The following is a 120,000-nucleotide window of genomic DNA, read 5'->3' on the forward strand; positions in this document are numbered from 1 at the left end:
TTCTGAGGCGTCTGCCAGGTCTGGCCAGCATCCTCCTCCACCATCGGAGTCAACTCACCACCAGGCGGTGATCGGTAAAAAGCTCTGCCCCTCTCTTCACCCGAGTGTCCAAACATGAGACTGCAAATCCGAAGACACAACCACAAAGTCGGTCATCAAACTCAATGTTGTTATGATTTATTGACCCATTCAAGGCTACAATTACTTCACATCAAAAATTCCACTTTACAATATTTTTTGGGGAAAATATTGCATATTTTGTGTTTTTGTCATATAAATACAAAAGTTTTTTTATGTGTTGAAAGTTATGAAAAAATGCATGACTTATTTATAACACATATGAGTGGTGTTGCCCTTTTAGATCCACAATCATTTAGTGGGATTTTTTTTTAAATGCCATTGCTCAAAAAATAATAATGTTTCAAAACCAATGATGTTATGGATTATTGACCTATTCAAGGCTCCAATTACTTCACATGACATATTCCACTTTGAAAATGTTTTGGTGGGAAAATATTGCATATTTTGTGTTTTTGCCATAGAAAACAAGGTTTTCAAAACAAAGGGCATAAAACATTAACATAATAATAATAATGATTAACTTCATATCAACAGATAGACCTTAAATGTATTTACATTTTTTTTTAAAAATTAGTAAAAAAAAAGAGAACCAAAAAAATATATACAATATGACTTATTTTTTACTTTTTTTTGACTGAAACCCTTTAGGATCCCTTAAACCAAGCTTGATGGGGCTTTAAGGGTAAAAAAAATATATGTACAGTATTGTATTGGTTTTGAAAATGAAAAATATCATGCATGACACCCCGACTGTAAACAATAGACTTAGGGCCTGCGCTGCTCAAGGTATGCGTGTACTAAATCATGTGCAAATTTGATAGCTCACATAAAGTTCATTTACCAAGCTAGTACGCAGGGAGGATTGCGCCTCTTAAATGATCAAAATAGAGAGTGCAAACCATTTAGCGTGTTTGTCTTTATGTATATGCAGAATATATGCTTATTATCAGAACGCCCACAATACTGGGAGAAGGAGATGCACATATAAAAATTTAGCAATCGCAATGTGATTTATCAAGACTGAAACTGTTCTGCGGCTGCTGTTCTGCATCTATATTTAGCACACTTCTTTTCACTGGCACAGTTATGCACAAATGGCCGTGAGAGAGGATGAGATACATGCCTCAAAGACAATCAATGGAGAGGGGAGAATGTTCCATCGCTAGTGGGTTTCATCATATTAGGACTGTCAGAAATAAACATTTAAATGACATTTTATAATTGTACCGCTGCTTGATTAAAACAAATTCAATTGATTCGTATTGGTGTCTGCTGGTGCTTTTTTTTTTTTTTTAAATACATATTTTCATTGTGAGAAAAAAGCCGTCGCAGTATGCATTTTCTTGCGGCTGGATCATTGCAGACGCACCATCACAACACCATCAGCATGCTAAAAGCAGGTTTTGTTGTCTAGATTGCGCTTCAAAATACCCTGAAAAAGGTAGTACAAATCATGTTTGTGTCCTGCATGTCAACATCCATCCATCCATTTTCTACCGCTTGTCCCTTTCGGGGTCGCGGGGGGTGCTGGAGTCTATGTCAGCTGCATTTGGGTGGAAGGCGGGGTACACCCTGGACAAGTCGCCACCTCATCACAGGACCAACACAGATAGACAGACAACATTCACACTCACATTCACACACTAGGGCCAATTTAGTCACAGCATGACACAAAACAAATACAAAAATGAGCGTCTCCATGGTGACAGCTGATTACATGCAAAATGCTCATTTAAAAATGGCAGTTTGCACCACTTTTGCACTTATTTGTACATGCAGTCTTAGTAGCTCAGCCGCAAAACACACACTAATAGTAGTACACTTTGGGCCTGATCTCATAAGATCCAAATGCCACACTCTAAGCAGCGTGTGCAAACAATACAATTGTGTGTATAATAGGGGTAATTATATGATAGTACAATATATTTACAATACATTTAATTGGCCGTATTACAGGCACATAATATTATGATAAATTTGTTTCAATAAGTCATACCAAACACTATAAGAATGGGACCCATTACCTCCCTGCTTGGCACTCAGCATCAAGGGTTGGAGTTGGGGGTTAAATCACCAAAATTATTCCCGGGCACGGCCACCGCTGCTGTTCACTGCTCCCCTCACCTCCCAGGGGGTGATCAAGGTTGATGGGTCAAATGCAGAGAATAATTTCGCCACACCTTGTGTGTGTGTGTGACAATCATTGGTACTTTTGACTTTAAATGAACTAACAGCAGTGTTGAATTAGACCTACCACTGGCAGAACAGCGCCCCCACCTGGCTGCAAAGAGGCCCGCGAAACAATGCACAACAGATGCAGTGCAGAATGTATCCTGTTTGTGTTTGCTGCCTGATATCATGTATTGAAGGGCTCAAATTATCCTACATTATGGTATTTTGGAAGTATTTTTTGTAATCTTGTTTTATTTATTTGCATTCCTATTTTCATCAGGTCCTATTTCTATTATTGTGTTTATATTTTATTCAATACATTTATACATTTTCATTCTTATCTAACAATTTAAATTGTTTTATTTAGCGTTTAAATGTTATTGTGTGGGAAATGTTCCAGTAAAATTACTTTGTATGTCAGTTTTTATTACGCCATGAAGTTTTTTTTGTTTGTTTTTTAGGCGAGGGAAAATTCTAAATAGTGATCTCACTGTCAAAGCATGGGGATTTGGCTCTATCTAACGGACTGTTTACTGTATCATTTATGGAGATAATTTGTGTCTTTATTACGAAAGCTATTTTTTTCACCGAATTTATGTAACTGATTTTTTTTCTGTTTGAATTTTGTGAACTGATTTTTTTTTTACATTGAATAAACATTTGTAAGCAAAATGTGCACGTTTAAAAATTAATTTGGTCAAAATACAGTGTTAATAAACTCTGTAAAAATTCAGTGCAAAAAAAAAATCAGTGTATACAAATTCCGTGTAAAAAACTTTTGTGCTGAAATATTTGTTGCTTCAAAACTCACCTCATTGGCTGCAGGTTTGAGACATGATCGATTATTTAGTCTTAAATGAGTCTTAAGTTTTGAAGCAATTAATATTTCTGCACGAGTCTTTTTTATCCACTGCGACCCCGGAAGGAACAAAGCGGTAGAAATGGATGGATGGATGAATTTGAAAACACATATTTTTTTTAAACTGAAATGTTTAACACTGAATTTTACAAACCGACTTTTAAAACACTGAAATTTGACAATCTGAATGTGTAAACACCTGAATCTTGCTCACAAATTTCAATCAATCAATCAATCAATCAATCAATCAGTCAATGTTTATTTATATAGCCCTAAATCACAAGTGTCTCAAAGGGCTGCACAAGCCACAACGACATCCTCGGTACAGAACCCACATACGGGCAAGGAAAAACTCACCCCAGTGGGACGTCGATGTGAATGACTATGAGAAACCTTGGAGAGGACCGCATATGTGGGTAACCCCTCCTCCCCCTCTAGGGGAGACCGAAAGCAATGGATGTCGAGTGGGTCTGACATAATATTGTGAAAGTCCAACACAGTCCACAGTGGATCCAACACATCAGCGAGAGTCCAGTCCATAGTGGGGCCAGCAGGAAACCGTCCCGACCGGAGACGGGTCAGCAGCTCAGAGATGTCCCCAACCGATGCACAGGCTAGCGGTCCACCCGGGGTCCCGACTCTGGACAGCAAGCACTTCATCCATGGCCACCGGATTTGCATTTGCATTCAATGAAATTGTCAACATAATTTGATGTAAAAAAATAAAAAAATCAGTTACATAAATTCAGTGTCCCAATTCCATTTTTCCTATTAAAGACACACATTCATCTCCATTAGAATCAATAACTAAAACCAAAAAATATATTCAGTTCAGTTTCAGTTTATTTCGAACATGCATATGATACAATGTAATGCATCTCACCGTTCCAGTTGTTTCATTACAGCACGTCCGAAAAGGAGTAGGAAAAAGCAGAGATTATTTAATCCTATACCCCTTAGCAATTGTATCAAATTTCCTTGTTCTCTGTAACAGAACAGTGAACAAATAAATAATATATTGTGGAGTTTGTAAACAACGAGACAGGAGACGTGAGCGTAGTCGAGGAAGTTTACTAGCTCCAACCTAGCATGTCATACATTCGACAACAACAACGACCTCTCAACACGGAAGCGGAAGTTCCTAACTCCCCCTCCGCTTCTTCTCTTAAAGCTACAGTGTCCTCTTAGGTGAATGTCTCTCATTATATGGTTTGGGTCACCACACAGGCCCCCCCAGAATTCACCTACACAAAACCCTGCAAAACAGAAAAAGTGCAATTGCATAACAGAAAAACATGACCCTGCAGTAAATGAACAGTAACCAACACAGTGTAAAGTCAATGGGACAACAGGTGACGGGCCGGGGGGAGGACCTTCCGTCCGTAACGGCTGTGCTTGACAGGAGGGGAAACAGATGGGCCCGAAACGCGAGCCACAGGTGGAGCTGGGGCCGGAAGAGAGGCAGGCGCAGGGGCCGACCGAGGAGGGCGCCCCCGTCGCGGCGGCAGGGCCACTTGCACCGGCTCCCCAATGTCCACGTGAGCAGGCTTGAGACGGTCTATAGCCACCCGCTCCGGTCTGCCCCCCATCTCTACCACAAAGTTCTTATCCCCCGCCTCCAGGACACGGAAGGGCCCGTCGTATGGAGGCTGCAGCGGGGATCGATGGCTGTCGTGTCTTATGAAGACGTATTTCGCCGATGGCAGATCCTTGGGGACGTAGGACTGGGGAAGGCAGTGTCGAGACGTCGGAACGGGAACGAAGGCGTCAGCAGCGCTCCGGGACGCACTGAGGTGAGAGGCGGGCGACCAGGGAGCCGTAGCAGTCGGAAGGAACGCCCCTGGAACCCGTAGAGGCTCGCCATACACCAGCTCCGCGGCGGATGCCTGGAGGTCCTCCTTAGGGGCTGAACGCAGGCCGAGCATGACCCACGGAAGCCGGTCCACCCAGTCGCCGCCCGTGAGGCTGGCCCGCAGAGCTGCTTTCATGTCCCGATGGAACCGCTCGCACAGTCCGTTGCTCTGCGGGTTGTAGGCAGTAGTGCGGTGGATCTTCATCCCGAGGTGCTCAGCAACCGCCGTCCAGAGCTCAGAGGTAAATTGGGAGCCTCGGTCGCTTGTGATGTCACCAGGCGTGCCAAAACGGGCCACCCAGCAGCCGATGAACGCCCGTGCCACCTCCGCGGCCGTCGTCGAGGACAAGGGGATAGCCTCCGGCCATCTGGTAGCCCTGTCCACAATAGTGAGGAGGAAGGTATAACCACGGGAGGGAGGCAGAGGGCCCACAAGGTCAACATTCACGTGGTCGAACCGCCTCTCTGGAACCACAAACGGCGCCAAAGGGGCTTTGGTATGGCGGTGCACCTTGGCGCGCTGGCACGCCACACACGAGCTGGCCCAGGCTCTAACATCCTTGCGGAGTCCCGGCCAAACAAACTTGACACTCACCATCTTGGTCGAGGCCTTCCCCCCAGGATGTGAAAGGCCGTGAACGGTGTCGAAAACCCGGCGCCGCCAGGAAGCAGGCACCAGGGGTCGCGGTTGGCCGGTGGAGACGTCGCAGAGGAGGGTAGTGTTAGCCGCGTCGAACGCCACGTCCTCCAGGCGCAGCGCCGTAGGGCCCGACCGGTAGTCCTGAACAGCCGCGTCCTTGGCCTGGTCCGCTGCCATAGCGGCGTAGTCGAGCCCCAAGTGAACGGAGTTAACAACAGCCCGTGAAAGGCAGTCGGCGACAAAGTTATCCTTGCCAGACACATGTTGTATGTCCGTAGTGAACTCAGAGACCGCCGCGAGATGGCGCTGCTGACGCCCAGACCACGGCTCCGAAGTTTTGGCCATGCAGAACGTCAGCGGTTTGTGGTCCACGAAAGCGGTGAACTGCCGGCCCTCCAACAGGAACCGAAAGTGTCTGGTTGCGAGGAAAAGTCCCAGTAGCTCCCTATCAAAGGTGCTGTACTTGCGCTCATTTTCCCGGAGCTGTTTACTGAAGAACGCCAATGGCTGCCATCCACCAGCCACCCACTGCTCACATACGGCCCCCACGGCATAGTCGGAGGCGTCCGTCGTAAGGGCTATAGGGGCGGCCGGCGACGGGTGAGCTAGCAGCGCAGCATTGGCCAGCGCAGACTTGGCAGCCTCAAAAGCCTCATCCATCTCTGGGCACCAGTCCAACTTGTCCTTAGACTTCTTCCCCCGGTGGGCCCCATAAAGGGGACGCATGACGTGTGCAGCACGAGGCAGGAAACGGTTATAAAAGTTCACCATGCCCAAAAACTCCTGCAAGGCCTGTACAGTAGGGGGACGGGGGAACGCGGCGACAGCCTCAACCCTGTCGGGCAGGGGAACGGCCCCCTGCGGAGTGATGTGGTGCCCGAGGAAGGTGATGGACGACTCCCCGAACTGACACTTGGCTGGGTTGATGATGAGGCCGTGCTCGCTAAGCCTCTCGAACAGCTGCCTGAGGTGTGTTATGTGTTCCTCCACCGACGCGCTGGCCACAAGGATGTCGTCCAAGTACACAAACAAAAATGGCATGTCCCGGAGCACAGAGTCCATAAGACGTTGGAACGTCTGCGCCGCCCCCGTAAGGCCAAACGGCATACGTAAGAACTCGAAGAGCCCGAAGGGTGTGATGACAGCCGTTTTTGGGACATCTCGCGGGTGGACCGGTACCTGGTGGTAGCCTCGCACTAAGTCAATTTTGGAATAGATGGTAGCGCCCGCCAAGTGGGAAGAGAAATCTTGGATGTGCGGTATGGGGTACCGGTCGGGGGTCGTGGCGTTGTTTAGGCGACGGAAGTCTCCGCAAGGGCGCCAACCCCCGCCGGCCTTAGTAACCATATGTAGCGGAGAAGCCCACGGGCTGTCCGAACGGCGGACAATGCCGAGGCGTTCCATCATCGAAAACTCCTCCCTGGCTATTGCGAGCTTGGACGAGTCGAGGCGTCGGGCCCGGGCGTAAACCGGGCGGCCCACAGTGGCGATGTGATGTTCCACACCGTGCTTGGCCACCGCCGAGGAAAAGGTGGGCGTGGTGAGCCCAGGGAAACCGGCGAGCAGGCGTTGGTATGGATCCCCGGTGGCGAGTGTGTTAGCGAGGCACAACGCCCCAGCCCCCCCAAGCGTGCAGGGGTATGACGCAAAAGAGACGGCATCAATCAAGCGACAGTTCTTAATATCCACCAGCAGGTTGAACGCGCAGAGGAAATCCGCACCTAGCAGCGGGGTGGATACAGCAGCCATCACAAAATCCCAACCGAACCGTCGGCCGCCAAAACTAACATCCACGCGCCTGACACCGTACGTCCGAATGGAGGTGCCGTTGGCGGCGTCCATCTGGGGGCCGTGGCTGCCGGTCATCGTGTCCACAGCTTGTGCTGGTAGTATACTGCGTTGCGCACCAGAGTCCACCAGCAGCCGCCGGCCCGACAAGGAGTCCCTGATGAACAACAGCTTGCAGTCACGGCCGGCGCCCATAGCCGCTAACGAGCGCCGGCCCTGGCGTTTCCCTGAATCCTGTAACTGCAGGGTTTGCGACACTGCTTCGCCTTGGCCCCGAACCTGGCATGGTAAAAACAGAGCCCGTCTTCAGGTTGGCGGCGAGCCGTCACCGCAGCCGCGGTGTCCACATAGTCATCCACAGGAGGTGGCGGGACGGCCTGGTGGGGCAGCAGGGCATGCACAAACTGTTGCCGGTTGGCCAGGAAAACCCTGTCCGCCTCAGCGGCCAAAGCACGGTAGTCCTTGGAGGCGGCGAGTGGAGAACTGGCTATCGGTGTGCGTACCGGTGCGGGGAGCTGCCTCAGGAAAATGTGTGTAAACAGAAACGCCGGGTCGGCTGATCCCAGCACAGACAGCATTTTTTCCATCAGTTCAGACGGTTTCCCGTCACCAAGGCCGTGTAGGGACAGTAAACGGTCCGCTTTTTCCAGCTCCGACAGCTCAAATAACTTCAGGAGGAAAGTCTTTAAAGCATCGTATTTGCCAGCAGGCGGTGGAGCCTCCAACAGTGTCATCGCTCGCGCCGTCGTTGATGCGTCCAACGCCGCCACTACATGGAAGTACTTCGTAGAATCCTGCGTTATTCCCCTTAGCTGGAACTGGGCTTCCACGTGTTGAAACCACGGCCGTGGGTTATGCTGCCAGAAATCGGGTAACTTCACAGTAGCGGCGTAGATTCCCGCGTTAGCCATGTTGTTAGCAGTAGCTACTCCGCCTGCGGGTACCGCGTTAGCCATGTTGTTGTTAGCAGCAGCTACTCCGTCTGCGGGTACCGCGTCAACAAAATTGTCAGCGCCTTCATTGTCTGACATGCTCGTATTCGTAGTTCGTATTCTCGGGGTCACCAATGTGGAGTTTGTAAACAACGAGACAGGAGACGTGAGCGTAGTCGAGGAAGTTTACTAGCTCCAACCTAGCATGTCATACATTCGACAACAACAACGACCTCTCAACACGGAAGCGGAAGTTCCTAACTCCCCCTCCGCTTCTTCTCTTAAAGCTACAGTGTCCTCTTAGGTGAATGTCTCTCATTATATGGTTTGGGTCACCACAATATAATATTAAGCATATATATTAAGCATACAAATATTAGATACATAAATAATATTTGTCTCAATAAAAAAAAAGGGGAAAAAAAAGAGTTCAAGATGTTCATCATAAGAAGTCCTTCGTCGCTCCGTCGATCGCTGGAACGCAGGAGAGCACGGGTGTTGATGAGCAGATGAGGGCTGGCTGGTGTAGGTGGAGAGCTAATGTTTTTATCATAGCTCTGACGAGGTCCCGTAGCTAAGTTAGCTTCAATGGCGTTGTTAGCAACAGCATTGTTAAACTTCGCCAGGCTGGAAATTATTAACCGTGTATTTACATGTACATGGTTAAATAGTATTGTTGATTTTCTGTCTATCCTTCCAGTCAGGGGTTTATTTATTTTGTTTATATGTGCATTTGAGCCCGATGCTATCACGTTAGCTCCGTAGCTAAAGTGTTTCGCCTATGTATTTCGTGGAGATAAAAGTCACTGTGAATGTCCATTTCGCGTTCTTGACTCTCATTTTCAAGAGGATATAGTATCCGAGGTGGTTTAAAATACAAATCCGTGATCCACAATAGAAAAAGGAGAAAGTGTGGAATCCAATGAACCCTTGTACCTAAGTTACGGTCAGAGCGAAAAAAGATACGTCCTGCACTGCACTCTAATCCTTTACTCTCATGTTCCTCATCCACAAATCTTTCATCCTCGCTCAAATTAATGGGGTAATCGACGCTTTCTCATCCGAATCTCTCTCGCTGCATTGTAAACAATGGGAAAATGTGAGCAGCCCTTCTTCCTGTGACCTCACGCTACTTCCGGTATAGGCAAGGCTTTTTTTTATCAGCGACCAAAAGTTGCAAACTTTATCGTCGTTGTTCTCTACTAAATCCTTTCAGCAAAAATATGGCAATATCGCGAAATGATCAAGTATGACACATAGAATGGATCTGCTATCCCCGTTTAAATTTAAAAAAATCATTTCAGTAGGCCTTTAAACTGAATCATATTGGTGCTTTGATGGGACATATACGTTTAAGAATATTCTAGTCAGTTTAAATTAAAATTATAATACAACAAGGGTGTGCAGATTGACCCAGATATCAATACTGTCGTTACCGAGGGTAGTGTCAGTATTGAATCGATACAAACGCGATCAATTCTCGTCAATGTTTGTTTTCATAAATTTGAACTTTGTTGATAACATTGTTGTTATATTTACACATTTATTTCGCCCCTTGTCCTGTTATTATTCACATAACTTGGATAATGAGTTTTGGGTCGACACCAAAACTTGCGGTATCACCCATCCCGTGCACTGAGTCGTGAATCATACTTGCCAACCCTCCCGTTTTTAGCGGGAGAATCCCGGTATTCAGCGCCTCTCCCGACAACCTCCCGGCAGAGATTTTCTCCCGACAAACTCCCGGTATACAGCCGGAGCTGGAGGCCACGCCCCCTCCAGCTCAATGCGGACCTGAGACTGCGTGGGGGCAAGATGAAGAAATACGCTTGCAAGTTCCAAAACGAATGGAAACAAGAATTTCAGTTCATCCAGGACAGTTTGAAGGGGAAGGTGTATGTTTCCTGTAAATTTTGTAGAACAGACTTCTCCTTTGAACACAGTGGCCGAAATGATATACTCATTAAGAACGGAGAAGTTAAACAGGACAATACTGCCATCTAATGGACAGCCACAGGACCACTGAAATTCAAGTATTTTTTTTTTTAAATGTAAATAAAATAAATAAATATATATATATATATATATATATATATATATATATATATATATATATATATATATATATATATATATATATATATATATATATATATATATAGCTAGAATTCACTGAAAGTCAAGTATTTCATACATATATATATATATATGAAATATATATGAAATACTCGAGTTGGTGAATTCTAGCTGTAAATAACCACGCCCCCAACCACAGCCCCCACTCCCAACCCCCCCACCCCCCACCCCCCACCCCGGACCAAGCCCCCCACCCCTACCCCCCACCTCCCGATATTGGAGGTCTCAAGGTTGGCAAGTATGCTCATGAATCCCCGGCTCCTGTCGGCATTTTCCGCCGCTCTCCGGCCAGTAAACCAGCACAGCTGATTAGACTGCTGCCGATTAGCATGCTGCTTCTCCCTAGCCCACGCCGCTCTGTCGTCTGTTATCTCGTGTGTTCCTCGCCGCGGCGGATGGCACGGATGTGGTAAACAAATGGCAGATGTCAAGGGACAGTTGGGCTTTCCCTCGTCGCTCCCTCAACACTCGGCGAGTCACGGCACGGGGAGCGGCGATGTTACGCCGGACGCCGGTTGCGGCGGCGGCGGCTTCCGGAGCCCGGGAACCGACGTCACTGCGGGACCGCGCCTCGTCCGAATTGTGAAGTCCGACTCGGGCTATGGCTTCAACGTGCGCGGCCAAGTCAGCGAAGGGGGCCAACTCCGAAGCATCAACGGGGAGCTGTACGCTCCGCTGCAGCATGTCAGCGCGGTCCTACCGGGGGGTGCCGCCGACAGAGCCGGCATATCAAAGGGGGACAGGATCCTTCAAGTGTAAGTGGATTTAATACTTTACTTTGTTAAAAGTGCAGCTTCGGTTGTGTTTACAGAGTCACGGGATGGCACCGGTGTGTGTGTGTGTGTGGATGAATGCAATGGTTGTACTGGCTTGTTGATAGAGGGCTCGTTTGTTCCCTGAAAGATTGATGCATCATTCATCCAGCATTCATCCCACACAGCAAAAACACTCCGCGGCGGATCCCCCGCGTAGGTATCGCGCTTTCCGGAACGGAACCGCGAAACGGACCCGCATCGGCGTCCACTTGCTCTTAGGAACGTACGGATCCGCCGTGGCGGCGCGCTGCATCCGCTCCGCACCCATGATCAAAGCCTTATTTCCGCGGTGGGTGCCATCCGCTCCGCACCCATGATCAAAGCCTAACCTCCCGCCGCGGACCAGCAACGGACTCATAAAAACCCTGGCTCATCTGGCCGTTTTGGACCCCTTTATCTTATTTTCAAAATCCCTTCTGTTCTTGCTGTAGGATAAAATAGGAAACTAAAAAAATCACTAAGCCCTACTACAGCAATATATGCTTACATATGCATTGCCTTGTATTTTTAAACTAACAATATTGTCAATAGGCAGAAACAGAAAATGGTCAATTCACTCTATAAAGTAAATATATATAATATATATTTAAAAAGTAAATATACGTATTTAATCTATTACGCTACAACTTCAAGGAAACGCTGCTCCATGCACAGCTAACATATCAGAAAATGAATAACTGGTGAATGACAAGAAGTCCAATAAAAGGTTGTTTATTTATACATATACATCTCTATTCCTCCTGAGGAGGTGGAAGCGGGACTCGTCTCCTCGTTGCCCGATCCCCCGCCAAGTTGAACCACCTGATGGCGTGTTTGGTGACCTCAGCGTCCGTGGCTGACCTTGTCAACACATTTTTACTCACAGCACCTGTAATCAAACAAGATTACAAGACAGATACGTTTATGTTTATGGTAGGAAGCATCCAAAGCCAAGTATGCTTACACAATACAAAATATGTGATAGGTATTAAGGAGATTACATTTGAAAAAAAAAACATGACTTAAAGGCCTACTGAAACCCACTACTACCGACCACGCAGTCTGATAGTTTATATATCAATGATGAAATCTTAACATTATAACACATGCCAATACGGCCGGGTTAACTTATAAAGTGACATTTTAAATTTGCCGCTAAACTTCCGGTTCGAAACGCCTCTGAGGATGACGTATGCACGTGACGTAGACCGGCGAACACGGGTATGCCTTCCACATTGAAGCCAATACGAAAAAGCTCTGTTTTCATTTCATAATTCCACAGTATTCTGGACATCTGTGTTCGTGAATCTGTTGCAATCATGTTCATTGCATTATGGAGAAGGAAGCTGAGCAAGCAAAGAAGAAAGTTGTCGGTGCGAAATGGACGTATTTTTCGAACGTAGTCAGCAACAACAGTACACAGCCGGCGCTTCTTTGTTTACATTCCCGGAAGATGCAGTCAAGATGGAAGAACTCGGATAACAGAGATTCTAACCAGGAGGACTTTTGACTTCGATACACAGACGCCTGTAGAGAACTGGGACAACACAGACTCTTACCAGGATTACTTTGATTTGGATGACAAAGACGCAGACGTGCTACTGTGAGTATGCAGCTTTGGCTTCTAAACATTTGATCGCTTGACCGTATGTGCGCAACTTTTTTTTGCGTATGTACGTAACTTTTTAAAAATATATAAGCTTTATGAACCTTGGGTTAGGTGAACGGTCTTTTGGGCTGAGTGATTGTGTGTGTTGATCAGGTGTTTGAATTGTATTGGCGTGTTCTATGGAGCTAGGAGCTAGCAGAGGAGCTAGGAGCTAGCGTAACAAACACGCAGGTGTTTTTATGCAGGATTAATTTGTGGCATATTAAATATAAGCCTGGTTGTGTTGTGGCTAATAGAGTATATATATGTCTTGTGTTTATTTACTGTTGTAGTCATTCCCAGCTGAATATCAGGTCACCCCCGGCTCTCACAGCATCTTCCCTATCTGAATAGCTTCAACTCCCCACTAGTCCTTCACTTGCACTTTACTCATCCACAAATCTTTCATCCTCGCTCAAATTAATGGGGAAATTGTCGCTTTCTCGGTCCGAATCTCTCTCACTTCATGCGGCCATCATTGTAAACAATAGGGAACTTTGCGTATATGTTCAACTGACTACGTCACGCTACTTCCGGTAGGTGCAAGCCTTTTTTTTATCAGATACCAAAAGTTGCAATCTTTATCGTCGTTGTTCTATACTAAATCCTTTCAGCAAAAATATGGCAATATCGCGAAATGATCAAGTATGACACATAGAATAGATCTGCTATCCCCGTTTAAATAAAAAAAATTCATTTCAGTAGGCCTTTAAAGTTACTGGAGGTGGTTAAAATAAGGTGCTTAAACTATGAATTTGTGATCAGGGTATAGGTGTGCAAGAAATCCAAAATCCATCCATAATGTTTAAACAATATCGTTATTTGGTTCCTTGATCAGCGTACTTGTTTGGCTCTGTTGGATGACGGCGGCGGGGGGTTGGGGGGCATAAATAAATATCCATAACCCAACTTTGGGAGGTTGACATTGTTTTCTTATTATATTTGTACTATTGTACTATGTTTGTATTCGTGTAGGCCAGGGGTGTCCAAAGTGCGGCCCGGGGGCTATTTGCGGCCTGCAGGTCATTTTTTAACGGCCCCAGGGCACATTTTTTAAAAATACGATCGAAATAAATAAAAAACATTAAAAGTGGTATTTAAAGAGCAAACAGTTGAAATGTAACAAGAAAATGTAGCAATGTTTACTCTAATCACACAAAGCTGCCATGTAGGCTGTTTCTTTCTTTAAAAAATAATAATGAATCCAAATCAATGTCATTATGAATTATTGACCTATTCAAGGCTTAAGAAGTTTACCTTCGCAATCAGCTGGTCTTGGTTGTGCTTAATAGTTTCCAGCAGGCTAAGGATCTGGGGCCGTACTTATCAAGCTTCTTAGAATTACTCCTAAGAAGTCTGCTAAGAGTTGACTTAAGAGTAAATAAATTATTCGCTGAAAGCTGCACTTAAAAGTTAGTTATCAAGCGTCTTACTCACACTTTCAGCGAAGTGTAGGACTGAATCTTAAGTGTCACACTCAGAGCTGAATTACGACATTACTATGTGCCGTAAACGGAATTTTAGGTGACGTCATTTCTGTGTCCATAGAAATGACCAATCACGGAAGGGAATCCGTTGTCTAAGAATAAAGAAATATCTTGGAAATATTTAAGTGGACAATGGGAGTGTATATTTTGACAATAAACTACAAAATAATACAAAACAAACTAGTCCCCGCCGGCACTCACGCTACCGCTCCCTCTCTTCTATCGCCCACACACTCACTGACGTCACTCACCTCACGGCCACACACATACGCTACTGTCATAACATTTTCTTTCCAATTCATTAATTAGGCAACTAATTTGAAACTGGTGTGGGTGGCTCTATATATACTAGCCCACTGCAGACACATGCAGAAATCAACAAGGAATCGAAAAGTACTAAATCTGTGACAAAAATAATATCCGCTCTGTCTAAACGATACCGTTTGATCAGCTGCTCGTCATAAAAAAAACCCCAACATTGTTCCGTTCCCTGAACGTTCGCGCACGTCTCTCTCGCCTCAGTGCCATCCCCTGCTGGCAACTCCTAACCACTTAAGACACCTCTGAAGGTCTCTTAAATATCGTGGAGAGTAGGAGTGATTCTTAGACTTAAGAACGTTGATAAAAAGCTTTTATTCTTAAATTTGAGAGTAGGACTACATTTCGCAAATTCTCAGGACTTAAGTGTAAAATGGCACTCTAAGAAGCTTGATAAGTACGGCCCCTGGATTACCTCAGGCGCTGTTGACAAACAGCAGTATAAAATTAACATGTTTCAGTGTTTATCCTCATTACTCATAATCCTGACATTAGCTATTGACCTTAGTTAATGACAAAAGTTATTGACAAAGTTTGAAGAAAATATGTGATTGCTTGTGAATTTGAATTTTTTCCAAAATTTGTGGCACAGAATGACCATCCGGTATTTGCTCACCAGAGCAGGAAATGTTGTCGGCCATTCTTCCCCCTCGCCATGTTGGCCTGTAGGCCAGGCTGGATCCAGGCTCCTCTGTCTGCCACATTTTGAGGGCTGCTGGTGAGGGGGGTGGAGGGAGTCGAGGAGGGACTGCCGTTCCTAGTGAGGTGGGCATTGTGAGAGAGCCATCAGTTAACCATGACTGGTAATACCCAAGGGGCCTATCTATACACTAATATTTCAGAGATCAGTCCCTACCTTGTGTAACTCTCTGCATGTTTAATGCAGGTGCTGGTGAAGGCATATGAATGCGTCCTTCCCCATGGTGAGGTGCTAAGGGAGATAAATTGGTATTAAATGGTTGTGATCTGTTAACCATGGTTACTGGATGCTGAGATATTATTTCAGAGATCAGTCTTTACCTAGAAAGTTATCTCCAGTTGAGGAGTCGAGTTGACAAGTACTCATGACTCTTGCTGGCACTCGGCGAGACGGTGGAGCTGGGAGAAGGGATACAAGGAGAGGGGAATATCTTTAGTACTAAGAATGTTAACCATATCTTTAATATTAATGTGGTGGTTTCGTTTTTTTCGATGTTAAGAGATTATTCCTTACTCTGCCTGTGCAATTGGCTTGCCAACCCCAGAGATGCGAGGTCACCATTTCCCGGGTCTTCTTCGCTATCATCCGAGTCCCTGAGACGATGGCTGTTGGGTAACCATATCATTAGGATTATTGCAATACCAAAATTGCCAAATATACATATAGTACAAGCATCTCTGGTCTATTTTTGAATGCTACCGGAAATAACCTTCCTATTACTGTAGAAACATGACAAAAACAAGACGGAACACACTTACACTGGCTTCCTGTTCCTTTTTTCTGGCAGCTCCTCATTCTCTGCCTCAGATTGCAAATCCCAACTCCATGTTCCTCAGTAATGTGACACAGGAGGAAATAGTTACAATCCTGAAAAATGTTTAAATCTAAGACTTCAACTGATTGTAACGGAATTGATATGGAAACGATAAAAAAGGTTATTGAAGAGATCTCAGGACCATTGATGTATATTAGTAACCTATCATGTAGTGATGGGTCCGGCAACACCGATGCATCGGCGCATGCGTCGAGCTCATAGAGCGATACCCTGTGTCGGTGCGCGTATCGCTTTTAGAAAGTCACGTGACCGAACACGAGCTGTTTTGGTCACGTGACCGCTCATGAGCCGTTCTGGTCACGTGACCGCTCATGAACTGTATCGCACTGACGCCTGCGCGTCAAACTGTTTATTAGGAAGCGGCGCAATGCGTGTTGTTGACGAACACCGTTAGGGCCGCTTGTTGTCACTGTCACTCAAAGTTGCATTTCAAAATTACACAGAATAAATGTGTTTATTTTGTTTAGAATTCAGATGGGTTTGATTTGGTGCGCGGCATATATTGGCTGTGCGGCGCACGGTGTGCGCGGAGGACGCCTGAGCACTGCGCAATTGCGCAGGCGCGCACCTTAGAGGGAATGTTGCTCACAGGGCACAGAGGAGGCGTCAGTGCGATACAGTTCGCGTATCGGTCACGTGACCAAAGCAGCTCATGATCGGTCACGTGACTTTCTAAAAGCGGTACGCGCACCGACACAGGGTTTCGCTCTATGAGCTCGACGCATGCGCTGATGCATCTGTGTTGCAGGACCCATCACTACTGTTACTAGAGAAGGTACAGGAATGACGGCGTGGCGAAGTTGGTAGCGTGGCCGTGCCAGCAATCGGTTACTGGGGTTCAATCCCCACCTTCTACCATCCTAGTCATGATACATGTTCACATTATTTGACTGTATCTAAAAAAGATAAAAATATATTTTTATTTAAATGAAGATATTAAATAATCCTAAATGAAATACAATGACTTGGTTTATATTATTGTATATACTAGGTCATAAAATCAGTGTCAGTTGAGTCGGTCCATAGGTTGCCTGTAGGGATTTTTAATGTCCAGCAGATGTCAGTATTTAGTGACACAGTATCGACACAGTATCAATACAGTTTTGCAATGTGTCGAAACGCTTCATGAGGCCTCATCAACCCATCACTACTATCATGTCAAACAGGTAAATTTCCAAACAAAATGAAAATAGCTAAAGTTGCACCAATTTATAAGACTGGAGACAAACATCAATTTACAAATTATAGACCTGTTTCTTTACTTCCACAATTTTCTAAAATCATTGAAAAACTGTTCAATAACAGATTAGAGAGTTTCATAAATAAAAATAGAATACTCGGAGAGAACCAATATGGATACAGAGCTAATGTTTCAACTTCAATGGCTTTAATTGAAATTACAGAAGAAATGACCAATGCAATAGATAGTAAAAAATGTGCGGCAGCAGTTTTTATGGATCCAACTAAAGCATTTGACACAATTAATCACAATATTTTAATCAAAAAACTAGAACGATATGGCATCAGAGGGTTAGTCTTAAACTGGATAAGAAGTTATCTAACGAACAGGAAACAATACGTGAAGCTAGGCGAACACACGTCTACAACGCTAAATATATCCTGTGGTGTACCTCAGGGATCAATATAGGACCTAAATTATTCAATGTCTAGATAAATGACATTTGTAAAGTTACAAAAGATTTAAAGTTAGTATTATTTGCGGATGATACAACAGCGTTTTGTTCAGGAGAGAACACACAGAAGATAATACAAATAATAACAGAAGAAATGAACACATTAAAAAGATGGTTTGACAAAAACAGACTATCTTTGAATCTCAGTAAAACTAAAATAATGCTATTTGGTAACAGTAGAAGAGAAAGTCAAACACAAATACAAATAGACGGAATAGAAATTGAAAGAGTAAATGAAACCAAATGTCTAGGTATAATGACTGATGATAAATTGAACTGGAAATCTCAAGTAAAAAATATACAACATAAAGTAGCAAGAAACACGTCAATAGTGAATAAAGCAAAACATGTTCTAGACCAAAAATGACTTCATATTCTCTACTGTTCACTAGTGTTACATATCTGACTTATTGTGTAGAAATATGGGAAATAATTACAAAAGTACACTTCATTCATTAACGGTGTTACAAAAAAGATCAGTTAGAATAATATATAATGTTGGATATAGACAACACACAAATCCTTTCTTTATTGAATCAAAGATACTGAAATTCCACGACATAGTGAATTTGCAAACAGCTAAAATTATAAACAAAGCAAACTATAACCTGCTACCCAAGAATATACAACAATCCTTCTCAAAAAAAGAGGAGAAAAATAATCTTATAGAGAAATGTAATTTAAAACATTTGTATGCACGTACAACACTTAAGACCTTCAGTATATCAGTATGTGGAATTAAATTATGGAATGGATTAAGCAAAGCAATCAAACAATGTACTAATATGATCAATTATTTATGCTTACATGTGGAAATAATAATAATAATAGTAAATAAAATAATAATAATAAAAAAAGGTAAATAAAGCATAAAATAGTCTCTAATAAATTAATTAAATAAAAAACAGTATATAAAATATATACATCAGCAAATAACAAAAATATAGATCAAGAAAAAGGATCCTTAATATGTGCAGCAATTTTTCCCACTCACATGACCTCATTTTATATTTTCTTCTACAATTAACTATGCCAAAAAACACAGACACAGCTAGTCCAAAGTAAACAGGATCTCGAGCTCCACTAAAGAACAAAGAAAGAAATAATACACACTCATATTAATAGCAAAGAACGGCTGTTTCCACTCCGTTAACGTTACGTTGTTGACTAACGAAGTAACGTTAGCGACCTGGGCCTAAACAACACTGACAATGAAGTAATACACTTTCGTTTCAAGCAGTTGGAAATATGTGGAATATCGTAGCATGTAACCTACACACATTCACAGCGTCTAACAAAAGATAGCCTAAGTTAACTGTATTGAACTTTTTACTCACCGGCTTCACGCGGGAAACTTTCAAATTCTGGAGTTGGGGTCCCCCGGAACACAAAACACAGATAAAAGACAATTTTACAATAGCACGGCCAAAAAATGACCGTCGTTGTGTGGGTTTTTTGACGAATAACACTCTTTTCCACTTTTCTTCGCTCGGGCCTCACCTACTGCGTGCAGCCATTTCGAATTTTTCCTGGATACGTGACGTCAGACGCACGTCCCCATGCAAAGCATTCTGGGAGGCGGCGCTGGAAATAGCCTTTTTTTACAGAATATAAAGTTTTACTGCTAGTCCTAATATCAAACAACGTCATTACAATCATACATAAATGATGATAGAAACACAAAGGCCGATCTTTACTGCGAATGTAGCAATAAATCAATAAATCTATACTTACGTTCGTGTTCCAGCAAAGAAAGTCCAGAAATGATGATCTTGGCTCATGCGCGTACACGCTAGTAGGCGCGTCCACGTCTGCGGGTGCAGACATTGGTCGGCTCAGCGCGCGTAGGCGGAGCCTATAACTCTAGGCGGCGCGCGCCGGTTTAGTTTGTCGCGTCCGCGTATGCGAATCAGACACGAGTCCGCTCAGGATCAGCTGTCTGACCGTACAATTTTCAGAGGCGGAGCTGTATCCTCTAGGCGAAGCCAAAACGAATGTGACAGTAACGCGGGTTGGGCGACTTGAATGCGGATCTGTATAGGAGTCTTCTCCTGTGTGGGATGTCACACTTTAACCTTCTCCATCTTATTTACATCCATGCATCCTGCACTCTCATCAGCATCACTGCCTTTGACTTGCTACAACCATGGAGACCGGCTGATGTTAGCTTCTGTTGCTATGGAGAGGAGCATGTGGGATCTGCATCAAGTGTGTGTGTGTGGGTGGGTGGGTGTGTGTTTGCAGTTAAGGTATGCAGAAAGACAGAAGTGTGCTTGCTTCCTTCCCTGATTGGCTTCGCCCTGTCTAAGGCTCCTTCTCATTGGTTGGCTGCTCTTTGCAGATTTGTGGATGGATGGCCCACAGTAACCTGGCAGTTTGGTGACCCCATTATTTCTGTGTCTCATTCCTACCTTTCCCCTGCCAAAACACACATTTGGTAATGCCTTTTCGACTCATGCACAAACTGACTGGAGTGGTTCCGGTAGTATATGTTCATTTGTTTGTAGCGGCCTGTTGCAAGTAAATTTACAACACCGCAAATAGATTTGACACTAGTTGGGCCCTCGCTCAGGTCCCTTCTAAGGTTATCCAGGGTAAATCCCACCTAACCTTATCCTTGTCCACACACACACAATGGTTGTTTAAGACCCTACCACCCTTCCTTCTTGAAAATGGCCTTGCAAATATATGTGTTGTCTTGTCTAATCATAAAAGATGCAGACAAGGCGTATTGGCAGAGTTCTTAAAGTTTACTCCACAAGGTGCTCATCAAAAACATCCCGCTGCCGGCATGGCTAAACGCGGCTACTGCGCATGCCCTTCACTACTGCTGGGTAGTGGAGTTCTTATGTTACCTAGCTCATAACATCACAATATATATCTGCCTTAGGCCATCTAGAAGGCCTTACTGACAACAACTCGTGATCCGATTGGCTATCGCAACTGTCTATCAACTGTATGTGCCCGTTCACTTATTGACGTTGATTCTGAAGGCTTCGGGCAGATTTGGTAAGCTAACTGAATTTTGATTGGATAAAAACTCTACAACCTAAAAACAACAGTGCTGGATGGAGCATAATAGGACATGAAGAGAATATGAATAATTTTAGATTTACAGGGAAAGTAAATAAAAAAATACTTTTATCTTTAATTATGATCATGATTTCTGGTTATGTTAGGCCAGCAAAGAAGGCCTTGGTGACCCTGACGGCACACCACTGGTTTTGACACTATAGTTGGGCCCTCGCTCAGTTACTACGTTTACACTGCAGGCCAAAGTGGCCTAAATCAGATTTTTTTTAAATCTGATTCTTTCCATCTGACTGTTTGCACTGCAAGGAAAATGTGATTTTCATCAGACTCCAGTATAAACGCACACAGACCCCAATGTGGCCTCGATGTCACTTCCATGCGCACTTCAATAAAGTGAAAACAAAGCAAGTTGAGAGGGAGGAAGTCGCTACTACTACAAAATCAAATAAAAGTGGAAATACCTTAAAAATGAGTGTTTTTTTTACATGTAAGTAAATTAAAGTAATATAATGTATGAACGAATGTATGTAATTTAATATATTTGGGAGGGTTGTACGGTATAACGGTATTAGTATAGTACATCAATACTCAATTAATTATATTCGGTACTATACCGCCTCTAAAAAGTACTGGTCCCCTTCCCCTCTCCCTTTTTTAACGGGTATGACGGCGCGTCGTGGCATTGCTGGTTTTACGAGCAGAGGAGCATGTTTGGCAACGCGCAATCACAGAGTACTTACAAGCAGACACGCCTTATCTTGCCTCTGATTGGCCAGTCCGTAATGTTTTGCCCTAACCTTAGCCAATTGTGACTCATCATACAAACACCAATTAACCATGATGGATTTTCTCCGTATGTATGGATGTGCTCATTCATCCAGGTCATTGCATTTTCTCCATATTTTTTTGGGCCTGTTTTCGCAGTCCATTTTGTCTCTTTTTAATTTGTAGCTTTGATGTTAGCTATCTGGTTGAATTCAGGATATCATTTTTGGGGCCATTTATTAAGTAAACATTTTGAAAACAAAAATCTTGTTTACGGTTTTCTGGACAGTACAATGGTGATGCAACAGGGTTTTACAGGGTAGTCACATTATTGTTTGGAAGGGATTTACTAGTATTGACAATCTGCTCTGCATACTTTTGATATTAATATTTGAATATTAGTACTATTTGGTGTCATTTTGAATTTCTGCGGTGGAGCATTGTGATATTTTGTCTGACTTATCTATTTTACATACAGTCCAAGTTAGGGTTGTACGGTACATCGGTACTAGTATAGTATCGCGGTACTAATGAATCGAAAACATATATATACATAACCTATTATTTGCGCACTATTGACAAGCGATGCACCGGAAATTTGGTTGTCTTAAAACATATAAAATAAATAATTACTGATACCGTATTTTTTTATGACCTAATAAAAATAAGGAGCAGTAGAAAAATAAAAGAAATGTAAACATTTTTATTTCAAATGTAACCTTCCTCTGATTATAATCCCCTCAGCTATCAAGTTAGAAAGTAAAGTAAATGTCAACACAAGCATGGAAAACACTCAAACAATGTTAACAAAATTGTAAAGTAGAACATTTAACAATTACCCCTTAAAATGAAAGTGCAAAACTATGGAAATATGTAAGAAATGTGTGATAAAGTGTAACAAAATAGTGCAAAGTGTTAAAAAAGGAAACATAGAGAAACCTCAGAAGAACTACTGTATTGGCTTTTCCAAGATTTCCCAGGTTTTAAACCAAAGGCCGTGGGCTGAGCCAGGACAGGTGGTGCACTTTCAAATGCACTTCTGACTCCAACTTAAGTTTCTCAATAGTAGATATGTTTGCAAAAAGGTCTTGAAGGCCGACTGAAATGATTTGTTTTTATTCAAACGCGGATAGCAGATCCATTCTATGTGTCATACTTGATCATTTCGCGATATTGCCATATTTTTGCTGAAAGGATTTATTAGAGAACATCGGCGATAAAGTTCGCAACTTTTGGTCGCTGATAAAAAAAAGCCTTGCCTGTACCGGAAGTAGCGTGACGTCGCAGGTTGAAAGGCTCCTCACATTTCCCCATTGTTTACACCAGCAGCGAGAGAGATTCGGACTGAGAAAGCGAAGATTACCCCATTAATTTGAGCGAGGATGAAAGATTTGTGGATGAGGAACGTGAGAGTGAAGGACTAGAGTGCAGTGCAGGACGTATCTTTTTTGGCTCTGACCGTAACTTAGGTACAAGGGCTCATTGGATTCCACACTTTCTCCTTTTTCTATTGTGGATCACGGATTTGTATTTTAAACCACCTCGGATACTATATCCTCTTGAAAATGAGAGTCGAGAATGCGAAATGGACATTCACTGTGACTTTTATCTCCACGACAATACATCGGCGAAGCACTTTAGCTACGGAGCTAACGTGATAGCATTGGGCTTAACTGCAGACAGAAACAAAAGAAATAAACCCCTGACTGGAAGGATAGACATAAAATCAACAATACTATTAAACCATGGACCTGTAACTACACGGTTAATGCTTTCAAGCCTGGCGAAGCTTAACAATGCTGTTGCTAACGAAGCCATTGAAGCTAACTTAGCTACGGGACCTCACAGAGCTATGCTAAAAACATTAGCTATTCACCTACGCCAGCTAGCCCTCATCTGCTCATCAACACCCGTGCTCACCTGCGTTCCAGCGATCAACGGAGCGACGAAGGACTTCACCCGATCATCGATGCGGTCGGCGGCTAGCGTCGGATAGCGCGTCTGCTATCCAAGTCAAAGTCCTCCTGGTTGTGTTGCTGCAGCCAGCCGCTAATACACCGATCCCACCTACAGCTTTCTTCTTTGCAGTCTTCATTGTTCATTAAACAAATTGCAAAATATTCACCAACACAGATGTCCAGAATACTGTGGAATTTTGCGATGAAAACAGAGCTTTTTGTATTGGATACAATGGTGTCCGAATACTTCCGTTTCAACGATTGACGTCACGCGCATACGTCATCATACATAGACGTTTTCAACCGGAAGTTTCGCGGGAAATTTAAAATTGCACTTTATAAGTTAACCCGGCCGTATTGGCATGTGTTGCAATGTTAAGATTTCATCATTGATATATAAACTATCAGACTGTGTGGTCGGTAGTAGTGGGTTTCAGTAGGCCTTTAATTTCATGTACATCCAACAGTACATCCAAGGTGAACGAAAACACGTTTAACTGCATACAAAGCTATAAACAAAAAACTAAGGCTCAAGTGTTACGTTAGAACTGGTCAAAAACTGTTTTCACCGCCAGTTGCTCAACCCGACATTTACCTAATCAATTTCACCTGTGCGCCCCTATATGCTCTTGTTACAGTTGCTGTAAATTACACAGAATGTAAATGACGGTTTCTAATTCAATAAATTAACTTGCATTATTTTAAAATATATTTTCATGGCAATTATAAAAGAATAATAATTTAACTTAATATATGCAGTACTAGAGAAATATAAATAACACAAAAATGGCTACCACAACCATAATGAGAAAAATGTAAGTACAGTAGCACAGTAGGCCAAAGTATTCATCAAGCACCACCACAATGACCAACACCAAAGTGCAGTAGTGCAGTAGGCCTAAGCCATCTTTCAAAAAATGGCTACCACAACTACTCTCTGCCGGTTTAGTGCCAGGAACTTACGGCTATGTAACATTTAATTTTGTCTGTTAATCTTATATAAGTATGGAAATAAATGTATGGTTTGCAGTAATCGTTTTAACTATTATTGGACCAAAATACTATTATTTTTTAATAGCACATTTGTCATATTTTGTACTTTATTTTATTTATATATTCCTGCACTTTAGTTCCTACCTGTTGTTTTGATGTACCCGACGGAACGGATGAGAACTGAAAAGAAAAGAGGTTAACGCGGCTGAGGACTACGGTCCGTTCGAAAAAATACTGTCGAGGTGACGTTTCATGTTTACATCCACAATTTCTTCGCTCTCTGCAGCAGTCATTTTTACTGCCATCCATGCAGAGAATAAGCAGGGAGTTAACAAGATGGCGCAACCAAACTTGATAGTTAATACTGTTAGCGTGTCACTCCCACTGATCAGTGATCACTTCCTGCGTTGCTTCGTTACCAGAGAGCGAGTGCCTTTGTTCATGCAATCAACCTTGTCCCGTAACTTCAGGTTTCTTTCGACCAAAATATATATACTTCTCGAACACATTTTTATTGATATTGATGACATGTTTATCATGATATATATTAATATCGTTTTATCAACCCAGCCCTAGATGGTACCGAATTCTGTACTTTTCTGGCACTGACTGAATCCCGCCAGTCTTACCAATTTACGTGAAATCCAACAGTGCCATGTTATGGTCCCTGGGTTGCGTGTGACGTCATGTCCGGTTGCCGACTCTTTGCACTTTGACACATGGCGCTCAAAACGTAAACAGGCTCTACTTTTCCGAAAATAATACATTGGCTTTGCTATTGTCATGCTACTGATAAGGCTTACCGATTTGACATAGCAATTTCAACACCTCCAAATTTGTTAATGAAAACTACAACTAAAATGCACATTACAATTAAACAGCTGGTATGTAATAAGTCCAATACGTACAGTACTAACACTTTTAGGGCACAGCAAAAGACTACAACTGTAATTGAGACTCAGACATGTGATAATAAAACAAGATATAACAACTGGACAGCAGTTATTATAATCAGCTGATTTTTAAATTGTGCAATAAAAAATTATATTTTATTATCAAAAACAATTAATATTCATTAATACACACAAAAGTACAAAAAATTGTACCGTTGAGTATTGGTATCGATTCCCAGGTAAGGTAAAATAAGATAATCCGTTATTTATCCCACAACGAGGAAATTTACAGCATTATAGCAGCAAAGGGCATAGATTGCCAATCAAAGAACTAAGTACACAAATTAAATTAAAATAAGGCTAAATAAAAATAAATATATATATATATATATATATATATATATATACAAGAAAAACATTTACTAATTAGATTCAGTGTCTCATTTAGTCATCTGCTTTTAAATTTGGCTTAAAATGTGACTAATCCGTCCAGAAATATTTTTTTTATACATTCATAGACATTTTTTATACTTTAACTGTGCTGCTCATCAGGCTGTTACAAAAAACAAAATAACTATCATGTTTTTGTCCATTTAAAAGCAAGGACAGGCCAGTGCTGACCAAACAAGTGTACTGTTTTATGAAAACAAAGGACAACAGAAATATCAGCAAAAAAAACAAACACTGAAGCTATCTAACTTCCTCAAAAAGAAACAAGCATTTTGTGATGATGTGTTTAAAAAGTTGCACACATGTACCGGTAAATTGTTGATTATTGATTAACTGCTGGCATTTTAGCAGGTTAATTAAATTGGGATCCCAACTAATGAGTTGTTTATATCTTCTTGTTTAGATGAAGAATTAATCCTAATCCTCACTCAGGTAAAAAACTAAATAAAATCAGTGGCCGCAAACGAGCGTCTTTTTGTGTTATTCTTGCTATCTCCGGGTATAAGTTAAATGTCAAAGTTGACAAACTTCTCCGTTTATGGCCACAACCTTATACTTGGTGCGCCACAACCGCTGACTGTGCTAATAAATTTAACATTTTTAAAAAGTACCTTACACAAGCATAATTAACTTAAAGCACTTATTGATACATGTACACAATTATTATGCTTTGACCTAAAATACTGGTCAAAATTGTCCAAAGATGTACTGCACTAAAAATGTGAGAGATTTTGCATTTAATTAACAAACATTTGATTAAAAAAAATATTTGACACAAAAAGCACACACTCTATGGTGGTAAAATAAGTGTAAAAGGTAAAAAAAAAAAAAAGAAACTAAAGACAAAATATAAAAAATGAATTGTGTTGTTTTTTATATTGCTATTTTTATTCAAATGTATTGTTATTACTATTATTTTAATTGTTGTGGTTTGTTTATATCAGTTTTTTAACTATTTAAAATAGAGTTTTGGTGGAACAAATACTTGTGTTTTCAAATTAATGAATAATCCTGTAATTAATCGTGATTACAATATCAATCATAATAATCATGATTATTATTTTTGCCGTAATTTTCCAGCACTACTACAAAGTAGGGGTACATGTACTTGGAATCAGATGTTTCCGTATGCAACTCTATGATATGGATAAAGTATTGGCTAATACACTTCTGTGGGACCTCTGTGTTCGTAATAAAGTAAGATAATAACAACGTTAGTAAGGTTACTTTTACTAGTAACACATTATCTAATTAGTTACCTTTTATGTATGTTAGCGATACGCTTAATTTAACATGGTCGGCTTCTCTTGATGTGGTTGTATGTCAACAAGACAGTGTCAGAAGCACGGCAAGTTCAATGCAGGTTTTACTAATGATAGCAACGATAAACATCACCAACAACTTGATATCAAAAAGGAGGCAACATCACACAGCAAACAACACACTTGTTAGTATACACACACATACACACTACTACCACAAGGGAATAATGAACAGCAGATCAATGATTGAAGTGACAAGCCTGCAATCCTACAATACCGGTTTGTGGGCAAGAAGATATGACAGCCATCAAAAGACATTCAATCTCTTTATTAACCAGAGGCAATAACACAATCCAGTAAAAAGATACAACAGAGCTGCCGTCACTGCAGGCAAATTGCCGCTGCTAAGCTAACAAACACAGCTGAGCTAAAATGCTGCTGTAGAAGCTATATATTGGAAGTTATGTTTTTTAAAGTAAGACATTAATTACTTTCCCTAGTAATTAATTACATTTATTAAAGAGTAATTCCGTTTTTTGGTCAAGAACCAGTAACTATAATTATTTGTTTTTTAAAAGTAATTTTCCCGAACACTATATCTTTGTGACTTATTTGAAATTGTTGAAAAATACTACACAATGGGGCCTTTTGAGTTTTGCACTGAGTCATGAATAAGAAACAAAGAAACCCCTGAAAGGTAATCCTCAGCAAATGCAGAAATCATTACCTTGAAAACGGCGATCAACTGACTACATGATGCAGTGGAAAAGACAAAAAGTGCTGAAGCTACTGGACCAAAAGTCACTATATCAGGTGCTTAAAGGGTCGTAAAGGTGCTGCCAAAGTGCTAAGTCTGTGCTTTGCGATGTAACAAGTTTTTTTTTTGTCACTCCACCTGCAAGTTGCCTCACACGCCCTTGCCCGGGTTACTCTGACTTTATTTTCCTATATCCCCACAGAGAGCTTGAATAAACTCAGCAGACCAAATACGACTGACACCAAATCAGCTGCCTGTCACAAGTTCCACTTAGAGCCATTTCCTGTTTGTCTGTGTTCCAGCTGACTGTTGCAAAGTGTTTGCCTCCACACTATTATGAAACCCCAACACAAAACAGAATGATAGTAAAAAAAGGTTTGTTGAGACTTTCTTAAGCATTAGAATGCGAAGGTGCGTCCAAACCTTTAACAGGTACTGTATATACTAGTTTAGGAGGAAAGCATTGCACATGGAAACTTTTACATAATCATAAAACCCACCATGTTTGAACTAACATTTGAACATTCTTAGCTGTCACTTAAGTGTACAAAGAAGTTAATCGCTGTTGTTGGAAAAATATCAATACATTAAAACACTATTACACACGCAACTTAAGCTGTAGATCAGTCTTCTATTAATAACCCCTGTTAAGGGCTTGTCCATGTTTACTCTGTAAGTGTTTAGCAAAAAAAGCCAAAGAAAAAGCAACATGTTGACACAGCTGCCTGAACACAGGTCCGACGGTGGTTTTGTGTGACTTTAACGCACTGCTTCTCAATTATTATTTGTTACACCCCTTTCCAGTCCCCCCAGGAAGAAGAAAACATTTTGCGCCCCTCACTCCACTCTCCGTTGCATATATTAATAGTATAATTTGTCTATAAAATTGTTATAAGTACACATCTGCATAAGGCTGAAACGACGAGTCGACGTCATCGGTTACGTAAATTCATCGACGCCGTTTTTGTGCGTCGACGCGTCGCATATTTACGTCACACTACCGTCATGGCGAAGCGCAAAGCAGACGATGCGAGCGGTGCGAGCGAGGGAGAAAAATCACGCCAAAAGTCGTCAAAAGTGTGGGAGTATTTCAATAAACGGCCTAATAATGTTGTTGTATGCACGCTGTGTCGAGCGGAAATGGCCTATCATAGCAGCACAACGGCTATGAACGAACGTTTGAAAAGAAAACCATCAACCATCAACTAGTCAATCGTCCGCGCGAGTATACGTTGTCATCATTACACAAAAACATGAATGTGTCATTTGTATCTGCTAGGGGTGTAACGGTACGTGTTTTGTATTGAACCGTTTCGCTACGGGGCTTTCGGTTTGGTACGGGGGTGTACCGAACGAGTTTCTAAGCTAAAGCTAACTTTAGCTGCTAAAGTCTTAACAATAACAAGCTGCTTTGCTCCTTATGCTTCTGTCTCAGCACGCAGCATTGTCCCACCCACACAACCATCTGATTGGTACACACGAAGCATTATCAGCCAATCAGCAGTGCGTATTCAAAACGTTACCAGCCAATCAGCAGTGCGTATTCATAGCGTATGTAGTCAGCGCTTCAGCGTGGAGCAGATAGGTGTTTAGCAGGTGAGCATCAGGCAGCGGACTCTCCCCAAATGATAATAAACACCTCCCAGTCAACTACTAGTAACATCACTATGAGCCCGTTGACCTTCTAGAAACTTAAACTGCAGCTCAGCTCACTCGCAGTCCTGGCTTGAGGTGAAGGCTAATTAGCTCTCAGTTCCAGCCACATCGACCCCTTCTGAGCGCCTATTTTCAGCTGCTGGGAACATTGTAAACAAGAAAAGAACCAGAGCATGTACACATGCTAACCTTTCTTCATTACAACTGTTAGTCACTCACTGGAATGAGTAGAATTGGTTATTGTGTACTGTGTTGGACTGGATGTTTATTTTGCACATTTTAAAAGCAATACTTAATGTTCACAGTGCTCCAGAATATTTAGATTGACACTTTTTTGTATTGGATGTTTATCTTTATTTTTGCACATTTTAGCAAATAAGCAATACTTTCACTTTTGTTGAAATGTTTACACTGTTGTTACAGAATATTTCGTTTTGCACTTTTTTGTATTGGATGTTTATCTTTATTTTTGCACATTTTAAAGCAAAATAAGCAATACTTTTACTTTTAAAATGCTTATACTATTGCAGAATATTAAGATTTGCACTGGATGTTGACTTTTATATTTGCACATTAAAAAGCAAATAAGCTAATTTTAATTTTGTTAAATGTTAAAAGTTTTAAATGTTTACATTGTTACAGAATATTTAGTCATGTTGTTGTCAATGTTGACTGAGCGGCCATACTTCTTTTTTTTGTAAATAAAAGCCATGCCTTTTGAAAAAACTGGCCTACATTTATTTTTTCATCTTCATTTTGAATAAAAAAATAATCGGTAAAAGGAAAAATAATCTATAGATTAATCGAAAAATAATCTATAGATTAACCGATTAATCGAAAAAAATAATCTATAGATTAATCGATAGAAAAATAATCGTTAGCTGCAGCCTTACATCTGCATAACATTGTATCCTTATTAACATTAAATAAAAAGAAATACCTATAGATCAACTCACGGGTCGGCGTGGTTCGTTTGGGAGAGCGGCCGTGCAAGCAATTTGAGGGTTCCAGATTAGATCCCCGCTTCCGCCATCCTAGTCACTGCTGTTGTGTCCTTGTGCAAGACACTTTACCCACCTGTTTTTAGTGTCACCCACACTGGTTTATATGTAACTTTGATATAATAATAATATGTAAAGCGCTTTGAGTCGCTAAAGAAAAGCGCTATATAAATATAATTCACTTCACTTAATAACAAAGAATAACTTTATTAACAATATTATAGTAATCTGTGACAGAAAATATTTAAAGTGTATTAATTTGCCTGAAAAAAAAAATAGTATCATTATTTCAGCTATAAAAAATTTTTGATTGACTTGAACCATTGTATGCCTTAAAATGTAATACATACACTCAATAAATGATAATACATTCAAATTGATCAACAATATTAACCCAGAAGCACAACAGTTGAAGTACTTCAACCAACAAAACAAAATGAAAATTTAATTTGTGATTTATTTACTTTTTTTAAATCAAAATGAGGAAGTCAGGATTAATGGCTATCATGAGCACGTTTTGTAGTGCACAACTTTTCAAAGTGGCGTTTGAAGCATCATACTGATAAAGCATGGTCTTCTGGGTCACACACCCAGGGGGCCCCACCCCACTATTTGCGAAGAACTGCTTTAATGGCATTGTTTCACAATTTTCTGGGGTCAACTTTGAAATTGTACAACCTGAGATGTGTTGGTCAATGGCGGCACAGCTCTATGCGCAACTAAAATAGTAGATACATTATTATTATTTATTCTTTATTTTTTGGGTTAGGGTCAGGCGCTGTAAATACTTTCCGGATGCACTGTATATGTGTACGTATGTATGTATATATCGTATACATACCTTATATACTGTATATATAATGTGTATATATATAAATACATACATACACTACCGTTCAAAAGTTTGGGGTGACCCAAACAACTTTGTGGAATAGCCTTCATTTTTAAGAACAAGAATAGACTGTCGAGTTTCAGATGAAAGTTCTCTTTTTCTGGCCATTTTGAGCGTTTAATTGACCCCACAAATGTGATGCTCCAGAAACTCAATCTGCTCAAAGGAAGGTTAGTTTTGTAGCTTCTGTAACGAGCTAAACTGTTTTCAAATGTGTGAACATGATTGCACAAGGGTTTTCTAATCATCAATTAGCCTTCTGAGCCAATGAGCAAACACATTGTACCATTAGAACACTGGAGTGATAGTTGCTGGAAATGAGCCTCATATACACCTATGTAGATATTGCACCAAAAACCAGACATTTGCAGCTAGAATAGTCATTTACCACATTAGCAATGTATAGAGTGTATTTCTTTAAAGTTAAGACTAGTTTAAAGTTATCTTCATTGAAAAGTACATTGCTTTTCCTTCAAAAATAAGGACATTTCAATGTGACCCCAAACTTTTGAACGGTAGTGTATATGTATGCATATGTATATTCTCTAGGTCAGGAAAAAACAGGGAGGCTATTTCATCATCATGGCGCCGATGAAGGCTGCCTCGGTGCTTTCGTGCGCTTTGTTTTGTTTGTTTTTGTGCATAAATTGTGTTTCCGGGTGCTCTTACACCCGTGAAGAGCTACTGAACATCAGATCCACCATCCCTATGGACTTGTTATCGGTCATCTTAGCGTCAGCTGCGGATTTGGTCCATTCTGCGATCAAAAGAGGGAAACCGCATCGACGAGGAAAGAGAGCGGGCGCACTTGTCCGTCTTCGCGGACGGGGATTACGCACGCCTCTACCAGGCATCTTCCTCTCCAACGTCCGCTCACTTGCCAACAAGATGGACGAGCTAGCGTTGCTGATGAGAAGGAACAAGGACTTCTCCTCATCATGTGTGTTGTGTTTCACGGAGACTTGGCTGAGCGCAAGTGTCCCGGACAGCGCGCTTCAACTGGAGGGCTTTCATCTCCTCCGCGCGGACCGAGACGCGGCGCTCTCTGGCAAAAAAAGAGGCGGGGGACTATGCTTCTTTATCAACAATAGCTGGTGCACAGACGTGACTGTCATTTTTAGACACTGTTCTTCCTCTCTGGAATATTATTTCATCCACTGTAAGCCCTTTTACTCACCGCGTGAGATTGTTTCATTCATTCTCGTGGCTGTTTACATCCCGCCCGGCGCGGACGTGCGTGACGCTCAGCGCGCGCTCGCAGGACAGATCTTACATGTGGAACGGTCTTTTCCTGACTCTCTTGTTATCGTGCTTGGTGACTTTAACAAGGGAAATTTGAGCCAGGAATTACCAAAGTATAGACAGTTTATTAAATGCCCGACCAGAGAGGAGAACACGCTGGATCACTGCTACACTACACTGAGCAAGGCTTTTCATGCAGTCCCGCGCGCTGCTCTTGGACTATCAGATCACGTGATGGTGCACTTAATCCCTTCATACAGACAGAGACTGAAACTGGCTAAACCTGTTATGAGGAACATTAAGTGTTTCACCGCCGAGTCTGTGGACGAGTTGCGTGCTTGTTGGGAAACGACAGACTGCGAGGCAATTGGAGCGGCCACGAACAATCTGGACGAGTATACGGACACTGTGACCTCATACATACAGTTCAATGAGGCGCGCATCATTCCAACGCGCACCAGGGTTTGTTATAACAACGACAAGCCCTGGTTCACACCCAAGCTCCGACAGCTGCGCAAGAAGAAGGAGGCTGCGTGGAGAAGCGGGGACCGAAGTACATACAGAGAAGCGAAGTACCACTTCACCAGGGAAGTGGAGAAAGCTAAATCTGTGTACTCTAACCGTCTACAGGAACAGTTCCGCTCCAATGATTCTGCGGCAGTTTGGAGAGGTCTAAGGGCCCTTACGAACTATAAGCCCAAAACCCCCCAGGCCCTGAATGACCGGACTCTCGCTCAGGGCCTCAACACACATTACTGTCGTCATGAACGGCCTTCAGCTCATCAAAGCCATGCTCCCCCCACCATCACCCTCCCCACCAATGCCAGCACATCATTAAAGGAGTTAAAGGACTCAAAGGACTCCAATGACATCACAGGACTCCAAAAACATCATAAGACTGTAAAGACCCTCTCCATCAAAGAAGAGGATGTACGCCGGCAGTTCTTGAAGCTGAATACGCGGAAGGCCCCCGGGCCGGATGGTGTCTCCCCCTCCACTCTCAGACACTGTGCGGACCAGCTGGCTCCTGTCTTCACTGACATTTTTAACACCTCTCTGGAGCTATGCCGCGTGCCGTCCTGCTTTAAGACCTCTACCATTGTCCCTGTCCCCAAGAAAGCACGGATCACAGGACTAAATGACTACAGGCCGGTCGCGCTGACGTCTGTGGTCATGAAGTCCTTTGAGCGCTTGGTCCTGCCCCACCTCAAGGACATCACCGCCCCCCTCCTGGACCCACTGCAGTTCGCCTACAGAGCCAACAGGTCTGTGGATGATGCAGTGAACCTGGCCCTCCACTTCATCCTGGAGCATCTGGACTCACCAGGAACCTACGCTAGGATCCTGTTTGTGGACTTCAGCTCTGCCTTCAACACCATCCTCCCTGGACTGCTACGAGACAAGCTCTACCAGCTCAGCGTGCCCAACTCCCTCTGCAGTTGGATTAATGACTTCCTGACAGACCGAAGACAGCACGTACGGCTGGGGAAGATTGTCTCGGACAGTCGAACCACAAACACTGGTACTCCTCAGGGCTGTGTACTCTCCCCCTGGCTCTTCTCCCTGTATACAAACTGCTGCACCTCCAGTCACCAATCCGTAAAACTGCTCAAGTTTGCGGATGACATCACCCTCATGGGGCTCATCTCGAATGGCGATGAGTCCGCCTACAGGAGAGAGGTGGACCGGCTGACGTCCTGGTGCAGCCTCAACAACCTGGAGCTGAACGCCCAGAAAACAGTGGAGATGATCATGGACTTCAGGAAAGTCACAGCCCCACCATCCCCCCCCACCCTGATTGACTCTCCCACCCCCGTCCCCATTGTGGACTCCTTCCGTTTCTTGGGCACCACCATCACCCAGGACCTCAAGTGGGAGCTGACCATCAGCTCCCTCATCAAGAAGGCCCAGCAGAGGATGTACTTCCTGCGGCAGCTGAGGAAACTTAAGGTGCCGACAGAGATGCTGGTGCAGTTTTACTCAGCCATCATAGAGTCCATCCTGACCTCCTCTATCACAGTGTGGTTCCCCGGCGCCACAGTCCAGGATAAGAATAGACTGCAGTGCATCATAACGTGCTGCTGAGAAGGTGATTGGCTGCAAGCTCGCATCCCTCCAGGACTTGTTCTCCTCCAGGACCAGGAGGCGTGTGGGTCGGATCACAGCTGACTCTTCTCCCCCTGGACACACGCTATTCTCCCCTCTCCCCTCAGACAGGAGACTACGCTCCATCCTGACCCACACCTCCCGCCACCTGAACAGTTTTTTCCCCTCGGCCATCAGGCAAATTAACAATAACTCCTAACAGCAGCTCCTTGAATTCCTTGAATCCCTTCTAAGTCTATCTGATAGCTCAGTCACAGCTCTTTTTTATACCAAATATGTGTTATATGTGTTTTATGTCGCACGTTTGCACCAAGAAAAATTCCTAGTTTGTGAACCCGTTCTCAAACAATGGCAATAAAACGATTCTGATTCTGATTCTGATTCTGATCCCTACAAGCCTGTTTCGCAGGTTTCCCTGCTCTTCAGGAGAGTTTATTGAAGCGTCTGTGGTTGTTACATATATATAGGGTACATTACATGGGGGTGTGGCCATTGCAATACAGTAGTGCCTTGCTTCTGTGCCGGCATGATGAGACCAGTTTGTTGCGTTTGTCTAATGTGGACATGCTGGGGTGGTATATAATAAAATGTTTTTCTTTCAGGCACAGGTTACATCTTTTAGTTGCAGTGTTGTATGGTGAGATATATGTAACAATTCACCATGTAATAGCTTAATCAATTTTATTGTCTTTAAGAGTCCATATGTATTTGCTCAGCTATGTAGAGTTCTTGAGTTGGGGCCTACGGAATGATGCTGTGTGGCTGTTATAACGGGTTTTAAAGGTGTTTTCTGTGAGTCCAATCTATGTCTCCGTGTTTAAGGTGTCCTTGCAGGTGACACTGGCTTGGTAATCAACTGATGTTTTTAAACGGTTTCCGTTAAGTGTGCAATTAAGCCTTTGTCTGCAATTGCAGTTATGTGTGGAGTTATAGTCGTTAGTGGTTGCTTGTCTGTGTGTGCTCAGTTTATCTATTTTATGGTGAAACGTAGTTAATCTTAGAACCGTAATCCAATGTACACCAAATTATAGATTTTGAATCGAAAATTGTTTTGACTCGAGAATCAATTCTGAATCGAATCGTTACCCCCAAAAATCGAATCACACCATGTGGTGCCCGAAGATTAACAGCCCTAGAATTTACCTCTCTTGACTGCTTCTCTGTCCTCTTTCAAATAGTAACGGAGTGAACGTGGAGGGCGTGACGCACAAGCAGGTCGTGGATCTGATCAGGGCCGGTGATAGCGAGCTGGTTCTGGCTGTGCTCTCAGTTCCGCCTCAGGAAGCGGACTGCCTGGACCTAGGAGACGACAGCTCGGCCCAGTTCTGCTACGACTACTCAGACAAGCAGGCCGTCCCCATCTCTGTGCCCAGCTACAAACACACTGAGCTCAACCAGGAGAAGTTTGTGGTAGGCGTGTGGCTCTTTTATCACAGAAGACAATGTGATACGTAAACCAGGGGTCCTCAATTACATTAGACCAATGGGCAGAATCTTTCTTGGCAGACACTGTGACAGAAGAAATAAGTGCTTATTAAACTTTAGGGCGTGTTGGTGGAAGCGTGTTACGGCAGAAAGTGAGCAGTTATTAACAGGAAATTAACAAGTAGATTAATAAGAGTTTAGAGCAAAGATATTATGAGGGCAACTAAACACAGGTGCTCTGTTGCTGTGTAGTAGCGGTCTGGCGTACACTTAAGGAGAAGGCGGATTGATCCGTAGTGTCCATACCAAGGGTAGTATCAGTATACAATTGGTACTAGTGATTAGATTGATATTTTCATTTCAGCAAAGTAATTGTTATTATTAATGTTCACAAATTCAGGGGATAAGTCCTTGGACACAGGAGAATTTCTGATTTAAATGAGTAGTAGATGGTCGTTTTTTGCTTTAGAGTTTGTTTAGTTACTGTGTATTATTGTTTTGCTCAAACGATTGTATGTAATAAAAGAGAATAAGGAATAGTTTAAATGTTGTAACAAATGAGAAGAAGGAATTAGTTTAAGGATGGGATAGGATACAATAGACTTTATTTATCCCACAATGGGAAAATTATGTGGTTGCAGTGCAGATACAAAAAGTCCACCAAAAAAAATCTAAGGTAAACTCATGAAAACAAAAGGGAAACATCAAAGAACACAAAGGACATTGAAGACATCAAAATAGCACAGAGCTGATTCAACAGGCTGACACTTCAGCGGTCCATTTCTACATACAGCTACAAAAGTAAAACAACAACAATACTAAAACAAAGACCAATAAATAATGCATATTGCGTGTATATTATTGCACCGTGCATAGATGAACAACAAAACAAAATAAAACAAAACAAAAACACCATTTCAACACCCATATACACCATCGCCTGCTGTGGTGGGTGCAGCACAACCAGTATCAGGAACAGACCCAACAAAGCAACCAAGAGAGCCGACTCCATACTAGGCTGCCCACAAGCTCTCAGACAATTTTCAGTCCACGCAGATGAGTGAGAACCCGTCCAGGGAGACCGAAGTGTCATATAGATGCTCATTCAGCCAGGGCTCTGTGAAGCTCGGTCAACTCGACGCTCAAAGATAGCTCCGCTGCCCCATCTTTTCCTCCGTTCTCTCCACGCGGACTCCGGTGTGGCCAGCAGCTGGTCTCTGGTGCAAACAAGGCCATGGCCAAAGGCTCCCCAAAGGCAGATCCGAAAGTTCACAAAAAGCACTGCAGAAGTCACAAAAGTGCCACCCGTTGTTGCTTACTACCGAAGGGGCCCGCACCAAAAGGCATAAAACACATGAAAATAAGAGGGAAACATGAAGAACACAAAAGGGCGTTAGAGGAGGTCACAACTACAGCGTCGCCATCTTGATTTTATAAAAAATTTTTATAATATATTATTAAATAATTTGTTGATAAGGTTACCCTTTTTTCTGATTATCATGGGGATTACAATTCAGAGGTAATACAGGTGATTGGTATCAGCCAATCTTGCTCATGGACGATCGAAATTGGCAGCAAAAAACTGATTGGAACATTCCTGAAAGAACAAAGGGTCTTTTCCCCCTCATCTGTAAAAAACTGATTTTCTTATATTGAGGTCTAGAGCTTTACACATGCAAGTCAGCAGGTGGCGCCCAACGACTACTGAAGTCCGAGCTTTTCATCTTGTCACCCACACAAAACAGAAATTTAGACTTTTAAGTGTCACATAGGTTGCTAGCAAATTAGCAAAAACAGAGGAGGCATTAAGATGCTAACTTGAAGGTAATAGTGATCAACGAAGAAGTCATCGAACAATGATATTTTTTCTACTGCGTAATAATATTGAATAGTAATATAAAACAAAATAACTAGCGTATTTTCCGGACTATAGAGCGCATATAAGCAGAACCCATTACATTTATAGATATATATTTTTTTCTTACATATACACTGTATTAGCCACACTGGACTATAATTCACAGATATATACAGTATATGTTGCGAAATGAGTTATTTACATAGAAAGACTTTGTAATTATTTATTCACATACCTTAATTGTTTCCCAAAGGTGTCTGTACCACGTTAGTAAAAGGGCTGATCAAACAAAATCATTGTCATGGATCCACCAGCTGCAGAAGTGAGCTCTCTAATCAGCTAAACAGACTCAATAACTCCACGGTGATGTTTTTGGTGAATTTACTAAGGAATTTGGGAAACTGAAACAATTCAAAAATAATGCCCTTGTAAGTTAATAATACTAACACAGACACTCGTAAAACGTGTTCGCATATTAGCTGATGCTAACGACGCTCACCTGATAACCTTATGATAGCACGTACAAATATGCATAAAAACACTTCTACAGACATCACACAAGGGACTGTTCAGTCGCTATGAATTGTTTTAGTTATACTGTAAAAAATTACAAATGTTGCTTGGAGAGATGAATAAAGAATTCATAAGAGTAGAAACGCTATGGTTGATTAGAAGATGGAATGGCACTTGTAGGTGCGGTTCAAAGCTTTAAAGAGCAGGAAACACTGTAGGCATTCACCCAACAGTACCTGTCCAAAAGATGGTGCCATAACACAAACAATAACACACTATTTCAGAGTGTTTGCATGTGTTTCATGAAAACTATCTGCATTATGGACATCAGAAGAAGAAAAAAGCCATACATTAGCTGTACCGTTTTATAAGACGCAGAGTTCAAAGAATAGGAAAAAAGTAGCGGCTTATAGTCCAGAATCCACGGTAATAATAGTAATAAAAAGCAATTGCAGAAATCAAACCCCTCAACCTGTTTTCCTTGATACCGAGTACTCTCTGCGTTTTAGTACACAAACTGCGCTATTGGAGGAAATCGGTGTATATTTATACCCAGGATATTTTCTTCTCTCCAGGTATATAATGTCTACATGGCGGGAAGGCAGCTGTGCGCCAAACGCTACCGGGAGTTTGTGATTCTTCACCAAAACCTCAAGAAAGAGTTTGCCAACTTCACGTTCCCCAAGCTCCCTGGGAAATGGCCATTTACTCTGTCCGAGCAGCAGCTTGATGCACGGCGTAGAGGCCTTGAGGAATATCTTGAGAGAGGTGAGAAGGCTCCTAAAAAAGAAATCTACATCTTGGTATTTACTGACTGTATTTCTTGTGCTTGTGGTCTGCAGTGTGCTCTGTGAGGGTTATTGGGGAAAGCGACATCATGCAAGAATTCCTGTCTGAGTCGGATGAGGTACGAAGGAATGATGACGCTTTGTGTCTTTAGCTGCTTCCTCAACAAGTCTTTCCCCCCAGAACTATAATGGAGTGTGGGATGTGGAGTTGAGAATAGCAATGCCTGATCAGACCACACTCACTGTGCGGGTTCGCAAAAATTCCACCACAGACCATGTCTACCAGGTACCAAAACAACAACAACAGAGAGTCCTGATTACACTACTTATCAGGGTCATTCTGTATAATGTACTTTCTATCTTTCAGGCTGTCTTCATGAAACTAGGGATGGATAGCATCACGGCTAGCTACTTTGCACTGTTTGAGGTCATCAACCACACCTTCTGTGAGTCCAAACTTAATTGGGCCCCTTTTATATGGATACAATGCAACAGTACATTTGTAATCAGACCTTTCGGTACAAAAACTTTGGCGTTCCTCGTGAAATGCGTAAGCGAACAAAGACAAGTAGGTAAGATGAAAGCAGTGTGCCACCATTGTTCAGTGGAGATGGGAAACTGAACTACAAACCGGAACTACACTTCATTCACTACTAATGTCCGATATCGGCGGGAAAAACAAGTATGGATGATATCAACTTGCATCCTAAAACCTTTGATACAAGCAGACCTGCAGCATGTTGTATTTGTGCAAAGCTGGACAGCCGGTTAACATCTAAATGTCCTCCAATAATTTATGTATTACTAAATGTCCTCCAACAAGCACACAAGGTTGATGTTTTCGTCTACGTGTTTTAATTAAGCAATTTACAAAAGGTAAACATGGTAGGCTATGGGTTACTAGGAGCTAGCGGCTACGCAACAGCTAAGCACACAAGCTAGATGTAAGTAATATTTGTATGGAAGTATTATTGTAGCAAAATTATTTGCAAACGTGTATCTCAATCTGTGCGCATATAATCCAATTTGCGAGTGTGTGTACCAATTTGTGTGTCTGTATATCATGTGTGTGTTTATTCAGATCCACTTGTCTGTCTGTGCCTAATCAGAAAGAACCCTCGATAGGCTGTCTACTTACACGAGACTTTTGCGACACTTCTGCCGTCTAAGATTTGAGTGCGTGCATCCAGATGTGTGAGCATGTAATACAACTTGTGTGCACGCATTCAGACGTGCGTGCATGTAGCACAATCTGCGTGTACGTATCTGAGGTGTACCGACATTTAACCAACCACGGAAGACACCACGTAATTTAAACCAATCAGAAACCACGTACAGTTGAGGTGTGCGAAAGGGAGACGCCATCCCACCTAATGTTGTTTCTGAATGGTTTAAATTGGGTCGTGTCTGTGGTTGGTTAAATGTAGCCACAGTGGATTGATGGTTTGGTCTTAGATTGGGTATTTCGATCTGTCTGTGCAGCGATTTGACCATGTAAAAAGAGTTGTCTGTCTGGAACTCCCCCTTGCCTTTATTTATACTCACCACTAGTCGGTGCCTAGCAGCCACTGATCATGTTGTTCTGCATTGAAGTCAACAACAATAGACCACTCTCGTACACTTGCTCAGAGCTGCCAAGCTTCACGCTTTGAGTGTGACAGACACGCAATTTAACCATTTCACACGCTATATGTCACACTTGACATTCCTTACGCTTATATTCCTCATTTACTACTCCAATTTTTTTCATAATGATAAACTTTGGTTCTTGCAGCTTGCCGTGGTTCGAATAACTATGATTGATTGATCGAAATACCCAATCTCAGACCAAGCCATTAATCCACTGTGCCTACATTTAACCAACCACAGAAGACACTACGCAATTTAAACCAATCAGAAACAACGTAAGGAGGGTCTTGGCGTCTCTCTTTTACACGTGACAGCTGTACGTAGTTTCTGATTGGTTTAAATTGCGTGGTGTCTTCCGTATTTGGTTAAATGTAGGCACACCTTAGATACGCACACGCAGATTGTGTTACATGCATAAGTTGTATTACACGCTCACAAATCTGGATGCGCACGCTCAAATCTTACACGGCAGAAGTGTAGCAAAAGTCACATGTAAGTAGACAGCCTATTGCGGGTTTTTTCTGATTAGGGACAGACAGACAACTTAAAACACATGTACGCGGATCTGAATACACAGAATCAGATGATATACAGACACACAAATGAGTACATGCGCACGCTAATTGGATTACATGCGCACATATTGAGATTAGGGCTGCAACTAACGATTAATTTGATAATCGATTAATCTGTCGATTATTACTTCGATTAATCGATTAATAATCGGATAAAAGAGACGAACTACATTTCTATCCTTTCCAGTATTTTATTGAAAAAAACTAGCATACTGGCACCATGTTATGGACATTGGGGGTGCAGCATACACCAATAATAACACAGAAATGTAACTCATCAGAACTGAATCAGATATTGTACACGTTTCTGTTGTGAATAATAAAGGATTCATTTTAGGCTGCCTCTGAATAATAGCATGAAATATTCCAGCACCTTCATAAGGTTTAGTTATACTAAAGCGTCACTCAAATCTAAATATATTTATATAGCTTTATCAGCCCGGCTACATTGATCCATTATGAAACCAACCTGAGATATTTCTGTCCGTTACGTTTATTTAGAAATTGGTAACCGTGCGTTTTCTCTCTCAAAACGGAGTCAAATGTGCCGGAGACACATTATCAGCCCCGCGTTGCAACAAAGGCATAACTTTAACGTTACTCACAAAAAAGCTGAACTCATGAATGCTTGTTGCCACTATGGACTTAAAAAGTTACGTACTGTGAGTTATTCCCTTCATCCATGGCTCCAACATGTTTCTTCTTCAGGTGCTCCAGAAGCTATGTTGTACTTCCGTGCCATTTTGCAGGAAACGGTCTTCTTTGAAGTCTTTAAAGTAAAGTGTTCCCACACTTTTGATGACTTAGGTCGTACACTTTTCTCCATTGAAGCAATAACCTCAAGATGTTTCTCCGCTAAACTATCGGTAGTGTTTTCCTGCGGCATTTTTCGAATTTTTCCAGCAAAGGAGACTCCGTCGTCACGTGAGCTGCACATGACACATCATTGGCTAGCTTACGCCACCTCATGAGACGTAGCCTAACCGCCGCCCTGGCGCTGTTTTGTACTGTTTTTGTACTTATTTTGATTATTGTTTCTCAGCTGTTTGTAAATATTGCAGTTTATAAATAAAGGTTTATAAAAAAATAAATAAATAAAATAACCAAAAAAATAAAAAAAATTAAAAAAAAGCCTGCGGGCATGCGCATAGCATAGTTCCAACGAATCGATGACTAAATTAATCGCCAACTATTTTGGTAATCGATTTTAATCGATTTAACCGATTAGTTGTTGCAGCCCTAATTGAGATACACGTTTGCAAATAGTTTTGCTACAATAACACTTCCATATAATTGTCCTAAATTGAACAGCTGTAGCCTAAAACACACTATTTGCAAATAATGAAAAAATATGAAATAATTATGGTTGCGTATTACTTATACATACAAAGTCTCCAAAGTACATGCGTTATAGAAAGTGTCCAGTAACAATCGTGTCCGCATCACTCCACTAACTGAGTGATGAGTTTAACTTAATCAATTATTGTGACCTTTATGTGTCACCAATAACAAATTACCACTTCACTTAAAAAGCATGAGTCTGTTATTAGTTTTTTTTTTTTTTATACTTACCATTTTTATCTGGGCGATTTCACTTGATCAAGTTTTTTTTAATATTGTATACTACAAAATATAAAAGTATGTTGACTCATGCTGATATCGCATTGCATTAATATCAATATCGGCCAATACTCAAGGCTCCACTTTCGATATCGCATTGGAAGTGAAAAAGTATCTTTATCTTTGGCTTTGTTCGCATTGCAGGTCAATTCCGATTTTTTTTCCCATAATTGCCCTATATCTGATTTTTTTCATGTCAATGTGAACAGTACAATTCTGAGTTTTTCAAATTCGACCCGGGCCTCTTTCTTATGTGGACATCAATCGGATATGTGTCTCCGACCAATACCTCATCAAAAAGTGCTACGCTTCATATTGCACACCCAAAATAGACGGTTGCAGAATAGTTAACAAATGAGCAAAAACAGGCGAAAATAATATCCTTTAGGAACTCACGTCTGTGTTCCACCATTCCTGTCTCTGACTGCTAGCCCACACGCTCTTCGGAGCAGACATCGAAGCAAATGACTCGCAAACTCCGTAACTAACTATCCTGTAAACGTAGCAGCACCTGTGACGTCATGACGTTTGGTTTCATTACATTTGGACTATCGCAACTAACTTTGTTGGAGTGACCCAGGCCTCACTCGCTTGATTGCAGTTTGTCCAAAATGCTGCTGCTCGCCTTTTAACTGGCACAAAAAACCATAAACACCATACCCCCATTTTAGCATTGTTTCACTGGCTCCCAGTTCATTTCAGAATTCATTTAAAATGCTATTGTTTTTAAATTTCTTAAAGGATTAGGACCACAATATATTTCAGACCATTTAAAAATCTACTCCCCAACAAGGTTTCTGAGGTCTGATGAACAATTGTTGTCCTTGTTGTCCCAAAAACCTGATTAATATCCAAAGGGTATGTGCATTTTCGGCTTTGACTCTGAAATTTTGGAAGGATATCCTTCTGGTTATTCGGACGTCTTCCTCTGTAATAAGTGTTAAATCATGTCTTAAAAACATTTTTTTTAATCATTGGCTTCTAAACCAGCATGAGAATGCTGCATGTGTGATCTTAATCTATTTTATTTTATTTGTATGTATTTTATGGGTTTTTTCAGTTAAATGTTTCCTACATTTGGCTGTCCTTAATTTTTTATCCTGCTTTTATGTGTGTTTTAACTACTGTGCAGCACTTTGTGAAACCTTTATTGTTTTTTTAAATGTGCTATATAAATAAAATAGATTGGATTGGATGACGTCGTGACTTTATGCGGGTCAGATTACGTTCACAATAGACATCGCATTTTTCTTGTAATATGAACGATTACATAAAAAGATCGGAATTGGGAAAAAATATTCATATTGGACATCCTATAACCTGCAGTGTGAACCTAGCCCAAGGGTCGGCAACCCAAAATGTTGAAAGAGCCATATTGGACCAAAAATACAAAAAGAAAATCTGTCTTGAGCTGCAAAAAATTAATAGCCTTATATAAGTGTTATAATGAAGGCAACACATGATGTGTCTGTATTAGCTATAACAGCCTACTATGTGTCGCAGGCTGACTCAAATCTTCATTCACAGAAATCTTGAAATGTAATATTTATTCTACACATTTTTACAACATTGGAAAACCTTAGTAAAACAGAGGCTTTTCAGAGGTTGAGATAACACCTGGAAATGACTGACCTAGAATGGCCAAAAGTATAGATGTGTGTTTCCAAGTTAATGGAAACGGCAGGCTGTTTTCTTCAAATGAATGCATTACAATCTTTGCAAGCCGGGTAACGTTTGCTGTGGTCTATAATGGCACACAAACAACTATTAGAAATGCAGTCAATATTACATACAGATATGTCATGAGACATGCAAATATAAATTAAATACCCAAAGGACATTAGTAAAGGAAATTAAATGAGCTCAAATACCTACAAATGAGGCATAATGATGCAATATGTACATACAGCTAGCCTAAATAGCATGTTAGCATCGATTAGCTTGCAGTCATGCACTGACCAAATATGCCTGATTGGCACTCCAACAAGTCAATAACGACAACAAAGCTCAACTTTGTGCATTCACGCACAGTATAAAAATTTGGTGGACAAAATGAGACAAAGAAGAAGTGGTATAAAACACGTCTTACTGTGGCAGCATCAGAGAAAGTTGTACATGTAAACAAACTACAGTGAGTTCAGGGGCCGCCTAAATTAGCTTGTTTTATGTACCCTGTGCAATGTTTAAAAATAAAGCATGAATGTGATGTTCGTATTGCTTAGCGTATATTAAGCTACATCGGATTGTCTTAATAACTAAGTGGCCGAATATATTTTTCTCTACGTTAGTTTCTTTTTCTTTCCATTTCATGATTTTGTTCATTCTCATTTTAAATCCTATTAAAGATGCTTACACAAAAGCATAGCAGTTTCAGGTTTTACATTTTGTTCTCCTACTGTACAGATAATGAGCCAATCCGATATGAACCAAGATTACCGGGTAACGTTGCAACGCTAACCCGTTTTTTTGCTGTTGGTTCAGTACGCAAACTCGCCCCCAATGAGTTCCCCCACAAGCTGTACGTGCAGAACTATACCTCGGCAATCCCAGGAACCTGCCTCACCCTGCGGAAGTGGCTCTTCACTACGGAGGAGGAGAGCTTGCTCAATGACAACCAACTTGCCGTCTGTTACTTCTTCCACCAGGTGTGTGTCTGCATGTGTGTGTGTTTGTGATTGTTTTTCTCTCCATCTGTAAATAGATCCTATATCATTTTGCAGGCTGTGGAGGAAGTGACGAAAGGTTCCGTCAAAGTGGAGCAGAAGTCCTATCAGCTACAGAAGCTGGCAGAGCAGCAGAAGATGTCCATTGTAAACACTAAAGACGTGAATAACGACTACTGCAGCTTTTAATGTCGGCTGCACCTTATTTATGATTTGGAATATGTCATCCTGCAGTCCCTTGAATGACAAGCTCGTACTATTTATGACAGGCAAAGCAGTACTGCACTGTAATTTTGAGTATTTGGCAAAAAGTACAGAAGGTCTTGCTGTTTTTATGCACATTAATACACGACTCACAAAATGTTAAGCATATTCAGTTATCGGGTGGAATTTCAGGATTAAGATCAAATGTATAACAAGTTAATTTGACCTATTCTAAACTTTTCAATGACCACGGTTTGTGTTTCAGTACTTTTTGCACTACTCGATGTTTTAGGATCTGAGCTGCAGAATGCACATCAGGTGATTTATTTTATTTATCATATTCAATAAGTCGCTGTGTATTTGGGTTGCAACCTGCCCATGACTCTAACACTCTGAGCTCAGTGGGTGAGGTAATGTCGACAAATTAGGTGTTGTCTTGTCAAAATATAAACAGCATGATGAACATTATTGGCCCATTCATGAATCACACACATGCTGTGCATTTTGCTATTCAGCTCCATGGAACTTGAAAAGACAGCTTTTGAGCGCCTCTTGTGTCAAAAGTGGAACAAACAAGTAAGGGATATAATAAGAGTTCCATTACGTTTGGCTAGGGATAGAGATGGGTACCGTTCACATTTAAACCGATACGGTACCAATTCCCTGTACACCTAGTAGCGCTGAAATCTTTGGGCACCACACGATTCGATTTGATTCTTGGGGTTAACAATTCGATTCAGAATTGATTCTCGATTAAAAACAATTCTCTATTTAAAAAAAACAATACTTTAATAATATTGGGTGTCAGTTCTATGATTAACTATATTCCTCCATAAAATGGGTAAACAGCTGTAATAAAAGTATTTCTTAAGAAAAATAAATCTGGTTTTGTTTTAATGAAATTCCACCCAAACATGTTATAAAGTCAAATACAAATAAAGCAACAAGAGAAGTTTTTAACACAATTTTTTTTTTAAATACATTTTGGATTTAGTTTTTTAATCGAATAAGAATCATTACAAAAAAGAATCGCGATACCTTCAAAAATATTTTTTTTTTCACTCCTAACATTTGGAAATCGATATCTCAATGGTACTAATTTTTGTTACTTTTGTGTGTGTCATTATTTTTGTTTTTGTTTTTGGTAATAATACTTTTTTGTATTGCAACATTAAAAATAAGCTTGTGTAACTAAGCAAATATTTTCAAGTATATTTCTGTCATAGTGTTTTCTGACAAGTAAGCATGTAAACAATTACAGTGTGAGGAACTAATAATTGACGCTAATAATGAAGAAATTATGAAATAAAAGAAATCAGAGGAGGGAAATTGCGGGGACAAATGGGGGATAAGAGAGAGACAACAACAATAACAACAGAAGAACATCAGCAAATACGATATGTACAAATATAATACCAAAAATTATAGCAAAGAAGCAGTTAATGAAGTAAATATTAATAACACAGAACGGAAAATTAACATAATTGCACTACAGATGGAGCAATAAAAATACCAATAGAAATAACACTATTGGTAATAAATAATAATAATTACCTCTATTATCAACGACAATTTTTTCAAATGCAAAAATACATACATGTAATGATAACTTTTATTACAAAAGAAAGCAGACTAATTGAGGGGAGAAAAAAAGAAGCAAACTATATTAACCTTGTACATTGTTATAGTACCAATAGGTTAAGCTTTATCAGTGTGCCGTGTTTTACCCAGCATTATTTGATGGTTAACATGCCTGTCAGAATGTGCTTCCACTATATGATGTAAATATTAGCCATTCTACAGTGGCAGCGTTTTTTTAATGTCTAAATTGACGTTTCGAAAGTTAAGGTAGCATATTTTGACAAGACTCCGCTATTATGCAATTGGTAGCTTTTTTTCGACGAAGCAGCTCATTTCGACAGAACACCGGCAAAGTTAAGTTCATTTTAATTAATTGTTCATTTAATCGACTTAACTATCAGCAGGCCTACAATTTTATGACTTTTTAAATGCCTGATTAATTTAAAGGGGTCCTGTTATGCAAAACCAACTTTCCGTACCTACAGGTACCTGTTTTTGTGTACTTAGGATCTGCATGAGTCCCGAAAATTTGAAATGAAACCTTCCGGGAACATGTCACTATTGGATTTTACGTGAATCAGTGCCTGGTAGGACTGGCGGGATTCAGTCGGTGCCCAAAAAAAATACCGGATTTAGTACCCTTCCCTAGCTAGTGGCACATATTACTGTAGTCACATCGTTAAACAGTAAATTTTGCATAATAGATTCACTTTAAAGCTGAAATTCAGTACTTATTTACATTTAGATATTTCAAATCCATAGTGGTATGGAATTAAACCTTTTTGTCCAAGACTTTTTGGCATATGGCATGCAGTGATTTCAATGCTGGTTTAAGATCAGTGTGTGTTTTAAAATGGAAAATCCAATAAATGTTTTTGTGTCTTCTAGTATCTGAATCTGTTGAGGGGCTGCGAAGGCTACAATCAAATCTTGTTCCCTCACTGCTCCTGTGACTCCAGACGCAAGGGCCACGTCATTGCGGCCATCAGCATTCAGCACTTCAAGCTGCATGCCTGCAACGAGGAGGGGACACTTGAGGTAAGGGCAGCTGTTTCTTTAGGTAGTGTGCGACACTAAAAATCTATTTAACTATTGGTCTTCCTAATATTTTGACTTCAGCTGCTAAATAATACTATGTTTGAGGAAATGTTACACTGTAAAAAAAAAAAAAAAAATCTGCACAATTTATGGTTAAATACTGGGAGTTGTGGGCAGCACGGTGGAACAGGGGTTAGTGCATGTGCCTCAGAATACTAAGGTCCTGGGTTCGTTCCCGGGGTCTTTCTGTGTGGAGTTTGCATGTTCTCCCTGTGACTGCGTGGGTTCCCTCCGGGTATCCCGGCTTCCTGCGACCTCCAAAGACATGACCCACTGTATCTAGTATCTGCAAAATGCCTGTGTTTCCGAGACATGTGAGCGGTCCGTGAGGATTTCAACTTGAAAGTATTGGTACAACCTTTCACTAGACAACTCACAACATGGCCTTCCGCAACAAGTTCCTTCAAGTGAGCTGTTAAAAATTAGCCATTAATGTTCCGTATCTGCTTGCAACCAGTTCCAACACACTTAAACTCACAGTGTGGTTCTTTTCCATGCAGTTTACAATGAAGCACATAGACATACCCTCTCAATGTCGAAAACCACTTTCCACAAAAATACAAGAAAACATGTTGTTAGCCAAAAGTTAACTCGGCTAATGCTTGAACACAAACCCTAAAACAATTAAGGTATGCAGTAAATTGAAATGTACAATCGGCAAAATATTTTATTTAGACAGAATAATAGCGCAATTTTTTGAGTATTTGTATGCTTGTGACATTACAGTATTTGTAAGTGGTTTGTACAATTTTTCATTATTTTCACAGTAAAGTCATGTGTTTTCTACATATTATAACCATAGTCACTACTGTTTCTTGGTTTGCAGGAATCCACTGCATTTACTACTGTGATAAACTATTTTTGATTTTACGGTGTTTTACTGTTGCTATTTAGCAATTGCTTGCTGCAGTTTTTACGGTAATTTTTTTACAGTGTAGCACTGGTATCGATTTACAAACCCAATTGGTTCTTGGACAGGGTTCAAAATAAAAAAGTTTGAATATTGAAGCAAATTTCTCCATTAAAAAAAACTATGTAAATATGAAAAAATGGGTTCAAGCCTCGACAAAAGTCCATATTTCGGTAACAGTTTGTACACTTTTAACACAATAGAAAGCGGGGGAGGTGGATCCACTCATTTGTAGCCGCCATGCACAAATATTGTCACTAGCCCTGTGGTGCACTCACAGTTTGAAATGACAAAAGTCCTCAACTTTGATAGCCAGGCCGGTACAATGATTAGAAATAAAAAATAAAATCCCCTTTTAACTTGTTGGTTCATTTTCTTCAAGTGTAGCGGAAGAAAAGGGAAGGGGAGGTCAATGTCGACACGCTGGTGATGCTTCCTGGATCTTTCAAACCACACATCACTTGTGCATTGTTTTCTTTTGACTCATATTAAGCTAGCACAGCTAGAAACATATTGGAAAAAAGGCAAAAATGCTAAGCACACATCTAGCACAGTAGCTAACAGCAATGGATGTGCTGACAGGCACAAAATGGCTGCCGAGTTGTATGAACCTACATAAATCGAGGTTCCACCATATTGCAGTTTTATGCCGCAGTAATTAATGTTATCCAATGGGTTACTATGTCATTACAATAGAATGGATCAGTCAATTTCACGGTTCCTTCTGTCCGTTTGTCAGACACAAACGAACACACTCTAATGAGTTTATTGTGTTTCAGAACCAGGCGATAGCCTTTGAGTGGGGGGAGATGCAGAGATGGGACACGGACGAAGAGGGCATGGCCTTTTGCTTTGAGTATGCGCGCGGGGAGAAAAAACCACGCTGGGTGAAGATATTTACACCTTATGTGAGTAGACGGCTCTAAGGTTTTGATCTTTTTTTTTTCTGTCCTACATCTAGAACCGACCTCTGATTTGTCCTTTTAGTTCAACTACTTGCATGAATGCTTCGAGAGAGTTTTCTGTGAGCTAAAGTGGAAGAAGGAGGTAAGAACAGTCCACTTGTGACACACAGTACTGGCTCTCATTTACACAGAACAATTCCCGAATATATGGCAATGCAGTGGCGCTCTGCTTATGTCGACAGTCAATATGTCGGCTATCTTATAAAGTCTTGGTTAGGGATGTCCCGATCCAGGTTTTTGCACTTCCGATCCGATACCGATGTTGTTTTTGCACTTCCGATCCGATACCGATACTGGCCGATACCGGCCTTATCCGAGCATGTATTAAAGTTTAAAGTTATTTAGCCTACTTAGTTGTCAGATTCATGTTGAAAAGGGTTTTAGTACTCTTGATAACAACTAGCCAGCTGAATTAGGTGAGTTTGAATAATACACAATGGAGATGTTGACATGCAGAGTTTCAAGCACGCTTCATTTTCTAGCAGGGGACTTTTCAAATGATGCTACATATTAGCAGTAATGCTACTTTTTATAGCAACGCTTTTGCCCCACACTTGACAAATTACGGTTGTCTGTTCGACATATTCCCACTTGAAGCCAAACCACCGCCAGACGATAGACCCCCTGCTGTTTTTTGGGGGAATTAATTAATTCTCCCTTCATTATTACCGCTCACACGGCTGCGCTAGCATCACAGCTAACTTTAGCCATGCTGCTACCTCTCTGCTCCGCGAGGGCGTATACATACAGTATGTGACGTATGACGTGACAGTATGTGACGTATGTAGAAGGTGCGCTTGTCTGTCTGTGAGAAGGAGACACAGGAAAGAGCGAGGAGAGCCTGTAGTGTAATGCCAGCAGCTAAAAGCAACTGCGTGAGAACGTATACTCGAATATCACGATATAGTCATTTTCTATATCGCACAGAGACAGCTGACATTTTTACCGGTAACTTTTAATTCACATGGCCGTCTTAACGGTTAGGACACAGACCTGTGTATGTGTTGAAGGTGTGCTGGAAAATGCGGAACGGAAATTAGGGAGCAGCAGAAAAGTGGAATGTATTATTTAAACCGGTGCGTTGGAAAACACGAACCAGAGTTTTTTTTAAACTGGATCTGGATCGGCATTTTCCCATGCCTTGCCGGTACGCATTTTTTGGCAAATATATCGGTGGCTGATCCGATCCAAATATCGGATCGGGACATCCCTAGTCTTGGTTCACCGTGGTCTTAAAGGGGATGATTTTCCACTTTTTCTGACTGATAAATGTTACAATTTTTACATGTTAAAAAATACCAAAACATCAGAGTAAGTCTCTGGATACAAGAAGGCTTTGAGGGCAAAATACAAGTTATTTAAATGGAAGCCAATAGTAGGGATGGCTACACGGGCATCAATTCACTTAAAACCAACAGTGCCATGTTACGGTTTTGGGTTGTGCATGAAGTCGTGCCCGGTTTTCAACTCAGCCAGTATTTTACACTGTGGCATTTGGCGATCACTCGAGCAGAGCAAACCTCGAGGTAATTTTGCAAATGCCAACGCCAACAAAGAAATTGACTCAAAAAACGCTCCAACGTAAGTAAACTAAAACGTATCTTTTCCAAAAATGCGCTACCTTGATGCTAATAATAATTGACGTTGCCATTAAAACTTGACTGATTAGCATTAGCGATTTTATATGGCAATTTTAACACCTCCAAATGTGTTAATGGAAACTTTAACTAAGATGAACGTTAAAATTAAACAACTGGTGTGTAATCAATAGAATACTTACAGTATTACCACTTTTTAGGGTGCAACAAAAAAAACAGCATCAATTTATCCACCACTGCCATCAAACGTCTTGGAGTTGCAACTGTAATTGCAATGTATTGTCATACTTGCAAATGATAAAATGATGATAATAAAACAAGATAACTGGACAGCAGTTACCATAATCCGCTCATTTTTAAATGGTGCAATAAAGAAATTAGATTTTATTATCAAAAACACACAAACAAAAGTACCGAAAATTGGTACCTTTTCATTATACATTATCGGTTCAAATGTAAACGATATCCATCCCAAGCCAAGAGTACCGTAGCTTTTGTTTTTTTTAGTTATTGTGCACACACTACTTGATTTTGTTAAAAAATATATTGTATTTAGCATTCAATACCATACATTTAATACACAATCTGATTCACAATACAAGCAAATTCTAAATTAAATACAGTATGCCAGCCGGTGTTTCTCAAACTTTTTTCACTTTTTTTCACTAAGTACCACCTCAGAAAACACTTGGCTCTCCAGGTACCACATAATGATCAACATTAAAATACAGTAGCGTAGTAGGCCTAAAATATTAATTAAAAACAAGGCAGAGGTTTTATCTAACAAGTATACAGTATTTCATAGTTTGGCCATGTAACATTACACACAGTTTGAAAAGTAAAACTGTGTTTGAACGTTCAATTAAGTGATAATTTGGCGTACCGCTAGGTGGAGCCCACGTACCACTACAGTTTCAGAGTCACTGCAGTAAGCTTTCTAAAAATATTTTATGTTTTATAATCTACTTTCAAATAATCGGATCGGGACTGGAAATCGGATCGGCTCCGAGGCCTAAACCGAGATATCCTTAATTCCCTGGTATCAGATTGTCTCACTTGGAACAGTGACTGAAATAGAGGTTCTACAAACAGTATCTTTTTTTGTCTATGGACAAGGGAAAGGATCCACGGTGAGCTAATTAAAAAGGGAGTCATCATACTGTAGTTAAAAAATAGCCTGCTCGAATAAAAGTTATAGTTGTCCACAGGTGGAGGAGGAGGCCACAGACCAAGACAACAGGAACTGCTCCAACGACGGCATGTGCGGCAAGGTAAAGCTCTGCATTTTTGTAGGTTACAATGCCCTTTACGGCACGAGAAGGACACAGTCCTATTTATGTTTGTGAGAGAGCGAACACACCAAAGTAAAACAAAATTTTAAAAATTGGAGCAAAATCGTTTTGTGGCGGTTCAAATTTAATTGCGGCAGGCCCCCACAAATACTGTACATGAGTCTATGGAAAACAATGCCATTTCCCCCAATTTAATTGATCTCTGCTTAGCGCTCGAACACAAACGTCAACCTTCTAATCAAAATGTATGATAGTTGTTTGTGCAGATGAAACAGGAACAATAATGCAGAGGTGTGGACTCGAGTCACATGACTTGGACTCGAGTCAGACTCGAGTCATGAATTTGATGACTTTAGACTCGACTTGACAAAATGTAAAGAGACTTGCAACTCGACTTAGACTTTAACATCAATGACTTGTGACTTCACTTGGACTTGAGCCTTTTGACTTGACATGACTTGCTACTTTCCCCAAAACCTAAAGCTTAAAAGTTCATTGGGAGCGCTCCGTATCTTTCATTTTGTACGTGTCTGTCTATCTGTCAGCGTGTGTGCTGCGTGTCAGCGTGTGTGCTCTCAGTACAACAGCCAATCAAATGAGATCTACATTGTTTTCATCACACAGCATTCAGCCAATCAAATTGCAGGACAACCACCGAACAAGAGTTGTCAAACAATGCGGCAGAGAGAAACAATTATGCCAAAGTTGGTTTCATTCGGGTATAAAAACTACGACTTGGTCAACAAAAAACGAATTGCGTATGCAAATCACGCAGTTGGAATATTACAGACGGAGACGCAACAACTTCCAACTTCGTTCGACATTTGAAGTTGCACAAAGAAGGGTAAGTTTTGAATGTAAGATAACGTTTATTGGCTAAGTAACATGACTTTTATTTGCTGTGTAGTTAAATCAGTGAGGCTGTAAACTCACTGCTAACGTCATAACCATAGACATCTTATAAGGGTACACAGCATCGAGCGCTACTGCCTACTGGCGCAGACGAGACGCGGGGCCGCCATCTTGGAGTGGTGATCCGCTCCACTCAGTGCAATTCATTTGGCAGGAGCAATGAACTGTCAGCGCATTTAATTCATTTTACCTCACTGAATACCACTCATTTTCACGCGCTTTTTTGTCATACGTGTAGCTATGATAACGGACACATGTTTTGGCAAGTTTTATTATTCATAGTTTGCTTAACAGTAATATAATATTCTTATACGCTATAAGCGACCAGACGTCCGAGATCAAAACTGGGAATATAATCCCAGAGAAGGGGGAAAAAACAGTAAGCTATTTTTAAATTGAAGAAACAATATGATTATCAATCAATCAATCAATCAATGTTTATTTATATATCCCTAGGTTATATATACATGCGTATATCCTACATAAACAATGTATCAATACATTAGATATCTATATATCTTAGGGACCTATAGACTGTATCTCTGTTGCTGCAGCAGCAGAGAGTTTATTCTGTCTTGACACTTTGTATTGATATTTTGTATTACATTCTTCCCTTAAATGATCATTTTTACAGTGATTGTTATGTATGTATTTTTTATGTATGTCGCTTTGGATAAAAGCGTCTGCCAAATACATAAACATATATAAACACCTGAAAGTCTTTATATCAGCTAAAACCACCAATTTGTTTCACTACATTCAGAATAAAACCAAATTCTGTCTTACCCAACAATGTTAGTATTTGAATATTGTTACTTGAAGACTTATTCTTGGTTACAATTATACTGTTAAGAAAGTATTGTCTTATATTTTGCCTAAAATGAGAATGCATCATAATCAGTGGCGGCTGGTGAATTTTGTTTTAGGTGGGGCTGAAAGTTTGTAAACCAAACCCCTGTAGGGGCGTCATCCTCCCCCAGAAGATTTATTTGTGATTTTCACATACAAATATTGAAGATCTTTGCTCCTTCTCAACTCTGTGGTAATGTTATTTTCATAAAATACAACCAATAGTATGTTAATGTTTGTTTTTGCAAATGTGTTTATTCTGTAAAGGAATGAGTTAAATGTTTAAAATTGTTTAAACTATTAAAATTACTGTTAATAGTGCTATTATGAATTGCAATGTCAGCACTATTTTTTTTCTTGCAATTTCAAATGCACTTGTTTTAATAAATAAATACAGCGTTTTAAAAGCATACACAATCTGTGTAAAAATATTAGTCTGCGGTTAAAAGGACTTGAAAAGACTCGAAACTCAAAACGCAGCACTTGGGACTCGACTTGGGACTTTCCAGTCTTGACTTTGGACTTGACTCGGGACTTGCCTGTCTTGACTCGGGACTTGACTCGAGACTTGAGGGCAAAGACTTGAGACTTACTTGTGACTTGCAAAGCAATGACTTGGTCCCACCTCTGCAATAATGTGAAACAATGTATTAACGTTTTACTGCTTAGCCAACGTAATTGCCGTCCTCTCACGTAGCTCAGACCTACTTCCTGTTCCAGTCTACATTCTGGGTGATGTAGTATATAAATATTTACGTCTTTGTTTACCTGTATTAATATATTTATTCAGGGTAAGGCATTTGGGAAAAGATTCTCATTTGCAATGATGACCAAGCAAAGAGGCAACATTTTCATGTTGGATGTTGACGTGTGATGATAATCTCTCATCATCTCTCATTTACCAACAAAAATGGTGGGGTTTCTTTCTGAAATTACAGTATAATCAATTATTACTATTATTAGTTATGATGAATTAAAACAGTACAGTCATTTACCAATGTGCTGCTTTTACTGCCATCCAGTGTCTACTTTTAAATCTGTGTGGCATAAAATGTCAATACAGTATTGGTATTCCGATTTCTGTTGAAATACTGTGTTTTTTTATGGTTAAGGTTACAAGGAACTCTATAGACAGGAGTTCTTAACTTTTTTTTTTTACCTCGGGCCCAACCTTTTAACTACAGAGAGGCCTGGGGCCCACTCAAATATTAACACTAAATTAGTTATCTTAATAATAATTATATCTGATTATATCTTGTCAAATAATATGAAAGCATTTGTTAATCAAGTCCTAGGTCAGGCTGATTACAAACATAAACACAATCAAATATACTGCATAAGAAGGGACTCATAAAAGCTGATGAACAAAAATAGATTTACATACAATTATGCAGTGCTAAAATAAATAAATTCTGAATAATAAATGATAATGTATATCTTTCTTAACTGAACTGTGCAAATTAAAATACAGCTTCACCACTTTGGTCATAATTTTTGCGCTTAAAAAACTTTTCTATGACTTTAACTCCAGACTTATTTTGTTTGTTTGATATTGTCATTACTGCCACAAGTGGTGGAAAAGTGTATCACAACTGAGCACCGCTGTGGCGCATACAAACCACAGCTTAGAAACATATATTTTTTGGCGGCCTAACCCTATGGTTAAGAAACACTGACTTAAAAGGGCTGTTTGCAACATTTACACAGATGCCTAGAGGGTGCTAACTTTCCAATGTATTTGACACAGTATATTCCACCCTCTTACAGCTTTTCGTACGTATTGACGTAATGACGTACGTACGTAACATATGCTTTAGCTTTAGGTGTTGTTGGCTAATAATATAAATTTGGATAGCTAGCGTTAGCTGTCATTGAATGAATATATATCATGACAACAACATTACTACAAATTGTTCCTTGCCTGGACTGCTTTTCTATGTGTGCACATGTTGACGAGACCGAGTGAGTGACCGGTGTAAACACCAATTATTTTATTCAGGCCGGTAAAAAAATGTATTACGTAAACTTTGTGATTGTGAAAAATATGGACAATTGTCAAACAAGTGTGTTCTGTTGAACCACTAATGGTAACATAAGCTAGCCGGTGGTGTTCTTGTTATATGTTTTTTTTTGAAAATGTTACAGTGAGCAAGTTGCAAACATTGATAACAAATTCATAAAATCAGAAGTTAATTCAATATTATTAAAACAAAATAAACCGCAAAATATGGCAACTTTTGTGCAACTTTTGCGCAACTTTCCAAAAAAGCTGCTGTCATTTCAACCCTGTTTAGACCACAACAAATTCTAGAGGCACTAATTGTCGGGTGCTATTGATGTGTATTTCTGGTCTTGTCATCCTCGTCTGGACGGAAGAGTGACACGGCAGTGTGGCTGGATCAAAAGAGACATCGGAGACGCTTTACTGAACCAAAAGTTCCTTTATTACAAGCGAGGGTCATTATACAGGACTGCAGTTCCTGGAGGAGGTCAGGTAAAAAAATTAGGCACTCCTAACTTGGAGTAGCCAAACCATCAGTTTTATATTCCTCCTTCCTGTCTGTGGGTGTGTGCTAAGTCAGGACAGCACACCCTGACCATAAAAGGAGATGTTCGTGTGTAAGTGTCTGGAAAGACAACAGATGCAGGTCGTATCTTAAATGCTGGCATTAAGCCCAACATGTAGTCTCTTCTCACGGATAGGGCCATCACCTTTGCATATCAAGGTCCAATTTTATTGCCTTTTCTTCCGCGAGAACTAATCCAATCCACACACAAATGTCAATACTAAAGGACCCTATGTTATTATGTGCCCAAACTGAAATACTTACCATTTAAACTGGTGGTTTGCCTTCTCTCAGATTAATATAAACATTCACCATATGCAAAACATAATATGAGTTAATTAATTCACTTCACTATTTACAATGTTATTTTTATCAACCAAGCTACCGGTACATGTTGTTACTACACCTGAGCATGGCGACAATAAAGACTTTTTAAATCCTTCTACCCGTTTGTTTGCCGCAGAATATCTTCCAGCTGTTGAGGCATCGAAGGGATGGAGGCGCCCGGCGAGAGAGATTGTTACCTCTTGACCACACGCCAGCATCCCCCACTCTGCTTAGCCCGGCACTTCTGTAAAAACTCAAGAGACATACAAGTCAGCATTTACGCTCCTCTCCACTCCACATTCATGCGAACATCTGCAAAAGAACAAAGCATATAGTGAACTCCTGCACATAGTCAGGAAGGACTTGAGTGAAACATGGACAAAGCGAGGTAAGTCAACCTCATAGACTAAAACCACAGTCCTTACTGGATGGAAAAAGGGAAACAGTTGACAAGGAATCATCAAGCAGCGGAACATTTTGTCAATCATTTGTTTAGTTGTGTATTGTGTATAGGAGAAGATAGGAAGATGTGAGCACACAGACCTCTAAAATGGCGCCACACTCTATCTACAAATGTTTAAAACCTACAAATGTGTGAGGTGACATTTGTGATGGTTATAGTAAATGCTTTAAAACTTTTTTTTTTTAAATGCACCCCCTAAAAACTGCTGCCCTGGGCAATTGTCTAGCACCGCCAGTGCGCATGAATATGCACACCCTATACGACTGAAGCACCTTTTGGCTCACAACAAAATATTATTTCACATGGACTTAAAGGTTTCATATTACAGTATTTTTCAGCAATGTTAAGCAAGTCTAAGAAGTCACACAGGATTGTATTGTCCAAAATGTCTTCTTGATGCTGGAATTTAGACATGTTGATAGTGCTTTAGTGTGTGTCTTTAGCCTTAATGCTAACGCATTGTTTGTCCACGCCTGTCTCCAAGAAGCACTATTGTGCACTTTATCCACTTTTGACATATACACTGTAACTCAGCACTTAAAGGGGAACTGCACTTTTTTGTGGAATTTTGCCTATTGTTCACAATCCTTGTGAAAAACATGTTGTTTTTTTGAAATTGTTTAAATGCATTCTAAATAGTAAATAAATGCTTTCAAAAGTCCGCTTACAATTGAGCCTATAGGAGTCGCCCTTAAAAAAACATTCAGACACCTCCAATAAGGTTTTATATACATGCTGTTAGTAGGCTTATTATAGTAACATTCACTTTTTTAGAATCACTGATTACTGCTCACTGCAGACTTCATTAGAGCCAACAAACATAATAAAACATCACTTACTGTACAAGGTCTGCTGTCATTAGGATGCCGACTGATAGATGTTCATATATTCCTATTTACAAACCCCTTTTCCATATGAGTTGGGAAATTGTGTTAGATGTATATATAAACGGAATACAATGATTTGCAAATCATTTTCCAACCCATATTCAGTTGAATATGCTACAAAGACAACATATTTGATGTTCAAACTGATAAACTTTTTTTTTTGTGCAAATAATCATTAACTTTAGAATTTGATGCCAGCAAGACATGACAAAGAAGTTGGGAAAGGTGGCAATAAATACTGATAAAGTTGAGGAATGCTAATCAAACACTTATTTGGATCATCCCACAGGTGAACAGGCAAATTGGGAACAGGTGGGTGCCATGATTGGGTATAAAAGTAGATTCCATGAAATGCTCAGTCATTCACAAACAAGGATGGGGCGAGGGTCACCACTTTGTCAACAAATGCGTGAGCAAATTGTTGAACAGTTTAAGAAAAACCTTTCTCAACCAGCTATTGCAAGGAATTTAGGGATTTCACCATCTACGGTCCGTAATATCATCAAAGGGTTCAGAGAATCTGGAGAAATCACTGCACGTAAGCAGCTAAACCCGTGACCTTCGATCCCTCAGGCTGTACTGCATCAACAAGCGACATCAGTGGGTGAAGGATATCACCACATGGGCTCAGGAACACTTCAGAAACCCACTGTCAGGAACTACAGTTGGTCGCTACATCTGTAAGTGCAAGTTAAAACTCTCCTATACAAGGCGAAAACCGTTTATCAACAACACAGAGAAACGCCGTCGGCTTCGCTGGGCCTGAGCTCATCTATGATGGACTGATACAAAGTGGAAAAGTGTTCTGTGATCTGACGAGTCTACATTTCAAATTGTTTTTGGAAACTGTGGACCTCGTGTCCTCCGGACCAAAGAGGAAAAGAACCATCCGGATTGTTATAGGCGCAAAGTTGAACAGCCAGCATCTGTGATGGTATGGGGGTGTATTAGTGCCCAAGACATGGGTAACTTACACATCTGTGAAGGTGCCATTAATGCTGAAAGGTACATACAGGTTTTGGAGCAACATATGTTGCCATCCAAGCAACGTTACCATGGACGCCCCTGCTTATTTCAGCAAGACAATGCCAAGCCACGTGTTACATCAACGTGGCTTCATAGTAAAAGAGGGTACTAGACTGGCCTGCCTGTAGTCCAGACCTGTCTCCCATTGAAAATGTGTGGCGCATTATGAAGCCTAAAATACCACAACGGAGACCCCTGGACTGTTGAACAACTTAAGCTGTACATCAAGCAAGAATGGGAAATAATTCCACCTGAGAAGCTTAAAAAATGTGTCGTCTCAGTTCCCAAACGTTTATTAAGTGTTGTTAAAAGGAAAGGCCATGTAACACAGTGGTGAACATGCCCTTTCCCAACTACTTTGGCACGTGTTGCAGCCATGAAATTCTAAGTTAATTATTATTTGAAAAAATATATATAAAGTTTATTAGTTTGAACATCAAATATCCTGTCTTTGTAGTGCATTCAATTGAATATGGGTTGAAAAGGATTTGCAAATCATTGTATTCCGTTTATATTTACATCTAACACAATGTCCCAACTCATATGGAAATGGGGTTTGTAGATGAAGAATGACTCATAATCCTTGTGAAGAAACGGGGGGTGGAACCAAGCATCTTTTTGTGTCGTTCTCTCCATTTCCGGGTATAAATTGGCTGTCAAAGTGTACCAACTTGCCGGAATACGTCCTCATCCTTCTACTATCCAAGTGAGAGGCATGATTTATGATAGAGCTGGGCGATATGGATCAAAACTGATATTGCGGTATTTTTAGTCCAAATGCCGGTATCCTATAAAAACGTTGCCTCAGTGTTTTACGGCTAGATAACCAGTGTTGAGGGTACTCAGATTATTTTTTTTGTAAGCAGTAACGTAACGTGTTGTTTATTCTCAAAAAATAATTAGTTAGCCCTTAACTATGTCGAAGCATTATTCTTCATGTTGTTCATCAATGTTAGCCTCACACGTGCGCGGACAAATGGAGCTTTTACTTGCTCACTGCAGTGAAAGCCGCTGGCTGTTAAGTTTCAAACTACTTTTCAGCCACCCAGCCGCTACACTACAGTATCTTAGTCTGCATGGGCTATGGGAAGAGGCACTTTTAAAAAGAGTTGTAGTTAGACATTTGACACACCGAGCGAGCAGCAGAGAGTAGCTATCGTTAGCTTCTGTGCTAAGCCGCTAACAGTAGTGAACAACATTAGCAGAGGAGATTAGTGAGAGTCGCTACAATGAGAGCTATAGGTTCTAAAGCAATTTTGTGTAAGTGTAAATAAAGCTGTAGTAACTCACCAATCGCCAAATGAAGTCGCTTTCCAAAGCATTGCATAACACGGGAGTCGAGAAGTTGGCATTTGACATTGACATTGACAAGTTGACATTTATTTTTTTTTTAACTTTGATGCACGTTATCATCAGACAAGCCGCCGTAAACACGCAAGTGGCGGGGGTGAGCCAAAGAGGATGCCCTGTGCTTCGCCTTTCAAGCGCAGAAAAGAGCAAACGGCCGTAACAAAGGCACATCAAAAATACCGGTTTGGCAGTATGATCTCAAATACATACCGCTTTCTAAAATATACCGGTATTAACTATATTACCGCCCAGTCCTAATTTTTGATTTATAATAAAGTTTGACTAGCAAGAAAACGAGGAAGCAGCTCATCGGTCACTTATTCACAAGTTCGCGACCAGGGCGCCGCTATGAATAGTTTGTCTGCGTTAGCGCTTATGATAACAATATCACTAATACTTGGTTAATATTCAAGTCACAAAATGTAAATAGAGCTTTGTTGGCTTTTTTGGGACGTCTTTTATTGGGTTTTATTGGCAAATTTAGAGTACCTCCCATTGGCTCTGCTGTAAGCAGACTTTTATTTACAAGTTAGGAAGTTATGAAAATTGTTTTTTTTTTCTTTTTAAAATACATTTGTCGCCATGTCTTTTATAATAATTATGACAATAACCAAAATTCTCCAAAAAGTGCAGTTCGCCTTTAATAAATGTCATATATCGCATACTAGGGCTGTCTTCAAATAGTCAAAGACTCTATTTGGAGAAGTCTGATATTGAACCCCCCCAGTCCCCTCAGTGGAAGGAGGGCAAGTTAAAGGGGAACTGCACTTTTTGGGGGGAAATTTGCTGATTCACAATCCCTTTGTAATATACAGCAAATACAAGGTGACTAACAATGCAGTAATTGGAGTACACTATTCCTCCCATAAAGCCCTCCCCCCCCAAAAAAACCCACCAACAATACTCTATTTACATCTCATGATCTGAATATTAATCAAGTATTAGCGATATGATTCATGTAATCATATCGCTAATACTTGATTAATATTCAGGTCATATTCAGCGCTGCGATCACAGAGAGCTAACTATCTTATGCTGCTATATTGACATACTAAACCCTGCAGCACGTCTGAGTTAGTAGAAGTTAATTCTATATGATAAATTATGCCTCTCACCTGGATAGTAGAAGGATGTGGCCGTAAACCGAGTGGTTGGTCAACTTTGACATTCAACTTTGACCCAGAGATGGTGAGAAAGACATGAAAAGTCGCTCGTTTGTGGCACTTTTAACCCTTCGTGAGGATTATGATTAATTCTTCATCTAAATGGGAAGATATAAACATCTCATCAGTCAGCATCCCAGTGAGATCAGACATTGTACAGAAAGTGATTGTTTTATTATGTCCGTAGTATGTATTTCTTGTTCAGCACTCAGCAATACTGCTACACAATTCTTAGTGTTTGTCGTTGAAGGGATAAGCAAATGTGATGCGTCTGTAAAATGAATACCGCCATTCTGCTTAAATTAGCAAAATATGTAAATATTACATTTTATTATGAAAGTTACTACATACATTTTTTACTTATAGCATTTATATAAAACAATAATGGAGGCTTTTGCATGTTTTTAGAGAGCTTTGTAGGCGGAATAGAGGACCTCCCATGCGTTCCATTGTTAGCTGACTTTTGCTAACGTTTATTTACGAGTAAGAATGCAAAAAAAAAAAAAAAGGACGTGTTCTTGTCCTACATATGAATTGTGAATGATAAACAACATTCTAAAAAAACTGCCGTTCCCCTTTTAAGTGCCTACTTTCACTGCTCTTTAGTTTGCAAGGGTAATGATCCCTCCACAGTTTCACATACGGAAATGTTGTTACTTTCGCTATTTAGTCAAGTTCTAGGTCCTCTTGGTGCTGCGCCAGAGCAAGATTCTCACAAACTTTTTTTTAAGTGGAAGAAGTTGCAAATCAGATCTTTGTTCACCTTTTTTTTTTTAAATAATTCCTTTTACAAATATATGTTATTATCTTGGAATATCCAGCACCCCTTGCGACCCCGAAAAGGACAAGCGGTAGAAGATGGATGGATGGATGGATGGATGGATGGATGGAATATATACACATGCTTGAGCGCATCCATGTGACTTTACTGACACGTAGTGACCAGTCAGTATACACCACTAAAGGGATGTCCTACGTTTTTCCAAATAATAGCGTGCAGGGGCATTTTTTATATTTTTCATTTTCAAAACCAATACAATATATGTATATACCGTATTTTTCGGAGTATAAGTTGCACCGGAGTATAAGTCGCACCGGCCGAAAATGCATAATAAAGAAGAAAAAAAACATATAAGTCGAACTGGAGTATAAGTCGCATTTTTGGGGGAAATTTATTTGATAAAACACAACACCAAGAATAGACATTTGAAAGGCAATTTAAAGACCTACTGATTTAAACGGGAATAGCAGATCCATTCTATGTGTCATACTTGATAATTTCGCGATATTGCCATATTTTTGCTGAAAGGATTTAGTAGAGAAAATCGACGATAAAGTTCGCAACTTTTGGTCTCTGATAAAAAAAAAAAAGCCTTGCCCCTACCGGAAGTAGCGTGACGTTGTCAGTTGTTCACTTCCTCATATTTTCCTATTGTTTTCAACGCAGCTAGAGCTATTCGGACCGAGAAAGCGACGATTACCCCATTAATTTGAGCGAGGATGAAAGATTTGTGGGTGAGGAACGTTAGAGTGACGGACTAGAATGCAGTGAAATACATATCTTTTTTCGCTCTGACCGTAACTTAGGTACAGGCTGGCTCATTAGATTCCACACTCTCTCCTTTTTCTATTGTGGATCACGGGTTTGTATTTTAAACCACCTCGGATACTATATCCTCTTGAAAATGAGCGTCGAGAACGCGAAATGGACATTCACAGTGACTTTTATCTCCACAACAATACATCGACGAAGCTCTTTAGCTACTGAGCTAACGTGATAGCATCTGTCTCAAATGCAGATAGAAACAAAATAAATAAATCCCTGACTGGAAGGATAGACAGAAGATCAACAATACTATTAAACCATGTACATGTAACTACACGGTTAATAATTCTCAGCCTGGCAAAGCTTAACAATGCTGTTGCTAACAACGCTAAGGCTAACTTAGCAACTTAGCAACCGGACCTCACAGAGCTATGATAAAAACATTAGCGCTCCACTTACGCTAGCCAGCCCTCATCTGCTCATCAACACCCGTGCTCACCTGCGTTCCAGCGATCGACGGCGCGACGAAGGACTTCACCCCAACACAGATGCGAAGGCGGCTAGCATCGGCTGGCGCGTCTGCTATCCAAGTTAGTCCTTCTTGTTGTGTTGCTACAGCCAGCCGCTAATACACCGATCCCACCTACAACTTTCTTCTTTGCAATCTCCATTGTTCATTAAACAAATTGCAAAAGATTCACCAACACTGATGTCCAGAATACTGTGGAATTATGAAATGAAAACAGAGCTACCGATACTCCTGTTTCACTGGCTACGTCACGCGCATACGTCATCATCCAAAGGCGTTTTCAACCGGAAGTTTAGCTGGAAATTTAAAATTGCACTTTATAAGTTAACCCGGCCGTATTGGCATGTGTTGCAATGTTAAGATTTCATCATTGATATATAAACTATCAGACTGCGTGTTCGGTAGTAGTGGGTTTCAGGAGGCCTTTAAAATAAATAAAGAATAGTGAACAACAGGCTGAATAAGTGTACGTTATATGACGCATAAATAACCAACGGAGAACGTGCCTGGTATATTAACGTGACATATTATGGTAAGAGTCATTCAAATAACTATAACATATAGAACATGCTATACGTTTACCAAACAATCTGTCACTCCTAATCGCTAAATCCAATGGAATCTTATACGTCTAGTCCAGGGGTCGGCAACCCGCGGCTCTGGAGCCGCATGCAGCTCTTTGATCACTCTGATGCGGCTCAGCTTGTCACGGCCAGGGCGCAATGGAATACGGCCAGGGCGCATTGGAATGCGCCCTCATCCTTGCGCTCTGCTAGTCAAACCTCGGGACACGCCCACGGCCGCGCACATCCAGGGACGCGCTGCCTCGTCTCCGTCCTGCAGCAGCCGCCAGCTGCAATCATTCACCGGCAATCAGCGCACCTGCCTGTAATGAGGGAGCTGCCTTCATAAGCCTGCTCAACCTGCCATCACGCGCGGGGATATAGTCTTCTGTACCGTAAGCCGACACAAGCTTTATGCTCTCTCACTCGCTTGCTCTCTCTCTCTCTCTCTCTCTCTCTCTCTCTCTCTCTCTCTCTCTCTCTCTCTACGTGTCCACCTGATCTTGAGATGGAACTGGCTGACAACCGACAAAGACATGTGGGTGTCCAAGTTAACAGCGGACCTTGAAGATGTTTCACGCCAGAAGGCTGTTCTTGCTCAGAATCACAAATGGTGTGATATTGAAAACCTCCCCAAACCAGACAAGCTTGTGTTCGAAACATGGAACGCTATCCCCCACTTTTATGTGAACATGAAAAAGTATGCACTTGGAGTCCTGTCGATCTTTGCACCCACATATGTATGTGAGCAGGTGTTCTCCAACATTAACTTTATTAAAAACAAACATCGCACACGCCTCACAGATGAGAGCTTACAATCCGGTGTGAAGATAAAGGTGACGTCATACAGCCCTGATGTGGAGACAATGTGCGCTGCGGTTCAGGAGCAGAAATCACTGTATAATCATACTTGCCAACCTTGAGACCTCCAACATCGGGAGGGGGGGGGGGGTTGGGGGCGTGGTTATTTACAGCTAGAATTCACCAACTCGAGTATTTCATATATATTTCATATACAGTATATATATATATATATATATATATATATATATATATATATATATATATATATATATATATATATATATATATATTTTTTTTTTATTATACATATAAATACAAGAAATATTTGAATTTCAGTGTTCCGGTGGCTATCCAGTAGATGGCAGTATTGTCCTGTTTAACTTCTCCGTTCATGATGAGTATATCATTTCGGCCACCGTGTTCAATGGAGAAGTCTGTTCTACAAAATTTATAGTCAACATACACCTTCCCCTTCGAACTGTCCTGGATGAACTGAAATTCTTGTTTCCATTCGTTTTGGAACTTGCAAGCGTATTTCTTCATCTTGCTCGTTGACGGCGTCGCCATGTCTGTAACTTCCTCGTTCTTCTGCTTCGTCTCCTTGTTGTGTGCGCAGTTGTGCACTCTACTCTCTAAAAGCCCTAGATGTTATGACGTAATTGGGCAGGCAAGCTGTCTATATTGTGGGAAAGCGGACGTGAGAACAGGCTGTCCCCACTCAGGTCCGCATTGAGATGGAGGGGGCGTGGCCTCCAGCTCCGGCTGAATACCGGGAGTTTGTCGGGAGAAAATTTCTGCCGGGAGGTTATCGGGAGAGGCGCTGAATACCGGGAGTCTCCCGCTAAAAACGGGAGGGTTGGCAAGTATGGTATAATAAATATTTTAATTTCCTATAATTTTGCATATATTCACATTTTTTAATTGTTCAGTGAAATAGGCATTTTATTATTCAAGTTGGCAGCTGACTGTCAAAGGAGGACGGCACAGAGAGAGAGGACGGCATTTTTGGTTCTCTGCCAGTGGATAATTTAAGTTCGGCGTTTTGTTTTTTCATTACTACAAGGAGGACTTAAATTGACATTAAGTATTTTACTTAACCTTCAACCCGCCGTCTTTTTCGGAGTTAAAAACGTTTTGTTGCATGCAGAAATTGTATTATATATTATATATCTCTCATTGATTTCATAAATGTAACCCATAATAGTTTGTTTATACATAGCACAAAGCAAAAAAAAAAAACGTTATATGCAGTGTTATTTCATTTTAAATTTCAAAAGAGTTTTGTGGCCCCCATTGTTTTCTTTAATTTGTGAAACGGGTCAAAATGGCTCTTTGAGTGGTAAAGGTTGCCGACCCCTGGTCTAGTCTCTTACGTGAATGAGCTAAATAATATTACTTGATATTTTACGGTAATGTGTTAATAATTTCACACATTAGTCGCTCCTTAGTAAAAGTCGCACCCCCGGCCAAACTACGAAAAAAAACTGTGACTTATAGTCTGAAAAATACAGTATATATTTTTCCTAGTTTGCTCCCTGGGATCAGGAATAAAATTTGATTATATATAGTTTTTCAAATAAGTCATATTTATTTTCCATTCAACATTTAAATCTCTAGACCAACTTCAGGTCTGTCGATTTATAGTCCTTGTTTTATATTTTATGTTTAGTTTTTTTTACCTTGTTTTTTATAGCAAACACACAAAATATGCAACATTTTCCCAAAAAAATATTTTATAGTGGAATATATGATGTGAAGTAATTGGAGCCCTAAATAGGTCAATAATTAACAACGACATTGATTTTAATTCATTATTATTTTTTGAGCAAAGAATAATTGACCCTAACGGAAGATTTATTTTATTAAATGGTCACATTACATCCTACCCAGTAACTTTTTTGAATATCTATGGACCAAACACCGATGACTCAAACTTTTATCATAGAGTCTTTGGTCTACTTCCTGATGAAAGCTCCTCTCATATCTACATTGGTGGTGATTTTAACTGCCTTTTGGATCCCACTTTAGATAGATTGTCAACTAAATCTCATGTAATTGCTAACTCAACTAAAACCATTAATAATCTTATGAGATCAAGAAATATCATAGACATATGGCGAACAAAACATCCTAATAAAAGGGAGTGTTCATTTTACTTCGCTGTACACAATTCTTACACAAGAATCGATTACTTTTTAGTGGAAGCCTCTGCCCTCTCCAATGTCAGTAATCCTGAGTACCACAGTAGAGTCATCTCAGATCACAGCCCTGTGAGTCTGCAGATCCAAATTGATCTCCTTAAAACCAAACAAAAATGGAGATTTAATCCACAATTATTGTTATATGAAGATTTTAAAGAGTATATGAACAAGATTATCCAAGATTTTATTGAGGTGAATGATAACGGAGAGGTCTCAGACTGTACATTGTGGGAAGCCCTTAAAGCTACTGTGAGAGGATATAACATTTCATTTGAAAGCTCAAAACAAAGAGAAGCAAAAAAAAAAAAAGGCAAAAAGAAATGGAATAAATTCATATAAATTCTGTTTTGCAGTCTGACTACAATAAGATGCTGAAACTGAAAAATGAATACAACTCTCTTCTTCACGGGGAAGTATCTAAACTCTTACTGAAAAATAAACAAAAACATTTTGAAACATCTGATAAACCACAAAAACTTCTGTCTAGACAGCTCAAAGGAGATCAAGCCAAAGCTACTATCCACAAAATATGCTCAAAAACAGGTGAAACATGTACAGATTTACAGGATATCAATAATGTTGTCACACCTGGGTGAAGTCTTGTCTGGGTTTTGTCTGGTTTCATGTTGTCTTGTCACTTTCTGTTTTATTTTGAAAGGTTAACTCTCCCTCTCGTTTCAGGTCACTTGCCCTTCCTCCTGTTTCACTGGTCTGTCTCTCCTGATTGCCTGATTGTGTCCACCTGTGTCATCCACCCTCATGTGTATAAATGGCTCGTCTTCCTTCTGTCCTGTGCCAGAGTGTTATCGTATGTTTTGTGCGAACCTCCAGCGGTCCATGTTCACAGTCATTGCCACGTTCTTTGTACCCTTTTTGTCAGGTAAGATTAGTTGTTTAGAATTGCCTCCCTTGGAGCGCCTTTTGTTGTTTTTGCATATTGTTCTCTTTGCAACCTTTTTCCCTCCGCAGCTGGAGCGTTTTGAGTTAGTGATGGGTTGATGAGGCCTCATGAAGCGTTTCGACACATTGCAAAACTGTATTGATACTGTGTCGATACTGTGTCACTAAATACTGACATCTGCTGGACATTAAAAATCCCTACAGGCAACCTATGGACCGACTTAACTGACACTGATATTATGACCTAGTATATACAATAATATAAACCAAGTCATTGTATTTCATTTAGGATTATTTCATATCTTCATTTAAATAAAAATATATTTTTTAGATACAGTCAAATAATGTGAACATGTATCATGACTAGGATGGTAGAAGGTGGGGATTGAACCCCAGTAACCAATTGCTGGCACAGCCACGCTACCAACTTCGCCACGCCGTCATTCCTGTACCTTCTCTAGTAACAGTAGTGATGGGTCCACACAGATGCATCGGCGCATGCGTCGAGCTCATAGAGCGAAACCCTGTGTCGGTGCGCGTACCGCTTTTAGAAAGTCACGTGACCGATCATGAGCTGCTTTGGTCACGTGACTGATACGCGAACTGTATCGCACTGACGCCTCCTCTGTGCCCTGTGAGCAACCTTCCCTCTAAGGTGCGCGCCTGCGCAATTGCGCAGTGCTCAAGCGTCCTCCGCGCACACCGTGCGCCGCACAGCCAATATATGCCGCGCACCAAATCAAACCCATCTGAATTCTAAACAAAATCAACACATTTATTTTGTGTAATTTTGAAATGCAACTTTGAGTGACAGTGACAACAAGCGGCCCTAACGGTGTTCGTCAACAACACGCATTGCGCCGCTTCCTAATAAACACAGTTTGGCGCGCAGGCGTCTGTGCGATACAGTTCATGAGCGGTCACGTGACCAGAACAGCTCACGAGCGGTCACGTGACCAAAACAGCTCGTGTTCGGTCACGTGACTTTCTAAAAGCGATACGCGCACCGACACAGGGTATCGCTCTATGAGCTCGACGCATGCGCCGATGCATCGGTGTTGCCGGACCCATCACTATTTTGAGTTCATTGAGATTTTGTTAGTTTAGAGATTAGGTAAGCTCGGCTTTTGGTAGCCTGTTAAGTTTCTTCCCTTTTTGACCCTTTCCCTTGTTTATAATAAATATTTGTTGTCAAACTCCTGCATCTGTGTCCAGAGTCCTGTTCCGGTCTTGACAAATGTCTTTAAAGGCCTACTGAAATGAAATTTTTTTATTCAAACGGGAATAGCAGATCTATTCTATGTGTCATACTTGATCATTTCGCGATATTGCCATATTTTTGCTGAAAGGATTTAGTATAGAACGACGATAAAGATCGCAACTTTTGGTATCTGATAAAAAAAGGCTTGCCCCTACCGGAAGTAGCGTGACGTAGTCAATTGAACATATACGCAAAGTTCCCTATTGTTTACAATGATGGCCGCATGAAGTGAGAGAGATTCGGACCGAGAAAGCGACGATTTCCCCATTAATTTGAGCGAGGATGAAATATTTTTAAATGAGGAAAGTGCAAGTGAAGGACTAGTGGGGAGTGGAAGATGCTGTGAGAGCCGGGGGTGACCTGATATTCAGCTGGGAATGACTACAACAGTAAATAAACACACAAGACATATATATACTCTATTAGCCACAACACAACCAGGCTTATATTTAATATGCCAGAAATTAATCCCGCATAAAAACACCTAGGTGTTTGTTATGCTAGCTCCTAGCTACTAGCTCGAGCTAGTTATAGCTCGAGCGGGTAATATGGACGGGATCCTGTATATATAACCCGCCAATACAATTCAATCACCTGCACAACACACACACATTCACTCAGCCCAAACAACCGTTCACCTAACCCAAGGTTCATAAAGCTTATATATTTAATCAAAGTTACGTACATGACACGCACTTACTAGCAAGCAATCAAATGTTTGGAAGCGCGCGGGTGGGACCTGATATTCAGCTGGGAATGACTACAACAGTAAATAAACACAAGACATATATATACTCTATTAGCCACAACACAACCAGGCTTATATTTAATATGCCACAAATTAATCCCGCATAAAAACACCTAGGTGTTTGTTATGCTAGCTCCTAGCTACTAGCTCGAGCTAGTTATAGCTCGAGCGGGTAATATGGACGGGATCCCGTATATATAACCCGCCAATACAATTCAAACACCTGCATAACACACACACTCACTCAGCCCAAACAACCGTTCACCTAACCCAAGGTTCGTAAAGCTTATATATTTAATCAAAGTTACGTACATGACCCGCACGTACGGGCAAGCAATCAAATGTTTGGAAGCGCGCGGGTGGGACCTGATATTCAGCTGGGAATGACTACAACAATAAATAAACACAAGACATATATATACTCTATTAGCCACAACACAACCAGGCTTACATTTAATATGCCACAAATTAATCCTAATGCTAGCTCCTAGCTCCTAGCTACTAGCTCGAGCTAGTTATAGCAAGCGATCAAATGTTTGGAAGCGCAGCGGTGTACTCACGTTATCGCAACTGTGTATCCAAATCAAAGTCCTCCTGGTAAGAGTCTCTGTTGTCCGAGTTCTTCCATCTTGACTGCATCTTTCGGGAATGTAAACAAAGAAGCGCCGGCTGTGTACGTGTTGTTGCTGACTTCCCTCGCAAAATAGACACTTCGCACCGACAACTTTCTTCTTTGCTTGCTCAGCTTCTTTCTCCATAATGCAATGAACAAATTGCAACAGATTCACCAACACAGATGTCCAGAATACTGTGGAATAATGAGATGAAAACAGAGCTATTTCGTATTGACTTCAATGGTGTCCGAATACTTCCGTTTCAATGATTGACGTCACGCGCATACGTCAACCCTCAGAGGCGTTTCGAACCGGAAGTTTAGCGGGAAATTTAAAAATGCACTTTATAAGTTAACCCGGCCGTATTGGCATGTGTTGCAATGTTAAGATTTCATCATTGATATACAAACTATCAGACTGCGTGGTCGGTAGTAGTGGCTTTCAGTAGGCCTTTAACTACTTTTATTCAGAATTATATAAATCTAGTTCAGCTATATCGGTTAATGATTTAAATGATTTTTTTTACTCCATTAAACCTACCTCAACTGAGTCCAAATCATCAGAACTATTTAGACCAGGGGTCCCCAAACTACGGCCCGCGGGCCGGATCCGGCCCCCCAGCATCCAAAATCCGGCCCACAGGAAGTCCCAAGTTAAAAAAAAAAATATATATATATATATATATATATATATATTTTTTTTTTTTTAAAAATATTTCCTTTCTAATCCATTTTCTACCGCTTGTTACTCTTGGTGTCTCCTAGTCGCTCAGGCAAATCATATTGTCTAAAAATGAATTTTCCCATCGATAACGTGACAATGTTAAATGTTGATGAACATCAATGTTAATTGATGTTAAATGACAAAACGGATTATAAAGACAATGTATATATATATATATATATATATATATATATATATATATATATATATATATATATATACACAGTCTGGCTCCCAGCCAAATTTTTTTAACCCAATGCGGCCCCCGAGTCAAAAAGTTTGGGGACCCTTGCTTTAGACAATACTATTTCAACTGAAGAACTGCTAAAAGCACTGAAATCTTTCTCCGTGAATAAAAGCCCTGGTCCAGATGGATTTGGTGCGGAGTTTTATCAAGCTTTTAGTGAAATACTGTCCCCTATAATACTTAGAATGTTAAATGACTCTTTCGTAAACAATAAACTTCCAAGCTCCTTGTATGAAGCTCATATATGTATATTACCAAAAAAGGGAAAAAATCCACTCGATCCTGCCAATTATAGACCTATCTCCCTGCTCAATCTAGACCAGGGGTCACCAACGCGGTGCCCGTAAGGACCAGATGAGTAGCCTGCTGGCCTGTTCTAAAAATAGCTCAAATAGCAGCACTTACCAGTGAGCTGCCTCTATTTTTTAAATTGTATTTATTTACTAGCAAGCTGGCCTCGCTTTGCTCGACATTCTTAATTCTAAGAGAGACGAAACTCAAATAGAATTTGAAAATCTAAGAAAATATTTTAAAGACTTGGGTCTTCACTTGTATAAATAAATGCATTATTTTTTTTACTTTGCTTCTTATAACTTTCAGAAAGACAATTTTAGAGAAAAAATACAACCTTAAAAATTATTTTAGGATTTTTAAACACATATACCTTTTTACCTTCTAAATTCCTTCCTCTTCTTTCCTGACAATTTAAATCAATGTTCAAGTAAATTTATGTGTTTTATTGCAAAGAATAATAAATACATTTTAATTTAATTCTTAATTTTAGCTTCTGTTTTTTCGACGAAGAATATTTGTGAAATATTTCTTCAAACTTATGATTAAAATTCAAAAAAATTATTCTGGCAAATCTAGAAAATCTGCAGAATCAAATTTGAATCTTATTTCAAAGTCTTTTGAATTACTTTTAAAATTTTTGTTCTGGAAAATCTAGAAGAAATAATGATTTGTCTTTGTTAGAAATATAGCTTGGTTCAATTTGTTATATATTCTAACAAAGTGTAGATTAGATTTTAACCTATTTAAAACATGTCATCAAAATTCTAAAATTAATCTTAATCAGGAAAATTTACTAATGATGTTCCATAAATAATTTTTTTAATTTTTTCAAAAAGATTCGAATTATCTAGTTTTTCTCTTCTTTTTTTTCGGTCGAATTTTGAATTTTAAAGAGTCGAAATTGAAGATAAACTATGTTTAAAAATTTAATTGTCATTTGTTTCGTGTTTTCTCCTCTTTTAAACCGTTCAATTAAGTGTAAATATCATTAATTATTAGTAGTAACATAGAGCTAAAGGTAAATTGAGCAAATTGGCTATTTCTGACAATTTATTTAAGTGTGTATCAAACTGGTAGCCCTTCGCATTAATCAGTACCTAAGAAGTAGCTCTTGGTTTCAAAAAGGTTGGTGACCCCTGATCTAGACCATAAGATTCTAACTAAGGTACTCGCAACAAGGTTAAGCAACCACATAACAGAAATTATTCATCCAGATCAGGTCGGTTTCATCCCGGACAGACCTTCTTTTGGCAATGTACGGAGATTATTGAACGTGTTGTACTCTGACTGCAAAGGAAACAAAAAGGCAGCCGTCGTGACTCTGGATGCTCATAAAGCTTTTGATTCAATTGAGTGGGCTTATCTATTTCATGTTCTCAAATTATTTGGGTTGGGAGAAAATTTTATAAAATGGGCTAAAATAGTTTATTTTGCACCAAAATCATATGTCATAACCAATAATGTAATATCGGATAGTTTTGAATTGTATCGCGGCGTGAGACAGGGCGACTGCCTTTCGCCCTTACTTTTCAATTTGGCCCTAGAACCACTGGCTATTGGTTTAAGAATTAACTCTAATATTAAAGGGTTTTCAGTGGGCACATCAGAGAGTCTCATCTCACTTTATGCAGATGATGTACTTGTTACACTTACTGAGCCAGAAATAGCATTACCACTTCTTTTAGAATATGTAGACTCTTTTGGTAGAATATCTGGTTATAAAATAAACTGGTCCAAAAGCGAGCTTATGTTCCTAGGAGATAATGTTAAGATCAGTCAAAACCCAGTTAAAGTTGCAGAAAACTATATATCCTATTTCGGCTTAAAAATATCTAAAAATTATGAATCATTACTAAAATGTAATTTTACTGAAGCCTTTGAGAAACTGAAAGTGTGTATAGAGTATTGGAAGACCCTACCGCTCTATGTTAGGTAAAGTGAATGCTATCAAAATGATTACCGTGCCAAAATGTATCTATCTTTTTCAAATTTTACCAATTCGAATTCCTGCAGATTTTTTCCAAAAACATGAATCTTTAGTTCTAGATTTTGTGTGCGGATATAAAAAACGCAGAATATCCAAAAAGCACTTATTCAGATCTACGAAGGAAGGGGGACTGAGTCTTCAATGTTCAAAAATTATTATTGGGCATCAAATCTGAACGCATTGATCTATTGGAAGATGGGGTTCCCAAAGAATGAATCACTTAATTCTGCTCCCTTGTGGCTGAAATTAGAACTGCAGTCATTAGTTAAACCTTACACATCATTGCCATCTCTACTTTTTACTAAACCAGTCTCTTCTATTAAATCAACAAGCGTAGTGTAGTAGTAAGAAATTCTATCAAAATTATTTCTCAAATTAAAAATCAATTGAATATTTCCAATGTAACTATTCACCACTGTGTCACAATCATGCATTTATTCCATCGATAACAAACAGAACATTTTTTAACTGGTACTTAAATGGGATTAAATGCACAAAAGACATTTATGTCGAGGACAGTCTTGCGTCATTTGAGCAAATTCAATTTGTCCCAATTCAGTTGGTTTTGCTATTTGCAGCAGAGGTGTGGACTCGAGTCACATGACTTGGACTCGAGTCAGACTCGAGTCATGAATTTGATGACTTTGGACTCGACTTGACAAAATGTAAAGAGACTTGCAACTCGACTTAGACTTTAACATCAATGACTTGTGACTTCACTTGGACTTGAGCCTTTTGACTTGACATGACTTGCTACTTTCCCCAAAACCCAAAGATTAAAAAGTTATTTGGGAGCGCGCCGCTCCGTATTTTTCATTTTCTTCGTCTGTGTCTATCAGCGTGTTGTTCCTGTTAGCTGGTGTGCTCTCAGTACAACAGCCAATCAAATTAGATCTACGTTGTTTTCATCACACAGCATTCAGCCAATCAAATTGCAGGACAACCACCGAACAAGAGTTGTCAAACAATGCGTTGTGAGAAACAATTATGCCAAAGTTCATTTCGTTCGGGTATTAAAACTACGACTTGGTCAACAAAAAAGGAATTGCCGTATGCAAATCACGCAGTTCGAATATTACAGACGGAGACGCAACAACTTCCAACTTCGTTCGACATTTGAAGTTGCACAAAGGGTAAGTTTTGAATGTAAGATAACGTTTATTGGCTAAGTAACGTAACTTTTATTTGCTGTGTAGTTAAATCAGTGAGGCTGTAAACTCACTGCTAACGTCATAACCATAGACATCTTATAAGGGTACGCAGCATCGAGCGCTACTGCCTACAGATGCAGACGGGACGCGGGGCCGCCATCTTGGAGTGGTGATCCGCTCCACTCAGCGCAATTCATTTGGCAGGAGCAATGAACTGTCAGCGCATTTATTCATCTTACCTCACTGAATACCACTCATTTTCACGTGCTTTTTTGTCATACGTGTAGCTATGATAAAGGAAACATGTTTTGGCGTGTTTTATTATTCATAGTTTGCTTAACAGTAATATAATATTCTTATACGCTATAAGTGACCAGACGTCCGAGATCAAAACTGGGAATATAATCCCAGAGAAAGGGGAAAAAAACGGTCAGCTATTTTTAAATTGAAGAAACAATATGATTAGGTTATGTATACATGCGTATATCCTACATAAACAATGTATGAATACATTACATATATATATATATATATATATATATATATATATATATATATATATATATATATATATATATATATATATATATATATGTGTATATGTATATGTATATATATATATATATATATATATATATGTATATGTATATGTATATATATATATATATATATATATATATATATATATATATATATATATATATATATATATATATATATATATATATATATATATATATATCTTATAGACTGTATCTCTGTTGCTGCAGCAGCAGAGAGTCTGTCTTGACACTTTGTATTGATATTTTGTATTACATTCTTCCCTTAAATGATCATGTTTACAGTCATTGTTTTATATGTATTTTTTATGTATGTCGCTTTGGATAATAGCGTCTGCCAAATACTTCAACATAAACATATATAAACACCTGAAAGTCTTTATCAGCTAAAACCACCAATCTGTTTCACTGGATTCAGAATAAAACCAAATTCTGTCTTACCCAACAATGTTAGTATTTGAATATTGTTACTTGAAGACTTATTCCTGGTTACAATTATACTGTTAAGAAAGTATTGTCTTATATTTTGCCTAAAATGAGAATGCATCATAATCAGTGGCGGCTGGTGAATTTTGTTTTAGGTGGGGCTGAAAGTTTGTAAACCAAACCCCTGTAGGGCAGTCATCCTCCCCCAGAAGATTTCTTTGTGATTTTCACATACAAATATTGAAGATCTTTGCTCCTTCTCAACTCTGTGGTAATATTATTTTCAAAAAATACAACCAATAGTACATTAATGTTAAATCTTACTTGTGAAAAGTAATCCCCCGATTCCTATTTTCAACAGTCTGCTCATTTGAGTAGGAAAACGCTGAACACCATCTTTATTTTCTACCTGTCAACTGTCACTACTTCAAGATGGCGGCCAAATTGCTCGCGTCACAGCAAACAATGCTGCTTCTACTTATAAGATGTCTATGGTTATAACGTCATTGCAAACACGGCAATCTGTTGCGTCCACTGCAGTTCGCTACCTTATTCATACTTTTTGCCAAGTGATTTTTTTAAGCAGGGTTGCATGAGGTACCTACACTAAACGTTACGTTAGTCAATGTATCACACACAGTAACGTAACGTTAGACGGCAGTCAGCAGCACTGCGTATTTTAGCCACCTACAAAAACACAAACATAGTCAAATAAAGGTCAGTTAAAATGTATACTATATTAACAATATGTGTACATATTGCATAGGGCCCTGACATCTAAAAAGTACAACTCTGTTCATTGTTTTGTTCATGTTTTTGTTATGTTTTTCATATGTACGCACACATAAACACACAGACAGTACGAGATGAGATCAATGAGATAAGGTAAGAACAGAATAGAAACTGCTGTGGAACTAGTTATAATGCAATATGCCATGGAAATACAATGTTAACACTTTTGTGCAAATAAGTACAGTTGCACTTGTTTTTTCAAATGTGTTTATTCTGTAAAAGAATGAGTTAAATGTTTAAAATTACTGGATAATAGTGCTATTATGAAGTGCAATGTCAGCACTTTTCTTTCCCTGCAATTTCAAATGCACTTGTTTTAATAAATAAATACAGCGTTTTAAAAGCATACACAATCTGTGTAAATATATTAGTCTGTGGTTAAAAGGACTTGAAAGGACTCGAAATTCAAAATGCAGGACTTGGGACTTGACTTGAGACTTTCCAGTCTTGACTTTGGACTTGACTCGGGACTTGCCTGTCTTGACTCGGAACTTGACTCGAGACTTGAGGGCAAAGACTTGAGACCTACTTGTGACTTGCAAAGCAATGACTTGGTCCCACCTCTGATTTGCAGGCAAGAACATTTATTAAAGAAAACATTTCAAGGTCTCAGCTGGTAAATGAAAAACACCCTCTCTTAGAATTACTAAATTTACCACCCACAAGTAATAATCTTATCACCAAATTTGCCAGCTGCTTCATTATGCCCATGACATCAGCAGACGGTGTTAAAAGAGCTTGGGAACAGGAACTATGAACAACAATACCCAAACAGCAATGGGAACGGACACTCTCTCAAATTCACAATTGCTCAATTAACAGCAGACTTAGGCTCATGCAGTTTAAAGTGATTCATCGTTTTTATTACTCCAAAGTCTTATTACGCAAATTTTATCCTGATACATGTCCACTTTGTGATGAATGTAAATCTGCTGAAGGATCACTGTCTCATTCGTTTTGGGAATGTCCAATCATTCAATCATTTTGGTCCAGCATTTTCTTTTTTTACTCGGGGGAATATGAGAGAAAACTTGTCCCTGACAGGGATATAATCTTGTGTGGGTGGTCTTCAGAAACACAAAAACTTCCAAAATATATTACAGCTGTGTTGCTGCTCGGGACGGTTTTGGCCAAAAGAATCATTCTGAAAGACTGGAAAAGCCCATCTGCACCCAACTTCAGGAACTGGTTACCGTAATTTCCGGACTATAAGCCGCACCTGACTATAAGCCGCACCAGCTAAATTTAGGGGAAAATACAGATTGCTCCATATATAAGCCGCACCCGACTATAAGCCGCAGGGTTTTGATGTGTAATTAGCGTAGTATATAGTAGTTCCTGCTACCACGGAGGGGATTGTCGGGACAGAGATGACTGTTTGGGAACGCAAAGCGTCCCATTTATTAACCATAAATCTTTCAATCATTCAATCAAACTTTCACATCTTTGACATGGCGAACAGCATTCGTGCAGAGTACAAATAATACAACGGTGCAAAGTAATACAAAGTGCTCGTCTGTACGTTATCAAAATAACCAGCCTACCGGTATATGAAAAGTCAGTCTTTAATCATTGTGTCATCGTCTTCCTCCTGCGTACTAAAACCACCGAAATCCTCTTCGTCGGTGTCGGAGAAGAACAGGCCGTAAATAAGCCGCACCCTTGTATAAGCCGCAGGGACCAGAACGAGGGGAAAAAGTAGCGGCTTATAGTCCGGAAATTACGGTAAATGAACTTGTGAATGTAATGACTCTTGAAAAAATAAGATTTATAAACTCTACAAATATGAATAAATGGGAACTAACCTGGAAACCTTTACTGACATATATTGAATCATAACTTATAGACATTTAAAGACAAAAAAAACTGCCATATTTTTCGTAGTTGTATTCCTTTATTATTATCTTTATTTTTTGTATTGATCCTACACTACTATTGTTTATTTTTTGTCACTTTTGATATGGTTTTGTCACAGTTTACCTGCTTATTTTATTTTATTTTTTTGTGACTTTTTATTTTATATTGTTTTGCATCTGATCAAGCCCTGTGACTTTCCTTTTTTAAGCGTGAACGGTGGAGAGGTCCTCGGGAGGTGATCTTGTGATCACTTCCTGAGGATCCTTGATGCCGAGGAATATTAATCCATCTTGTTATGATCTGGATAGCCTGCTGATCCTGAGCCAGAGCGGGATGGATAGATATATATACAATATCTGGGTATTTTTTCTAATAATGTCTATACTGTAAACCTTGAGTTGTTAAAGTTCAAGTGCACCTCTCTCCTCAAGTGTGCATGTGAGTGTGTATGAGTGGATGTGTGCTTGTATGAAGGGTTTGCGTGAGCAAAGTATGACTGTTAAATGTGATTTTAACTGTAAAATTCAATAAAATATATTTGCAAAAGAATGCTCCTTGTAGCGAAGGTCGCGACACCAAAAAGTAGGAGACCGCAAGCAATGCAGTAAAATGGGTATTTAATGTCAAAAGGTCCAAAAATCAATCAATCAATCAATCAATCAATGTTTATTTATATAGCCCTAAATCACAAGTGTCTCAAAGGGCTGTTCTAAGGTTGAATGCAACATAGATATGCACAAAGCAAGCACAGGGAAACTGCAAGAAAAGACTAAAGAGTGCACACTAGCAAGAAATATTTAAAAAATACCGTATTTTTCGGAGTTTAAGTCGCTCCGGAGTATAAGATGCACCGGACGAAAATGCATAATAAAGAAGGAAAAAAACATACATAAGTCGCACTGGAGTATAAGTCGCATTTTTTGGGGAAATTTATTTGATAAAACCCAACACCAAGAACAGACATTTGAAAGGCAATTTAAAATAAATAAAGAATAGTGAACAACAGGCTGAATAAGTGTACGTTATATGAAGCATAAATAACCAACTGAGAACGGGCCTGGTATGTTAACGTAACACATTATGGTAAGAGTCATTCAAATAACTATAACTTTACTTGATAACCCAGAGGATGCCTTCACTCACTTGACCATCCCACTAAGTCGCATAGGTGTCTCAAGTATGCATTAGGGGATTGTAACATCTAGTCCTACACAACAGATCTGATCATCTGGTGAACCAGTGACTGCTGTGAAAGGGCAGCTGACAACAAGGGAAAGACCTTGCGACGGCATGGAAAGACAGCTGGCAGGAGGGAATAGACCCCAACGGGGCTGCCATGGGCTAGCTACCCGTGGTGGCAGGATCCAGCACGAACGGTGTATGGGTTCCACCCAAACATGGCTACGAAAAGTTCTAAGAAGAAAATACCCCCTGAGTCAGCGAGAGCGGGGGCGGAAGATGGCTCGTCGGCAGAACACCCGGTAACGAACACAGGAACGGAACAGACTACGAGTTTGATGATCAGCATACCTGAGGCTCCAACAGCCACAGCAGGACACAAGCGTCAGAGCTGCGTATGTGGTTGGACAAAGGTTACTTCCACCCAAGGCCTGAAAATACACCAAGGCAAGAAAGGGTGCCTAAAGAAGGGTCAACAGGGAACTCGCATCGACAGCTACTTTCTGAGAAGCAGGTCGAGTCAGTCGACTGAAGTTCAGCAGCAGGACAAACCCCACAGTCTGCAGGACATCAACACCCCTGTCCCTGAGGAGGCAGAACTAGGCACGGGAGAACAACCTGAACCCAACCCACTACGACCTGCAACGGAAAAGAAGATCCGGGGGCGAAGGCCATTTGTCAAGTGGCCAAAATCCTGCGACGGGACACTGTGGAAGGAGGTCAACACTGATCTCTGCAACATCATAGAAGGGATCAGAGGCACCGCCATGAAGAAGTTGGAGAGAATGGGGGATCTAATCTATGCCTATGGAGTGGAACGGTTTGGAGTGGTCGAAGGAAAACGATCTGCTCCATCAATCCCCACTAAGTCCAGAAGACAGACAGAAATAGACCGCCTAGTCAAGGAGAGGAGACAGCTGAAGAAGCAATGGAGGAAGGCCACAGAGGAGGAGAAGGAGGGCATAAACCTGCTGCAGGGAGAGATCCAGAGTAGACTTGCAACACTGAGGAGAGCGGAAAACCTTCTGAGGAAGCGCAGAAGGAAGGAGCAAACAAGAACACGCTTCTACAAAGACCCCTTCAAATTTGTGAAGAGTCTGTTCACAAAGGAGAAGTCTGGAAGTCTCTCAGTGTCAAAGGCCAACCTGGAAGAACATCTGAAAAAATCCAGCACAGACGACCGACACCATGAAGAGGTTACACTCCCACCTGACATGCCACCAGTCAATCCACCAGAGCACGATCTAGACATCAGCCTACCCAGATGGAGTGAAGTAGACAAAACCGTGCGTAGAGCAAGGGCCGCATCAGCTCCAGGTCCCAACGGAGTTCCATACAGGCTCTACAAAAACGCACCAGATGTCCTGCGCTTCCTCTGGAAGCTGATGAGAGTCGTGTGGCAAAAGAAGGAGATACCAACTTCCTGGCGAAGAGCCGGTGGAATCCTTATCCCCAAGGAAAAGGACTCATCAGAAATCGGCCAATTCCGCCAGATCAGCCTTCTAAATGTCGAGGGAAAAATATTCTTCAGCGTGGTTGCTCATAGGCTGGCAGGATATCTGCAAAGAAACAACCTGATTGACACATCAATCCAGAAAGCAGGCATCTCAGGCTTCCCCGGTTGCATGGAACATACAAGTGTCATCTGGCATCAGATCCAGGTTGCCAAGAAGGAGAGAACAGACCTTTATGTGGTTTTCCTGGATCTCGCCAATGCCTTTGGCTCAGTCCCTCACAACCTCCTGTGGACAGCTTTCGACTACTTCAGGGTCCCAGCAGCTCTCACAACCCTTGTCAAGGCCTACTTCCAGGACGTCCAGCTATGCGTGACAACTGCCGAGTACACCACAGCATGGCAACACCTGGAGGTGGGAATCATGGCCGGCTGCACCATCTCCCCGCTGGCCTTCACCATGGCCATGGAGGTGATCATCCGGGCATCGCGATGGGTGGTTGGGGGACAGCTAATAAGACCTGGCCTGAGGCTTCCGCCTGTCAGAGCCTACATGGATGACCTCACAACACTCACCACAACCAAGGCTTGCACTGTACGGCTTCTGAGAAAGCTCCAAGAAAACATTGAGCTGGCTCGCATGAACATCAAGCCAAGCAAGTCCAGAAGCATCTCTATTGACAAGGGGAAACTGTCACACCACCGCTTTCACATTGGTGAGGAACCTATTCCAACAGTCTCCGAGAAGCCTGTGAAGTCCCTAGGTCGTTGGTATGATGCCTCCCTCAAAGACAAAGAGCAGGTAGATCAGCTCAGGAAGGAGGTAGCCAGCGGCCTGGAGAACATCGACAGAACCCTGCTTCCTGGCAAGCTGAAGCTCTGGTGCATGCAGTATGGACTACTTCCACGCCTATTGTGGCCACTAACCCTCTATGAAGTCCCGCTCTCTAAGGTGGAAAAGCTGGAGAGACTGGTTAGCTCATATGCAAGGAAGTGGCTTGGCCTTCCCAGGTGCCTCAGCAGTATTGGACTCTACGGCAAAGGAATGTTAGAACTGCCCATTTCCAGTCTCTCAGAGGAGTTCAAGTGCGCCAAAGTCAGACTGGAGATGATGCTACTGGATTCGAGTGATCCATTTGTAGCCCAAGCTGCCCCCATTCTGGCTACTGGGAGGAAGTGGACCCCACTGGCTGCAACTGAGCAGGCTAAAGCAGCACTCAGGCACAGAGACATTGTGGGCCGAGTACTGCAGGGGAGGAGTGGTCTTGGCCTTGGGGCCAATACACCAGCCTGGAGCAAGGCCACTCCATCTCAGAGACGCAAGCTGGTGGTCCAGGAGATACGTCGGGAAGAGGAAGCAAGAAGGTGCGCACAAGCTGTGGCGCAGGCAAAACAAGGGCAGTGGATGACATGGGAAGGAGTAGAGAAGAGGAAGATCTCCTGGAAAGAGCTGTGGGAGATGGAGGCATTCAGGGCAAGCTTTACCATCAGGGCTGCCTACGATGTCCTGCCTTCTCCAAAAAACCTCAGCCAGTGGTATGGTGAAGACCCCACATGCCCTCTGTGTCCGAGTCCAGCAACACTGAAGCACATCCTGGTGGGCTGCAAGACCAGCCTCACCCAAGGCCGTTACACCTGGCGGCACAACCAGGTGCTAAAGTGTCTTGCAGCAGTGCTGGAAAGTCGACGGACAAGTGTCAATGCCCTTCCTCCTTCGTCATCCCGTTGGCAAGCAACATTTGTCCGGGAGGGCGAGGGTCAAGCCAACCTCACCCCCACAAGACCAGACACTGGACAGCTAGGCGGGGCACGGGACTGGAGACTGCTGGCAGACCTGGGCCAGAGACTCTGCTTCCCAGGTGAGATTGCGTCCACCAACCTGCGGCCAGATCTTGTTCTGTGGTCAGCTTCGCTCAGGCTCGTGTACATCATAGAGCTCACGGTGCCCTGGGAGAGTGCAATGGAGGAGGCCTACGAGCGCAAGAAGTTGAGGTACACTGAGCTTGCAGCCGATGCGCAACAACAAGGCTGGAAAGCGAGGGTACGCCCAGTGGAAGTAGGCTGCAGAGGATTTGTGGCCACCTCAACATCCAGGCTCCTCAGGGAAATGGGAGTGCGAGGGAAGGCCCATCGACAGGCAGTGAAAGACCTCTCAAAAGCCGCTGAAAAGGGGAGTCAGTGGCTGTGGGTCAAGCGAAGGGACTCCACCTGGGCTTTCAAGTGAGTGATGCCATCTAGGGAGTGATCCTGGGACGCTGGGACTCACTGCTGAACCCTCTGGAGGTGTCGTGGGCCTATCAGCGAAACACTGAGGATGGGGGGCGCCCACTTGATAACCCAGAGGATGCCTTCACTCACTTGACCATCCCACTAAGTCGCATAGGTGTCTCAAGTATGCATTAGGGGATTGTAACATCTAGTCCTACACAACAGATCTAACATATAGAACATGTTATACATTTACCAAACAATCTGTCACTCCTAATCGCTAAATCCGATGAAATCTTATACGTCTAGTCTCTTACGTAAATGAGCTAAATATTGAAATTTTACGGTAATGTGTTAATAATTTCACACATAAGTCGCTCCTGAGTATAAGTCGCACCCCCGGCCAAACTATGAAAAAAACTGTGACTTATAGTCCGAAAAATACCGTAGTTGAAAAATGCCACAAACCGTGACAGTTACTCCGAACACCAAGACGCCAAACATTTGGAACGATCCCACAACCAACAAAGAAAATAGACCAACACCATCAACGCAATCAAGCCACGGTGCTCAGAAAAAGAATAAAGCCGGGCCAAACGGAATACAAACAAAACAGAAACAGGAACCAAAATAAGAGCGTAAAACAGGAAGTGAAGCCAAAAACCAAAACACACCCAAAAACAAAGAATGGACTGGCATAACAGGTTGTAACAGAAGACACTGTTTAAACATCACAAAACGCCACAAATTCAGTCAGCCATTTTGAATATTCTGCTCCAATTTCCATAGACTCTATATCACTGTAACAACGCTCCTGCACTCCCACCTTGTTATCAGATCAGTCATACCGGAAAGACGCAAAATGTATAAAGAGATGTGCTGTCAATGGTTCACAATTCTTATGTAAGAACACATTTGCTTGGCTTTTTTAAGCATTCAAAATCATAAATAGCTAACAATTGAGTCAACAGTTCGAGGGTCCTCTGTTGCGTTCATTATACTCTCTCTAAAATGATCTAGAAACTCCATTTACATGTGACCTAAAAATTTACCAAATATGAGTGATATTCTTATTATTAGCACCATTTTTTAGCGGCACATTGATAGCAGTGAGCTAATGCTAGCTTAAGCTGCTGGTGTTGACAAACTGAGCCGACGACTGCTTCTGCTTCATCTCAAACTTGCTAAAAGTAAATTCTAGAATATAATTCATGCACCTTCACCTTCACGTCCCTGAGGTGACGAAATAGACCCCACAAGACGCTTCCTGCAGGAGCTTTTTTTTTTTAACCCTTTTTGAGGATTGTGATTAAATCTTTACGTAAACGGAATTATGTGAACGTTCCGTCGGTCGACATCCCAGTGAGAGTGGAAATATCACAGTAAGTGCTTGTTTTATTCTGGTTTGTTATTGTTAGTTTGTATGTTTAGCACCTAGCAATGCTGCAGATGCTAGTATCACAATAAAACTGCATCCTCTTTGTGTTTGGGCTCAAAAATATAAGGTTTTGGATCATAATTTTTCCCAAAGTATTTGTTGTTGGCTCTCAAAAAGTCTGCTTGATTAGCATGGTTGTTAACGGAGAAGGGATCTGTGGTATCTAATGCTACGTCACGGATCACCTGACGGGCTTCCTCATTATCTCTCAAATTGACTCGAGAATCTCAGTGAGATTCATACTATTTTGATCATATCTATTTATCCGCAAACTTTGGAAGACTTTTAGTGTCATAAATCAGATATATATAATAATAGCTTCAATATAAAGGCAACTTGTTTTTCCACTCTACTGCTACTTTAACTCTCTAGATCAACTTCAGGGGCCGTACTTATCAAGCTTCTCAGAATTACTCCTAAGAAGTCTGCTAAGAGTTGACTTAAGAGTAAATAAATTCTTCGCTGAAAGCTGCACTTAAAAGTTAGCTATCAAGCGTCTTACTCACACTTTCAGCGAAGTGTAGGACTGAATCTTAAGTGTCACACTCAGAGCTGAATTACGACATTACTATGTGCCGTAAATGGAATTTAAGGTGACGTCATTTCTGTGTCCATAGAAATGACCAATCACGAAAGGGAATCCGTTGTCTAAGAATAAAGAAATATCTTGTAAATATTTAAGTGGACAATGGGAGTGTATATTTTGACAATAAACAACAAAATACTGTATTTTCCGCACCATAAGGCGACCCGTGTTATTAGCCGCACGTTTAATGAACGGCATATTTCAAAACTTTGTTTACCTATTAGCCGCCCCGTGCTATTAGCCGCACCTACGCTACGCTAAAGGGAATGTCAACAAAACAGTCAGATAGGTCAGTCAAACTTTAATAATATATTACAAACCAGCGTTCTAACAACTCTGTTCACTCCCAAAATGTAATGTGCAAATGTGCAATCACAAAAATAGTAACACTCAAAATAGTGCAGAGCAATAGCAACATCAATAACTCAACGTTGCTCATACGTTAATGTCACGCAACACACAAAATAAACATTTAAAGCTCACTTTCTGAAATTATTACTCATCTACAAATTCCTTCGAATTCTTCTTCTTCGGTGTGCTTCACTTGTTTTTTGACACCATCGATGATGTGGACGCGCATGCAGTCGTAGATCAACAGGGACGGCGCTGCGTGAAAAAAGTCACCCGGTGTCTTCGCGTAAACGTCTATCAACCACTCGCTCATCTTTTCTTTATCCATCCATCCCTTCGAGTTAGCTTTTATGATGACGCCGGCTGGAAAGTTCTCTTTTGGCAAGGTCTTCCTTTTGAATATCACCGTGGGTGGAAGTTTCTGGCCGTTAGCATGGCAAGCTAGAACCACAGTAGGACGACTTCTCATTCCCTGTGGTGCGAATATTCACCGTACGTGTTCCCGTTGTATCCACAGTGCGGTTCACATGAATATCAAAAGTCAGTTAGAACCTTGTACGCGTGTCTCTTAGTAGGAGACATTTTGTTGTCTTTACGGAAACACACAAATGAAAGTAAATATCCGCGCGCTTCTTCTTCTACGGGGGCGGGGGCTCACCTTGGCGGTTGCTTACAGTAGAAGAAGAAGCGCTTCCTCTTCTATGGGGGCGGTTGCTTACCGTAGAAGAAGAAGCGCTTCCTCTTTTACGGGGAAAAAAGATGGCGACTGTTTACCGTAGTTGCGAGACCTAAACCTTATGAAAATAAATATGAATATTAATCCATATATAAGGCGCACCGGGTTATTAGCCGCACTGTCTGCTTTTGACAAAAATTGTGGTTTTTAGGTGCGGCTTATGGTGCGGAAAATACGGTAATACAAAACAAACTAGTCCCCGCCGGCACTCACGCTACCGCTCCCTCTCTTCTGTCGCACACACACTCACTGACGTCACCCGATCACCTCACGGCCACACACACACGCTACTGTCATAACATTTTCTTTCCAATTCATTAATTAGGCAACTAATTTGAAACTGTTGTGGGTGGCTCTATATATACTAGCCCACTGCAGCCACATGCAGAAATCAACATGGAATCGAAAAGTATTAAATCTGTGACAAAAATAATACCCGCTCTGTCTAAACGATACCGTTTGATCTGCTCGTCATCAAACAAATCCAGAACATCGTTCCGCTCCCTGAATGTTCGCGCACGTCTCTCTCGCCTCAGTGCCATCCCCTGCTGGCAACTCCTAACCACTTAAGACACCTCTGAAGGTCTCTTAAATATCGTGGAGAGTAGGAGTGATTCTTTATATATAAACGGAATACAATGATTTGCAAATCATTTTCAACCCATATTCAGTTTAATATGCTACAAAGACAACATATTTGATGTTCAAACTGATAAACATTTTTTTTGTTGCAAATAATCATTAACTTTAGAATTTGATGCCAGCAACACATGACAAAGAAGTTGGGAAAGGTGGCAATGAATACTGATAAAGTTGAGGAATGCTCATCAAACACTTATTTGGAACATCCCACAGGTGTGCAGGCTAATTGGGAACAGGTGGGTGCCACGATTGGGTATAAAAACAGCTTCCCAAAAAATGCTCAGTCTTTCACAAGAAAGAATGGGGCGAGGTACACCCCTTTGTCCACAACTGTGTGAGCAAATAGTCAAACAGTTTAAGAACAACATTTCTCAAAGTGCAATTGCAAGAAATTTAGGGATTTCAACATCTACGGTCCATAATATCATCAAAAGGTTCAGAGATTCTGGAGAAATCACTCCACGTAAGCGGCATGGCCGGAAACTAACATTGAATGACCGTGACCTTCGATCCCTCAGACGGCACTGTATCAAAAACCGACATCAATCTCTAAAGGATATCACCACATGGGCTCAGGAACACTTCAGAAAACCACTGTCACTAAATACAGTTTGTCGCTCCATCTGTAAGTGCAAGTTAAAGCTCTCCTATGCAAAGCGAAAGCCATTTATCAACAACACCCAGAAACGCCGCCGGCTTCTCTGGACCCGAGATCATCTAAGATGGACTTATGCAAAGTGGAAAAGTGTTCTGTGGTCTGACGAGTCCACATTTCAAATTGTTTTTGGAAATATTCGACATCGTGTCATCCGGACCAAAGGGGAAGCGAACCATCCAGACTGTTATCGACGCAAAGTTCAAAAGCCAGCATCTGTGATGGTATGGGGGTGTATTAGTGCCCAAGACATGGGTAACTTACACATCTGTGAAGGCGCCATTAATGCTGAAAGGTACATGCAGGTTTTGGAACAACATATGCTGCCATTTAAGCGCCGTCTTTTTCACTTCCTGCTCCCAGGACCAATTCCCTCAAACATACAGTCATGTATAGATGTACATCATTCTGGAATGGGTTGCCACCTCACATTAATCTCTCACAAAGTAAATTGTCATTCAAGACAGCTTTAAAGATACACCTTTTGCAGCTGCCCACATGACGTGAATTTTAATACTGGTTTTAACTAGCTTTTTATCTTATGTTGTATTTTTCCATTGTATAATGTCTGGTAATGCATGTATTCTTTGTATTTAAATTTTGTATGCTCCTATATGGACCCCAGGAAGACTAGCAGTCGCCTTGGCGTCAGCTAATGGGGATCCATTCAATAAACAATAAACAATGGACGCCCCTGCTTATTTCAGCAAGACAATGCCAAGCCACATTCAGCACGTGTTACAACAGCGTGGCTTTGTAAAGAAAGAGTGCGGGTACTTTCCTGGTCCGCCTGCAGTCCAGACCTGTCTCCCGTCGAAAATGTGTGGCGCATTATGAAGCGTAAAATACGACAGCGGAGACCCCCGGACTGTTGAACGACTGAAGCTCTACATAAAGCAAGAATGGGAAAGAATTCCACTTTCTAAGCTTCAACAATTAGTTTCCTCAGTTCCCAATCGTTTATTGAGTGTTGTTAAAAGAAAAGGTGATGCAACACAGTGGTGAACATGCCCTTTCCCAACTACTTTGGCACGTGTTGCAGCCATGAAATTCTAAGTTAATTATTATTTGCAAAAAAAAAATAAAGTTTATGAGTTTGAACATCAAATATCTTGTCTTTGTAGTGCATTCAACTGATTATGGGTTGAAAAGGATTTGCAAATCACTGTATTCTGTTTATATTTTCATCTAACACAATTTACAAACTCATATGGAAACGGGGTTTGTATGCACGTATGTACATACATGTGTGTCTGTGTGTGTATGTGTATATATATATATATATGTACATGTGTATGCGAAGTGAAGTGAATTATATTTATATAGCGCTTTTCTCTAGTGACTCAAAGCGCTTTACATAGTGAAACCCAATGTCTAAGTTACATTTAAACCAGTGTGGGTGGCACTGGGAGCAGGTGGGTAAAGTGTCTTGCCCAAGGACACAACGGCAGTGACTAGCATGGCAGAAGCTGGGATCGAACCTGGAACCCTCAAGTTGCTGGCACGGCCACTCTACCAACCGAGCTATACCGCCCGCCCCATGTGTATATATATATATATGTACTTGTAAATGTATGTATGTGTGTATATATATGTATATGCATGTATGTGTATATGCATGTATATATATATATATATATATATATATATATATATATATATATATATATATATATATATATATATATATATATATATATATATATATATATATATATACACTACCGTTCAAAAGTTTGGGGTCACCCAAACAATTTTGTGGAAAAGCCTTAATTTCTAAGAACAAGAATAGACTGTCGAGTTTCAGATGAAATTTCTCTTTTTCTGGCCATTTTGAGCGTTTAATTGACCCCACAAATGTGATGCTCCAGAAACTCAATCTGCTCAAAGGAAGGTCAGTTTTGTAGCTTCTGTAACGAGCTAAACTGTTGTCAGATGTGTGAACATGATTGCACAAGGGTTTTCTAATCATCAATTAGCCTTCTGAGCCAATGAGCAAACACATTGTACCATTAGAACACTGGAGTGATAGTTGCTGGAAATGGGCCTCTATACACCTATGTAGATATTGCACCAAAAACCAGACATTTGCAGCTAGAATAGTCATTTACCACATTAGCAATGTATAGAGTGTATTTCTTTAAAGTTAAGACTAGTTTAAAGTTATCTTCATTGAAAAGTACAGTGTTTTTCCTTCAAAAATAAGGACATTTCAATGTGACCCCAAACTTTTGAACGGTAGTATATATATATATATATATATATATATATATATATATATATATATATATATATATATATATATATATATATATATATATATATATATATATATATGTATGTATGTATGTATGTATGTATGTATGTATGTATGTATGTATATATATATATATATATATATATATGTATGTATGTATGTATGTATATATATATATATATATATATATATATATATATATATATATATATATATATATATACACACATACATGTATGTATGTATGTATGTATATATATACATACATACATACATACGTGTGTGTGTGTGTGTGTGTGCATGCATGTATATGTGTATGCATGTATGTATATGTATGTATGTGTGTATATATATGTATGTATATGTGTACACTACCGTTCAAAAGTTTGGGGTCGGATTGAAATGTCCTTATTTTTGAAAGAAAAGCACTGTACTTTTCAATGAAGATAACTTTAAACTAGTCTTAACTTTAAAGAAATACACTCTATACATTGCTGATGTGGTAAATTACTATTCTAGCTGCAAATGTCTGGTTTTTGGTGCAATATCTACATAGGTGTATAGAGGCCCATTTCCAGCAACTATCACTCCAGTGTTCTAATGGTACAATGTGTTTGCTCATTGGCTCAGAAGGCTAATTGATGATTAGAAAACCCTTGTGCAATCAAGTTCACACATCTGAAAACAGTTTAGCTCGTTACAGAAGCTACAAAACTGACCTTCCTTTGAGGAGATTGAGTTTCTGGAGCATCACATTTGTGGGGTCAATTAAACGCTCAAAATGGCCAGAAAAAGAGAACTTTCATCTGAAACTCGACAGTCTATTCTTGTTCTTAGAAATGAAGGCTATTCCCCAAAATTGTTTGGGTGACCCCAAACTTTTGAACGGTGGTGTATATGTATGTATGTACAGTATATGTGTATATGTATATTTGTATATACTGTATATATATATATATATATATATATATATATATATATATATATATATATATATATATACACATGATGATGATGACATTTTTAAAGAAAAAAACAGCCTGCATTGCAGCTTTGTGCTATTAGAGTCAACAATGCCACTTTTTCTCATCACATTTCACTTGTTTGGTCTTTTATCCCCCATTTTTAAATTGTTTTTTAAATGTGCCTCTGGTTCGTTACACATTAAATAAATAGCCCCCGGGCTACACTTTGGACACCTCTGCTCTAACGCATCCATAGTCAGACTGTGGTAGGAGGGCCACTGTTTGTACGCAAGCTGGGTACTCAGGAACACCAGATTTTCTTTCATAAAATACTGTAATACAATCATATTACAGACACACATACAGTGGAACCTGTTTAAATCAATACCCCTTGGCGCCAACATAAGGCGGTTGTTGACATAACTGAAACCGAAAAAAGCCATTGCATGCACATTTACCTGTGACTTTACCAGAGACATTAGGATGAGTGATAAGGGATGTTCTTCCATTTTACGTATTTTTTGTGGGATTTTCATATAATTCTTCTTCCATAAGAGATAATATAAAACCAATGAAGGGACTCATTTGTTAAACACCATTTTTGAATGTAGAAAACTAGGGCTGGGCTATATGGCTGAAAACTATCACAAAAGACTGTTTTTATCGGTCAACATTTGTATGTATTGAGATTTTTTAAGGACCAGGACAAAAATATATTAACAAAAAACATTAATTGTACTGAGAATGTAACCTTCCTCTGATGATAATCCCCTCAGCTATCAAGGCGGAAAGGAAAGGAAATGTCAACACAAGCAAGGAAAACACTCAAACAATATAAACAAAATTGTAAAATCACATGGGGACGGCGTGGCGCCATTGGGAGAGGTGGAAGAGTGGCCGTGCCAGCAACCTGAGGGTTCCTGGTTCAATCCCCACCTTCTACCAACCTCGTCATGTCCGTTGTGTCCTTGAGCAAGACACTTCACCCTTGCTCACCCGTGTTAGGGCCTTGCATGGCAGCTCCCGCCATTAGTGTGTGAATGGGTGAATGTGGAAATAGTGTCAGAGCGCTTTGAGTACCTTGAAGGTAGAAAAGCGCTAAACAAGTATAACTTAACAATAACCTCTTAAAATGAGGCTTTAGAAATAAGGAATAAGAAAGAAATGATTAAGTGATGTAATGCTTGTATCAAAATACTGCAAAGTGTGAAAATGTAAACAGAGGAACCTGAGAAAAACTATTATTCTGCAGGTTTAAAGGCCTATTGAAACCCACTACCAACCACGCAGTCTGATAGTTATATTAGTTTATATATCAATGATGAAATCTTAACATTGCAACACATGCCAATACGGCATTAAGATTAGTAAAGTGCAATTTTAAATTTCCCGCGGAATATCCTGCTGAAAACGTCTCGGTATGATGACGTTTGCGTGTGACGTCACGGATTGTAGCGGCCATTTTGGGACACCATTGTGGCCAGCTATTAAGTCGTCTGTTTTCATCGCAAAATTCCACAGTATTCTGGACATCTGTGTTGGTGAATCTTTTGCAATTTGTTTAATGAACAATGGAGACAGCAAAGAAGAAAGCTGTAGGTGGGAAGCGGTGTATTAGCGGCCGGCTGCAGCAACACAAACACATAGCGGCTACGTCGTAGCCGGTGTTTCATTGTTTACATTCCCGAACAATGACAGTCAAGCTTTACCATTGGCCTGTGGAGAACTGGGACAACATAGACTCTTACCAGGAGGACTTTGAGTTGGATACACATGCTTGTGGAGATGGGACAACAGAGACTCTTACCAGGAGGACTTTGAGTTGGATACGCGCTACCGTGAGTACGCAGCTGCGGCTTCCAAACATTTGATCGCTTGCCCGTACGTGCGTGCCGCTATGTGCATGTCACGTACGTAACTTTGGGGAAATATATGTGCTGTATGAATTTTGCGGAGGTGAACGGTACTTTGGGCTGTGGGATTGAGTGTGTTGTGCGGGTGTTTGATTTGTATTGGTGGGTTATATGGACGGGAGGGGGGAGGTGTTTGCTTTGTGGGATTAATTTGAGGCATATTAAATATAAGCCTGGTTGTGTTGTGGCTAATAGAGTATATATATATATATATATGTCTTGTGTTTATTGACTGTTTTAGTCATTCCCAGCTGAATATCAGGTCCCACCCGCCTCTCACAGCACCTTCCCTATCTGAATCGCTTCCACTGCCCTCTAGTCCTTCACTCTGACTTTCCTCATCCACAAATCTTTCATCATCGCTCAAATTAATGGGGAAATCGACGCTTTGTCGTTCCGAATCGCTCTCGCTGCTTGTGGCCATGATTGTAAACAATGTGCAGATGTGAGGAGCTCCACAACCTGTGACGTCACGCTACTTCCGGTACAGGCAAGGCTTTTTTATCAGCGACCAAAAGTTGCGAACTTTATCGTCGATGTTCTCTACTAAATCCTTTCAGCAAAAATATGGCAATATCGCGAAATGATCAAGTAGGACACATAGAATGGATCTGCTATCCCCATTTAAATAAGAAAATCTCATTTCAGTAGGCCTTTAATGCCAGGAAGTTACAGCTGTGTAGCATTTATTTGGTCTGTTTTGCCTCTTTAAGTATGGAAAGGAATTTGTTATGTAGTAATTATTATTTACGTACCTATTACTGGACCAAAATACTAATATTTTACTGTAGCACATGTTATGTTTTGTAATTTATTTTATTTATTCAGTCCTGCACTTTAGTTTCAACTTGTTTTTGTGTACCCGAATAGGAATTGGACGAGGGTTCAAAAGTAAAGAGGTGTCTGAAAAACAAAAAGCAAAACTGCCATATTGTCAAGGTAACGTTTCATGTTTTATCCACAATTTCTTCGCTCTCTGCAGCACTCATTGTTACTCTCTATATGCAGAGAATTAACCACAAGACAACAAGATGGTGCAACCAAACTTGATAGTTGATACTGTTACCTGATTGGCTGTTAGTGTGTCACTCCCACTAATCAGGGATCACTTCCTGCGTTGCTCGGATATTAGAGCGTAAGTGCCTTTGTTCAAGCAACAAACCTTGCTTTGCAACTTCCGGTTTCTTCCGACATAAAAGAAAAAAATATTCTCACGTTTTATTGAACACATTTTTATTGATATTGAGGGAAAAAAGAGCAAAAACATAATTATATGAAAAGTGAGGTGTATGACTGTATTAGTCTTATCTAACTAAGCTGCTGACTACAATGACAATAAAGCTTTCTTTTGAAAATTACAAAAATATGTGCAATTTCTATTTTCAGCAGTAAAATCCAGGATTGTTTTTATTTTGAAGCCAAAGTAGGCGATGAATAGGAAGTCAGTGATGGCATGTTTTAATGTTATGCAACTAGGTAGTACCATAAATTCCAGACTATAAGCCACAACTTTTTTCTTAAACTTTGAACCCTGCGGCCATATTATGGATTTTTTTCGCTGAAGGCCAAAATGCAAATAGCACTAAAAAGGTGTGCTCTGGCGCCCCCTTTTGGACTAGTTTGCTCACTGCAGGTTTTGCAATGTTCTACTGTTTAGAGCTTCTAGTCTTCTAGTCGTGCATAGCGTTACTACTCGTACGGATTCTTCATTCATCCCTCCAAGCAACATTTGCAAGTTTTACAATATAACTGAAACAATTATTACTTACTAAACTTCCCATGTGTGATGTCCGTAGGCGTGCTTTCAAGCATATTTGTATGTGCTTTTGTAATGTAATGAAGCCAGCGTCGTTAGCATTAGCTTATATGCTAAAACATTTACGAGTGTCTTTGTTAGTATTTTTAGCTTACAATAGCATTCCTTTTGTGTTTCAGTTTCGTTAATTCACCAAAACGTCATCGTGGACTTATTGAGTCGGTTTAGTTGATTGGAGAGCTAGCATCCGCAGCTAGTGGGTCCATGACAATGACTTCCGTTTTGTTTGATTAACCGTTTTACTGCCGTGCTTGGAAACAATTAAGGTATGTAAAAATAAAATATTTGTGTAAATAACTAATTTCACAATGTATATATAGTGAGTCTCATTCTGCGTTGTGTAGTTTTTTAAAATAAAAGACACTTCACCATGCCGTCGGTTCAGTATTTATTGGTAACTTGTGTTGGAAACATGAAACACACACACACACACACACACACACACACACACACACACACACACACACACACACACACACACACACACACACACACACACACAGGTCTCAACTTGCTGGCGGAGTGATATCTGCTCCTTCTCATTCAAAAGTCCGAAGGAAGGGAAATTAACAAACACTCATTCATATAAAAATAATAATACATTAAATTACATTAACAAAAACGTTTTCTCACAAAATAATAATAATGCACAAATCCACATACCCGTGTTGGAAACATGAAACACACACACACACACACACACACACGTCTCAACTTGCTGGCGGAGTGATATCTGCTCCTGTGTGATGTAAATACCACGTGTAAATACTAGTGATGGGTCCGGCAACACCGATGCATCGGCGCATGCGTCGAGCTCATAGAGCGATACCCTGTGTCGGTGCGCGTATCGCTTTTAGAAAGTCACGTGACCGAACACGAGCTGTTTTGGTCACGTGACCGCTCATGAGCTGTTTTGGTCACGTGACCGCTCATGAACTGTATCGCACTGACGCCTGCGCGTCAAACTGTGTTTATTAGGAAGCGGCGCAATGCGTGTTGTTGACGAACACCATTAGGGCCGCTTGTTGTCACTGTCACTCAAAGTTGCATTTCAAAATTACACAGAATAAATGTGTTTATTTTGTTTAGAATTCAGATGGGCATATATTGGCTGTGCGGCGCACGGTGTGCGCGGAGGACTCTTGAGCACTGCGCAATTGCGCAGGCGCGCACCTTAGAGGGAAGGTTGCTCACAGGGCACAGAGGAGGCGTCAGTGCGATACAGTTCGCGTATCGGTCACGTGACCAAAGCAGCTCATGATCGGTCACGTGACTTTCTAAAAGCGGTACGCGCACCGACACAGGGTTTCGCTCTATGAGCTCGACGCATGCGCCGATGCATCTGTGTTGCAGGACCCATCACTACTGTTACTAGAGAAGGTACAGGAATGACGGCGTGGCGGGGTTGGTAGCGTGGCCGTGCCAGCAATCGGTTACTGGGGTTCAATCCCCACCTTCTACCATCCTAGTCATGATACATGTTCACATTATTTGACTGTATCTAAAAAAGATAAAAATATCTTTTTATTTAAATGAAGATATTAAATAATCCTAAATGAAATACAATGACTTGGTTTATATTATTGTATATACTAGGTCATAAAATCAGTGTCAGTTGAGTCGGTCCATAGGTTGCCTGTAGGGATTTTTAATGTCCAGCAGATGTCAGTATTTAGTGACACAGTATCGACACAGTATCAATACAGTTTTGCAATGTGTCGAAACGCTTCATGAGGCCTCATCAACCCATCACTAGTAAATACTACCAAACAATTCACACAGTCGACGCTCTACTTCTAAATAAACGATATTGTGCATAAACATTACTTTAAACACATCACTTGTACAAACAACATTATTGGGTTAACTTTTAAAGTATCTAGAAACGTTTAGGAAGAATATTTACAATATGAAGAAACACGGAGCAGTGAAGAACTATTACCTTCTCATTCAAAAGTCCGAAGGAAGAGGAAGTAAAGCAATCGAAAAAACAGCAAAGACACTACCCGCACCGGACATCCGGTTCTTCAAAATAAAAGCGATACTTCTAAATATAATATAACACCCTGTCTAGTTCATAATATAGCGCAACAACATCACACTATTACATATATATCTGCGGCTAAAATATGGAAAAAAAAATGTTTCTTTCTAAAATTTTGTGGGTGTGGCTTATATACTATTATCCAGAAAATACAGTAGTTGTGTTACAATTGTTTCACGACTTTCACGCTGATTAGTGATAATGATGAAATTAATGATACAACAACATAAACCATTTTTTCACAGAAATGCCTCTTTTGGGTCTTAAATCGTTGACCCAAGCGTTCACTTTTTGGTCAAAATAAATCGGACAGACTTAAAATCGGTTCCACTGTACATATGTGATGGTTGTGCAAATTTCAAGATTTTTTTGGAGTCTCTTGTTGTAATACGAATATTTAACTCACCAGGGCGCGAGTACATGTTTGGAGTTAAATTGTGGTGACTGTGCTACGTGCAAAGTTAACGATTGTGCTATAAAAGGTTTGAGAGGCATTGCTAGAAACAATGTCAATGTTTCAATGACATCCCACTAGGGTGAGTTTTTCCTTGCCCGTATGTGGGCTCTGTACCGAGGATGTCGTTGTGGCTTGTGCAGCCCTTTGAGACACTTGTGATTTAGGTCTATATAAATAAACATTGATTGATTGATTGATTGATTGATTGATCCCGCAATAACGTTATGGGCAAATAAGCACTAAACAAGTGGTTGAATTGACACTGGCGACTCCTGCAAAGAGCACCGTTTGTCAAGAAGGCGTCAGGTGATTAATGAGCTTTGCTTTATCATCAAAAACAATTACCACTTATGAACACACAATGGCATCGACATCGATAATCTGTTAACGAACAGCATCCCTACCAACAAGCCCCGCAAAAACCTGTTTCAACAAAAAATCTTACAAATTGTGAGATTTTAACAGGAAAATCATTCTGAAACTGGGTTAGTATATTGCACTTTTACCACTAATTTAAAGGTACGGCTATTTTCCTGCAAAAGAAAACCTAAGTTTACAAGATCTGTCCTAAACAATTAGAGCCCGTAAATTGAGCTACCACTGTATTTGATTTTATACATTTTCATTGAACCCTTGAGTGTGTGCACTTTGGAAAATTGAGCTAAGAGTTTTAAATCACTGTTAAGGGCTTGTCCAGGATTTGAACCCGGGACCTCTCACACCCGAAGCGCGAATCATACCACTAGCCCTATGTTGCGCCCCACCAAATTCTCAAAAAATTTGACATTTTATCTGGGGAGACGATCTGTAACTGCACTTTTCTATCCAACCATCCATGTTCTACCGCTTGTCCCTTTCAGTGTCGCGGGGGGGTGCTGGAGGCTATCTCAGCTGCATTTGGGCGGAAGGAGGGGTACACCCTGGACAAGTCGTCACCTCATCACAGGGCCTAACTGCACTTTTATTAAAACAAATTTTGATTCACTACAATTTTCATGAGTAAATGAACACAAGCTTTTTCAGTAATTGAACCCCAGACCTCAGGCAAGAATCATACGACTAGACCAACAAGCTCTGACTTCTGATTTTGCAAGAATCTCAATAAATGTGACATGTTGAAAGGGAACACAATCTAAAACTAGGTTAGTATATTGCACTTTTACCACTAATTTAAATGTATGGCTATTTTTATTAAAAAAAAGAACTTAGGGTTACATGCTCTGTCCTAAATAATTAGAGCTTGAAATTTGAGGTATCACTGTATTTTTAAAATGTATTTTCATTGATCCTTTGAGTGTGTGCAGTTTGGAAAATTGAGCTCAGAGTTCAAAATCCCTGTTAAGGAATTGAGCTGAGAGTTCAAAAGCACTGTTAAGGGCTTGTCCGGGAATTGAACCTTGGACCTCTCACACCCTAAGCAAGAATCATACAACTGACCAACAAGCCCTGAATAATCAAATTTCAACAAAAATTCTCATGAATTGTGAGATTTTAACAGGGAACACAATCTAAAACTAGGTTAGTTCATTGGACTTTTACCACTAATTTAAAGGTATGGCTTTTTTCATGCAAAAAAAGAACTAAAGGTTACAAGCTCTTTCGTAAAAAATTATAGCTCGTAAAATGAGGTCCCATTAAATTGGATTTTATACATTTTCATTCAATCAATGTTTATTTATATAGCCCTAAATCACAAGTGTCTCAAAGGGCTGTACAAGCCACAACGACATCCTCGGTACAGAGCCCACATACGGGCAAGGAAAAACTCACCCCAGTGGGACGTCGGTGAATGACTATGAGAAACCTTGGAGAGGACCGCATATGTGGGTAACCCCCCCCCTCTAGGGGAGACCGAAAGCAACGGATGTCGAGTGGGTCTGACATAACATTGTGAAAGTCCAGTCCACAGTGGATCCAACACATCAGCGGGAGTCCAGTCCACAGCGGGGCCAACAGGAAACCATCCCGAGCGGAGACGGGTCAGCAGCGCAGAGATGTCCCCAACCGATGCACAGGCTAGTGGTCCACCCGGGGTCCCGGCTCTGGACAGCCAGCACTTCATCCATGGCCACCGGACCTATGCAACTCCCCCTCGCAAGGGACAGGGGAGAAGAGGAGAGAAGAAAAGAAACGGCAGATCAACTGGTCTAAAAAAGGGGGGGTCTATTTAAAGGCTAGATTATACAAATGAGTTTTAAGATGGGACTTAAATGCTTCTACTGAGGTAGCATCTCTAACTGTTACCGGGAGGGCATTCCAGAGTACTGGAGCCCGAATAGAAAACGCTCTATAGCCCGCAGACTTTTTTTTGGCTCTGGGAATCACTAATAAGCCGGAGTTCTTTGAACGCAGATTTCTTGTCGGGACATATGGTACAATACAATCGGCGAGATAGGCTGGAGCTAAACCGTGTAATATTTTATACGTAAGTAGTAAAACCTTAAAGTCGCATCTTAAGTGCACAGGAAGCCAGTGCAAGTGAGCCAGTATAGGCGTAATATGATCAAACTTTCTTGTTTTTGTCAAAAGTCTAGCAGCCGCATTTTGTACCAACTGTAATCTTTTAATGCTAGACATAGGGAGGCCCGAAAATAATACGTTACAGTAATCGAGACGAGACGTAACGAACGCATGAATAATGATCTCAGCGTCGCTAGTGGACAAGATGGAACGAATTTTAGCGATATTACGGAGATGAAAGAAGGCCGTTTTAGTAACACTCTTAATGTGTGACTCAAACGAGAGAGTTGGGTCGAAGATAATACCCAGATTCTTTACCGAGTCTCCTTGTTTAATTGTTTGGTTGTCAAATGTTAAGGTGGTATTATTAAATAGATGTTGGTGTCTAGCAGGACCGATAATCAGCATTTCCGTTTTCTTAGCGTTGAGTTGCAAAAAGTTAGCGGACATCCATTGTTTAATTTCATTAAGACACGCCTCCAGCTGACTACAGTCCGGCGTGTTGGTCAGCTTTAGGGGCATGTAGAGTTGAGTGTCATCAGCATAACAGTGAAAGCTAACACCGTACTTGCGTATGATGTCACCCAGCGGCAGCATGTAAATACTAAAGAGTGCAGGGCCAAGAACCGAACCCTGGGGAACTCCGCACGTTACCTTGACATAGTCCGAGGTCACATTGTTATGGGAGACGCACTGCATCCTGTCAGTAAGATAAGAGTTAAACCAAGACAAGGCTAAGTCTGACATACCAATACGTGTTTTGATACGCTCTAATAAAATATTATGATCGACGGTATCGAAAGCGGCGCTAAGATCAAGAAGCAGCAACATAGATGACGCATCAGAATCCATCGTTAGCAATAGATCATTAGTCATTTTTGCGAGGGCTGTCTCCGTAGAGTGATTTGCCCTGAAACCGGATTGAAAAGGTTCACAGAGATTGTTAGTCACTAAGTGTTCATTTAGCTGCTGTGCAACAGTTTTTTCGAGAATTTTGGAAATAAACGGAAGGCGGGAGACCGGTCGGTAGTTTACCATGAGGTCAGGATCGAGGTTAGGTCTTTTGAGCAGAGGATGAATAACCGCTTTTTTGAATGCTAGGGGAACAGTGCCGGAGGAAAGTGATAAGTTTATAATATTTAACACTGATGGACCTAATAATACAAACAGTTCCTTGATAAGTTTCCCAGGAAGTGGGTCAAGTAAACATGTTGTTTGTTTTATCCCACTTACACGCTGTAATAATTCCTCTAATGTTATTTCATCAAAAATAGAGAGACTATTTTGGAGGGCAGTGTCCGTCGTATATACAGTCGTATTTGTGTTAATAGAACCCAGTTGTAGCTGGGATGCGTTGTCTTTAATCTCCTTTCTAATGAGTTCAATTTTCTTATTAAAGAAATTCATAAAATCATCTGCCGAGTGGGTGGAGCTACTGGGAGGAGTCCCTTGTTGGGTTAGCGATGCTACTGTACTAAACAGAAATTTAGGATCGTTTTTGTTGAGGCGGATGAGATTTGAGTAGTATTTAGCTTTAGCTAAGGTAAGCATGCGTTTATAAGTTATTAAACTATCACTCCATGCTTGATGGAAAACCTCAAGTTTAGTCGCGCGCCATTTGCGTTCCAGTTTTCTACATGATAATTTATGAGCTCTAATTTCTTCTGTAAACCATGGGGTGCGCCTTTTAGGGGCCCTTTTTTGCTTTAGCGGTGCTATACTATCAATAATTTCGCGCAAGGCATCGTCAAAGTTGTTAGTGAGTTTATCAATAGAGCCGACATAATTTGGGAATGGTGCTATTACCGAAGGCAGTAGGTCAGCAAGAGTCATCGTTGTGGCAGCATTAATGTTGCGGCCGCTATAGCAGTTATTATTATTATTAGCTTGTTGACAAAGAGTCAAAACTTCAAATTTTCTAAGGTAATGATCGGACATTACTTTAGTATATGGAAGTATCATAACTTTGGAGGTGGTGACACCCCTGACAAGCACTAGATCTATTGTATTACCGTTGCGATGCGTGGGTTCATGTATTATTTGTGTAAGACCACAGCTATCAATTATGGTTTGGAGCGCCACGCACTGAGGGTCCGATGGGGTATTCATATGGATATTAAAGTCCCCCATTATGATTATATTGTCGGCGTGCGTCACTAGATCAGCAACGAACTCTGAGAATTCACTGATAAAGTCCGAATAGGGCCCAGGGGGGCGGTAGATAACAGCCAGGTCGAGAGGTAGCGGTGTGACAGACCTCATAGTAAGCACCTCAAACGATTTATATTTATTATTTAGGTTAGGGGTAAGGTTGAAATTTTCATTGTATATTAGTGCGACACCCCCTCCCCTTTTAAGAGGGCGGGCAACATGCGCATTCGTATAGTTAGGAGGAGATGCCTCATTGAGCGCAAAAAATTCGTCCGGTTTGAGCCAGGTTTCGCTAAGACCAATGACGTTAAGATTGTTGTCTCTAATGACCTCATTAACCAATAACGCCTTGGGAGACAATGATCTTATGTTTAAAAAGCCCATATTATAGGTATTGGGCTGTTTTGACGAGTTTTTGTTAAGATTATCCGTAGTGGCAATATTAACAATGTTGCGTTTATTATGCGTAGTGCACTTTAAATAGTTTCGACCATATCTAGGAATTGATATGACGGGAATTTTCCGATTGTTTGCTTGGTGCTGCAATAGACTGGACATATCATAATTTGCCACCTCAGTAGAATGCATGTCCACCTCTGACACAGACACAACAGAAAAAACATTATGTGAATTGTGTATTATTCTAAGAGAATTGCTATGCGTACATGGATTATCCAGCCTGGCGCTGGCTAGTTCTAGCTTTGATCCCTTGAGTGTGTGCATTTTGGAAAATTGAGCTAAGAGTACTATTAAGGGCTTGTCCGAGAATTGAAACCTGGAACTCTCGCACCTTAAGCGAGAATCATACAACTAAACCAAAAATCCCCGTAAAAACCTTTCAACAACAGGGAAATCATTCTGAAACTGGGTTTGTATATTGCACTTTTACCACTAATTTAAAGGTATGGCTATTTTCATGCAAAATGGAACTAAGGGTTACATGCTCCGTCCTAAAACAATTAGAGTTCGTAAATTGAGTACCTCTGTACTTGATTTTATGGAATTTCATTAATCCCTTGAGTGTTTGGAAAATTAAGCTTGGAGTTAAAAGTCACTGTTAATGGCTTCTCCGGGAATTGAAATCAAGACCTCTCACACTCAAAGTGAGAATTAATACTACGAAAAAAAACACGCCCTGAGTTGTGCTTTACCAAATTCTCAAAAAAGTTGATATTTTATTTCGGGAGACAATCTGTAACTTAACAAATAACTACAATATTCATGTATAAATCAACAAGAGCTTTTTCAGGAATAAACCCCAGACTCGAGGCGAGAATCATACGACTAGACCAACAAGCCCCAAAAAAACATGTTTCAACAAAAAATCTCATGAATTGTGAGATTTTAACTGGGAAATCATTCGGAAACTGGGTTAGTATATTGTACTTTTACCACTAATTTAAAAGTATGGCTATTTTGATGCAAAAAAATAACTAAGGGTTACAAGCTCTTCTGTAAACAATTAGAGCTTGTAAATTGAGGACCCACTGTATTTGATTTTATACATTTTCATTGATCCCTTGAGTGTGTGCATTTTGGAAAATTGAGCTAAGAGTTGAAAGGCACTGTTAATGGCTTGTCTGGGTATTGAACCCGGGACCTCTCACACCCTAAGTGAGAATCATACGACTAGACCAACAAGCCCCGAAAAATCACGTTTCAACAAAAAATCTTACGAATTGTGAGATTTTAACAGGGAAATCATTCTGAAACTGGGTTAGTATATTGCACTTTTACCACAAATTTAAAGGTATGGCTATTTTGGTGCAAAAAAAAGAACTAAGGGTTACAAGCTCTTTTGTAAACAATTAGAGCTTGTAAATTGAGGTCCCACTGTATTTGATTTTATACATTTTCATTGATCCCATGAGTGTGTGCATTATGGAAAATTGAGCTAAGAGTTGAAAGGCACTGTTAATGGCTTGTCTGGGTATTGAACCCGGGACCTCTCACACCCTAAGTGAAAATCATACGACTAGACCAACAAGAAAAAAAAATCACATTTCAACAAAAAAATCTTACGAATTGTGAGATTTTAACAGGGAAATCATTCTGAAACTGGGTTAATATATTGCACTTTTACCACTAATTTAAAGGTATGGCTAATTCCTGCAAAAAAGAACCAAGCTCTGTCCTAAATGAATTAAAGCTTGTAAATTGAGCTACCACTGTATTTGATTTTATACATTTTCATTGATCCCTTGAGGGTGTGCAGTTTGGAATATTAGGCTAAGAGTTTTAAATCACTGTTAAGGACTTGTCCGGGAATTGAACCCAGAACCTCTCGCACCCAAAGCGAGAATCATACCACTAGACCAACAAGCCTAAATAATACCAAATTCTCAAAAAAGTATATACTTTTTCTGTGGAGACAACCTTTAACTGCACTTTTATTAACAAAAAAATTGATTCACTACAATTTTCATTGATCCCTTGAGTGTGCGCAGTTTGGAAAATTGAGCTAACAGTTCAAAGCAACCATTAAGGGCTTGTCCGGGAATTGAACCCACGACCTCTCACATCCTAAGCGTGAATCATACAACTAGACCAACAAGCACCAAAAAAATAAATTTTCAACAAAATTCTAATGAATTGTGAGATTTTAACAAGGAACACAATCTAAAACTAGGTTTGTATATTGGACTTTTACCACTGATTTAAAGGTATGGCTATTTTAATGCAAAAAATAACTAAGGGTTACAAGCTCTTTTGTAATCAATTAGAGCTCGTATTTTGAGGTTCCATTGCACTTGATTTTATACATTTTCATTGATCCCTTGAGTGTGCGCAGTTTGGAAAATTGAGCTGAGAGTTCAAAAGCACTGTTAAGGGCAGAAAGATGTCCAGGCATCGAGTAATAGTCTCTGGCCCCCTGCCTGCGAGAGGCAATGATGAGAGATATAGCAGATTAGTCTCGCTTAACAAGTGGCTGGCTATCTTCTGTAGACAACAGGGACTAACGTTTATTGATAACTGACCCTCTTTCTGGGGCAAACCAGCTTGCTGATGAGAGACGGCCTTCACCCTAACCAGGAAGGCGCCATCATCCTGTCTAGGAACATAGACTACTGTTTAAGTCTCACTTGACTGACTACACTAGAGCAAGCCCGGTCACAGGCAATTACAGAGTCTGTTAGTCCGGGTGAGGAGTCAGTTAAGCTAGAACTAGCCAGCGACAGGCTGGATAATCCATGTACGCATAGCAATTCTCTTAGAATAATACACAATTCACATAATGTTTTTTCTGTTGTGACTGTGTCAGAGGTAGACATGCATTCTACTGAGGTGGCAAATTATGATGTGTCCAGTTTATCGCAGCACCAAACAAACAATCGGAAAATCCCTGTCATATCAATTCTTAGATATGGTCAAAACTATTTAAAGTGCACTACGCATAATAAACGCAACATTGTTAATATTGCTGTTACGGATAATCTCAACAAAAACTTGTCAAAACAGCCCAATACCTATACATAGGATCATTGTCTCCCTAAGCGTTATTAGTTAATGAGGTCATTAGAGACAACAATCTTAACGTCATTGGTCTTAGCAAAACCTGGCTTAAACCAGACGATTTTTTTGCGCTAAATGAGGCATCTCCTCCTATCTATACGAATGCACATGTTGCCCGTCCTCTTAAAAGGGGAGGGGGTGTCGCACTAATATACAATGAAAACTTTAAACTTACCCCTAACCTAAATAATAAATATAAATCATTTGAGGTGCTTACTATGAGGTCTGTCACACCGCTACCTCTCGACCTGGCTGTTATCTACCGCCCCCCTGGGCCCTATTCGGACTTTATCAGTGAATTCTCAGAGTTTCTTGCTGATCTAGTGACGCACGCCAACAATATAATCATAATGGGGGACTTTAATATCCATATGAATACCCCATCGGACCCTCAGTGCGTGGCGCTGCAGAGCATAATTGATAGCTGTGGTCTTACACAAATAATACATGAACCCACGCATCGCAACGGTAATACAATAGATCTAGTGCTTGTCAGGGGTGTCACCACCTCCAAAATTATGATACTTCCGTATACTAAAGTAATGTCCGATCATTACCTTATAAAATTTGAAGTTCTTACTCATTGTCAACAAGCTAATAATAATAATAATAACTGCTATAGCGGTCGCAACATTAATGCTGCCACAACGATGACTCTTGCTGACCTACTGCCTTCGGTAATGGCACCATTCCCAAATTGATAACTCTATTGATAACCTCACTAACAACTTTGACGATGCCCTGCGCAAAACCATTGATAGTATAGCACCGCTAAAGCAAAAAAGGGCCCCTAAAAGGTGCACCCCATGGTTTACAGAAGAAATTAGAGCTCATAAATTATCATGTAGAAAGCTGGAACGCAAATGGCGCGCGACTAAACTTGAGGTTTTCCATCAAGCATGGAGTGATAGTTTAATAACTTATAAACGCATGCTTACCTTAGCTAAAGCTAAATATTACTCAAATCTCATCCGCCTGAACAAAAACGATCCTAAATTTCTGTTTAGTACAGTAGCATCGCTAACCCAACAAGGGACTTCTCCCAGTAGCTCCACCCACTCGGCAGATGACTTTATTAATTTCTTTAATAAGAAAATTGAACTCATTAGAAAGGAGATTAAAGACAACGCATCCCAGCTACAACTGGGTTCTATTAACACAAATACGACTGTATATACGACGGATACCGCCCTCCAAAATAGTCTCTCTATTTTTGATGATATAACATTAGAGGAATTATTACGGCGTGTAAGTGGGATAAAACAAACAACAGGTTTACTTGACCCACTACCTGGGAAACTTATCAAGGAACTGTTTGTATTATTAGGTCCATCAGTGTTAAATATTATAAACTTATCACTTTCCTCCGGCACTGTTCCCCTAGCATTCAAAAAAGCGGTTGTTCATCCTCTGCTCAAAAGACCTAACCTCGATCCTGACCTCATGGTAAACTACCGACCGGTCTCCCACCTTCCGTTTATTTAGAAAATTCTCGAAAAAATTGTTGCACAGCAGCTAAATGAACACTTAGTGTCTAACAATCTCTGTGAACCTTTTCAATCCGGTTTCAGGGCAAATCACTCTACGGAGACAGCCCTCGCAAAAATGACTAATGATATATTGCTAACAATGGATTCTGATGCGTCATCTATGTTTTTGCTTCTTGATCTTAGCGCTGCTTTCGATACCGTCGATCATAATATTTTATTAGAGCGTATCAAAACATGTGTTGGTATGTCAGACTTAGCCTTGTCTTGCTTTAACTCTTATTTTACTGACAGGATGCAGTGCGTCTCCCATAACAATGTGACCTCGGAATATGTCAAGGTAACGTGCGGAGTTCCCCAGGGTTCGGTTCTTGGCCATGCACTCTTTAGTAGTTACATGCTGCCGCTAGGTGACATCATACGCAAATACGGTGTTAGCTTTCACTGTTATGCTGATGACACCCAACTCTACATGCCCCTAAAGCTGACCAACACGCCGGATTGTAGTCAGCTGGAGGCGTGTCTTAATGAAATTAAACAATGGATGTCCGCTAACTTTTTGCAACTCAACGCTAAGAAAACGGAAATGCTGATTATCGGTCCTGCTCGACACCGACATCTATTTAATAATACCACCTTAACATTTGACAACCAAACAATTACACAAGGCGACTCGGTAAAGAATCTGGGTATTATCTTCGACCCAACTCTCTCGTTTGAGTCACATATTAAGAGTGTTACTAAAACGGCCTTCTTTCATCTCCGTAATATCGCTAAAATCCATTCCATTCTGTCCACTAGCGACGCTGAGATCATTATTCAAGCGTTCGTTACATCTCGTCTCGATTACTGTAACGTATTATTTTCGGGTCTCCCTATGTCTGGCATTAAAAGATTACAGTTGGTACAAATCATGCGTTCGTTACGTCTCGTCTTGATTACTGTAACGTATTATTTTCGGGTCTCCCTATGTCTGGCATTAAAAGATTACAGTTGGTACAAAATGCGGCTGCTAGACTCTTGACAAGAACAAGAAAGTTTGGTCATATTACACCTATACTGGCTCACCTGCACTGGCTTCCTGTGCACTTAAGATGTGACTTTAAAGTTTTACTACTTACGTATAAAATACTACACGGTCTAGCTCCAGCCTATCTTGCCGATTGTATTGTACCATATGTCCTGGCAAGAAATCTGCGTTCAAAGAACTCCGGCTTATTAGTGATTCCCAGAGCCCAAAAAAAGTCTGCAGGCTATAGAGCGTTTTCTATTCGGGCTCCAGTACTCTGGAAGGCCCTCCCGGTAACAGTTAGAGATGCTACCTCTGTAGAAGCTTTTAAGTCCCATCTTAAAACTCATTTGTATACTTTAGCCTTTAAATAGAACCCCTTTTTAGACCAGTTGATCTGCCGTTTCTTTTCTTCTGTCCTCTGCTCCCCTCTCCCTTGGGGAGGGGGAGTTGCGCAGGTCCGGTGGCCATGGATGAAGTGCCTGCTGTCCAGAGTCGGGACCCCGGGTGGACCGCTAGCCTGTGCATCGGTTGGGGACATCTCTGCGCTGCTGACCCGTCTCCGCTCGGGATGGTTTCCTGCTGGCCCCACTATGGACTGGACTCTCGCTGATGTGTTGGATCCACTGTAAACTGGACTTTCACAATATTATGTCAGACCCACTCGACATCCATTGCTTTCGGTCTCCCCTAGAGGGGGGCTACCCACATATGCGGTCCTCTCCAAGGTTTCTCATAGTCATTCACATCGACGTCCCACTGGGGTGAGTTTTTCCTTGCCCGTATGTGGGCTCTGTACCGAGGATGTCGTTGTGGCTTGTGCAGCCCTTTGAGACACGTGTGATTTAGGGCTATATAAATAAACATTGATTGATTGATTGAAGGGCTTGTCCGGGAATTGAACCCAGGACCTCTCGCACCCTAAGCACCAATCACACGACTAGACCAACAAGACAACTTTCAACAAAAATTCTCATGAATTGTGAGATTTTAACAGGGAACACAACCTAAAACTATGTTAGTATATTGCACTTTTACCAATAATTTAAAGGTATGGCTATTTTGATGCAAAAAAACAACTAAGGGTTACAAGCTCTTTCGTAAACAATTATAGTTTGTAAATTGAGGTTCCACTGTATTTGATTTTATACATTTTCAACAAAAAATCTCATTAATTGTGAGATTTTAACAGGGAACACAATCTAAAACTACATTAGTATATTGCACTTTTACCACTAATTTAAAGGTATGGCTGTTTTGATGCAAAAAAAAGAACTAAGGGTTACAAGCTCTTTCGTAAACAATTACAGTTTGTAAATTGAGGTCCCACTGTATTTGATTTTATACATTTTCATTGATCCCTTGAGGGTTTGCAATTTGGAAAATTAAGCTAAAAGTTTAAAATCACTGCTTGGGGCTTGTCCAGGAATTGAATCCGGTACCTCTCTCACCCAAAGCGAGAATCATACCACTAGACCAACAAGCCCTATTTCAGATCCCACCAAATTCTGAAAAAAGTTTATATTTTGTCTGTGGAGACAAACTGTAACTTCACTTTTATTAACAAAAAATTTGATTCACAAAAAATTTGATTCACATTTTTCATTGATCCCTTGAGTGTGCGCAGATTGGAAAATTGAGCTGAGAGTTCAAAGCACCATTAAGGGCTTGTCCGGGAATTGAACCCAGGACCTCTCGCACCCTAAGCGAGAATCATACTACTAGACCAACAAGCCCCAAAAAATCAATTTTCAACAAAAATTCTCATGAATTGTGAGATTTTAACAAGGAACAAAATCTAAAACTAGGTTTGTATTTTGGACTTTTACCACTAATTTAAAGGTATGGCTATTTTAATGCAAAAAATAACTAAGGGTTAGAGTTTGTAAATTGAGGTCCCACTGTATTTGATTTTATACATTTTCATTGAGCCCTTGAGGGTGTGCAGTTTGGAAATATAAGTTAAGAGTTTAAAATCACTGCTTAGGGCTTGTCCAGAAAATGAACCTGGGCCCTCTCGCACCCAAAGGCGAGAAGCATACCACTAGACCAACAAGCCCTGTTAAGAGCCACCAAATTCTCAAATAAGTTTATATTTTACCTGTGGGTAACAAAAAATTGGATTCATTACAATTTTGATTCACCCTAAGCGAGAATCATATGACTAGACCAACAAGCCCCAAAAATTCCACTTTCAACAAAAATTCTCATGAATTGTGAGATTTTAACAAGGAACACAATCTAAAACTACATTAGTATATTGTACTTTTACCAATAATTTAAAGGTATGGCTATTTTGATGCAAAAAAAAGAACTAAGGGTTACAAGCTCTTTCGTAAACAATTGGAGTTTGTAAATTGAGGTCCCATTGTATTTGATTGTATACATTTTCATTGATCCCTTAAAGGGTGTGCAATTTGGAAAAATAAGCTTAGAGTTTAGAATCACTGTCCAGGGCTTGTCCAGGAATTGAACCCGGGACCTCTCGCACCTAAAGCGAGAATCATCTATGTTAAATTCCACCAAATTCTCAAGTGAAGTGAATTAAGTTAATTATATTTATATAGTGCTTTTTCTCTCGTGACTCAAAGCACTTTACATAGTGAAACCCAATATCTAAGTTACATTTAAACCAGTGTGGGTGGCACTGGGAGCAGGTGGGTAAAGTGTCTTGCCCAAGGACACAACGGCAGTGACTAGGATGGCGGAAACGGGGATCGAACCTACAACCCTCAAGTGGCTGGCACGGCCGCTCTACCAACGGAGCTATACCGCCCCAGATAAAATACAAACTCAAAAAAGTTTATATTTTATCTTTTCTATTTTTTATATTTTATATTTTCTGTGGAGACGACCTGTAACTGCACTTTTATTAACAAAAAATGTAATTCACTACAATTTTCATTGATCCCTTGAGTGTGCGCAGTTTGGAAAATTGAGCTGAGAAATCAAAGCACCATTAAGGGCTTGCCTGGGAATTGAACCCAGGACCTCTGGGCAATTAATTTTCACCGGGGGCCGCATAAGCAACCCGAGCACTGCTGGAGGGCCACACGACAATATTTCAATTAAATTTTGCTCAATATTATTTTTGATATACCGTAAGATAAATAATAATAATGATAATAATAATAATTAATAATAATAATAATAATAATTTAATTTAACCTAACTTAACTTTATACAAAAGCAGATTGCTTTTGATGGTCACTTTATCCTGCATTATCCAACATTTTTCCCCATCAGATTTGGACAACCATCTGTTGTTAAAAATAGTTTTTAATCATATTTATTTTATATTGTTTTTTATATTGGTTTTATATGTAATTGTTTTTTCTTTTTATTCAGTCATTGGTGGAGCTAAGGATAATATTTGAATATTGTTTTTAATATTGTTGTGGAGCACTTTGGAAACATTTTGTTGTTTAAATGTGCTATATAAAAAAAGTGGATTGGATTGTCACACCTGCTAGCTTGTCCCATTTCAGTCCTAACATGTCCAAACACGCATTTACCTATGTGAACAAGTCATTACCTGTGGTTGTCTCTTTAATTGACTGTTTGGCTGCCAGCTACTCCGTGATTTGAAAGTCTGCAGTTATCCCACGTAAGAAGAAGAGCAGCTGGAGGTGTCACGTACATCACAGATCTCATCCAAAGTTAGCGAAAAACAGTCCATGTCTCCGGGCATATCAGCGCAACAAAGTCCAATAAGCACTCCTTAATAAACTCTGTCAGAAAACGCCTTACTTTTTCTGGCGCTTTTGTGAGAAATGACGAAACTTGTCCTGACGGCTGCATCTCTGGGGGTGTGAAATATGGCAAAAAGTCCTTGTTGGGTTTGCAGTTTTACCACCAACGCATCGGCCTCCCTTGCGCACGCTTCATCAGACAGATTCCGGTATTTTCCCTCGTGTTTCTTCGTGTAGTGGCGATTAAAATGATATTCTTTAAACACAGCAAGCTGTGTACCACAAATTAAGCACACGGCTTTACCTTTAATTTATGTAAAGAAATACTTGCCAGTCCAAAACACGCCATTCGTCATCAACTTTTCTTTTTTTAGCGTCTCATCACTTGTCTCTATGCACCTTCACTCACAGGTTCCCCCCGGACATATGGCATAAATAACACATTTCAAAATAAAAGCAGCACAGTTGTATTGCGCGCACGACATAGATGTTTTTTAAACTTTATTTTGTAATTTTTTATTGCGCCGTTCAATTAACTCACAATCGCAAACGCGCATACGTCCACACGGAAGTAATACAAATAACGCTTTTCAAAACAAAAGCAGCACCGTTTTATTGCACACTCGACATAGATACTTTTTAAAATTTATTTTGTAATTTATGATTGGCCTCACGCGGGCCGGACAGGGATGCGCAAAGGGCCGGATGCGGCCGCGGGCCGTACAATGCCCAGGTCTGGACTAGACCAACAAGCCCCAAAAAGTCTGTTTTCAACAAAAATTCTCATGAATTGTGAGATTTTAACAGGGAACACAATCTAAAACTAGGTTTGTATATTGACCTTTTACCACTAATTTAAAGGTATGGCTATTTTGATGCAAAAAAAAAAGAACTAAGTGTTACAAGCACTTTTGTAAACAATTAGAGTTTGTAAATTGAGGTCCCACTATTTTTGATTTTATACATTTTCAATGATCCCTTGAGGGGGGGCAATTTGGAAAATTAAGCTTAGAGTTAAGGATCACTGCTTAGGGCTTGTCCAGGAATTGAACCCGGGACCTCTCGCACCCAAAGCGAGAATCATACCACTAGACCAACAAGCCCTATGTTAAATTATACCAAATTCTCAAAAAAGTTTATATTTTATCTGTGGAGACGACCTGTAACTGCACTTTTATTAACAAAAAATTTGATTCACAACAATTTTCATTGATCCCTTGAGTGTGCGCAGTTTGGAAAAATTAACTGAGAGTTCAAAGCACCATTAAGGGCTTGTCCGGGAATTGAACCCGGGACCTCTCGCACCCAAAGCGAGAATCATACAACTAGACCAACAAGCCACAAAAAATGACCTTTGAACAAAAATTCTCATGAATTATGAGATTTTAACAAGGAACACAATCTAAAACTAGGTTTGTATATTGGCCTTTTACCACTAATTTAAAGGTATGGCTATTTTGATGCAAAAAAAATAACTAAGGGTTACAAGGTCTTTCGTAATCAATTAGAGCTCGTAATTTGAGGTCCCACTGTACTTTATTTTATACATTTTCATTGATCCCTTGAGTGTGCGCAGTTTGGAAAAATTAGCTGAGAGTTCAAAGCACCATTAAGGGCTTGTCCGGGAATTGAACCCGGGACCTCTCACACCCTAAGCGAAAATCATACGACTAGACCAACAAGCCCCAAAAAGTCTGTTTTCAGCAAAAAATCTCATGAATTGTGAGATTTTAACAAAGAACACAATCTAAAACTAAGTTTGTATATTGGCCTTTTACCACTAATTTAAAGGTATGGCTATTTTGATGCAAAAAAAAGAACTAAGGGTTACAAGCTCTTTCGTAAACAATTAGAGTTTGTAAATTGAAGTTTTACTGTATTTGATTTTATACATTTTCATTGATCCCTTGAGTGTGCGCAGTTTGGAAAATTGAGCTGAGAGTTCAAGAGCACTGTTAAGGCTTGTCCAGGCGTTGAACCCGGGACCTCTCGCACCCTAAGCGAATATCATATGATGAGACCAACAAGCCCCTAAAAGTCTGTTTTCAACAAAAATTCTCCTGAATTGTGAGATTTTAACAAGGAACACAATCTAAAACTAGGTTTGTATTTTGGGCTTTTACCACTAATTTAAAGGTATGGCTATTTTGATGCAAAAAAAAAAACTAAGGGTTACAAGGTCTTTCGTAATCAATTAGAGCTCGTAATTTGAGGTCCCACTGTACTTTATTTTATACATTTTCATTGATCCCTTGAGTGTGCGCAGTTTGGAAAAATTAGCTGAGAGTTCAAAGCACCATTAAGGGCTTGTCCGGGAATTGAACCCGGGACCTCTCACACCCTAAGCGAAAATCATACGACTAGACCAACAAGCCCCAAAAAGCCTGTTTTCAGCAAAAAATCTCATGAATTATGAGATTTTAACAAAGAACACAATGTAAAACTAAGTTTGTATATTGGCCTTTTACCACTAATTTAAAGGTATGGCTATTTTGATGCAAAAAAAAGAACTAAGGGTTACAAGCTCTTTCGTAAACAATTAGAGTTTGTAAATTGAAGTTTTACTGTATTTGATTTTATACATTTTCATTGATCCCTTGAGTGTGCGCAGTTTGGAAAATTGAGCTGAGAGTTCAAGAGCACTGTTAAGGCTTGTCCAGGCGTTGAACCCGGGACCTCTCGCACCCTAAGCGAAAATCCTATGACGAGACCAACAAGCCCCTAAAAGTCTGTTTTCAACAAAAATTCTCCTGAATTGTGAGATTTTAACAAGGAACACAATCTAAAACTAAGTTTGTATATTGGCCTTTTACCATTAATTTAAAGGTATGGCTATTTTGATGCAAAAAAAAAAGAACTAAAGGTTACAAGTTCTTTCGTAAACAATTAGAGTTTGTAAATTGAGGTCCCACTGAATTTGATTTTATACATTTTCATTGATCCCTTGAGGGTGTGCAATTTGGAAAGTTAAGCTTAGAGTTTAGGGCTTGTCCAGAATTTGAACCCGGGACCTCTCGCACCCAAAGCGAGAATCATACCACTAGACCAACAAGCCCTATGTTAAACTCCACCAAATTTTCAAAAAAGTTTATATTTTATCTGTGGAGACGACCTGTAACTGCACTTTTATTAACAAAAAGTGTGATTCACTACAATATTCATTGGTCCCTTGAGTGTGCGCAGTTTGGAAAATTGAGGTGAGAGTTGAGAGCACCATTAAGGGCTTGTCCGGGAATTGAACCCGGGACCTCTCGCACCCTAAGCGAGAATCATACGACTAGACCAACAAGCCCCAAAAAGTCTGTTTTCAACAACAATTCTCATGAATTGTGAGATTTTAACAGGGAACACAATCTAAAACTAGGTTTGTATATTGACCTTTTACCACTAATTTAAAGGTATGGCTATTTTGATGCAAAAAAAAAAAGAACTAAGTGTTACAAGCACTTTTGTAAACAATTAGAGTTTGTAAATTGAGGTCCCACTATTTTTGATTTTATACATTTTCAATGATCCCTTGAGGGGGGGCAATTTGGAAAATTAAGCTTAGAGTTAAGGATCACTGCTTAGGGCTTGTCCAGGAATTGAACCCGGGACCTCTCGCACCCAAAGCGAGAATCATACCACTAGACCAACAAGCCCTATGTTAAATTAGACCAAATTCTCAAAAAAGTTTATATTTTATCTGTGGAGAAGACCTGTAACTGCACTTTTATTAACAAAAAATTTGATTCACAACAATTTTCATTGATCCCTTGAGTGTGCGCAGTTTGGAAAATTAGCTGAGAGTTCAAAGCACCATTAAGGGCTTGTCCGGGAACTGAACCCGGGACCTCTCGCACCCAAAGCGAGAATCATACAACTAGACCAACAAGCCACAAAAAATGACCTTTCAACAAAAATTCTCATGAATTATGAGATTTTAACAAGGAACACAATCTAAAACTAGGTTTGTATATTGGCCTTTTACCACTAATTTAAAGGTATGGCTATTTTGATGCAAAAAAAATAACTAAGAGTTACAAGGTCTTTCGTAATCAATTAGAGCTCGTAATTTGAGGTCCCACTGTACTTTATTTTATACATTTTCATTGATCCCTTGAGTGTGCGCAGTTTGGGAAATTTAGCTGAGAGTTCAAAGCACCATTAAGGGCTTGTCCGGGAATTGAACCCGGGACCTCTCACACCCTAAGCGAAAATCATACGACTAGACCAACAAGCCCCAAAAAGCCTGTTTTCAGCAAAAAATCGCATGAATTGTGAGATTTTAACAAAGAACACAATCTAAAACTAAGTTTGTATATTGGCCTTTTACCACTAATTTAAAGGTATGGCTATTTTGATGCAAAAAAAAGAACTAAGGGTTACAAGCTCTTTCGTAAACAATTAGAGTTTGTAAATTGATGTTTTACTGTATTTGATTTTATACATTTTCATTGATCCCTTGAGTGTGCTCAGTTTGGAAAATTGAGCTGAGAGTTCAAGAGCACTGTTAAGGCTTGTCCAGGCGTTGAACCCGGGACCTCTCGCACCCTAAGCGAAAATCCTATGACGAGACCAACAAGCCCCTAAAAGTCTGTTTTCAACAAAAATTCTCCTGAATTGTGAGATTTTAACAAGGAACACAATCTAAAACTAAGTTTGTATATTGGCCTTTTACCATTAATTTAAAGGTATGGCTATTTTGATGCAAAAAAAAAAGAACTAAAGGGTACAAGTTCTTTCGTAAACAATTAGAGTTTGTAAATTGAGGTCCCACTGAATTTGATTTTATACATTTTCATTGATCCCTTGAGGGTGTGCAATTTGGAAAGTTAAGCTTAGAGTTTAGGGCTTGTCCAGAATTTGAACCCGGGACCTCTCGCACCCAAAGCGAGAATCATACCACTAGACCAACAAGCCCTATGTTAAACTCCACCAAATTTTCAAAAAAGTTTATATTTTATCTGTGGAGACGACCTGTAACTGCACTTTTATTAACAAAAAGTGTGATTCACTACAATATTCATTGGTCCCTTGAGTGTGCGCAGTTTGGAAAATTGAGGTGAGAGTTGAGAGCACCATTAAGGGCTTGTCCGGGAATTGAACCCGGGACCTCTCGCACCCTAAGCGAGAATCATACGACTAGACCAACAAGCCCCAAAAAGTCTGTTTTCAACAACAATTCTCATGAATTGTGAGATTTTAACAGGGAACACAATCTAAAACTAGGTTTGTATATTGACCTTTTACCACTAATTTAAAGGTATGGCTATTTTGATGCAAAAAAAAAAAGAACTAAGTGTTACAAGCACTTTTGTAAACAATTAGAGTTTGTAAATTGAGGTCCCACTATTTTTGATTTTATACATTTTCAATGATCCCTTGAGGGGGGGCAATTTGGAAAATTAAGCTTAGAGTTAAGGATCACTGCTTAGGGCTTGTCCAGGAATTGAACCCGGGACCTCTCGCACCCAAAGCGAGAATCATACCACTAGACCAACAAGCCCTATGTTAAATTAGACCAAATTCTCAAAAAAGTTTATATTTTATCTGTGGAGAAGACCTGTAACTGCACTTTTATTAACAAAAAATTTGATTCACAACAATTTTCATTGATCCCTTGAGTGTGCGCAGTTTGGAAAATTAGCTGAGAGTTCAAAGCACCATTAAGGGCTTGTCCGGGAACTGAACCCGGGACCTCTCGCACCCAAAGCGAGAATCATACAACTAGACCAACAAGCCACAAAAAATGACCTTTCAACAAAAATTCTCATGAATTATGAGATTTTAACAAGGAACACAATCTAAAACTAGGTTTGTATATTGGCCTTTTACCACTAATTTAAAGGTATGGCTATTTTGATGCAAAAAAAATAACTAAGAGTTACAAGGTCTTTCGTAATCAATTAGAGCTCGTAATTTGAGGTCCCACTGTACTTTATTTTATACATTTTCATTGATCCCTTGAGTGTGCGCAGTTTGGGAAATTTAGCTGAGAGTTCAAAGCACCATTAAGGGCTTGTCCGGGAATTGAACCCGGGACCTCTCACACCCTAAGCGAAAATCATACGACTAGACCAACAAGCCCCAAAAAGCCTGTTTTCAGCAAAAAATCGCATGAATTGTGAGATTTTAACAAAGAACACAATCTAAAACTAAGTTTGTATATTGGCCTTTTACCACTAATTTAAAGGTATGGCTATTTTGATGCAAAAAAAAGAACTAAGGGTTACAAGCTCTTTCGTAAACAATTAGAGTTTGTAAATTGAAGTTTTACTGTATTTGATTTTATACATTTTCATTGATCCCTTGAGTGTGCGCAGTTTGGAAAATTGAGCTGAGAGTTCAAGAGCACTGTTAAGGCTTGTCCAGGCGTTGAACCCGGGACCTCTCGCACCCTAAGCGAAAATCATATGACGAGACCAACAAGCCCCTAAAAGTCTGTTTTCAACAAAAATTCTCCTGAATTGTGAGATTTTAACAAGGAACACAATCTAAAACTAAGTTTGTATATTGGCCTTTTACCACTAATTTAAAGGTATGGCTATTTTGATGCAAAAAAAAAAGAACTAAAGGTTACAAGTTCTTTCGTAAAC

At 40.3% G+C, this 120,000-nt stretch overlaps 1 protein-coding gene and 11 non-coding genes across 19 annotated transcripts; 1 reads left to right on the top strand and 11 right to left on the bottom strand.

The window, feature by feature from the left end:
• Positions 1-10,719: 10,719 nt before the first annotated feature.
• Positions 10,720-59,633, top strand: snx27b (sorting nexin 27b). 8 transcript variants are annotated; one of them, XR_009822096.1, is made up of 13 exons: positions 10,720-11,215; positions 36,123-36,354; positions 39,316-39,508; positions 39,583-39,647; positions 39,710-39,814; positions 39,896-39,974; positions 45,834-45,997; positions 46,073-46,177; positions 48,689-48,838; positions 50,588-50,695; positions 50,770-50,855; positions 53,580-53,642; positions 58,455-58,533. XR_009822096.1 is itself a non-coding variant. In XM_062028906.1 (13 exons), the coding sequence occupies exons 1-13, from the start codon at positions 10,878-10,880 to the stop codon at positions 58,520-58,522; spliced, it is 1,761 nt and encodes a 586-aa protein (XP_061884890.1). In that variant the 5' UTR covers positions 10,720-10,877; the 3' UTR covers positions 58,523-59,633. The 8 variants fall into 8 exon arrangements, 4 of the variants coding, with proteins under 4 accessions (XP_061884890.1, XP_061884892.1, XP_061884888.1 ...); XR_009822097.1 differs by having other exon boundaries at positions 53,570-53,642; positions 58,455-58,500; XM_062028906.1 differs by having other exon boundaries at positions 50,588-50,716; positions 50,796-50,855; positions 53,570-53,642; positions 58,455-59,633.
• A 46,341-nt stretch (positions 59,634-105,974) lies between these two features.
• On the bottom strand, positions 105,975-106,046 carry trnap-ugg (transfer RNA proline (anticodon UGG)). Its single transcript has one exon. It is a non-coding gene; the product is annotated as a tRNA-Pro (tRNA).
• An 8,407-nt stretch (positions 106,047-114,453) lies between these two features.
• trnap-ugg (transfer RNA proline (anticodon UGG)) lies at positions 114,454-114,525 on the bottom strand. Its single transcript has one exon. It is a non-coding gene; the product is annotated as a tRNA-Pro (tRNA).
• Positions 114,526-114,690: 165 nt separating this feature from the next.
• On the bottom strand, positions 114,691-114,762 carry trnap-ugg (transfer RNA proline (anticodon UGG)). Its single transcript has one exon. It is a non-coding gene; the product is annotated as a tRNA-Pro (tRNA).
• Positions 114,763-116,405: 1,643 nt separating this feature from the next.
• On the bottom strand, positions 116,406-116,477 carry trnap-ugg (transfer RNA proline (anticodon UGG)). The gene has a single exon. It is a non-coding gene; the product is annotated as a tRNA-Pro (tRNA).
• Positions 116,478-116,642: 165 nt separating this feature from the next.
• On the bottom strand, positions 116,643-116,714 carry trnap-agg (transfer RNA proline (anticodon AGG)). Its single transcript has one exon. It is a non-coding gene; the product is annotated as a tRNA-Pro (tRNA).
• Positions 116,715-116,991: 277 nt separating this feature from the next.
• Positions 116,992-117,063, bottom strand: trnap-ugg (transfer RNA proline (anticodon UGG)). The gene has a single exon. It is a non-coding gene; the product is annotated as a tRNA-Pro (tRNA).
• Positions 117,064-117,227: 164 nt separating this feature from the next.
• Positions 117,228-117,299, bottom strand: trnap-ugg (transfer RNA proline (anticodon UGG)). Its single transcript has one exon. It is a non-coding gene; the product is annotated as a tRNA-Pro (tRNA).
• Positions 117,300-118,252: 953 nt separating this feature from the next.
• Positions 118,253-118,324, bottom strand: trnap-ugg (transfer RNA proline (anticodon UGG)). Its single transcript has one exon. It is a non-coding gene; the product is annotated as a tRNA-Pro (tRNA).
• A 165-nt stretch (positions 118,325-118,489) lies between these two features.
• Positions 118,490-118,561, bottom strand: trnap-agg (transfer RNA proline (anticodon AGG)). The gene has a single exon. It is a non-coding gene; the product is annotated as a tRNA-Pro (tRNA).
• Positions 118,562-118,838: 277 nt separating this feature from the next.
• On the bottom strand, positions 118,839-118,910 carry trnap-ugg (transfer RNA proline (anticodon UGG)). Its single transcript has one exon. It is a non-coding gene; the product is annotated as a tRNA-Pro (tRNA).
• Positions 118,911-119,074: 164 nt separating this feature from the next.
• Positions 119,075-119,146, bottom strand: trnap-ugg (transfer RNA proline (anticodon UGG)). Its single transcript has one exon. It is a non-coding gene; the product is annotated as a tRNA-Pro (tRNA).
• Between the last annotated feature and the right edge of the window lie 854 nt (positions 119,147-120,000).

Source organism: Entelurus aequoreus, linkage group LG20 (assembly GCF_033978785.1).
Source record: "Entelurus aequoreus isolate RoL-2023_Sb linkage group LG20, RoL_Eaeq_v1.1, whole genome shotgun sequence".
Lineage (NCBI taxonomy): Eukaryota > Metazoa > Chordata > Actinopteri > Syngnathiformes > Syngnathidae > Entelurus > Entelurus aequoreus.

Excerpts from the sequence above, each read along its gene's own strand:
- snx27b (XM_062028904.1), top strand. The coding sequence starts at position 10,878 with ATGGCAGATGTCAAGGGACAGTTGGGCTTTCCCTCGTCGCTCCCTCAA. Across the intron at positions 39,815-39,895 it reads CCACAGACCATGTCTACCAG|GCTGTCTTCATGAAACTAGG; the intron begins GTACCAAAACAA and ends TCTATCTTTCAG. Across the intron at positions 39,975-45,833 it reads GGTCATCAACCACACCTTCT|TACGCAAACTCGCCCCCAAT; the intron begins GTGAGTCCAAAC and ends CTGTTGGTTCAG.